The sequence below is a fragment of the Carettochelys insculpta genome, chromosome 31 (assembly GCF_033958435.1).
Source record: "Carettochelys insculpta isolate YL-2023 chromosome 31, ASM3395843v1, whole genome shotgun sequence".
NCBI classification, from domain to species: Eukaryota; Metazoa; Chordata; order Testudines; family Carettochelyidae; genus Carettochelys; species Carettochelys insculpta.
This window is the reverse complement of record NC_134167.1, coordinates 11,359,088-11,502,883: the sequence shown is the minus strand read 5'-3', so window position 1 is coordinate 11,502,883 and position 143,796 is coordinate 11,359,088. Positions and strand designations below refer to the sequence as shown.

The 143,796-nt window shown below is 45.9% G+C and overlaps 1 protein-coding gene across 1 annotated transcript; it reads right to left on the bottom strand.

Annotated features, from left to right (window-relative positions):
* Nucleotides 1-34,168: 34,168 nt before the first annotated feature.
* Nucleotides 34,169-93,798, bottom strand: HK2 (hexokinase 2). Its single transcript, XM_074981941.1, has 18 exons — nucleotides 93,623-93,798; nucleotides 80,016-80,178; nucleotides 66,241-66,389; nucleotides 64,925-65,044; nucleotides 61,742-61,837; nucleotides 58,977-59,076; nucleotides 58,275-58,458; nucleotides 55,863-56,018; nucleotides 53,075-53,308; nucleotides 51,285-51,589; nucleotides 49,691-49,839; nucleotides 47,747-47,866; nucleotides 45,964-46,059; nucleotides 44,730-44,829; nucleotides 42,854-43,037; nucleotides 41,189-41,344; nucleotides 39,722-39,955; nucleotides 34,169-39,238 (listed from the first exon to the last, which is right to left on the bottom strand). Exons 1-18 carry the CDS (start codon nucleotides 93,683-93,685, stop codon nucleotides 39,094-39,096), a joined length of 2,754 nt encoding a protein of 917 aa, XP_074838042.1. The 5' UTR covers nucleotides 93,686-93,798; the 3' UTR covers nucleotides 34,169-39,093.
* Between the last annotated feature and the right edge of the window lie 49,998 nt (nucleotides 93,799-143,796).

Below are 143,796 nucleotides of genomic sequence, written 5' to 3'. Positions count from 1 at the left end.
GAGGTCTGTGGCTTAAACTCTATGTCTCCAATTAAAGCATAATGATAGCCCAGACAAGCAGACCTGTACTAGTGTAACCACCAACATGAGGATTCAAATGCAGGACCTCTGGATCTTAGTTCATGAGCCTCTACTGGTTGAGCTAAAAGCCAGTTGGCTCTCAGCTAAGGCTGTACAGGAGACATTCTTTCTCTCTGTAAGTGGTCTAGGTGCCACTACATGGGACAATGAACCACTCCCCTAGGTAATTTAGCTAGAGTGGTCAACAATAACAGCACCAAAGGGGAGGCAAGGAGCTCCACATGGACCAGCCACCTTGGTCAATGCCTGCTGGGGACCATGGCTACATGCCAAGGTTGCTAGCCTGTTCAACCACACCTTCCCCACCTCCTCAAGTTAGCTAGATTCAAGCTAGCACAGTTGAGTATTGAACAGATGGTCATATACAGGTTGAATCTACTCCAGCACTCTCGTCTACTCCAGCAACATCTGTGGTTCGGCATGATTTTAGTTAGCGGGACATCCACTTATCATGGGTGTGGCCAAGTTTCCCACAATCCCATCAAGTTTGTTTCCAGCCACCTGTCCTGGCTGTCAGTGTTCTGGGCTGTTATTTAGCTTCAGTTTACCCCTAAATGTCTTCTAACAGCCCAGTAAGCAGCAGAAGTGTCGGTAATGCTGCTAGAGAATACTGACCTCCTGTGGTTTGGCAAATTCTCTCATTCGGAACTGGTCAAGTCCCAAGAGTGATGGACTAGAGAGATTCAACCTATACTTTAATTTGCAGTAGAGTCATAGCTTAAGTGATGCCCAATATGTGCTGCCTAGCATATCAGTATATGCATCACATTATGTATTATCAGTGCTACATTTTAGTATGCATTAAGCACAAATATTATAGCTGTTATAGAGCTTAATTTGGCCTAACTCTTTAGTACTTTCTCCTTCATTTATACTCAGTATACCATGACAACTTATATTAACTGAATGAATGTTTTGGCATATGTATATAGGAAAGCTGTCATCATTAGGAAATAAGTTTGTTGCCACAGCAACAGGTAAGAAGTTATTTGTATGGGTCAGTATGAGAATATGCCAAAGGAACAGGACAAGATATAGGATTAGTCTACCCTGGTAAATCGCAGAACTTTCCTTCACTGACCCCTACTTGGAATGTTTGTATCCAAAACAAAGATAAGGAAAGAAACAGAACAAGTTAAGGATAGACTGACTTTTAGTGACATTCTAGGAAGTGTGGAACTTGTTAAGTCATCCTATAAATATGACTGGCTGAAATATACACACTGATCTTGTAATGGGGACTGATTGTTTAGAAAATCAGCCTAAGTCAACTAAGTTTGACCTAACATCCTAGTGTAGACCAGGCCCACGATGCAACAGAAGGAACTAACTGATCATGGAAGTGATCCATACCAGGGAAGTGATCCACAACAAACACTTGTCAGAGGGACACTCAGTAGGATGGAGAAAGGAATTCATCCCAGTACAGGGAAGGAAAGCTAGGGCCTACAGCTACCTCAGTGCCATTTACTCCCTTAGCGGAGGGCAGGTGCTCAAAGGCCCTGGTGTGACCCTCAACTACTGGTGGTGCTCTTCTTTGGGTTTCATTATTTCCATGGAGGTCAATTTGGAATTCCATGGGCTGAGAAACAACGTGTACACATTTGTTTTTAAAGAAGCAAGAGAGTTTGTTTTGGGCTTATCTCTGTGAGGAGAGATTAATAAGACAGGGACTTTTCAGCATGGAAAAGAGATGTCTATAGGGCAGCAGGATATGATAGAGATATGCAGAATCATAACGGGTGTGAAGAAAGTAAATAAGGAAAAGTTATTTACTTGTTCACATAACACAAAAACTAGGGGTCACCAAATGAAATTAATAGGTAGTAGGTTTAAAACCAGCCAAGAGTATTTCTTCACACTTCTCACAGTGAACCTGTGGAATTCTTTGCCAGACGGTGTTGTGAAGTCCAGGAGTTTTACAGAAACAAGCTAGACAAATTCATGGAGGATAAGTCCATCAATGGCTGGACAGGAATGGTATCCCAAGCCTTTGCTTGTCAGAAGCTAGGCATGGATGACAGCGAATGGCTCACTCAATGCTTCCCTGTTCTTTTCATCCCTTTGGGGCACCTAGCATTGGCTACCATTGGAAGACAGGACACTGGGCGAGACAGACCTTTGGTCTGACCCAGTGCGGCTGTTCTTATGTTCTGGATTCCAGCATGTTGGCATGTGACTGAAACTAGTCAAACATTCATCCCTTTATACCTCAAGACTCCTGGCCCTCAGTCCTCGCCCCTTTGAATCACTGAGTCCTTCCTTCCCAGAAGTAAGAATACAACACTGGAGTCCTGCTTCCCCATTCTTCATTTCTACTGCTCCCTGCATACACATGAAATTCTGTCCCATTAGCTCCAGCTTGGCAGAGCAATTCTGGAGTAAACACCTTCCTGAGGTCCCTAGTTTCCACCAAACAATGCTTCCTGGCCAACGGAAAGTCTCCATCATGCTGCTTCTTGGATTCTGTACCCCACAGTGCAGACAGATCGCATTGTGCCAGGCCTTTATTTTGTGTGTGGTAGGCTTTTGTAAGAAAAACAACTTGCAGTAACCAAAAAAAACCCCCACTCTATCAATTTTCTAGCGGCTAGGAAGAAGGTGATGAAGATGTCACTGTTTGACCTTGGCCAGCAAAATTCCACTCTGCTTCCTACAATATGATCAAGCACTCAGCCAGGGAGTGCTCCATATTTCAAAGCACAAGGAACTGAAGCACATCAGCTTTTATTTAAAAAAAAAAATCTTGTTTACAAAAGGCTTGCATTTAGCAATCAAAACATTTGTCTGGGATGAATGTAGGCCCCTTGCAGTGGCTAAATGCTCAGGTATAATTTCAAGCCATTGCTCTTCATGTGAAACAGGTGTTGGAGGAACTGTTTACCTCGTAAGGCACTGAAGCAAGAATCAAAAGACCAAGGTTCTATTCCCAACTCTGCCACCTGCTCCACAGTGTTTCTAATTATCCCACATGAAAAGTAAGTCATCCACCTCCCATACATTTGTGGTGGAGCCTTTCCCCACTACCATTGACTTCAGTTTCATTGTTTTCTTAATAGTGGAAAGCCTTACTTGTAACTAAGATAGGGGAAACATCTCTACAGTGCTTAATATTCTGACCTCAGTAGAGCTGCGGCATGAGGCCATTATTGTTACAGAAAATCTGATTACCAGGAGTATATCAGATTGTCTATGGCTGCCAACAAGTGCTGTCTTTGACCTCCACACAATCACAAACTGCATCACAGAGGATGGACATTCTAGCTGCCTTTCACTTAGGCTGAATGGAGGAAACAATTAAGCTCCTGTATGGCATATGATAGCAGGAAACAATAAGAAGTCACCATTCAAACCTCTGCAGGGGAACCCTGAACCTCAGGGAGAAGAGGGGTTTTCCTGGGACTGACCCCAAATGCAAGGGCTAAGATGACCTTCGGTTGGACCTGTGTATGCCCATCTAGGTGAAAATAGATATAAAACTAAGAGAAGCTGTGAGTCATCAGTGAAGCCCTAGACGGAGAATCTTTCTGGGGCACAGGACCAGCTAGAAAGTAGGCTTGGGTTTCTGGACCCTGTACACTTGAAGTGGTCCCTTGTAATTGCAACTTCATCCTCAATATGCCACAATGACCAATTGGTCAGCTGGTTGAAACAAGTTGCTTGCCATAGACTAGTTTCTAGCAAACAGTCATGACCATCACACTATGCTGGTAATTTCCTTGTTATCACTCTCAGCTGAGTGGCCAAGGACTGCACTAATCCATGTTGGAAAGACCTCTCCCTGGAGTCAGAGCTATGCTGCAGAAATAGTGCAAGTATGAAAGCATGCATTGTAGGAGGCAAAAAAACTCACAAGGGTGCCCCAATGTACTTGCTGTGTGGCTTACAGAGGTCTGAAGGCTCTAGTTCTATCAGTCTTGTTTAGCGCAAGGCTAGCCGGTAGAACCTGCTCCCAAAAAGCCAAGATGGTAAGGAATTCAGGACAATGAACCATTTATAGGAATGAAAATATCCTTAGGCTTGGTCTACACTAGACCTTCCAGTTATTTCCAGATAAGCAATTCCAGCTATGGCAATTGTGCAGCTAGAATCGAGGTATCTGCAGTCGACTATAATGTGTGACCTGACTGAGGGAGGCTGATGGAAGCATTTCTCCCATCAACTTCCCTTACTCCTTGTGACAGCGAGGAGTACAGGGGGGTCAACTGCCAACTCCCAAGAGATTGATTTCTCATGCCTTTATCAGCAACGCAGAATGGAACTCCAGAGATTGACCGTGACCAAGTCGATCTTCACAGAAGTGAAGATAAGTCCTAAGTTTGACATTTGTTTTTTTTTTAAGTTCTGAAAAAGTACAAATTCTGACATTTCAGGCACAAGAGGCAGCTTAACTCTGGGAGAAGGTTCTTTCCTCATTTCCTGCTACAGGGTTTCTTGCAGATTCCTCTAAAGCAGTGAGGTAGGCACTGCAGTGAACCTCAGTTTGAGTGGGTCTGAAAATTCTTATCTCCAAACCACAAAATCCACAGAGTGGTGGTGTCAGAAGCACGTTTTGCTATTCATGCTGCAGCTGATGCTAAAAAATGAGATTTTTTTAAACAAAACAAAACAAAAAACCCTTTTCCCTGATGCAAAGTCTCTAAAAATACCAACGCAACAGTCTATCATTCTCAGGCATTCCTTTGGCTTTAAATTTCAATTCCATTGTGGGGCTCTTTGGAATAGTAACAAATCCAAACCACATATTAGAGATTCAAATCATCTTCCATTTGACTTGAAGAATAAATCACCCTGCAGAGTCCACATAGGCACGTCTTGCTATTTGCACTGTTCCCCTCATGATCCCGCTGTTTTTAATTGCTCAACATCCTAGAATATGTCAAATTTATGTAGTAAGTTACGCAAACATTACTTTGTGATATTGATTCACTTGCTTATGTTTTATTGCCCTTGTCATCTATTGCAGAAAACAATAGCTTGTTCCGGTGACTCAGAACTTGCCAAGAGGCTAGTTCTGACCCCGACAGCTGCTCTGGGGGAAGAATGAGTCAGCCTGCAGAGCTGTATGGAAGATCAGGGTCTAAAGCAGTAAATTTTACTCCTATTTCTCTCCAAATGCTGCAAACCTGTCCAAGACTATCTCCTTGCTGCTTGTGAAATACAGGAAGAGAACAACATTTGCCTATGTCATGCCCAACATTTGCCTATGGGGTGAGCCCACTGAAGTCAGTGAAGGTACACCAAGCAAGAATCTAACCTAAACAGAACAGGACAAATCAATACCTGATCTAGTAGTAAAAGACTGTGGTTCATTTTGCACTTTGGGCTCACTTCTCTATGTGCCACTAAATTCATGAATTTTAATGGGACTAGACAATGGAGACTGGACTAGATGACCTCCTGAGGTCTCTTCCAACCCTAACCTGATAAGCGTTATGCACAATGTATGGAAGGACTGAGCCCATGGTGGGACAATGCTACTCTGTCAAGAGAAGGAGTACTTGGACACTCCCATTTGTCCCTACCCTTTGGGCAGCCCATAAAAATAATCCTTCCTATCCAGTATCTCATACCCACTGATAGATGATCCTCAGCTCCCTCCAAGTCTCCTTCCCAGACTTGAATCCAGATCCAAGGGGCACAAGGGGTCTTCTGCTCTACTAATGGGGAAAAACAATTCAGGAAACTAACACATCCTCAAACAAGCTTTGATGCTAACTCTGAACTTTGCAACCTGGGATTCTCTTTCTAGTTCAGGTCATGCCCAGGATCACATTTGGGAGCAGAGTCCCCTGCCTTGTCTACACTAACTCTCACCATCCATCTACTTGAGCTACACAAATAGCATAGCTGATGTCGACATACTCACTGTGGCGTCTTGCATATGCTAAGGGCAGTGGGGGCTGCTCTCCCATTGACACAGGGCACTCTTCTTGTTCAGGTGAAGTATCAGGCTGGAAGACTGTGACAGAGGTGGGAATTTAATCCAGATGGGTCCTAATTAACTATGGGATTGTTTGTCTTCCTTTTTGTCACTTCATTAAAACACTGAAAAACCACAAATCTTTTCATTTGTTTAACTTTCTCAATAGCCTTCATTGAAGCTTGGACAACTTTGCAGTAGATTTTGCTTGTTGAAAAAAGACTTGACCAGCAATAGTATAATAATTTGCTAGTTGTCTTATATCCAGGAGGCAGAATGAATCACCTGTCTCAGCCAGCAAAACCCACTCAACTGTTCCCAACAGCCGGTCAACAGACAGGCACACTCACGAGATGCTGAGCAATTCTACCTTCTAATCAAGTTTTAAACAAAGTGAGAAAAATGTGGGCTTCCCCCATGCTTACAAAACTAACTTAAGGCACAGTTCTCTGCTCTTCTGTGGACTTCCTGCATGGCCTTGGGCACATCACCTCATTGCTTTGTACCACAGTCATTAGAACAACAGAGAGAACAGCCAAACACTATCTCATGGAGGTGTTATGGAAATAAAGCATTAAATACTTTGAATGGTTAAGACACTATGATAATGGGGGCCAGAAAAATATATAACTGATAGCTAGGATTACTCTTCTGGTTGGGCCTCAATGTGAAGAGGCACAGTCACCACTCACATTTCTAACCTCCCTGTAGCGGGGCAGTCACCTAGTGAAATAAGGGTGAAACCCAACCTTCAGAAAGGGCTGGAACCACGAGCCAATCAGGTGAGGGCAGAGAGCAGCCAATCAGGGGCTGCTAAGCTCAGTGAGGCACTCTTGCTCTAGCTGTGGATCAGGAAGAAAGTGGCTGCCTGGTAAGCTAGAGAGAGGGTACAGGAGACAAAGCAGTGCTAGGGAAGTGCAGCCAGAGCTGGGGGAGCTTTGGCCAGGCAAACTCCCAGGCTGAGGCCTTGCTTTCAAGGCTTGAGTGGTACTAGGGCTTCATGGAAGCAGTCAGGGCAGGAGAAGGCAGCAAGTCCACACCTCCTTGCCAATTACGAGTGGCCATTTCAGACTGCAGTTTACCCCCTAGGTAAAGGGCTAGATGACAACTAGTAGTGGGTCACTGAGAAAAGACAGGGTATAAGCCAGGGTAAAAGACAGGGTATAAGCCAGGGGTCAGCAACCTGCAGCTCCAGAGCTGCATGTGGCTCTTTAAGGAGTCATTTGTGGCTCTGGATGCCTCTGCCACTGACTCTTCTTGCAGCTCCCTGCCCTGCTGCTGCTGAAACAGTAGAACTAAATGGAATTGGTTTAATGGCCAGCAGAGCAGCAGGAGGGGTCCAGCTGTTAAACCAATTACAATTGGTTCCATCATTCCAGTGTCATCAGGGCAAGGAACCACCCGCATAGCAGATAGGGGATGTGCTAAGCCCACAGGAGAGCCGCGGGGAGGGGTGGCTGAGTCTGCCCCTGCTGGAGCAGCACAGCCTGCTGAGAAGGAGGAAGAGAAGGTGATGGGGGGGAGGCGGTAGACGCAGGAGGAGCAGCGGCAGTGCACAGAGCTGACTGAGCGATATCACCTCCTGCTGGCCGAGTGCAAGTGCATGCACCTGCGCAATGGGCACCTCCAGTTCAAGCTGTACGAGATCATCCGCAAGGAGGGTGAGGGGCTGCCCTGCGAACAGCTGGAGGAGCTAGTCAGCTGAGGAGGGTTAATCCTGGGGATGGGGGGCAGGTTTGTAAGCCAAGGGGTGTAGAGCCTGGGAATGGGCAGGGCACGGAGAGTTGATGCAAACTTTGCTTCTTCCTGCTTAGGAGCCTATCCCCAGGTGCAGCATTTTCCTTGTCCTCATTTGATCTCCAGTCCAGGATGAAAGTAACTTAAAACTTTCTAACTGATACAAATCATTGCGTGTGTGTGCTGGTCTTAAAACAAGGGTTACAAAAAGCACAGTTTGACATTATTTACTAAGGACCATCTTGTATTCACGTGCACTGCGGCACTTGAAGTATTGATTTTGTACCCGAATTTGAAAAAATGGCTTTTCTTGCTATTTTGGTTGCAGGCCCCTGGTCTAGGGGGTTGGAGGACCCCAAAGCATGGGGCACTACTTCAGGGCAATACCACAAGGGATGGGGGCACATTTTAGTCTCAAACTGCAACTTTAAGGCATGTTGTGATACATTACATTGTCTCTCCCCACAAAATAAAAATATACCTTAAAGTTGCAGTTTGAGACTAAAATGAAAGAAAATTCAAGTTGTTCCTTATCTCCAGCCAGTTTGCTGGTCTCTTGCCATGTCTGGTGGTTTTATCACTAGCCACATTTTCGGGTTTAATCTTTGCCAAACTGCTTCCCGTTAATTCAGACACATTTAAGTGAAATTTCATAGATGAATATCGCCTTCACGCAGTCAGTATTGTTTCCCTGGCTTGCCCAAATACAGACACCTGGATTACAATTTAGTTGCAAAGCAGCTGAGGCAGAAGTTTGATCTGAGATCTAGCACTGGAATTCCCCACTGTCAAGCATTAGATCAAAGAGAATCCAATTAGCAGAGCAAGGGTATGAAATCAGTAATAGAATAAAGGGCTGATTGTGCCTGGTGGACAGGCAGGGAGAGCCATGGAACTTAGAGGCCACATTCAATGGAAGGAATTTGTAAGACGACAATGTGCTGTATCTGGCATCTCCATTAATTGTAGCTGTGTCTGAGATCATTGTGGACAAAGAGGGATGGGAGTTCTCAGCTGATGCTCATTAGCAAGGAACTATCAGGCCACCTGTTCTATGCCATCTGCAGGAATAAAAGCTGACCTGTTGGGTAGCTTTGGGACTCAAAATTAAAGGATGTTCAAGGGAGAGTCAATTTTGTCATGCATTGGCAAAATCCTTGGTCATAATCCACAGCTAGATCAACCAACTCAAGGATTCATCTAGTGGTTTTCTTTGGAGCACACAGTCCCAAGACCTGAGGATTCATCTTCATGTGAAATATTACACTAATGTAAAGAAGTGGATTTCAAGTGTCTGATTAAATGGATTTATGTGCCTCTGCATTATGGCCTGTCCTGGTATAGTTGCCGATCCTGTGACCCCACTTTTCATGAGATCACACCAACAGTTTTAAGCTGCGTGGTTTGCAAGAGACTCCCGTGCTGCTAGGCCCTGAGCTGTGCATTAACCCAACCACAAATACAAGGCTGAAGTATTACAGCCCACAGGAGATTTAACTATTAGGTGCCACAGACTGACAGTAGAAGGGACAGAGGAGCATTAGTGCTCAAGGCTTCTCCCACAATGGCCAAAAAATGATTATCTAGGGAATGCAACAATACACAGTTTAGCATCAAAGTCTTGCCACCTGGGCACCAATAGTTTGCTTCTTAAATCCCCAGTTTGACGACTCAATCCAAAATGGCCTGATCTGCTGAGGGACTGGGTATCTGGAATTTCTAGTCTGCTCAATGTGAAGCAGCAGTCAAAAAAAAAACAAATAAAATGTTGGAAGTTGTTTAAAAAGGGATCAAGAATAAGGCAGAGTATATCTTACTACCTCTGTATAAATCTATGGCACACCCACATCTTGAGTACCACATTCAGATGTGGATGCCTTTTCTCAAAAAAGGCACCTTGGTATTAAAAGAAGTTCACAGAAGGGCAACAAGAATGATTAAGGGTTTGGAAGGTCTGTCTTATGAGGAGAGATTTAAAAGACTGGGACGTTTCAGCTTAGAAAAGAGGCACCTAAAGGGGGATAGGATAGAGGTCTATAAAATCATGACTGGTGTGGAGAAAGTAAATAAGGAAAAGTTATTTGCTTGTTCCCATAACACTTTGTGTGGGGGCAGAACCTTGTATCACTGTGCATTCATCCTGCAAGGGATCAGAAAGGCTACAATCCTGTGGTAGTTTTAAGTACAAAAGTGAGCTAGCCACATTTACACACACACACACACACACACACACACACCCTTAAAAGGGAATCTAGTTTCAATTCACTTTGTTTGTTTTCTCGAGCTTTGATATAATCTTGCATGTGCACAAAAATACATAGAGACCGATTACTGTACCACAGCATTTGAGACAGTCCATTATTCTGTCACGTAATGGCTGGCAGAGCAGTTTCTAGTCCATTAACATTTCATGCTCAAGAGTTGACATTGCAGCTCAAGAACTGAAAAGCATGGAGGGGAGTGGGGGAAAGAGCATTCAGTGCAAAGGTGGGGAACAGGAGTCATCAGGAAAGTTTAACTGTTAAAGGTTGGCAAGCAGTCCTATGGCACCTTAGAGATTAACAAACATATTAGGTCAGGAGCTTTCCTGGTACAAAAATCCACTTCTTCATTTTAAAAAAAATGGATGGGCCTTTTCAATGAACATGCTGTTCCATTGGAAACCTACCACTTACAGGGTTATATATAACAGATGACATAATATGCTTCAGGCAAGTCATAAAATATTCTTCAGGAACATAACAATCACATAGTGGCTCAACCTGATGGTCTTTCTAGTTTGGCAGCCTGTCTAATTTGGTATACAGAAAAGGAGGCAAAGAATGTTGTATGAAATATATTACCCATGAGGTTGGCATTAAAATTCCATTATGAGGAAGCTGTTAGTTTAAGCCTGAAAGTTTAAGACCCTGATTTACTTTTTATTACACATACACAAAACCTAGGGCTGGGACTTCCAGAGGAGACTAAGGGAATCAGGCGTCTATGCCTCATTATAATTAATTGGGAGTTGGGTGCCTGAACTCCATAGACAATCCCAGATTACAGGCTTCTACTTTCACACTAGCATTTTCAAAGAGCAAGCTAACACTTAGGAGCATGTAGGAACAGGGTAACATCCATTTGGATAGCTTGAGAGCCCTCCAGTGGCCTCTGTTTCAGAAACCACCAGAATGCTGTGATCTTAGCTAGGCCTTCTGTGTTATATCTCCCCATGTGGCGCCTACGTATTATGCCTGTCGTGCAAAGAGCAAGAGACAGCCCTTACAAGTGGAAGCAGCCTTTCTGGTTATTACTGAGCTGAGGTAGGACAGGGGAAGGTTATGCACCACTGCAAAAAAATTATTCGGCCTTTCACTTTCTTGAGTGCTAAAATTTGCCCATATTTTAAGTGCAAGCTTTTCCATCAGCATGTCCCAATCCCGACGCCAGAGAGTCTACACCCAGGGGTCAGAAGTTAATTGAGTGTCAACACCATCAATGCAGAGAATCTCCCCTGTCAATCATAGGGGCCAACAGTGTGTGTGTTGCCTTGGGAGTGGAGCAGACCCCCGCTGTCTGACAGACAAGACTTCCTGACACTAGGGACATGTGGCAACAGCTACTTCACAACCCTGGGTACTCCAAGGAAGCCTCACACTGAGTTCATAACTTTAAAATTGTCCAGCTTACCACTGATACTCCAGAAATTCAAAAGATTTCCTTGCTCTCTGGGCTACAGGCTTGCTAGATAGCTTAGCCCCTGTAGTGATGCATTCAGAGTCCACTAGAGGAAATAAAGCAGGAGCTATTAAAAAATGGAATAGTGGTTTAAAAGACCAGTTTTTGAAATATATCCTCAATTAAAATGATCAGACATGAAGCATTTCTCTTACCAGCCTGAGAGCAGCTCAGTCAGGAATTAATTCAGTTTTTATAATAATTATTATTAGTAACAGCTGCTGTAGTTTCCATAAAAATAGCCTAGTAACTCGCTCAAGTGATTAATGAGTAATTTGCAATTCCAGCTTTTAAATCCCATAAAATCTCCTTTCCAGCTTCTCTAAGAGGGGTCACTGTGTTAGTCTGCAGCTTCACCAAAACCAAGCCATCCCGTAGTACTTTAAAGACTAACAAATTTATTTGTAAAAACAATGAGAAGTCCTGTGGCACCTTATAGACTGACATTTATTGGAGCGTAAGCTTTCAGGGGCAAAGACTCACCCTCATAAATAAATTTGTTAGTCTTTAAGATGGTACAGGACTGCTTGGCTTTTCAAAGTTATTTGCACATCCAGGAAATAAACCAAAGACTCCCTAGTCCCAGATGAGTGCCTTAGCCATTTGGCCACACCACCTCACCCCGCTTCATTTCTAGAAAGCATCTGTTACTATATAAGCAATTAAGGCATTCCATACGTTCCACATTCTATAACTGAAAAGCCCCAGACTCACTTGGAATTAAACACCTAGGAGCCACTGTCTTTGAATCCTACCTCCAGGTTCCCCACCCCACTTCATTCATACTAATGCTGGAAGCCACAGAGCTGCCGTGTGCTCTTAAGTCTGCTGGACAGCGCTTACTGAATGTGGATCTGAGACTTCATACGCCGGGATCAGGAAGCACGCTCTCTATGTTAACAGGCCTACATTTAAGTCAAAGGACTGGCAGTTCAGGGATCCCTGAACCATTCAAATGAAAAACACAGCAGAGAAGATTCCCACTGCTAAGACACCTGCATGACAAGGATGATCTTGCATGTGTTGGTTCAGCTATGAAGCAAGCAGGAAGTGCACGGGTATAATCAGAAGACATCCAAGGAATACTCCTAACACACCTTTTTAATTAAGGTTGCCACATCTTTGCCAAACAGGAACTTTCTGCCTCCTTGCTACACTTCTTCAAGCGTAGCGTCTTCCATCATCATGCCTGTTTGTCTTTGTTCAGCCACTCTGTTAACCTGCTGGGTTAATTGCACTTTCTGGGGCTACATTGTGCTCTCATCCTGAGCTACCAGCAGAATAAAACTGTCCCCAGACTCCCTTGCTTGGCTGAGGCTATGTCAACACAAGGGAATGAAAATCGATTGCAAATATGCAATTCTAGAATAGCTAGAATAAATGTATCTGCAATCAACTTACCAGGCTGTCCTCATTTAAGAAGGCTGATGGGAGTCTTTCTCCCCAGACCTCCCTTACTCCCCATGTTTTCCAAGGAGTACAGGGGTCGATACCAACCCCTGAAAGATTAGTTTCATGCGTCCCTACCAGATTCATGAAATCAAACCCTGAAGATTGACCCTGAGTGGGTCAAACTTCTGGGGCAGTGTACCCATAGCCTAAGACAGACCTCCTTGAATCTTGGGCTGCTAAGTGGTGTGGAGTACAGCTTTACACCAACTACTGGCACGGGGTGACAACCACTGGCTCGACATCTCCCTACAGGCACCAGCAAAAACAGTTAACCCCACATAAGAGTCAAAATGAATTGCCTCTTTTCCAAGAACCACAGCAAGAGGGGAGAAACTCTGACTCAGGGCATGTGGCTTCTTTAGGGCAGCCTGCCCTGCAGAAAGAATGTAGGATGGCCCTATTGGGTCAGAGCATAGGTCGATCTAGCCCAGTAGTTTGTCTTCCAACCACGACTGGTTCCAGGCCCCTCAGAGGAATTAACAGAACAGGGAATCATCAAGTGATCCAGCCCCTGTTTCCCATTCCCAGCTTCTGACAGAGTCCAGTCCAGTGGTCGGCGACCAAAATAGCAGAAAAGCCATTTCTTGGAATTTGGTTAAAAAATAATAATAATAATTCAAGAACCACAATGCATGTGAATAAGAGCTGGTCCTTAATAAAGTCAAACCATACTTTTTGTAATCATTTCAGTTTTCTTTCTTAAAACGTGTGTCACCCTTCACAGCAGGAATGCCACAAGCTTCCTTTTCCTTTTCAAAATCTAGACTGTGTTAGCAACATGATCAAAACACGGATACAGGATCATGTCCCACAATGCACTGCACATATTGAAGGGGGAGTAATCCAATGTTTTGAGATCACATATCGTTTGCTATTTAGATATGTGTTGTTCATTGTTGGGCTGTTAGACGTTCGCTGTTTATTGAATATAATCAGGAGGGTTTTTTGTTTTTTTTTTTAAACACTTTGCAATTATAGGGTCGGGAGCCACAAAGAAGTCCTTAAGAGCTGCATGCAGCTCCACTACCGTAGGCTGTAGACCCCTGGTTTAGGTATACCACCTCTGCCCATCCTGGCAATTAGCTTTGGAGTATCCAAGAATTAGAGATTAATCTTTAATAAAAGATAAGCATGGGTGGAAATCTCCAAGATGGTGGCCAGACAAAACTGACAGGTTTTTTTTTCACTAACAGGCATCTAAATTTGAAATCATTTGCAGCCTCTGCAATTTCACTTCTGCAGCAGCTTCTCGCAATAAAGACTGGCTTCAATGAATTCCCAGCCCAGGTCCCTATCCAGTAGCTGACAGCATGACATTTACCAAAAGCAACTGCTCCGAACCTCAATCAAGTTTGGATCAGCGACATTCACGTGTTCAGTTAGCTCTCTGCAAACATTTAGGGCTGGGGATAAATCCTGTGGAATGGGGATAACATGCCATGCATTTATGCTAAGTCTTGTGCTATGGTGTGCTCACACAATGGGGACCAGTTCTAGGTGATTGTTGCCACAATAAAAACAATTATGATCAAATCCATTTTTTGCTGGCTGTTGCCACGGGAGGTAGAACACATTGTCATCTAGGAAGAGATATTCAGGCTGTGGGAGCTGAAATGCAAGGGGAGCTGGCTGTGAAACAGCTCCTGGACTTTGAACAAGGCAACACAGATGAACACGTGTTTATTTTCCAAGCACACATACGTCTGCTTTTAACAAACAGCATTTCAATTTCAGATTCACGTGGATAAATTGAGACTCCTGACCATGGGAAGATGATTACTGGTTTCAGAGTAGCAGTGTGCTTGCGTGACCTGGCCTAGCAATGGCCTATGAAACAGAGCTTGCTAGAGACCCCATCGTTCTGTATTACACTCAGTGGAAACAAGCGTAGCAGCGTATACCCTCTGCATCTGATGCAGTCCTTGATTCGCTGTTTCAAGACACCTTTTAAGTTCCATAGCCTACGAAACACATCTGCAGGCACACCTTAGCACATTTCAGATGTAAACAAAGTTTCCTGAGCCACTGCCATGCGGATTGGTTCATTTGGTAACAGACCTAAAAGGCAAATCATCCTTCAAGCGAGTCACTGTCACCCAGTGATGCATTTGCTTAATTTTCAGTTAAGCACAGGACATGAATATTTCTGTCCTCCCTAGTAACATTTAATGGTTGAGAATAATTGAGCTCGCTACATGTTGTGACTTTCACGGCAGGAATAATTGATGTGGCTGTTAGAAGTTGTCATGGCTCCTTCACTGAAGTTGGTAGCTAGAAGTTTGGGTTTTGTTTATGGCAGCCATTAGGATTTGTAGCACAAGGAATTTCTGCTCACAAAGAGAACAAGGAGCATTATCAAGCAGCGAGCTACAAGAAGATACAAAAGGTCCATATCTGTGTGTCATTAATCTGGGCCTGATTCTGCCATGCTCGCTGTGAATGAGAGAAGCCAGAATGTGGTGTAGGGGAGGAGAGACTCCTTGTTCAAAACCCACATCTGCTCTGCTCACTAGTCAGCACAGCTGTGCTCAGGCTAGCTAAATGAAGTCAGACTTGATAGAATTGGGCCCCGTCACCACCCCAGTGATTTGTATTGTGGTAAAACCAGGAGGTCTAAAGTCAGGGACTCATTACGCTAAGTGCTGTACATAGAAAATAAGGTTATTGAGATCAGCGACTATCACTGTCTGGGTAAGATACACAACTGGAGAATTGGAGCATGAAGAAATCCTAGACTCACAGAAGATTAGAGTCGGAATCGTAGAAGTTTAGGGTTGGAAGACACCTCAGGAGGTTATCTCATCCAAATCCCTGCTCAAAGTACAACCAAGCCCAGCTAAACATCCCAGCCAGGGCTTCGTCGAGCCTGGCTTTTAAAAATTCGAAGGATGGAGATTCCACCACCTCCCCATGTAACCCCAGGTCAGACAGGAAGTGAGGGTCAGACAGAAGTAAGAAGCAAATCAAAATCTGCAAGCCCAGTGCCTTAACTAAAAGATCATCCTTCTCAGATTACACAAACACCAGAGTGCTGCGCTGGCAGACACACAACCTAGCCCCAACAGAAGAAACTGCAAAGGCTGGAGATTCCTTAAGTGACCACTTTGACGTAAATATTTGCTTGCTGAAGGTGGATCATTCCTGCAGGCTTCCCTGTGATTGCCTAATGCTTGGTCTACACTAGGGTGTTAAGTTGATTCTCGCTATGGCAATTGCCATAGCTAGACTCAATTTATTGGCAATCGCCTGGCCTTGCCATCCACACAGAGGGAGGTCTATGGGAGAGTTTCTCCTGTCCACCTCCCTTACTCCTCCCAAGATTGAGGAGTACAGGGGTCGACTGCCAACCACAGATAGTTTGATTTCACACATCTCTACGAGGCACGCAAAATCAAACTCCAGAAGATGGATCCTGAGCAGGTCGATCTTTCTGGTAGTGTAGCCACACCCTTAGTTGATCTCTTACCAGCCAGTTCATGCAGTGTGTAGGAGACAGACCCCAAGCTTTTCATTCCTGCCTTAGCAACCATGAAGAGAAGAAAAAGAAAAAAAAAACTTGCTATTTTCACATAAAACCCTTGGGTTTTCCTTGGGTCAGTGAAATGAATTCCTGCCCCATATGCTAGCTTGCCATACCAAACATTTTTAGTGGCTTTCATGTGTCACTTGAAATCAAATCAGCTTCTTGCCTGATGTATTGCAAGAATAAGTCCTTGTCACAGCAACGGAAGGCTCATGCACAGTCCACAGGAAATCTTACAAGAATGGGAATCGTTTTGGAGATAGATGTAAAAATCCCTAGGATTTAGATGAGCAAACCCATCCATTAAATTCAGAGCAGCAACGATACTTCATCCGAGCCAAAAGGATGAGGATCAATACCTGCCAATGCCCTAGAAGAGGTTTTCCATGAGAGTTAAAAAGGCGGTGGCTCCTGGAAAGGAGAGGCTATGAGAGCACGAGCCAATCTTTGCTACATCCCTGAATCTCAAAGATAAATCAGTTTCCAAGGCAGTTCTAAGATCTCTTTACTCCAGAAGAAAAATCACCCCTATGCAGACACCTATGCACCAAGCACTTAAGCCAAGGCATAGGGCTTGTATTGATCTTCTTTACTGCAGGATGACTTTTATCATGTACATGAAAAGTTAGTTCTCAGTTCAGCAAGTGCAGCTCTACTAAAATCAATACATCTGCAGCTGACATTGGTCCTGAATCTGTTATGGTTCTCTGCATTACAGAGCCACTGGTAGGCTGTCCAGGGGATACTTTAAGGTAGTGATATTCAGACTGATTCTCAGGAGCTGCAAGTGTCTCTAATTTGTCTTCTGCAGCTCTTTGCAGCACATGATATTAAAACACTATGTATTTTAATTAAACAACAAACCAGGACGGTTTTATTAGTTTATTAACCAATTGTGAAACAGTTGGTCAATCGTTTTACTTTGAGAACTTACGTGTATTAAATTAAACAATAAATTCACAGAACTGCTTCTTTTGGGTATGTTAATCACTAATTTGGATCTTGAACCACTGCCTAGTGAGAGTCACTGTTTTTTAACATGTCACTTTCACAGTATACGAAGCCTGATAATACTTTAGAGAATAATGTCATGTTCTTTGTGTAACTTGGGATCATATATTAAAAACATTGTTAAAATATCTAAAAATCCAGTCTTGCATGGGTTTTTTAACATAGCTCCAAATAGACACACCAGGCATTAGAAATGAAATAGATAGACTAGAATAGACATAGGAAAAGCTTAAATCAAGGATGACTGAGAAATTATTGTTGTTAGAAACAAAAAATGTTCCTGGCCTCAAATTTGTCATATTAGATTGCCTCCAAACTTCACAGCTATTCAGATTTTAAGAACAGAAAGTAACTGTTGGAAGATGCATGTGAAATCAATGCAATAGTCACCAAGGATGACTTCAAAGGAGATGAGCAACTCCTCAAATATTTCACCACTCACATCAGACCAAACCCTGCAGGCCTAACCCATTCAAACCTCCCATAGATATTAAAGATTGTAGAATTGAGGCTATAGAGCAAAATTTTCCCCTTTCTTGTGCACCACCTGCTCTGTCACCTCTACATATCCTAACCACAATCCAAATAGCTTGTTTCCCACCCCCTGTACACACACCATATTACGCTGCAAGCCAATCTCCATCACCAACACTAGGACATTTTCCTATATAGCATGTCTTTCCAGTTATAGCATCTCACTAACAATTCTAGTTGAAATTTCCAAGGTCTGCCAGGGGATTATTTTAGCCAGCTCTGAAAATCTCATCCTTCAATTCTGTGCACGTGTGAGCAGCATTCTCCAAGATCAATCATTTTCATTTCCTGTCTACGTGATTTTAAAACTCTAACCTCTGGGTTCAAATCACCCTCATGCCTGCTGTAAATCTAGATCAGCTCCACTGTTACTCTGCATTTTCTCTGGCTACAGAATGGACTCTTCCCTAAAGCACTCAAGTTCACTCTCTGTCCTTGCTTTCAGTGTTCTCTATAAGCTGAACTCTTGGGCAGCTGCCCAGGAGAGATGCAGGTGCTGCCCAGCTGATTAGCAAAGCACCCACAGCCACTCACAGTGTTTCTACTGGTGGTGCACATCCGCACATGCCTTGGTGCACATAAAATTTACTCTCCTTGTGAATGAACAAAAGTAGAGGGAACGCTGCTTGCTGTCCATTGTCATCCATTCACCCTGTCCCAACTCATCTCTGGTAATCACTAAAAACCAAAACTGCTGCATGTGTAATAGGACTTAATTTTCAAAGGCCTGCTGATCAATGTGGGGAGGACCCCTTGGCCCTTACTGGAAGAAGTATGAGATCAGGCCATTGATTCACAGTGAACAAAAGCACTAGCACATGCACAAGGGCATGTATATCTGATGGCTTCTGCAAGCTGGTATACACACATGCTTGGTCTCTCAGGCTTGGTGTACACTAGGCAGGTCAGTTGATTGCAGGTATGCAATTCTAGCTATGGCAGTTACATAGCTAGAACTGACTTATTTGCAGTCACATGACCTGGTGCCCCTTACTGGGAAAGGTCGATGGGAGAGTTTCGTCCACTGACCTCCCTTACTCCTCCCAATAGCAATGATTACAGGGGTCAACTGCTGACCTCAAAGGTCAATTTCAGGTGTTCTACCAGGTGCACAAAACTGAACCCTGGAGATGGACCTTGAGTGGGTCCATCTTCCAGGTAAAGTAGACATAGCCGTAGCATACATCATTTGACTTTACAGTATGGTTCATATCTGGTTCGCCCAAGATGCTCCAGAATGCATCTGTCTGTTTGGGGTACTTTCAAATTAGAGGCATTAGCTTCTTTTAAACCTTCTGTTTCCTTTGAATAGCAGTGATTTGTGTTTGATCTCCAGATTCATACGCTGCCAGATGCTATAAAAACACACACAAGTAAAAAGATAGAAGACTGTACTACATGAATAAAACCACATGAAATTAACAGCGGTGACACTTACAGCTCCTGGTTAGAGTGAACAAAGGTCTATCGATCTTGACGTTTGATACTCCTCATTTTTGCATGGGCCATGTTTTATTCATATTAAACCTTTTTCTTCTTGATCTAGGGTGGGAATATGGGCAGAGGAGGGAGATGATGAATCAGAACTCCTGGTTCCATCACTGTATATGTGACCTTCAGCAAGTCCTATGACACTGCAACCAAGTCATTTACACAGATAGAAATTGCTAAACTCCCATGCCTCAGTTTCTTCAATTGTAAAATAAGGGTGCAGCCTCTCTCAAAGCTATGTGGAGGCTTAAATCAATTGATGCCTGCTTGACACCTCACCAAAGGAAGGAAAAAAGACTGCCTCAGAGAGCCTTCAGCAGTAGGATGCAAGTAGTTAGCTATGCAGAGCAGAACAGCTTGTATGCTATGGCCAGGCGAGAAACGATCATGCAGTATTTGGAAACAATGAAGAGAAAGATGACAGACATTAGAAGGGGAAAAAAATAAAATGACTTCACAAAAGCTTTGGCTGCCGATGTCCACTGCCTGTTGGAACACTCACAGTAAGAGGCATGTTTAGCAAAACAGCTATACTTAAGCGAGCTCCTGTGGATGGGCAGCAATAAAATCACAGGAAAATAGACTAAGAGGTTGGGACGAGAATAAAAAAACTCAGAAATTTAATTAAAGCCGACTGTAAGCAGTCCCAGTAAACAACAGAAAAGCAGAAGTCCTTGGAGTACTTAGCAATGTATTCATTAGCCATGAAAGGGAATAAATTTCTTACAGGTGCCAACTGTTTCCTTACTGGCATCACCATTAGAAGTTTCTGTAATGGGTATGACAAGGAGACTGACTTGGAATATAAAGTACAGGACTGAGGCTCAGGAAACTTTGATTCTGTTCCTGACTCAACCACTGGTCTGCTGGGTGAATTCAAGCCTGACATGTCACCTCTGTTACAAATAGGTAAACTGAGGCAGACAGCAATAAACCACTCAGGTGCTTTTGAATTCCATGGCCAACACACAGTCCTTATATCCTTTCTTCTGTTGCCCTTTACTGTGGACATTTGGAATAATTCCAGGCCGCTAAACGGCTTGTGTAACTGAAATACTACATTTTGTGTAGCTAGGAGAATGATGCCTCTGCTTTCTGCACCTTTACATTTCTAATATCTCTGCAGAGGCAGAGTTAACACCCTGTTTGACCAGAGAAACAAAAGCAAGGCTCTCTCCTGGAGGCCTGCTTTTGCTCAGTCTTGCTATCTTTAAGCTAACAGAAAAGTTAGCCCTGAAAACTAAACTAAACTGAAAACAGAGAACTCATGCTACATGTTTTGCTCCATGTGCATAGGAATAGCTATTGGATATTGGAAAATTTTAAAAAGATACTTAGGTTTATATGGTTCTCCATGCCTCAGTCAGACCCTACATCTGTAAGATTCTATAAAATTAGGGTTTCCCCCTTAAGTTCTTGTTCTACTTCCCCAAAAAAAAATGGCAGATTATTTAAAAGGAAAATGTTTGCAGAAACAAGAGATTTCACAGCCCATTGGATGTTATGTCACTGTACTAGGATCCTGATTTGTGAACCCCAGTTGTTTAATCGACTAGTTATACAAGCTGGTTTTCCCCCACCAGAGTGGAAATAGGGGAAACGATGAGTAAACAAGCCATCATGCATTCACAATTCCCATTCAATGAAAGAATCAGAATCAGAAAGAGCTCTGCAGCAGGTTGAAGGGCAAGAAAGCAAAGCAGCGATCCATACAGCAATTTATGCACTGTCCTGTCTGTCACTGAGCTCTGTGCATTTGGATCTTATGAAAATATCGGTTCGTGAAATAGGAGTTATACTGTAATTGGTTTGACCACTGTAATAATCCGTGTGCTGACACATATCAGAGGGGTAGCCAAGTTACTCCGTATCTTCAAATACAACAAGAATTCCTGTGGTACCTTATAGACTAACAGATATTTTGGAGCATAAGCTTTCATGGGCACAAGGGGCTTTCAAAGACTAGGGGGTACTTTTGAAAGGACCCCGTCTACATGGTCAAAGCATGATTCGAAAGTAGCACTTTCAAATTGCCGCGGCCGCCATTATGCTAATGAGGTGCTGCATATTCATGCAAGCACCTCATTAGTGTCTTCTGACCTTGCTCATCACCATGCCCTTTTTGAAAAGAAGGGGCTAGTGTAGACTTAGCCCCATAGAGAGTGTGTTTTCTTCCCTGCTGGTTTGTTACTCCCTTTCCACCATGGTGAGTTGGTTTCTAGATTGCAACAATGCTAAACAGACTCTAAATACAAACACTTCCCTAATTATTACAACAAGCAACAAACAAACAAGCTACAAGTCTTGCATTGTCTGTTGTGATGCCAAGGGAATGGATGGTTGCTCTGGAAACTGTAGGCCAGCTCACAAAATGTGTAATTTACTTCTCTGGTAATGTCCTTCATTTTCCTCTTGACCTGCAAGTTAATGGAACCTTTGGATTATCCCTGGGCACGTCTCAGTGCCTGAGGATGCCAGTCAGATAGAACACATCCCTCCTTCAAAGGACGAGAGATGTTACCAGCCAAGACAGCATTCTATTCTATTCACTACTAATCAGCCTTAAAGAATACAAGTATCAGGAAGGTGCTGAATAACATGACAACAACTTTGTGGCAAAACAAAGCATCAAGGTTGCTCTCCGTGGGCAACCCTTCCCCCTGAAACCACACAAATGACAGTCTGAAGATCATGATTGTATAGAAGCACAATAATGTACTTTGACTTATTTTAGTATATTAATCACACACCATGTCAAAGACGTGTCTCTTTAAGGAGTAGAAAATAGAATGTATATCCCACTTGGCCATGGTAGTGTTACCAAGGCAACCTTGAATTTCTAACTACCTAGCTTTGGAGCTCTTATATTCTTAGCCCTAACAGAAGTTTATATAGTTTAATTTCTCTGTTGTGTAACTACAGGTTGAAACTCTCTTGTCCAGCCCTCTCAAACCTGGCAGGACCATGGATGTTGCTGGACCACAGAGCACTTGGACCAGAGAGCTCCAGCTGTGTGGGGCAGAGCAGAGCACTGCTGGTGTCTGGAACTCCCACTGGCAGCCTGCTTAGTCAGGGAGCCCCACCACCAGGACACCAGCTGGGGTTCCAGAGCCCCACTCTGGGGAGCCCAGTCCCAGTCGATAACCCCACAGCCACAGGAACCCCAGCCAGGCAGGGGGGCCTGGCAGCCCAATGAGGGAGCCCTGCAGAAGTTGGCCCCCTCTCCAGGCAGCCTGGAGGCCTGACCTCTGCTTGTCCAGCAAATGCCCTCATTCGGGACAACTCAGGTCCTGAGGGTGCTGGAGGAGGGAGATACAACCTGTAGCCAATTGTTGTTAAGACCCTACATTTACAGTCAGTGGGCCACCTGTCTTTCAAGCAGGGCTACTCACGTATTGGGTGAAGCCCATGTTTCCTTGCTTGCATGATCCAGGGCTAGCCAAATGTTTACTTTTGTTCTCACTGACATCTTGGTGGAGCATAATTTAAAACTCCATACAAGGAAAGAGTCCCAAGCCACTTTCCATTAAATAGGGCACTGGGAAGGTGGCCCTTAGCTCTATGTACAGGTAGACATTCACCTTTTTGGGGCCAGAAGCAGAACTAGACCTGAGCATCTAACCTCCCAGTTCCTGGATTCACTATCAACAATCTCAACAGCTAGTCACGAACAGCACTGCAGAATGTGAGAGTCAGCTGCTTCTTGACTTCTTTGCCTGCACCATCTCTTTAAAATCTAAAAGGACTCTGCAGCTGGCAAAGAACAGAGCAGCTGTCCACACTACTCTCTCTCCTTGAAGAATTTATTTTTTAAATTAGTTGCCCTATATTAACCAAGAAACCTCCTGGAAAGCAGAGAAGTTTGCTTTTGAAACCCGCTCTCTGTTGGTCTCCAGAGTTTGGAGAGGAATGAGCTCTGTAAGCAGTAGTGGTCTTCGGTGAATCAGCTTTTCGTGTTCACTCCATGGTTATATATGACCCTAGGATGTTTAGAGTGTTCTGTTAGCAACAAGTGATGCCACACAAGCGGGCAAACCCATACAAAAATCAAGTGTTATCCAGCAAGCTGAGTGGCCTGTATTATTTGCAAAGGGTCTGAAGTTTATGGACCCCAGACACCTGATCCTCTTTCTCCAGTTCCATCCATAATAACATCAGTAGTTAGAGCACAGTGAGTTGGTTACATCATCTGTGAATGGCAGTGTGTTCAGAGAAATGTGCAAAGAATGGCCCTTGGAATACGGAGGAGTTCAAAGGAATTCCCCCTCATCAAACTGCAGATAGTTTCTAAAATTAAAGTCTTTTTAACTGGAATTATCGGTGTGGAAAAACAAAGTCCACTGGATAATGATTAAGAGATTAAAAATAGCATTCTGCAGAAAAAGTAGAACGTATGTGTCGGCTGACAGTCTGTATTAACCTGACCACACAAGAGCTGCTGGTCTTTGCTAGCAGCAGCGTCAGTTCAATCTGTAAATATGTAGTGCAGGGTAAATAGAGTCACAGAGCTACCACTCACACACAGGGGTCTTTGAAACTAGTCTTTGCTTCCTGCAGAAACAGTTAATTTGAACAAAACAAAAAAAAGCAGTCCTGCATCACTTCAAAGACTAACAAAATAATTTATTAGGTGATGAGCTTCCGTGGGACAGACCCACTTCTTTAGATCTGGAAATTCTGATCAAGCAAGAGGATGAAAGCAAAGCCTGCAACACGCAGTTAAGTACTGCAATTCAAGTGCAAGAAGGCACCTGGATTCAAGCCAAAACCCATTGGTGTTGTCTGACCTCTATATCTGTGAATCCAGGCAGCCTCAGCCAGGGCAACAGGGCCACACATGGGCGTGGGGTAGGTTCATGGCCTGCTTGAGGCTTGCATTTTGCACAGGACATCTGAATGCTGTAGCAGCAGAGTCTTCCTTCTAAGGTCCTAGTAGGATCTCTTCATTGTGTTCAGAATTTCACACATGCATGACTTAAGTGGCAATGCATAGTTATCCATGAGGGCAGATTTTGTTCTGTCACAAAAGCTATGTTTCCACAGGATGCTGGAAAGTCCATTTTAGTATATCCTCTTGTCTTGAGGCAGTAAGCTGTACCCCGCCCACTCCCACAGCCCTCCTTCAACTACCCCTGTGCTAAAACACTGAACTTCTATTCATCTAGCTGTACTGCTGCTTCAACTATCTGAACTGTTCTCCGTTTCCCCTACCACTGGTTTGCTTTTTACCAATCAGACTTAAATTAGCTCAGAGCAGCTTTCCATTTGGCTCACGTATGCCATCTCGTGGCAGGAATGGAAACTACAGTAGAATTTAAAATAAAAAAGAATTACGGAGACATTAGCTGCAGCAAAACTATGCTGCTTCTTTCTTGGCCCTCCTTATGGGTTATCTGCTCATTTCCTTTACCGGATCAGGTAGTTACTCTTAATTAGCAGAGTGCCCACAGCACCCAGAGCCGGCACCATGTGTTTCTCTTAGTGGTGCACATGACAAAATTTATTTTGACCATGGATGGAAAAAAGAATAAATCAGAGGGAACCCTGACCCAGATGCTGGAGTAACTGCTGCAGTCTTCGCTTTTGCAATGGATGAGCATCTAGGCCAGGGTTCCCGCTAATTTTTTCCACCTCTGGTTGGAATAAATTTTGTTCAGTGCACCAAGGCATGTACAGATGGGCACCACCAATAGAAACGCATGTGCTGCCGGCTGTGGGTGCTCTGCTAATCATCTGGGCAGCACTTGACTCTCTTCTGGGAAGCTGCCCAAGTGCTCAGTTTCTAGGAGACACTGCTCACCACCAGTCCAGTGTTCCCCATAAGCTAAGCACTTGGGCAGCCACCCAGGAGAGATTCAAGTGCCACCCAGCTGATTGGCAGAATGCCCGCAGCATCCACAGCCAGTAGTGTGTGTTTCTGTGGGCAGTGCACATCCACTCCTGCCCAGCAAGTCCAACTAGAAGGTCTCTGACCAGGTGTCTTTTAGACTTTTCTGGGAGCAATGCACCCTGCCAAGGATGTCCGTCAATGGGGACACAGCCTTGCGCAGCACAGAGCAATGCAAGACAGAACCCACCCTGTCTGAGCAAATGCAAACAACGGGCCATGCTGCTATGGATTCTGTTTTAGGCTCCATCTGCATCAGTCTGGCTGTCTCTGAAGGGGACATCTTTACTCCAGCCACCGCACGCCCCATTTGTTATTAAGCTGGGGGGCTTTGTTTTGCTTCCCTAGTCAATGAAAGTATGTGTACTGAGTGTGGGGTCTCCTTCTCCTGGGCTGCGAGGTGGGAGGGCCTGGCCACAGAGGTGCCCTCTGTCTTCTTAGGTTCTCCATTGATATGTGTGAGTCTGAGCACATGGCCTCATCAGCCCAGACCAGATAGTTAGTGATGCAAATTTCTCAAGCCTCCCCATTTTGTCCCCAAAACAAATTTAACTCTTTTTCACCCTGTGTAGCAATGCAGAGAGGGAAACTGAAGCAGACCTAGGCAATGTTCCCTCATCTTTTCCATCCCTGTGTGGATTTCTTCCAACCCTGTGCAGAATAATTTTTACATGCATGGAGGCACATGTGAATGTGCACCACCAGTAGAAACAAAACCTAGTAGTGGGAGTTCTGCTAATCAGTGGCGCAGCATTTGAATCTCTCCTGAGCGGCTGCCCAAGAACCCAGCTTACTGGGAATAATGCTCCAAACAATTCCCACTTCATCACTCCTGTTAGGAAGTTCCGTCCTTGATTACAAGCACTTCAGAGATGGAGTTTACCCTAAGCTCAGTGCCCACAGAGAGTCATGCACAAATAAAGGTGTGTTAGAAGGCACACCAGAGAGCAACTGCATACCAGCCATTGCTCTACCTAGCCAACCACCAGTGCCTACAGCCTTGAAAATAAATGTGTTGCGGTGCTTGAAATCTCACTTGTGCCTTGAAGCAACTAGACTAGGCACAAGTGAAAACACCTTTTATTCCAAAACTCCCCAAACCTTACAAGGCCCCAGTTCTACAGCATTAAGTTATCAGGTCTTTGAGTAAGCGTCACTTTGAGAGGGTTGTAAGGCCACAGACCAGCACATGGCTGCACCACTGTAGCATGTCAAGTGGAGATATCTAGGGAGAAGAAGCAGTTTAGCTGGTGCTAGCTGACCCAGACCACGGATCAGCCAGATTTAACCAGGACCGCTGGATGCTTGTTTAAGGAGGAGAGGAACAAAAAAGGGCAGTGAAGGAGAATGGAATGAAATTAAAGAAAGGAAGGCTGAGGCTTCTGGGAGTGGGGCTGGATTAACTCTTCTGTGGGCCCAGGGCTATCAGATTTTATGGAGCAGCCTAGGATCCAGGTGGGGCCAAAAATGCAGGATTCAGAGTGTAGTGTTGAGGCGGGGGTTTGGGCACGGTGCAGGAAGGGATGAGGACTCTGGCCAGGGGTGAGGCTTTTTGGGCATGGGGGCGGGGGCGCGGTCCAGGCTGGGGTGTACAATGCAGGACGGGACTCAGATGAGGAGGTGAGGTTGGGGGTGCAGGTCTGGGCGGGAGTTGGCTGCTACAGCGAGCTCAGGGCTGGGATGCAGGGTCTGGGAGGGAGTCTGAGTGCAAGATAGGGCTCCAGATGGCTACTACCCAAAAGATCTGGACTTTTGGCAGCTCGGGGCTCTTTCTGCTTTCTGAGCCCTGGGCTGCAGCCCCTAAAGCTCGGGAGATGTGGAATATTCCCCACGTTTCTGCTCTCTCTCTGGGGTTCAGGCAGTGGGGTTTCTCTTCCTTCCCTTGGGGTATGGAACATTCCGGAAGGAAAAGAAAGCCCACTGCCTGACAGCCAGCCTGAGACAAGAGTCCACCAGACAGCCTGGAGTTACAGTAAACTTTCCCAGTGTATGTCAGGCTCCCACCTGGCACGTTCAGGAGCTCGCATCATGGTCTATCCTCCACCCCCGCACGAAGCCCGGCTGCCGTCCGTAGGGCTCCCACCAGTCTCCTCAGAACATGGCTTGCTTGAGGCGGAATAGAGACCAGCCCTGTCTCTCATTATCAGGAGACAAAATAACTCTGTACCTGCTGCCAGGGCATGAACCAGAGGTGGTTCTGTCATCTGCTCTGCCCTCAGCTTGCTCATGAGCTGAGCCGGTTCACTGCTCTAGCTGCCTTCCCCATCCTGACTGAGCTGAGCCCCCCAGCTGCAGCTCGTTCCATCATTCCACAGGTCTTTGTGTTAACCCTCTCCTTGCCGACCACTAGACAGGATCCAAAGGCGACCAACCTACATTGTCATGAGACTTGGCAGTTCCCGCCAGGGCTAGACCACCTGTAGGTTTCATGTGGCTGCAACTGTCTGTGAGTTAATGGTCCCAGACACTTAAGTTAGGTGCCTAATTCCCATTGACAATCCAACTCACTTAGGCACTTTTGAAAGTCCCACTACGCTCCTTTGTAAATCAGACCCTTTCATCCTTTACCTCAAGTAGCTGAGACCTTTTTAGTGCCAAAGATCCTGAGTTCAGTCCTCACAGATGCCCCACCAATGGGCCGCAATGCGAGACAATTCAAGGAAATGTCTTATGTGTGGACACGGGGCAGTTCACCCTGAAAACATTCAGACTAATCAGAACCAATTTCCAAGTCTAAAGAGGTCCTTAGCTACAAGCCACACCTCAGAGGAAGCTGTGAGGGTCCCCACAATGGGGGGGATATTTGATCCTAACCCCATCTGCTCAGAGCTCCCTTATCTCCTGAGGCAGGAGATTTTATACTCCTACTACTGATGCTGCCTGACACACCACAATGTTCCCCTCTGTATAAATGCCCAATCCTTTTTTTTAATCCCACCAAGCCTTGGAAAAGATAGTTGACTTAGGCGCAGGGAGTTTCCCATGCATTATGTAAACAAGTATATATGATTGCATAGACTACAAGCTCTATGGGCCTATGATGTCCAGGTCCCAGGAATATTCCTGGCCTGAGGCCCTGCTCCACCCAAGTTAGGGGCAGAGTCTTTTTCCTGGCCCTGCTGGCTGTCCTGTATGTCTCCTGGTCCTATGTGCTGCCCCTGACGATTTAAAGCAGCCCAGGAGCCCTGCCGCCAACTGCCAGCAGCGCAGTGGGGCTAGAGCGGATACGAGTCCACTCACACCACTCGGCTGCTGGTATATCACTACAGGTCCTGGTTGGGGTGTGTGTGTGGGTGTGGGTGTGTGTGCCCGCACTCACATCATGTCCTGCAGCTGGGCACTGCTGCTCTATTACTTGAGGGGTGTAGCTGAATATTGCCTGCACTGGGAGCCCTCTGCTGAACATAAGGGGTACAGGCGGTCAAACCCATAGCCACACACTTACCCCGCACCTTTCTGGGCACTTCTGTGCACCCTCAGGGAGTAGGTTATGAGCTCTCTGTTTATTGCCTCCAGTTCTGTTACGTGCCAGAGGTGGGATTTGTTCAGTGTCTTGTATATCACGATTTGATTTTGATACAGATTGTACTCGCAGGTGTTTACTTACTCTTTGGTATTAGCCCTGACACCGCTAGAAATGTATGACCTGCACTTGCTGGGACAGTTTGAAGTCAACAGACATGTAGGGCAGCACCTTTATTACACGCGGGATTTATTTGCATGCAGCAGCGTGATTATTGTGCATTGTTCACCAGTTTTAGGCGGAAGGAAACAGAAGTTTTTTTCAAGGACTTTCAAGCTTTCGGTTACCATTCTGAAAAATTGCCATAGATCAGTAATTGGCAACCTAGGCTAGTGAGTAGGCCACATGAGCAGCCCTCCTTCCTCTCCATGTGCTGCAAGATGGTAAGACAAGAAGCAATGGGCTTACATTGCAGCAAGGGAGGTTTAAGTTGTATATGAGGAAAAAACTTGCTGTCATGGTGGTTGAACACTGGAATACATGGCTTAGCGAAAGGAGGAATCTCCATCATTGGAGATTTTTAAGAGCAGACTGGAGAGGCTTCTGTTGGGGATGAGATTGATGGTGCTTGGTCCTGCTGTGAGGGCATGTGACTAGACTCAATGACCTGTCAAGGTCCCTTCCAGTTCTAGTGTTCCATGACTCTAAAATTGTTCCAACTAAGATGGTGTCCTGGGATAGGGCAGTTTTGCTAACTGCGCTGGCGTACCTAGAATTCGCGGGGTGTGCCGATTGAACCGCAGCAGCCCTTTGAATGGGTGCACAGGGATTGCACGGCTCTCACACTTAATGTGTGCAATCAGCAGGCACCTCGCATCAGGTGCCCTTGCTTTACATGCATGTCCCTGTAGTAATACTAGCAGAAAAAAAAAAAGTTACATGGAGGAAAATCAGAGGGAACCTCACATGTGAGCAATGGTAAACAAAATGACTTGTGGGCCGCATACAGAATCCTGATGGGCCACATACAGCCCACGGCCTCTACCAAAGATCTTCAAATCAGAAGGAAGTGTTAGTATTATCAAGAGCGGACAGAGCACTAGCATGGGACTCAGGAGCCCAGGGTTTTATTCACAGCTCTGCCACTAACGGGCTGCATCACATTGAGCAAGTCATTTCACTTTTCCATGTCTTAGGTGTCTGATCTACAGAACAGAGGCCAGAGAATTTTGCACAGCAGTTCCTGCATGCAGCTCAGTAACTTGTGGTTGAACTAGAGGGCGTCTTTTAACAAGACGTCAGCTCCTGATGTAGTGATTGCAATGTGTGCAGAATCCACCACCTCCCTTGGGCAAGCTGTTCTGGTGGTTAACTAATCTTCCTGTTGAAAATGTGCAGCTCGTGTCCAGATTGAGCCTTGCTAACTTTGAAGGAATTTAGTGAAGACAAACTAGGACAAATGTTCTCAGGCTGTTTGGCTTAATTTAAAAATCAGGCACTGGAACGTGAGGGAGGTCGAGTTAACAATGGGTTAAATCACAAGTGTGTGTTGGCATGACCCAGAGGTCATATCTTACCATGTGAGCTGCTAGACTTGTCTGATACCACAGCCAACCCTTCCAAGGAGTCAGGGCTGTGGCACTGACAGCTGCCTGCCTGCATGTGGTTGGGAGCGAGTAAATCTTTTTATTCATGGGTGAGTAGCGGTTACATTGCAGCAGCTCCACTACTAACCTCGAGTGCTCTGCGGCTGACCTTGCGATGACCTGCCATATGCCAGTCTTGCACACATGCCTGCATCACTCTCTTGAGGTAGATGGAATTGCACCAGAGCTGAAATCTCACCCACTGCGTTTCGATCAGAATCAAGAGCTGTCATAAGCAGGGCTGGAAAATGAGTGGAGCTGGCTTGAGCATTTGCCAATGGCCTTTTCTTACATCAGAGGCCTGTTCCCTTGTTATAAGGGGTTATGTAGTTGGAAACAGCTATGCACAGCAGTTTCTGATGCCTTTGAAAACTGGACAACTCTATACATGTGGCAGGTGAGAGAATACCAAATGCAGTCTGGCTTGTTTCTGCAAATGGCTAGAAAAACTAGTTTCCAGCACGGTTCCATCTAATTTTTTCCATCCATGGGTGAAATAAATTTTGTTATGTGCACCAAAACATGTAAAGATGTGCACCACCAATAAAAACCACAAGCTGCCGGCTGTGGATGCTCTGCTAATCAGCTGTGTAGCATCTGAATCTCTCCTGGGTGGCCGCCCCAAGAGCTCAGCCTACAGGGAACCCTGCCCAGGACTAATTAAGTTTCAATGAGAAGTACCCTGCTCACACCACGTCCTGCAGGTGTTTGCAATTTCCAGAGATGTCTCACAAATCTGATTTGTCTTCAGTGCAAAAACAAAGTGTTGATTACGCTGCGGTAGCTCTCTTGATGTGAAACCATCATGGAGACAGGACACAGGTGGTGTTTTAACCTTGCTACAGCTAGCTGTCTCTGATGCTGGGATTCACCTACATTGAGGTAAAAAATTCCATGTGCCTTCAAGGCAGCATTGCGACTCAGATGGCACAGCGCCCAAGATGTGCACAGGACCACAATCCTCATTTGACTAAGTCCCTTAGGAGGCTGCATGCTTGTGTTGATGCTAGGAATGGTGGAGCCTACCCCTTTCTCTGTCCCTGCTGTGCTGCGTGAACAAGCAACATTGGTCATGCCCTAAGAAAGGCCATACTGGGTCAGACCAAAGGTCCATCTAGCCCAGTGTCCTGTCTTCTGACAGTAGCCAATGCCAGGTTCCCCAGAGATATGAACAGAACAGGGAATCATCAAGTGATCTGACCCGTTGCCCATTTTCAACTTCTGACAAACCCATGACCCACAACAGTTGGGTGTCTGATTCCCCATGAGTAAAACAGCTGAGAACAATGCTCACCTGCATTATAGCAGGTAGCAACATTCAGGTAATCTTAGAATCATAGAATCCTAGGGCTGGAAGGGACCTCAGGAGGTCATCTAGTCCAGCCCCCTGCCTAAAGCAGGATCAACCCTAACTAAATCATCCCATCCAGAAAAGGTATGGGACTGTGCAAGGAAAGAAAGGTGGATGTAGGCCTTTTAAGGCTTTGTTAGGGTGCAAATTAGGGTTACCATATAAAAAGAGGACAGCCCTGCAAAGGAATGTATCTGTACCAGTATCTACCAACTCACATATTCAGGTGTTATAGTCCTCTTTTTTGACAGATCAAATATGGTAATCCTAGAGGCTTACAAGGCTGAAAAATTCTCATCTGGGGAGATTTTAAAAGGGTTTTTCTTTCCTGCTTATATTCCTGATCGGTTTAAGGAGATAACATCTTGTCTACACTTGCTTCACTTCTTTGGAGGATTTTGTTTTTTTTTTGTGGATTACTCAAAGCTGGCAATTTTCTTTACCCTTAAACAATGAGGAGGGGGCTGTAGCCCTAAAAACCAATAACACATCTCTCCTCAAAAACACTGTGAAAAGTTAAGCTGCTCCGAGCAAGTCCCTTTTGCAGATGTTAATCTTGCTGTATTGCTCGGAGCCAGAATGAGACTGTCCTTGACACAAGGAATTTAGGAACTAAAACAAGACAAAATCTGGGAGGTGAAACTGAGGTGCAGAGGGAAAATGATTTACACAGCTGTGATAGAGTGAGGAGTGGAGCATGTTGGTTGGTATGTTATGTACATAAATACATGAGCCTGTGGGAAACTAGTGCAGGATTTGGCAATATAACTCAGGCCTTTTAACTCCCCATCCAGTGCCCCATCAGGCACCACCTTCATGAAGCTGCTTCCAGAGTTGGGAGACTGCTGGCTTCCTAGTGTATGGAAGGCACCAACTGAGGTTAGAGGGCACGAAGGGAAGGGCAGGGTAGAAATTACGTTTCAGGCCTCATTTGTACACCACGGAGAATCCAAACCAAGGCAAACACCCTACCCACTGATCCTGGTTTCCTCTAGAAATATTAAAATGACCTATAAAGCAGGGATGGGAGACCATAAGGCTCAGGGCCCCCATCCCAGCAGTGCGGTCCCACCATCCCCTGCCCCCTCCCACACAGACTTCCCAGAAATGTAGATAAACTCTTAATTAAGGCTCTTTCTGCATAAGTCTCTTTGTGAGATGAGATTAAGAGGTTCTGAAATGAACTGAAAAGAACCAAACAAGCTCAAGTAAAGTTGTCTTGGGGAACAATTTTTATTTGCAGGAATAACCATTGTGCCACTTGAAAGCTGGAAGTACAACACCACTCTAAGAAAAATGGTATGAAAAGTACAAAAATAAGGAATCCTATGTATTGCAGTAAATTACTAAAAATAAATAGTGTAAACACAAAAATAACAGAACAGCTGAAATCTACAGTCAATCATTTCGGCTAATAGCTGAACAGTCTTTGGCTTCAAAACCAAATCTCCTCCTGCCTCTGAAGCAGCCCGTTCTGAAGACCTCATTAAGATGCACTTTTCTTTGTTTCAGGCCAGTAAGAGCGTCCAGACTGCCTCTGGGACAAGTTTGCGTTTTACAGGAATAGGGGAAGGCCTCTATCTGACCTCTGGAATGACCTCTATCTGAAATACAATGAATCTTGTAACACAGGCTCACCTCCAGGAGGCAACGCTCTGCCTTTAATGATGTCTTTAAAGCGATGAGTAATAATGCTAATCCCTTTCATAGCATTCTGTTCCCTTACATCTCAAAGTTCTTTGAGCAAAGGATAGGCATTATCATCCTCATTTTACAGATGGAAAGACTGAGGTACTTTTTTTTTTTTTTTTTTTTTTATAAGAACATAAGAACATAAGAATGGCCATACTGGGTCAGACCAAAGGTCCATCAAGCCCAGCATCCCATCTGCCGACGGTGGCCAATGCCAGGCGCCCCAGAGAAGGAGAACAGAAGACAAGTGATTTATCTCCTGCCATCCATCTCCTGCCCTTGTTATGAAGGCTAGGGCACCATACTTTATCCCTGGCTAATAGCCATTTATGGACCTGACCTGCAAAAATTTATCAAGCTCTTTTTTAAACCCTAATAGAGTCCTGGCCTTCACAGCCGCCTCGGGCAAGGAGTTCCACAGGTTGACTGTGCGCTGTGTGAAGAAAAATTTCCTTTTATTAGTTTTGAACCCACTACCCATCAATTTCATTTGGTGTCCCCTAGTTCTTGTATTATGGGAAAAGGTAAATAATTTTTCTATATTCACTTTCTCCACACCATTCATGATTTTATATACCTCTATCATATCGCCCCTCAATCGCCTCTTTTCCAAACTGAAAAGTCCCAGTCTCTCTAGCCTCTCCCCATATGGGAGAGTATATAAAGTACCTGATTTTTAGGTGGGCTGTCAATCAACAAAAGCCAGCTGAGGTCAGCATTCAATACTTCTGAGAGTAAGTCATGCAGAGCATTAGCGACTGAACTAGGATTAGAACCCACATCTTCTGAGTCCTTTTATCCAGTGAACTATGTTGCCTCTCAAATGTTGCATGATTGAACCTCCATAATCAGATTTCTGTGATCTGGGAACACCCGTGGTTTGTCCTCCGGCAGGGGAGAAGGAAGCAGCTCTGCACACTGCTCCTGCCCCTTCATCCCAGACAGGGGAAGGGAAACACACAAAAGGCTGGTCTGGAGGCCCTCCCGGGCCCTTCTTTCCCACCCCCAGTATCCTTCACTGGGGCAAACACCCCTGGCTCGGAAAATTCCATAATCCGGAGTAGCCTGTTTCCCAGGGTTGCCAGATTAAAGAGGTCCAAGTGTATTATAAAATTTAGAGACTTATTAGGTCATGAGTGTTGCCTAATAGCAGATTTTGCAATCATGTGCATCTGGCCTACCTTGTTCTGTTCTGAGATGTCCCACGTACAATATTTTATTGTTTGTCAAATAAAAATATTTCATCCAAGGTAACAGCCAAGTGAATACTTTGCAAGGTAGACAGAATGATTCTCTCTCTTGCACATGGCAACTAACATCAGGGAGAAGAAGAGCTGGCTTGCTAAAAGATGAATCCCTGCCTTTCTGGAGAAGAAACAAATTTTACGTCAAAAAGAACAAAGAGAATACATCTTAATGGGGAAAATCCCTTCCTGAAGCACACTGCAAAATTTTCTTACGGGAGCAATGTTTGGAACCAACACCTGTGTACATGATCAGACCATCCTTTCTCATTCTGACGCACCATAACATCCCGTCGTAATTTCTGGTTCAGAAGTTACAATCCCGCTTTGTTATACATCTCAGTTCCATTTCACGCGGACCAGCTTCTGAACCAAGAACAACGGCCCCCTTGCAAAAGCTGCATTCACCACCTGCCATCACCTATAAATTCTTAATAGAGCTCTTTTTGCTCCCACACTGGAAATAATGGGAATACAGCAGCAGCTTTCCATGTGCACCAATGCTTTCTCTTTCGATACAGAAAGGTGCACAAAATGTACTCCTAAAGCAAACAGAGGAAACATCCTGTATGACCCATATGCCAAAGGCATATTTTCACTACATGGTCTGGAGATGATCTGTATGTTTCAAGTATAATTTTTGTTCTGTGTGACCTGGGAACATGTTGGATTCTGGTTTGCATCTGAGTCAAAGCAGGCACATGCAGCAGCTTAAATCAAGTGTACCCACTGAATCCATAAGAAGCTGTACAAGGAGGTACAAAAGGCAGTGTTTTTAAGAGAGATGGGCCCTGCACCATCAACCTCAGATCCAAATTTTGGGGCAGCTCAGGAGACAACCTTCACAACGCACTGCTCTGTGATTGGGCAAATCAAGCAGATGGGAATTCCCTCTGAACTTCGAGAAGGTCTTGATCTGGCTCCCATCATTTGGCAGCATGGAGATTTTAAAACAAGACTTCCCATATGGAAATGCTTTGGCTCCCACCTCTTTGCAGAACTACCCAAGTCTATGTAGGGGAGAAATCCCACCAGCCTCAGAAATACCCTCTCGTCTCAACAAGAAAGCTCAAAGATAGCTGTGAGCTCCTTGTAACTTATCCTGTCCCCATTAAGTATGTTCTGCTGCTAAAAGAACAGGCAGTGGGTGCTGAGCACACCCTAAAAGGTGCCATAAAGCCTTCCTCTCCCAAAGCCAATGGGAATTAAGGGTGGTCAACAATTCAGGATCTGCCCCACATTCAGAGAGCCTAATCTAGCTGGCCTTGCTCATTTGAATGTCACTAACACCCCGGAACCTCTCACCAATGCCCAGATGCAGCCAGGAACTAACACACACTTAACTCCAAGTGCGGGAATCATCCCACTGACCTCATAAGTGACCCCATGCCCCTACGTCAGGCAGCACTTCCGGGCTGAGCTCTAAAAAGCCCTGAAGCTAGCACCCTTTCATATCAGCAAAAGGACTCCCATTCACTTCAGCAGGCATTGGAATGGGCCCATCAGCCTTGGGCAAAGGGCCATGCACAGTGGTTGATTCCATCTTGCAGTTTCCTTACTCATGCAAATTGGGTGAATCGTGTCATACGTCTCAAGTAAGAATTAAACCATACGCACAACCCTGGCTCTGCTCCACTGCAAGGAGAGTGGGGGGAAAAAGAGATTCTGCCCATCCCTGGAATCAGCAGAGCACTTAACTTTAAGCATGTGCTTGCATCCCTGAACCAGACCCTGAATCAGCTACAATAAGGGACTGCTCCATACCCCATGTCATTGACTGCAAAGAAAACATCTGTGGTGACAGCAAGCTCATTCCCTACTGGTGACATACAGTGTATTTCAGAAAGACATGTGTCACTGGATGATCCCTTGTTTTCATGTTTATAAATATACACCCCACTGTGACTATCTCCACTGTATGGTAGATACAATCAAAGCAAAAATGGCTTTGATTCGTAGGCAAATAAGAATCTTTCCAATAAAGAGTCACACAACACTGCTTGGTATTGGATTAGGTCATTTTCTATTGTGATTTTTCTTTAAAAAAAAAAAAAAAAAAAGATAATTTATTTAAATTCATCTAAAACTTCCACTCTACTGAACAATTTTCTCACATTATTTCTGTACACATCAATTTTGATTTTTACCACTTGTTTTATAATGTAATCTTGTGGCTTATAAAAAAATAAGCATTTAAAATGCCCAGGAACACGTGGTGCGCTTTGAAATGGTGCTATTAGAATTGACAGCCTACATACATATTCTTTTGGTAAAGAATTTACCCCAAGCAGTATAAAAATATACAAAAAAATACACACACAAAAATCTATATACCTCCAAACTGACAGCTAGTTCAAGGTTTTTTTATGTGTACATCACCAGACTTGTGCTACCTCGTGTTAACTACTTACTAAGAAGTTTATGCAATTCCCTCCCCTTCTCAAATTTTTTGTAAGAATTTGCTCGTTTTGGAAACAAGAAATTGCAGAATTAGTTTATCTGCCCAGTTCGCTGTTGGCTAAATTACCAGCTCTTTATCGTAAAAAGCAGCAAAGGGGAGAATTCTGCTGTCCGAAGCAAGCCTGCTGCTTGCTTTGGGGGTGCAAATTTGGAAAACCAGGACAATTTTGAAATTTTGGGTGACAAAAATTATCCTCCTTTCTTTGCAACAACTGACCCAGGCTCCTGCGCCCATCACACATACGCTTAGCTATGCATGTGAGTGCTTAACTATGCATGTGAGTGCTGTCATCAACAGCAGTCCACTACTTACATGCTTGAAGCAAAACACCATGCATCAGTGTTTCCAGGCATGGGACTGAAACCTGTAAGAAATACAGGCCTGCACCCGCATCTGCTGAAGTCAACAGTAAAACTCCAGCTGTTTTCAGTGGGAGCTGGAGGCAGTGGCAAAGAATAAAATGGTTTTTCAGAATAAAATGTTTAACCCTTTAGATGAGAAACAGGGAAAGCCTAAATCCAGGTTTACTCCAAAGCGCGAACCATGAACAGCTCCAGAACAGCTCACGTTAATAGGAATTTTGTCATTGACTTCAACGAAAGCAGCACTGAGATGGTGCTAGCCTCAACAGAGCCTGCTGCTATGAGCAATGATTATTCATAAGTCAGAGCTAGCAGAATCAGACCCTTAAATAACTGATTTGTTCCCTGGCCACTGCCATTTCTTTTAGTGTGCTAAATACAGGGCCTTCATACTTCCATGTCTCTGATGACAGAAGACTTGAAATGACCATACCCCTCCTAGCTGAAATTTCACTCCTTCCACTTGCTCCCAGAAGGTGATTTTAAATAAGAACAACAGAACATTCTGCACTACTCTCTCAAATCATATTCACACATTGAAACAAGTCAATCACAACCCCCCAGTTCATGACTATATACATAAAGACACAAGAGATCTTGGAACATAAATACAGACATGGCCTAAGGGGGTTTTACCAATAAAGATTCAGAGTTAGTTCACAGACAAAAATAAAACCAAACTCAGCACATCAGTTGAGGACACAGTGTTGAAATGTTTGTGGAAGAGAAACTTTTCTTCTGCATACGCATGCTCTAGTAGGGGAGGCCAGTGGGCTACACATGCCAGCTACTACATTTCATTTAGGGAGAAGCTGGAAAAACAATGGGACTACACCGAGTCCCCAAATATTTCCAGGCACATTCTCTGCTGGTCAGGTTAAAGAAACACCTTGAACTTGATCCAGCAGGTACTTTAAATACTACTCACCGCTCTGTACGGACACTTTGTATCCTTCAGCGCTGATTCAAACATACCGGTTTAAATTCTGCACGCTGGGCTTTTAAGAGTTACCATGACTTTCATGGAAATAACACAGCCTTGATCAGGGTAAAACACTAGAGGAGGCCTTTAACCCAATCTTAAAGGAGGTTTTGCTTTTCTAGTGTGCTAGTGTTCGACTTGGATATCTACAAGTCGGTACGGATTGCCATCAAAGTGACAATGCAGTAGCTTAATTGCCCTAGCATGATCTTTCTACTGCTACGGAATAAACACTGGTGGTGGGTGGGGGAAGTTTAGTATTTTAAATAGGCGGCAGTGAAATGGAAGGGGCTTTGACAGGAAAGGTACCTACGCACCGGAATAACACTTTTAGCTTTACTTGATACGTAGGTTTGTGCCATGCACAGAACTCCTTAGATCACTTACAATGCACAGCATCTCGGGTCTCATTGCTGGTGTCTTCACAAAACAAGTAAAGCTAAGAGTCTTCTTGGGAGGAGGAGTGAGTTTTGAGGGTGGGGAGGGGTCTGCTGGTTTGCTCTGGCACATCCAAGCCTTCCAGCGGCTCCCCCTTATCGCTGCCCAGCCTCCCGGATCCGGCACGCTACTGCTGTGATGAGTGCTGCCCCTTTGCCACTGCCATCTTCTGATGGGAGGAAGGTCACGTCGCAGTTTGGGGACAGCTGCTTCACCGTTTCGTGCATGATGGAGGAGAAGCTACAGTGGGTGGGGGAAAGAGGGACGGAGTGAAACACAAAACACATGGGTACATATCACAGAGCTGGAAAGGACCTTGAGAGGTCATCCAGTCCAGTCCCCTGCTGTCACAAGAGGGCCAAGCACCATCCTTGACCTTTTTTTTTTTTTTTTTTTTTTTTTAAGTCTAACCCTGGGAAGGCCTACTCAAGGACTGAGCTCCCAACCCCGTGTATATAAGGCCAATGATCTAACCACTGAGCTATTCCCTCCACCCAGGAATCTGTGATGCTCCCCATCTCAACCCTAGAGGTAGACTGAGTTTATTTTGATCTCCACTGAGGATAGTCAGAAGAACAAAAAAGCTTCCCCCCACCCCCGAGCGCTCACACAACGACTAAGGCCCTCATTCGCATCTGCGAAAAATGCGTTCCGAAATTTGGCTGCCAGCCTCCCACTGGAACAAGCTCTGCCCTATGGGGACTCTCACACAAGGTAACTTACTGAGGATGCAATTTGTAGAGTGTCCCGTCCACACCGACTGTGACCTTCAGGAAGTCCAGCTTGCGGTTCTCCCGGATTTTATCCGCCACAGCTGCCATACCAGCACCGCAGAGCTGAGCAGCACGCCGGGCGACCACGGTGCATACCTCCTTCACAATGATGCTGTCATCGCAGGTGCTCTCCAGGCCCAGGTGCTGGAGGATGGAGCGAACTTGGAGCAGGGCGAGGCAATCGCTGGAGGAAGAGGGACAGGGCAAGACAAAGGTATTAGAAACCTAAAGAAAACCTGCCATCAGCGTCAGAGTGCTGGGACATTGGGGATTTAGGATGTCTTTGGAAATGGGGGTCTAACGTAAAATGATGTCGACATGGGCTTTCAGAAACGAGCTGGATTTGTGTGGTGGTGGTGGAATCTCCATCCATAAAGGTTTTTAAGTCCTGGTTTAACATAGTCCTGGCTGGGATGATTCAATTGGCATTGATCCTGCTTTAGGCAGGGGGCTGGACTAGATGACCTCCTGAGGTCCCTTCTGGCCCTAGAAGTCTAAGATTCTTCCTGTGCGTCACCCCCTGTAATAAAAGCTTCTGCAGGCCAGGTTCTGCCTTCAGCACAGCCCTGATGTTTGCACTGGTCAGAACTGGGCACGGAATCCTGTTGATGGTGCACCAGGAAGCAGAGATTTTCCAACTTGCTCTCCTGAAGCTGAGTTGGCTCCATGAGGCTGGGAGTGAAAAGCAACACGGTCCAGATTTAAAGCCTGATGTTTGGCAAACGGTCCTGCCTTGTTTTTATCATGGGCATGCTGCCTGTCGCTTCCAGACCCAAGGAAGAACTCTGTGAAGCTCAAAAGCTCATCCCTTCTGCCAACTGCAACTGGGCCAATAAAAGATATGATCCCACCAATCTTGAAGGGGTATCTAAGCATTGCACCAATCAGAGTTGCGACACCTAAGTGACTTAGGAGCTGGTCTAATTATCAAGAGCCCCTCAATGCCTTTCACACTTAACCCTTCTATTTGTCACTAAGATCAGCAGAGCTGACAAACAACCTGGGGCAGATATGTTCAGTAATAAAGGGGCCACATGTCACATATGCTGGGAGATCCAAACTGATCTAAATAAATTAGACACCTCATTCCCACTGGATTTTAATGGGATCTGGATACTTAAATCCCTTTGGCAACTTCGAAAACCCCTGCTTTTCCTCTCAATTTGCCAACAAGGTAAACAACAAGTATTGTTTTGGTTAAACCTGTAATTATTATCAATCAGAAGTTTTTGAATGATCATTGAACCAAAAATCATCTAATTTTCCACCAGGCTGGCCTCAAGGCTTTGCCAAGTGTATAGAATTGGGTCTATGTTCCCCAACTCATTATTTCTCATCTGCAGAAAAGGGGCAAGCATCTTCCTTCATCCATGTTCCATTTCTTTCTAACTCCTCCCTTTTGCCTTTGTAAACTCACCTCTCAATTTGAGACAGGAACTTTGTCTCAAATATCCCCCTGGTCTTCAGCCTTTCGGAGATCCGCCCCCGGAACAGCAGCCCCCGCTTGGTGAAATTGATCAGGATGTTTCGGACAATCTCGCCCAGGTACATGCCGCTGATCATCTTCTCAAACCTGAAGTTGAAAGGGCATGTCTGAGTGAGAGGTAGGAAGGACAGACCAGGTGTTAAGGCAAAAGATTGGATCTCTGGAAATCTGGGTTCCATGAGCAGCTCTGAAAGATTCCCTGTCATCTCAGGTTATGGCGACATTAGCCCAGAAGATCGATCTGCTCAGGATCAATTATCCGGGTATCAATTTTGAGCATCTGGTAGGGACATGCAAAAATCAACCTATTGGGGTCAACAGTCAACCCCTGTACTCTCCCGTCGACTGTCTTCAGGGAGGAAGGCAAAGTAAGTTGCTTGCAGATACATTGATTCTAGCTACCCAATTGCCATAGCTAGAATTGCATATCTGCAATCAACTTACTTTCCCTAGTGTAGATATAGCCTCAGGCACTGATTCATACCCCTGTGCCTCAGTTTCCTCCCCTGTACAACGAAGATAGTCCTTTCCTACCTTGCAGGGTCCTAGGAGGACAAAACACATTTACAACTGTGAGGCATTCACCTGTCCTTCAGTGCTGTAGAAACTAAGTGGGAAGACCACTTAAAATGCGGTGCTTTGGAATTGTGATCATCTGATGCACACTTAGAAATTGCTCAGCAGGAGAAGCCCAGCTCAGTATCACAAACAGGAGCATGAAACTCTCCTGCCTTAGCTCAGCTGGAGTAGGGTGAGAACCACCTGGTGCTAAGATGGGGTTTAGGAGAGGAATTCTAGGCTGTCCTTTAAACCTCACATGGCACCTTCTTTCCAAAGATGGCAATACCATGGGCTGGGTTTTCCGGACACTTAACAAGGGTGCAAAGCAGTGTAAACACCAGAGATTTCTGCAGTAATAGAGCAATAGCTGTGTTAGTCTATATTCTATCAAAACAAAAAAGCAGTCCAGTAGCACTTTAAAGACTAACAAAATAATTTATTAGGTGATGAGCTTTTGTGGGACAGACCCCCTTCTTCAGACCATAGTATACCATACAGTCATACTATGGTCGGAAGAAGTGGGTCTGTCCCCTGAAAGCTCGTCAATCTAATAAATTATTTTGTTAGTCTTTAAAGTGCTGAGAGACTTCTGCAGTCACTCCTGATTCAAACAGGAGATGTCAGGCCCAATGCGTTAAACCTGACACCATCCCTATCCAGCCATAGCGCAATCTCTGTGCTGCAGGTGGAATAGAGAGGCATGGAGAGGAACTTGATGCTCACAGGGCTTACTCTGGCTCCCCTGATGTCAGTGGGAACAAGGTCAGGCCCTTCAGAGAGTTAGTTTAGTGCTAAGTCTCCAAATTTCCATCCCAAGCTCTAGCTTTGGTTCATTTGAAATCCTACAGAGGTGACGGTCAGAAAATGGGGGAAGAAACCTGCAAGATCCTCTGCTGCCATGTAATGGAAGGCAATGGGACAAAGCCTAGCACCTGGCACGCAGTCCAGGATGTGCTAGAAGACACCCCTCCATGCCACGGGCTCTCCAGAAGCGTGGAAAGCATGGCAGGGTTCAAAGCTCCGTGGCGCACACACCTTTGTTTCCCAGCATTGAGAGAAAGTTCGTCCACCGCCACATCAAACTCTGTCCGGAAGTCGTCCAAACAGCCGTTGTCCCCGAACGCCCCCCACTCCATGTTCACGCACATTCTGCCCTCTTCGCCCTCCACCAGCTCCACATTCCTCATCTCCTCCATGTAACAGGCGTTGCTGCCTGTGCCTGTTGCATAAAAGCACAGAAAGATCTAAAGGATCAGAAAATGTCACCTGTATTGAGGAGAATGGAAAGGAAAGCTGTGCTACCACTGGCAATTAATAGAGACCTGTTCAGCTCAAGCAAGGGAAAGACCTACTTCATGGGCAGACAGCACCTGGTTTAGCATGAGATTCATCATGTGCAGTCACCCATCTATTACTACCTACGATCTGACCTGCTAAATGTGACAGCTTGTTATAACCTACTTTGGCAGACTCTAAATGTTCGAGAACACAATTTGGCTGGAGAGAAGATGGAAACAATTCCCAGGCTGACGTTTTTAGAACAGAACAGTGTGGTTGTGCTTTTCAAAACTGGTTTTAGAACATCAAAAAATTGAACAACCAAAAAAAGCCGAAATTGAAACAAAAGAAAACCAAGTTTTCTTCAAAATGTTTGTTCTGTGGAAATTTTGAAATTTGATATTTTGTTCCAATTCAGACCAGATTTTGAAATCATGGGAAATTCCAGCTCGCGCTCCACTGAAGGGCAAATATTCTGCTGACAATTCCACCAAAATCAGTCAAGCTAGCCCAGCAGACCATAATGAGCTCAGACATGCTTAATTACAAAGTTTCTTTGCTGGAAAGTGGGTAACAGAATTTGGGGATGTTACCACAATTCAGTGCAACCCCATCAATGGAAATTTCAGTGTCTTCATACTACATGTGACATAGGAGTCTACTATTTCAACAGCACAGCCTACACGACAGCTGGTCTCTTGTGGTAAAACAGTTTTGGAGAAGAAAGGAATGTTACGCAAGTCTCCCACAAACGAAGTGGTAAGATCATCCAGGTGGCTTACGCCTGTCAAACACACCCCACTCCAAAACCTATTCAAGAGGAAGAATTCTTTACCACTACCAGCATCCTTTACCATCATCTGTCACCACAGAGTCACACCCACTTATAATACATCTGAATTTGGGCCAAAACGCTTGAGGAAATTAAGCTGGCTGGTGGGCTGAGGGGAAAGGTAAAAGATTTCCATTGATTTTGCCATTTTTCATTGACATTTCAAAAATATTTTTAACATTTTTCCAACCACTGGTGGAAAATTCTGATGTGCACTAGGTCTCCTGGGGAAGAGCTAAAAGATCAAAGAAGATTAGGGCTGGAAGAGACCTCAGGAGGTCATCTAGTCCAACCGCCTGCTCAAAGAAGGATCCATTCTAACTAAATCATCTCAGGCAGGGCTTTGTCAAACTGAGACTTAAAGACCTTTAGGGATGAAGATTCCACCACCTCCCTGGGAGTCTCATTCCAGAGCTTCATCACGCTCCTAGTGAAACACTTTTTTCCTAATATCCAAACTAGACCTCCTGCCCTACAAATTTATACCATTGCTCCTTTTTATGTCACCTGCTACCACTGAGGACAACCTCTCCCCACGCTCTTTAGAGCCCCCCTTCAGGTAACTGAAGACGGCTATCAAATCCCTGCCTCATTCTTCTCTTCTGTAGACTAAAGAAGCCTGGTTCTCTCAGCCTCTCCTCGTAAGTCACATGCTCCAGACCCCCAATCATTTTCGTTGCCCTCTGCTGGACCCTCCTCAATATGTCCACACCTTTTCTGCAAGGCAGGACATGAGTCGATTACAGAATAGGAAATGGGTACACAGGAGAGATGTTTGTTATATAAAATTTAAGATCTTACCAACTATGAGCCCGACTTCACAATATGGATCTTCATAACCACAGGTCATCATGGTGCCTACAGTGTCATTCACCACTGCTACCACATCCAGATCAAACTCCTGGGAAGAAAAGACTACCATGCATTACTCTGGAGGAGCCAGCGCCTTCTATGCTCCCTAGGGCAACACCAACCTGAATGATGCACGGCAGAAAGGACCGGACTTTTTGAAGTTGCCTTACGCAGGTTTTATACAGCTCCTGCTACTGGAATCTAACCAACTACTGGCGTGTCTACACTGCAGTTAGACACAGGGAGCTGAGCCAGAGCCAGCAAACGGCTTGGGCTGAAGGACTATTTAACTGTGATGCAAATGGTTGGCTCCAGCCTGATTCGGACTGTCTTAACACCTATTTTTAGCCTGGTGGCACAAGGCTGAGCACAGGCTCAGACTTGCAGGCATGTCTCGCTCCCCGCGATGGCAATACAGTTGAATGTCTCTGGTCCAGCAGGACCAGAAATACTGCTGGACAAGACAGTCCCAGCAGCTGAAGCAGGAGCCAGCTGGGAGAACAGCAGCGGACTGGATGTCAGCTGGGAGTCCAGCTAGAGCTGGAAGCAGAAGTTGGGTCAGCAGGTGGGGGGGGCCAATGGCCAGGAGCCCGGCCAGGGTTAACAGAAGAGATTGGTGGTCGGGGCAGAGAGTGAGGAGCACAGTCGGGATGCTCACGACCCTCCAGGAGAGCCTGGACACCAGCTGCAGAGGAGCCCTTGGTCCAGCCAACTCCCTCTGACTGTATGTACTGCTTAGGACTGTTCATCTGCAGATCCAATCACTTTACAAAGCAGGGCATCATCCAGAATACCCTCAGCCAGGTAGCACTGCCTGGAACTTGGCTCATTGCACTGGCAAGTTGAAAAGTTGGGTGACTGTGCTAGGATTACAACCTGCAGCTCTAAGCAGTTTACATTTTGCTGAACACCCAGCAGCACTACACACCTAAATCTGCTACAGCTGCTAGCTGGGGGACTTAGTCCAACAGCTTCAGCTGTAGCGACCCATCCTTTTGGCTTTGGAGGTCTTGAGCCCAATCTTGCAGAGGACTAAGTCATTTAGCCCCTTACTGACCTTACGCTCAGACAACTAAACCTCCTTTCTAGCTACGGTGAGCATTCCAACCACAGCTTGGCTATGAGTCACTAGGTGCAAATCTCTCTCTTGCCCGCGTCCTGATCGCTCAGATCAGCCATTCACCTCTCTCCTATGAATAGCTTCTTTCAGCAGATTCACCACATCTTCTCCTTCACAGCCAGTAGCTTTGAACCCTTTCGTCCACTTTAGGAGTATCCCCTTAAAAAGAAAACAACAGGTACAATCAGCCAGGGGGGTGGGGAAGAGAGTACAGCAGCAACCAAAGACTTAACAGTTACATCAGATCCCATCCGTTAAGAGCTGGCTTTTTAGCTACATCAGTTCACGTATAAAGCTGAAGGGAACTGGGACCAAGATTTAAGAGCAGCTAGTAATTTTAGGTGCCCAACTGGTGGTAACTTAAAGGGTCTGGTTTTTAGCGTAAACCTGCTAAACCAAGATGGTCAGAAATGCAGGCCCATGCTTAGGGTGACAGTAACCCTCAGGCTGCCAGCAGCCAGGAGGGGAATAAAGGGGTGGATCACCCCCACCAGTATTTCCTGTAAGCTGAGCGCTTGGGCAGCCACCCAGGAAAGATTCAGGTGCCGCCCAGCTGATTGACAAAGTGCTTCCAGCCACCCACAGGGAACAGCGTGTGTTTCTATGGGTGGGGCACATTTGAACATGCCTCAGTGCACAGAACCAAATTTATTCTGCCCATGGATGGAAAAAAATTAGAGGGAACACTGACCCCAAATATTTAACAGGTATGATATAGACGGTGCTTCGTCCTGCTGTGAGGGCAGGGGACTGGGCTTGACGATCTCTTGAGGTCCCTTCTAGTTCTAGTGTTCTATGATTCAAACTGCTGGCACCAGTGGAGAGCGTGAGCGGATAGAACCTAGTTCAAGAGAGGGACCATCCAGGCAACTCCTATCGAAGGAGAGATCCAACCTCTCTGATTGGCTCAGACTTCTCACGTCAGCCAGATGAGGCACAAGAAGTTGTTTGAGCAACTAGGTGAATCCCTGGATGGCTGTTACATCGGGCCTGGTTTTCCTGCATTGTTCCAGTTCCCTGCTTCTGTAAGCTACTGACTCCAGCACCAACCCATGGCTTGCCCACTGGCTCTGCTCCCTTGTTTTCCCCCCACCCCACCCCCAACTCCACCTCCTGATCCAAGCACTAGACCTGACTCACTGTTTTGACCACTAGCACTGCAGTCTGTGACTGGGCACAAAGGAGATCCAGGGAATAAACTTGTGTTGTGCCTTGTTTATCTAGATTTGCTCTATTTAGATCACAAGCTCTTTGGATAGGCCTCACCTTTATCTATGTGATATGCACAGCATTGCTTATGGTTAGAATTAATAAAAACACACATACTAATATAGTAACATTTGAATATAATTACAGATAAAGGTACAATGAGTCACAAGACATCCCTCCATGCAAAACAACCTGGAAGGGACAGAGATGAAAATAAAGAGAGTACGCTTTGAGAAAGACATCCATGAGTTATCCTCTGATGGGATTTAGCCCTACGGTTGGTGGGACACAAGGAGGATGAGATTAGAGAAAGGCACAAAGAGGATTTTGATGTGGCTAAGAAGACCGGAAAAGAAAAGCCAATCATGGTCCATCTTGGAGCACAATTGCTCCACCAACAGTGTTCAGTGGAACACCACGGAAGAGGGAACAGTAGGATAGATGGCAAAGAAAGAGGTTAGGACATGAGCAAGATTTCAGGTCAGGTAGGGTCAAGATAAGGAGAAATGTCTAGAGGTGGCAAGAAAATTACAAGTGAGGCAGGAAAAGGAAGCTGGAAGACAAGGAAGTGATCTTCCATGCTGAACAGTGCCACAAAAAACACAACACAGGCTAGTTTGTAGGTAGCTGGACATACCTCATCAAGGTTATTCTGTTGGCAAGGGAAAGAGAAGGTGAATCCCAGGGGAAGTGACACGCCCTTCATTCCCATGTATTCCAGGAAGTCAGAAATGCAGTGGACAATGTGATCGAACAGCTGTAGACAAAGAACCACAGGCACTTGCTTTAGAAACTGCAGGAAACTTGATTAAGTACCAGGCTACCAGCTAAGAATGTGTCAGCTGGTACTAACCATGGTCAGATCTATTTAATGGGGTACCACCTCAACTCAGCTACATAACCAAGCAGTGAAAAATCCATCTCCACTGAGGTCTTCCTCTAGCTAATTATACAGCAGCACCTATACATATAGTCAAGCTTTGAAACAGGCACATTGGGCCTTATCCTGAGCACTGAATTCAACAGGAGCTCTGGGGAGCTTGACAAGGATAATTTACCGGCAACAAGAAGTCTCAAGCCATAAAAATTTAACCCAAACTCTGGTTTGGGGCTGGGTTACAGAACAGCTTGATCTCTTGGAAGAAGGCCTTATGACAGCAGATACGGGTACGGATGGGTTAACAGAGCCACACAGGCATCATATGGTTCCCAACCTTTCCAATCACCCCCCAAATCATTCATGGATGTCCCCTAATTATTCCCCCAAAACCATTCATGGACCCCCATCAAAACCAATTCTAGTGGCCATGTACACTTCATTGAACGAAAAAGGAAACCATAGCATAAATTTTGGGACAGGAATTCATAACACTATTGGAAGATTTTTAAAAATAATAATTGATTGTAACTTTGCAATTTATTTAACAACTTGTTTTTTTATGATCATTTTTATTTCTTTCCCCCCCCCCCCCCAACAAACCCCCAGCAATATCCTTGCTCCATGGAACCCAGGTTGGGAACCTCTGATACAGACAATGCAGCATCAGATGGGAATGACTGAATGCAGGGTCCACTCCACAACAATGGATGTGGGCCCATGGCTTTGTTCGGACTCTGCCCACTGACTGCGAAATATTACCAAGGCTTATTTCTACGGTCTTTTAACAGGAACACGCCCAGGTGAGCTACCCGCTGAACCACTGCCCTTTCTTCTTCCATGTGGCTGAGTCTTTAATGCACCACACCTACACTCTCTTCCTTCCTCTTCGCCACACCCCAAAAGCCTTGGCCCCTTGTTATTGTTCGTAACCATCACAACGGGGCACCGGAGAGTTGCACCTTCACACTCATTCTGTAATGGGGCAGCTTGCAAAGCAGTGAAGGTAGCCCAAAATGCTTTGCTTCAGTGCCGCTTTTGAGGAATATTACCATACCCTGAAAAAGTTTGCAGAGTTTTACTTAAATCAATCTGGAAAGACAGTCAACTTCTGGGCCTCAGTTGCCCTACCCATAAAATAGGTCATCTGACTTTGTGACGCATCTGCAGCCGATGGGTGCGGAGCTCAATAGCTGCATTCTGAAAAGATTTTGGTGGTTCTACAAGTAGGTGTTACTAGGGCATCCTTCTTTGGTGTCCAGCCTGCAGGTGTGACGGAAGGTGCAATTTCAGATCCCAAACCCCATTGTGACAGCATTTCCACATCACTTCTCATCCAGAGACGTCAAAACACTTCACAAAGGTGGAGCAGCATCACCACCAGCGTTCCCTGTAAGCTGAGAACTTGGGCAGCCACCCAGGAGAGATTCAGGGGCTGCCCAGATGATTAGCAGGACACCCCCTGCTGGTAGCATGTGCTTCTGTTGGTGGTGCACATCTGCCTATGCGTCGGTGCACATAATATTTATTCCACACATGAATGGAAAAAAATTAGAAGACCCATTGATCACCACCCCATTTTAAAGACTGAGGCACAGAAGAAAAAAAGAGTTTGTCCAAGGTAAACCCAGGTCTCCTAGTGCTCACCCAGTACCCACATCACTAGGTCACTCCAGAGTTGACACCATCTTGGCCTTTGCTCACCTCCTCTCCTGTCCCCTGCATGATTTCCTGTGGGATTGCATAGATCTTATTGTGCATCTCAACGCCACGCCGCATGCCATTCCGTACACGCACCAGCAGCACGCGGAAATTAGTGCCCCCGAGATCCAAGGCCAGGAAGTCTCCTTTTTCTGAAATCCAGATGAACGCAGTTACAATGCTATCCCCAGCAGCTGCCAGCCAATTACAGCCCCAGATCATCCCAGAGACCCAGCCAGACCCAGCCTCTCATCTACACCCAGTGGAGCAATCTATGGATGCAACGTAAAGGGGAGGAAGGCGAGATTATAAACCTGGAAATGGAGGTGTTAATTCCAACCCCACAGACAGAGACGTTTCGTCCCTAGGACAAACTAGGGCAGCCGTCCCAGGCTTCCTGAGGTCCCATGACAGCTGTCTCAATTCTCCTATGGATGGGAGCAGTGTTCCCTATAAGCTGCGTGCCTCGGCAGCTGGCCAGGGGAGATTCAGTTGCCACCCGGCTGATCAGCAGAGTACCCACAGCCAGCAGCATGTGTTTCTGTTGGTGGTGCACCGCCTGGTGAGCTTTGGTGCACAGAACAAAATTTATTCCACCCATGGATGGAAAAAATGAGAGGGAACACTGGATGGGAGGGAACAGGGGGTTATGGGTGTTTGGCAGTGCAGTGGCCGCAGCTGGGGTCACCTCAGTTCCTTCCCATTTTCCCCACCACCCTCATGGTTTGCTGTGCCTGTTTCCTGCTACTCACAGAGAAGCAAAAGCACCCCATGGCAGGGTGCTCCAGCTCCCACCATCCATGGGGTAGAGGCAGGGGAGCAAGGTAGAGGAAGTTATCCCCTGCCACTGCTGTGCCAGGCCCCCATAATCAAGGCAAGGGGGTATGGGCTGAGCAGGGGTTGGAAAGGGCAGGACCTGTGGTTGGGGAGTGCCCCAGGACCTACTCAGGGTGGCCCAGTTCACAGACACCCATGGAAACTGACATCATGGGAGTAAAACCAGTGAGCAATCAGAATCTACCCTCTGGACTCCTCTGTTCTGAAGAATTGCTATGAAACACAGATGACCAGTTCTCCAGGCCCCCCATTCTGCTTTGCACACTGACAATGAACAGAGCGTCTATTGAGACCAGGGCTTCGCTCTGCTAGGAGCCGTGCCGACAGAGTTTACAATCCAAACAGACAACACAGAGAAGGCGTGGGAGGGAGAACTGGGGCTCAGAGTGAGAAAGTGACCTGCTTATGGTCACACAGCAAGGTCAGCAGGTGAGCCAGGAGCAGCACGGTGCCTAGTCCAGTGCTCTGGCCAAGGAGTCATGTCAAAAGCTATTCAGGATCTTCCTTTGCTTCAAAGTTTGTATTAGAAACCCCACTGCATGCGTAACTCAAATCTGAGTCCAAAAATATAGGGCAATGAGTCTCGGGCAGTGACTTGTGTTTGTTAATGCCTGGTGCCTACATGAGATGGCACCTGAATGGATTAGGCAGAAGATCCAAATCCCGAAATACAAAGGAGCTCAGACTGAAGGTTCTGGCACCTTTACAGTCTATCCAGGAGGGGGAAAGGTGGGTTCACGCACACACCTCCCCACATTACCTGTTCCATCCGGAGTACAACGCACGTAAGTGGGCAGCATTTTCACTGTGGCCTCTGGGTGTGTCTCTTTGCTCAGCCCCCTCTGCATCTCCATCCTCATCCGGCTCTTCACCTCCAACAGCTGCTCATGGGACAGCTTCAGGGCTTCCAGGGTCTTCTGCCGTTCCTTGTGCTGGGCTGCCAGTCTGTAAGCCACCGCCGTAACCATGGCAGCCCCTTTGCCACTCCCATCTTCCGACCGCACAAATCGGACGTCGCAGTCTGGCAGCAGCCTCCGCACCGTCTTGTGCAGGAGTCGAGCAAAACTGCACAGGAGAGAAATGGGTGTGAGTCGGCGTGGTGCTCCGTGTCCCTCTCTTAGTGACTAGCCCACATACAGACATTGACAGCTAAAGGGAGGCTCATGCTTTTAGTTCCCAGGTTCAGTCCTGGGTGATGACTATGCACCAAGCTTTACACAACCCTAAACCTGGCTAAGGTCCTTAGCCTTCCAAGATATGTGAAGTTCTGAAAGTCCCTTCCTGCAACTCATTAATTTCTTCCACGCCCTCCTGGACAGCCCTTTCATTCAACCCTCTCAGAGCATTTTTACAAAACATGAACACCAGTGACCAGAGCTCCCTGTAAGCTGGGCCCTTGGGCAGCCACCCAAGAGAGATTCAAATGCTGCCCCGCTGACTAGCAGAGCATCCACAGCCGTCAGCCTGTGTTTCTAATAGCAGCGCACATCTGCATGTGTCGGTGCACCAAAAAAAGAAAAAAAAAATATTCCACACGTGGATGGAAAAAAATTGAGAGGGAGAATTGCTGGTGACCCCTCAGACTGGGAGGAAAACTAACCTTTACACAGCTGGGATTAGAACCGGGGTCTGCCAACAGTCTAGGGCTACGTCCCATTCACTGAGCTACAAGCCGTTCAGAGCAGAACCCCCAAGGATCCAATTCCCAAGCCTTATGCTCCAAGATCCAACACAAACTGAGACATTTGCTAGGCACACCCTCAGGGGCCTATTAAAAGCGACTTTGCTTGTGCCTTCACTGATACACTACTGATTTGCGAGCAGCATACTAACCCTCACTAACTTAACTAGGAGTCACAGCCCTCTAAGTGCTCTGGGACTAGGTTGCTTTAATCCCTGTCCTGCTTCAGCATGATCCCCTATGACCAAAAATACAAGAACATGAGAATGGCCATACTGTGTGAAACCAAAGAACCTTCTAGCCCAGTATTTTGTCTTCTGACAGTGGCCAATGCCAGATATCTTAGAGGGAGTGAACAAAACAGGTAGCCATTGAGTGATCCCTCTCCTGACACCCATTCCCAGCCTCTGACAAACAGAGGTTAGGGACGCCATTCCTGCCCATCCTGGCTAATAGCCACCAATGGACCTGTCCTCCATGAATTTATCTAGTTCTTTTTGGAACCCTGTTAAAGTCCTGGTTTTCACAGCCTCCTCTGGCAAGCAGTTCTACAGGTCTACCATGCGCTGCATGAAGAAAAAGTTCCTTTTGTTAGTCTTAAACCTGCTGCCTGTTACTTTCATTGTGTGCCCCCTAGTTTTGTTCTGGCAACAAGCAAACAACTTTCTGATTCACTTTTTCCACACCAGTCATGATTTTATAGACTGCTAACCTACCCCTGCTTAGTCTCCTCTTACCTAAGTTGAAAAGTCCCTGTCCTTTTCGTCTCTGCATGTTGCACCCATTCCAAACCCCTCATCACTTTTGTTGCCCTTTTCTGACTGTTCCTTCACACACCCTCCAAGCTTGACCGAGGTCCCTGGACTTACTGGGGGTGCTTCTTGTACACCGAGCCATCCACGCCAACTGTGGAGCGTAGCCGGTCGACTCCTTTGTTCTCCTTGATGCGGCGCAGCACGGCGGCCAGTGTTGCAGCACAAAGGCTCGCGGAGCGCGTGGAGACAATCCGGCAGATGTGCTGGGTAGCGATGCAGTCTTCCGCCGACGGCTCCAGCCCAAGCTTGGTCAGGATCTCATGGGCTTTCTGTAGCCCTTCCTTCTCCCTGAACGTCAGGGAAACACAAAGAGAAGTTCATTGGAATAGTCTGAGATACTGCCGGATTAACTCCAAGTGTAAAGGTTTTGGCCTGTCCCATCTCTTATCCTCCATGTAAATGGAATCATAGAACCTCAACAGGTTGTCTACTCCAGGCCCCTGCAATGAGGCAAGACTAAGTTATGGTTCTTAGACTGTGGGGCCGGACTCCGAAGTAGGTTCCAACCAGTGTTCCTTGTAAGCTGTTCTCTTGCTGCCCACCTGATTAGCAAAGCGGTCATGGCCACCCACAGCCAGCAGCCTGTGTTTCTATTGGTGGTGCACATCCCTCAGTGCACACAACAAAATTTATTCCATCCACAGGTGGAAAAAATTAGAGGGAACATTATTTAATGAGATTGCCAGAGCCAAAGTCAAAGACCCACTGCCCTGGGCCAAAGGCAAAGCCTTGGACTATGCACCTGTCCGGAGGCAGCAGGGCTTGGGGGTCAGGTTTTGGGCCACCCACCTGGGGCAACAGGGCTCAGGCTTTGTCTTCAATTCCCGCTCCTGGGTTCACGTCATCACGTTTGTTGCCAGACAGGGGTCACAGTGCAATGAAGTTTGAGAACCCCTGATTAAGGCAATTGCTAACGGGTATTTGTCTAACCTTTCCTCAAACTCCAATGATGGAGATTCCATGACCTCCTTGGTAAACTTGTTCCAGTGCTTAGCTACACTTCAAAGGATGATGAGTAACAGCCAGCAGGGATTTGTCCAGAACAAATCATGCTGAACCAACTAATTTCCTTCTTTGACAGTACTCCTGGCCTAATGGATGGAGAGACGCAGTGTGATGTATTTTGATTTCAGCAGCCTTCTGACAACGTCCAGCCACATTCTCATCAACTGGGAAAATAAGCTCTCCATGAAATTTACTGTACAGTGGAAAAAAAAAAAAAAAAAAAAAAATACTCAAAAGAGCCATTGGATCCCACAGTGGTTTGGGGCTTTTCAATATTTCCCTGAATGACTTGGACAATGGAGCAGAGAGCACACTTGGAAAGTTTTGAGGAAAAAGTCCCTCCTGGATTGGCTTCCTCTCATTAGGATTAGAATTCAACGGGACCTTGACAAATGGGAGACCGGATCAGAAATCGATTAAATGAAATTCAGTCCAGACATGTGCCACATACTACACTCACAAGGGAAAAAGAAGAAAAGCAAACGATGTGTTAAAAAAATACTGCAGCCCAAGGAAGCGACAAGAATCACGTCACTTTCTCTCTGCTGAATTTAGAGAGAGCCATGAAGATCAGCCCACTTAAAAGGTTACCGCTGTAACTCGCATTTAGGAGCCTTTTTAAAAGTAAATTCAATTTCTACAGCAGTTTCTTAAATCAATATAGTGCAGGAAACTCTTTCATATCTGTCATTCTATCATCTGGAACTCTCAAGTAAGTCATTTTAGCCATAAGTAATATTTCAGTCACATTTTCCATAAGCAGAGCATAGTGAAAGTAAATACAAATAAATACAGCAAATGCAATATACGTTTACAGCATACAGTACTACTGCTGCTGGTAAACAAAGTACTGTGCTACATTTTTGTTTGTTTCTTAATATCTAATCTTGTTTTTCTTCACTGTTATGCCATTGGTAGATATACCTTTCTATTAGCCAGAACATTTGAATATCTAAGCAACCTCCTGGTCCGGGGAGTGCCGGGTATGAAAGAGTTTACTGTAATGCAGAAAAGGATCTGGCAATTACAGTGGATTACAAACTGAATGAGTCAACAAGACAACATTGTAAAAAAGGCTAAAGTCATTCTGGGGTGTATTAACAGGAGAATCAACAGACTAAGTAATTGTCTGACTCTACTCAGAATGGACCAAGCTTCAAAGGGCTGCCTGTTTCCAGTTCTGGGCACCACACTTTAGGAAGGATATGGAAATCTGGAAGTAATTCAGAGAACACCAACAAAAATAATCAAAGGTTTAGCAAATCTGACCCATGAGAAAATGATAAAAAAATTGGGCATGTTGAGAAAGGAAGACTGAGGAGTGTGGCAAGTCTTGAAATATATTAAGAGTTGTTATAAAGGAGACAGTGATTACTTGTTCTCCCTGTCCACTGAAGGTAGGAGATGGAACACTTGGCTTAATCTACAGCAAGCGGTATTTAGGTTAGATTGTATGAAAAACTTTCTAAAGGTGATTAAGCTCTGGAACAGGTAGGCTGGGGAATCCCTATCATTGGAGGTTTTTAAGAACAGGTTGGATGATCAGGGATAGTCTAGATGATCCTACCTCAGCACAGCACTGGATTAGATGATTTCCTAAGGTACCTTCCAGTCTGACATTGCTACAATTCTCTCTCTTAAGTAGTCACATCTCACAGAGCGAGAGGGAACCTGCTAACTTCCTACTTACAGTCTACATAACACATCTCCCACGGGTGGCTAGACAGTCCTTTCTCTTCCCAAGGGCACACATGCTGAGGAAATGAGGTTGACCTCCTCTCCAGTGTGGGAGGCTCATTTAAGATGGAACCGTTTGCTCAGTCCCTTACTTACTTACTTCTCAATAGCAGATACATATCTGGTCTCAAAGTGTCCAGTGATGAGCAAGTCCGGGGTGAGCCTTCCGCCAAACAGCAGCCCCTCCTTGGCCATCTTCACTAGAATGAGTCTGACCAGCTCCCCCATGTACATACCACTGATCATCTTTTCAAACCTGCAGAGAAGTTAAGCACAAGATGTGGTCCACACTCCTGGCCATTCTACACTGTTGCTTTAAGGGGCCAACATCCAGGGCTAAACGTGCCCCAAGATGGGCCTGATTTGCCTGTGCACAGCTGCATTTTACACAGGGGGCACACAAACTCACAAAATCTCTGTGCACCCCCAATGTTCGCACCAAGGTCTCAGAACATCTAAGTGCTTGCGTTAGTTTGCAGGAAAGAACAACTCTCTGAAAGCTTAGTCATTTAAAGAACTCTGCTTTATGGCAAGGGACTCTGATTACATAACAATGGCCATACTGGGTCAGACTGAAGATCCATCTAGCCCAGTGTCCTGTCTTCTAACAATGGCCAATGCCAAGTGTCCTAGAGGAATAAACAGAACAGGTAATCATCAAGTGCTCCCTCTTCTCATCCATTCCCAGCTTCTGACAAACAGAGGCTAGGGAAACCATTCCTGTCCATCCTGGCTAATAGCCATTGATGGAGCTAAACTCCATGAATTTATCTAGCTCTTTATTGAACCCTGTTAAAGTCCTGGAATTCACAACATCCTCTGGCGAGGAGTTCCACAGCTTGAGTGTGCGCCATGTAAAGAAATACCTCCTTTTGTGTTTGTCTTTATCTTATATAGCAGTCCAATGCCAATACACCCAGATTTTGCTTAAAATCCTGGGCGATATTCAAGATAGTCATTAAAGAAGGGGTGGGAGAGCTCTAATTTGGAAAAATATCTGCGCTTTATACCTTTATAAGCTTTGCAAGAGCTTCTACATTAGCCCCATGATAATTACGAATCCTGCAAGAGTGGAGCCCTAGTCCCTGAGGTGGGATGGGCAGAAAGGCTTTGCTAGCACAGCTTTACCTGTGTACTATGCCAGCCCAGCCCTCCGAGTGCAGGTGCAGCTTGTACTACTTTGATCGCTGATGTAACATAATATGGTTTCCCTACACAAGGGCAAAATAAGTACAGCTTTTTCCTAGCAGAGATGTGCCAAGCTAGAGAGCACACCCCGACCTACACAGCTGTGCTGACAGACGCTTAAACATGGTCCGAGAACACACAGTCTTTAGAAGTTCTATGCCCTATTAAAAGTCACTGAGATGCAGGCACTTAAGTCAAGTATAGTTCATGTCTACACTCAGGTGCTACTATGGCTATGGGGCCAGGTGTTCCTGTCACTGCAGGTAATCACCAAGTGGCAGTAGCTAGTCAATGACACATTAGTCCATTGACGTCACCATGAATTCATCTTCACCAACACCATCACCATGCCAGCCTAGGGAATGTGAATTTTTTTAACTCCCTGAGCAAGTTAGCTAGCTCCGTCTAAATTTTAAGCGTAAACCAGGCCTCAGACGCTTGTCAAACCATCGCCCTACAACTCTGGGGATATGGCCAATCATCACATACCCCAGAGTTTTGATTAAACCATAGTAACGTCCAGTCTACAGGCAACAACAAACACAGGCTTGGGGGAGGATTTTGGACTCTGACAGCTAGAAACCGTGGGGGAGATTTTCCAACTGCACACAGCAGTTAAGTGCCTACCTGGCCTTTGACATATACCCGACTTCTCCCATCTTATCCTGCAGTGGGTGAGTTTGTATGGTCTACTGAGTCCTGGGGAAATTCCTGATACACTAGCTATAAGTTCTCCTATGGGTGAGGTGTGCGCTGCCTTGATCAGAGCTGAACTGAACTATGTGCACAGAAATAAATGAAACTGAAGGATTGAATTCTGAACATACACATAGGAAAATAAAAAAATAAAAATGAACAAAAATCAAGATTTCAGGTGATTTCCCCTCCCCTCTCTTGTGATTAGAGGTCACCCCGAACCAGAACTGCAGAACCAAACTTTTTGTGGTTGTATGGACTGAGTCCCTCCTGAATTTACAAATACGTCTCCTAGTTGCTGAGTATGTATCTGTTGGTTGCGCTGCTGGTATGAACACTAGGTGACACTGTTTGCCTTCAGGTGAAGATCCTCACACCGAATGGGAATTCCAGAAGTGCTATTCTATTCACTAGCAGATGAAGCAAAGCAGAAATACCATCCCAAATTTGTGGTAGAGTCCCTAATCACATTCGTCCAACCTGCATCCCGGAAGGTCCTGTAAGTCAGGTAACAATATAAACTCTTCCTCATACCAAAAACAATCACAAGATAGAGCATCCAAAATAAATCACACCCTTCTTGCCGTGGAGCACAAGCACATCTGAGCAAAGCTAGGAATCTCCTTACAGCTGTTTCCCTGGATTGAGCGAACCCATGTCAATCTCACGGTCAAACTCTGTCCTGATGTCATTCAGTGCACCATCGTCCCCGAAGGCTCCCCATTCCATGTTGATGCACATCCGCCCTTCATCCCCTTCCACCAAGTCAATGTGCCGCATCTCCTCCATGTAGCACGCGTTCGTCCCAGTACCTGCACCAAACAGATCCCAATTTAGTTCCCTGAGTTTTGGTCTACATTAAGCAGGTAAGTCAATTACAGATACATAATTCCAGCTACAACAATTGTGGAGCTAGAATCGACTTTTCTGCAATTGATTTACCTGGATGTCTACACAGAGGAAGGTCAATGGGAGAAACTCCCACTGACTTCCCTTTCTCCTTACTGAGGAGTACCGGGGTTTACTGTTGAGCCCTGATAATTCAATTTTGCGCATCTCTACCAGAAGTGCAAAATTGAACTCCAGAAGATCAACCCTGACCAGGTCAATCTTCCGCATAGTCTAGACATACCCTGAGAGGGAATAATGCAGTTATTTACGGCTGCTTCCCAGCATAAAGTTCCTGCCCTCTCAAACTATTTACAGAAGTCTATGAATATTACATCACTGCTATTACTTTCCTAGGGAAAGCTTGTAATTGCAACAAAAAAAAGATATCAGAGGAGCTGGACAGGATCTATTTTTGCTTCATAGTTCCATTGCCTCTTACCAACAATGAGCCCAACTTCACAGTTGTGATCATCATAGCCGCAGGTCATCATGGTCCCTACCGTGTCGTTCACCACTGCTACCACGTCAATGTCAAAGTCCTGAAACAGGCAAAGGGGAGGGAGATACATCAAGTCCAGGACGATGAGTTTGATCAAAACGTCCCACTCTTCCTTTATAAGATTGATTGCGAGGAGGAGGAAATTATAACTGTAGCAGATAGGAAGAGTGAGGTTCCAAGGCCAACATTTGGGATCTGTGCCCACAAAGAGTCTCATTTGGTCCAGGATTATCAGCTGTGACTAAATTATTTTGGCTCTCTCGATTTCTCAGCTGGAGACACTGAAGGGGCAGACGTTTATAGGAAAGGTAGCTCAGGGCTTCTTATCAGGCCTCTACTTAACTCCTGGCAAGGTCAGCACTTGAAATCACCAGCTCCTTTCGAAAACCCTTGCTCCAGCCGAGCTGAATATTCCTCAGCAGATTCAGTGAAGGTGCAACATCAATAGCCTGCCTACCTTTAGTAAAAACAGCCCCTTGCTTAAGGCTTTTCAATATCAAAGCACTGCACAAATGTTCATTAAGGACCTCAACGCTTGCTTCAGAAGGGTAGCAAAGCAGCCTTGTTGCAGATGGTTTTATCTAAACTTTTATTAAGCTCCCTCATCCCTAGCAAGGGCAATGGATTGGACATACCCTCAGAAAACCAACCACCAACACTGCAAAACAAGCCTTAAGTTGGAACTCACATGGAGAAAGGAAAAGAGGGTGCCCACAAAACACCTGGCATGGAGGCCTGAAAGCAGACACTAAAAAGACAGGATACACTTGGTCAGAACTGGAAAAGATCACCCAGGGAAGGGGACACTGGAGAATGGTCGTCAGGGGCCTATGTTCCAAGATGTATGAGTAGAAGAGGCCTTACTACTACCACTACCTGTCCCTGATGCTCAGCGTTTTTAGAAGACTAAAAAGTTATGAAACAGTAAGGAAAACTTGCAACACATGTTTTCAACTAGATTATCAGGCTCACGGAAGTAACTTCACTTCTAACTGGCCCACAGCCTTTCCTGCCCCAAAAAATTACGAGAAAACCATGTTGTTTGGTGTTATGTTAATAAACGCACACTCTGGCACGACCAGACTAAGAAATCCAGGCTCTTGCAATGGGAGCAATTTTGGGAAAGTCAATACCTTCTGAAATGCACTTGGCTGACAATCCTACTTCTGTTTCAGTCAGGGAGGTGGGACAGTAGAGCAAACCCTCGAAATACGCAGCTTCCGGTTGCATGTAACTCAAGTTAACGCGAGTGAAGCACAGTTTGACACTGCTCTGAGGCTGTCAGCCTGCCTAGCTGGTAGGCTGTTCGGTTTCCCATGTCCTGCAAGTGACTGGGAGCTGGGAAACAAGTGGCAGCCTGCCTCCTGGCTCCCCACCCTAACTCAAGCAAAAATTTGAGTTACGCGGGGGTTGCAGGAACACAATCCCCACATAACTTGAGGTTTTACTGTAAGGTAGGGAGAGAGGCATAGCAGTTTAAGGCTTTAAAGGTTAATATGAGAACTAGGAGGCAGAAGTTAATCCTTTTTCCCCCACCTCTCTATCTCCAGCCCTCCTGAATGCCAGACTAACCCCGATATCAGAAAGCACACCAACAATATGCAGTTCAGAGGAGGGTGAATTCAGTACTCAAGTAGCTCTCTGTGTACACCCACTTTCACAGCTGATAATGCCCCCAGCAAAAGGAACAGCATAAGCAAAGAGCATGGTGTGACCATGAGAAAGCACAATGTTTGCTGTAATCCTAGACCAAGAGGATGTAACCTGATAAAAAGCAAAAGGAGAAGTGGTGGTGTTTTTTTTTTTTTTGCGCAGCTATTTTTCTGTAGAAAGAGCACAACAATCGTGCATTTGTTTGCAGCCGTACAGTGCATCTATATGACAGACAGCCCTTGAGCATCTCAGGTATGCAGCAAAGCATGGCCCTCTCTTAGTGCTCTGTGCATCCCAAAGGAATCCAGTCTAGCTGCACATCTGGAAATACAATACCCTCCTCCTGTGTGGACTTTGGTCTAAGAGCTAGAGAAAGGTCAGGATTTACATGCAGTCTTTATCCAGGTTCAAGAAAGGGGAAAAAAAAAAAAAAGATAAGGGGTTTGGAATGGGTGCCATATGAGAGATTAAAAAGACTGGGACTTTTCAGCTTAGAAAAGAGGAGACTAAGCAGGGATATGATAGAAGTCTATGAAATCATGACAGGTATGGAGAATGTGAATAAGGAAAAGTTATTTACTTCTTCCCATAACATAAACACTTGGAGTCATCAAATGAAACTAACGGGTAGCAGTTAGTTTAAAACTAATAAACGGACGTTTTTCTTCATGCAGCGCATGGTAAACCCGTGGAACTCCTTGTCAGAGGATGTTGTGAAGACCAGGACTTTAACAGGGTTCAAAAAAAGGGCTAGATAAATTCATGGTGGTTAGGTCCATCAACGGCTATTAGCCTGGATGGGTAGGAATGGTGTCCCCAACCTCTGTTTGTCAGAAGCTGTGGATGGATCACTTGATGATGGCCTATTCTGTTCACCACCTCTGGGACATCTGGTATTGGCTGCTGTTGGAAGACAGAATACAGGGCAAGACTGACCTTTGGTCTAACCCAGTATGGTCATTCTTATGTCCCATTCCAAAGCCAAACGGTGTCTGAGGCCAAGCAGTTGATTTACAACAGCTGTGGGACTCAGGGCGCAGTTAACAACTTACTCCTCGCTTCTTGATGGCTTGACGTATCATGCCCACCACGTCCTTCCCCTCCACACCGCTGCATTTGAACCCTTTAGTCCATGTAACAAGGATACTCTGTGAAAAGAACAAAACCAGAGCCCTCAACCATCTTTCTCCAGTGTCCTATCACTACCCTGGAGCTTCTTGCAAAACATTCCTCCTCCAGTGAAGATCAGCTACAGTGGTAGAAGACAGTGGGTTTCACTGAGGCAATTACTGCAGCAGGTTCTTGGGATAGGTTGCAGCACTCGCATGTGTCTGTGTTATATATGATTAATGTAACTTGGGTTATACCAGCAAGGATTTCTTTAGACCAGGTCTGCACCATCAACTTACATCAGTGTAACTGTTGCTCAGCGATATGAAAAATCCTCTCCACTGAGAGAAGCTGTTACATGGCCATTACCCCCGCAGCGCAGACAGAGCTGTGCTGATGGGGCAGTTCTCACGCCGACACAGGTTCAAGCTACATTAAGCAGGTAAGTTGATGGCAGATATGCAATTCTAGCTACGGCAATTGCATAGCTAGAATCGACTTCCCTGGCCATCCTCACTAAGGACAGTTGATAGGAGAGTTTCTGCTTCCCAAAGAGCTCAGGGTGTCATATGGCTTCTGATTAAAGAAAACAGTCCAGGGCTTGAAGTTTTCTGTAAAAACCTAATAACCTGCGATGAGCAGCAGAAGGCACATAGCAGCTGGGACTTCACCACGATTAGTAGATTTCAGAGAATATTGTCAACAGTGGGGACATCACGGCCTCACAGCTATGGGGTTTGATTAGCTCCCAATACAAAAGGGCTTCAGTGACATACTCTCTTCTCTCTTACACAGGGAGCTTTTCTTCTCTAGGGACAGGTCTACAAGACACCTTAAAAAGTCGACTGGAGATACGCAGTTCCAGCTATAGCAATTGTGTAGCTGGAATCAACTTATCTATGATCAACTCTCCTAGTCAACCTTCCTTATGCCTCATGACCCCCTGAGGACTACAGGGGTCAACCTGTCAGATAGTTTAATTTCACACATCCCCCACTAAGCATGTGAAATCGAACCCTGGAAGATAAGCCCTGACTGGGTCAACCTATCAAGTAATGCAGACATACCCTAGATCTCAACGTACTTTAGAACTAAAGCCTTAGAAGGGACCACAAAAGTCATCTGGTCTAACCCCTGCCAAAAGGCCACTATGTCTCCATTTCACAGATGGTAAAACAAAATAAAGAAGCGTCTTGCTCCAGGCCACCCAATGAGTGTTTCCAAATTGGGAACAGAACCAAGAGGTCTTCACTGCCATCAACACAGATTTCTACTAGACCACCCTGCTTTCCTGAGACAGCAGTATTACATGGGAAGTACAGTGGATGGAAACTCTTACTGTTCCTTGTGCTCTAGTGCAGTGAGGTTAACAACGTGTCATTCAGCATGTCGACACCTCTGCTGCAGAGTACTCACTGCACATGGGGAATGTGCCAAAGCAACATAAAAATACCTTGCTGGCCACATTCCTGAGAGGAGTAGAATTTTTAGCATTCCATTTATAATGGTGGGGAAGGGGAAGGAAACGAGATGCACACACGAGGATGCTAGGTGCTCAGAGGAGAGAGTACCTGTGACTACACTACCAGTGTGATGATACTCGTGCATCCGGAGGGTGCTAGCTGAGCAAATTTTATCTTGGACTCCTGAAGCCAGGGACAGCCTATCAAGTGACTGAGGTCACCAGGGTCCCTCAGGGAACAAGTGACAACACCTCGGAGCCTGGAGGTGTGCTGGCCCCTTGCTTTCTGGCAGAAGCATTGCCCCTGAGTTCGGGCGAGAGGGAGGAGAAGGTCTGCTATGTTATATCCAGTGTGGCCGGGTGCAACATGAATGATGTGGTGTTCGACATGTCTGTTTGCATGGGTCTGAGGCATCTGGTATTGCTTTCCCTAACACTGCTCACCAATGCTTGCATTCAGTTCATTGCCTGCCTGCCCTGCTCCCACCTCAACCCTCCTGTTACCTCGGTCTCTCCTTCCTGCACCTGTGGCTCCAGATCTGCCTCTACACTGCCCCCTCTGCCAACCACATTCTCCCTCTACTTATGTGATAAACAGCTGCCCCCATCAGCCTTCCAATCCTCTCTCTAACTCCTCTTTCAGCCACCGGCCCAGCCCACAGCTCCACTTCGGTGTTTTTCTCAAAAATAATCCCAAAATAACCAGCTGTGGACTGGTAAATAACACTCCCTTTGCTAGCTTGTGCATAACACTCACTTTGCCTTCCAGAGCAATTTTGCCTTCCCCCTTTGTTTCCTGTCCTTTCCTCACCCTCCCACAATGTCACTCTGTCATTTCTCATCATCTTGTTGCCTTAATCTGGAGCATGAACACCCCCAGGGCAGAAATCTTCCTGGTTACTTGTCAGTAAGCCTAGTGTTTTAATGGTGCTATAGAAACTGATCAGCGAGAACCACCAAAGAGATGGAAGTTGCAGGTATTAGCATGCAAAAGTGGCATCTCATCTTTTTGGGGTTCAGAAAAGAGCTTGAAAAGTTCATGGAGGATAGGTCCATCAGTGGCTATTAGCCAAGGTGGGTAGGAATGGTGTCCCTAGCCTCTGTTTGTCAGAAGCTGGGAATGGACGATGGGGTGGGGGTGAGGCAGAATCACTTCATTATCTGTTCTGTTCATTCTCTCAGAGGCACCTGGCCACTGTCAGAAGACAGGATACTGAGCTAGACAGACCTCTGGTCTGACCCAGTGTGGCTATTCTTCTGTTCTTACCTCTACTTCCTGCCTCATCTTCACCAGAGTTTTACTTCATGTTAGTTACCATATGGTAATGAACACTTTTCTCCCTAGGGAATATGCATCCCTAGCACATGAAAGCCTGCTTGAGTTTTTCTGCAGTTTTAAGAGAACAGATGTAAACTAAACTTAAGCAAGACTGATTCAAACTAAATCCACATTAAATATATATGTATATAAAGTCCAACGGGTGCAACTCCCATGTGCGACAAAGCTAAAATGGGATAGGTGCGATTAGGACTTTGTTTAATTTGGGGTGATTAAAACCTACTTGCTTGTTCCTTTTGCCTTGCCTGAGGCAGCATTCTAAGCCTCAGCATGTAATCAAGCCTTTGTGGCTTACAAGTGAAAGGAGGTAAAAGCTTCACTTACCTCATCCAGTTTAGTTTGGTGGCAAGGAAAAGAGAAGGTGAATCCAAGGGGCAGTTTCTTATCCTTTATGTTCAGCTTTTCCAGGAAGTTCGCCAGGCATTCGGCAATATGATCAAAGAGCTGCAGAATACAGATTAGACTGTTCAGGCCTTGAGGTGTTCCAACCTATTCAATTTAAAGGTCCAGTCTGGCACCCACTGAAATCAGTGGAGTTTTTTTTCCCCACTGATTTCAGCCTACTTAGGATCAAGCCCGGAGAGCACAGAGTCAAGTCAGGGTCATTTCCCAACTGAGCACACTGGATCTTTGATTCAGCTGCGTGCTAGGGACTCGTTCAGTTGCCAGCATCACTCACTCTCTCTCAAGCAACAGAGCTATTTGAGGGCAACTCTCTTTCAGGAAAGGCAACTTAATGCCACTATCTGCAACACTGAGACACCTTTCACAAGTGTTCCTGTACTGCACCTGTAGTCCTGACTTCAACTGGGTTTGGTTTTGGGACTCAATAGAACACATTGGACTAAAAGTCCAAACTGTTGTTGTTATGATGCCCTTACAGGGAGCCCAGTACCATGGTGTCTGAGTATAGCTTGCTTAGTTTAAAATAAACCCCTAGCATGTCTTCACCATATCAGTCTGGGAGATGGTTTCAGAGATGTCCTCTCATGGTTAAAGCAGATCTGGGATTCAGAACTCCTGGGTTCTGTTCCTAGTTTTGTGGGTGATACTCTCTGTACGTTTTAACACGTCACTTCACCTCTTTCCACCTCAGTGTGTGCTCTGTGACAGCTGGGTGGTGGGAACTATATTTGTATTTATGCTTTGAGACCTTGGAATCGGGGGTATTACAGAGAGCAAAACATTATCATTCCCTTGATAGTTCAGGATGGTCCAGTACTCTGATAGCTGCCAAGTCACTCTAGGTCCCATGGTTGGGAAGGGGAAAGCAGGGGACAGGGGCATCTCTGTGGAGAGAGGCCAAGCTGTAGTTTAATACACACTAGTGGTGATCTCTAGTGCAATTACCTACCAGTTATTCCACGTTAAAATACAAACCGGCCTGCCTACACTAGGGTAACGTGTAGCCACGTTTGGATCTAGTGCCGGCAAGGCCCAAGGGACCTCAAATCATTAGTTGCTTTTAAAAAAGCCTTTGCACATATGCAGTCCCAAAGGCTATTGCATCATAGCATAGGTTGCTGCCTTCTTGAGAGGACAGTCACATCAGCCAAGCACAGCAGGCTGGGGAGCCAGCAAGAAAGTATGACCAAGAATAAAGGGATAGTGGCTAGAGGTCTGAGGAGGTTTAAACCTACCTGTACCCCACTCCCACGCATGAGATCCTCTGGAATGGCATAGATCTGATTCTCCATTTCTACCTTCCGCAGGCCATTATCAGACACCTTCACACGCAGCACACGGAAGTTTGTGCCACCCAGATCCAAAGCCAGGAAGTCTCCATTCTCTGCAGATGCAAAGAGAGAAAGAGAGTGCGTTAGAGGCCTTTGTTTCATACACCCACTCTCTCCTCCCTTTAAAATGGAGCTTCAAAATTGATGCCCGCTTACACAGGCCAGATATGCTACTGCTGGCAGCAGTACAATCGTTCTGCAACCCCTGCTCTGGCCAACGTGATCAGCCAGCTCCCTCCCAGAAATAGACACCGTCAGGAAAAGGGCTGAAGGAGACCCTCTTTTAGCCAGGCCCCAATGACACCACCCTGAACAGAACTTTAAGCTGCAGAAGTGCTCTCAAGAGAGAGTAACAGCTACTACCAGTGAACCCCTGCCCTTAGCATAGCCCTCCCCAACCTGAGGTGGAGGGGGTGAAAATTACTCTCTCAGAGATAACTCTGCCCTTACATCCAGGGACCACTTCAACCAGGGTTAAAATCCAACCAACTTGGGGGTGGAGGATGAGCAACTAGCAACAGCAACTTGCACAAGGTCATGGGAGAACTCCAGCCTCAACATGAATAACTGATGCAGAGTTTCAAGATCTTCCATGGTCACACAAGAGCAGACAGCAGAATAATTTTTAAGCTCAGAAGCAGCATGGACTTAGAAATTGTGCCAGAACACCAGATAAAGTTTTCTGACTCTTTCTGCCTTGCTGCATGACCACAGAGTCACTCAATCTCCATGCCAAGCCAGTCAAACTCAGCTAATTCTTACAGCAGGAGGTGCGTTCCCTTCTAGCCAGAGAGAATGTGGCTAAATCTTTAGTAGCCATCACTCTTAAACAAGGAATGTGCCTGGAAACAGAACCAGTTGACTAAGCCATTTGCTGAGTCACCACAGGTAGCCTCAGGAATTCTTATCCATTCAGGGGACTGGTTTCAAACCAGGGCTTTTTTGAAGGTAGGATTTTGAAATGGAAAGACCCCCTCAACACCACGGCAAACTTGGACAAACTTTGGAAAGACAGGACTCCATTCTCCTCTTCCATACATTCGAATAAAACCAGCATAGCCCCAGGGGCCAACAGGGGAAAAAAAATGGAAGAAGAACACTGTGGCAGAAAGACAGCCTAAGACATATGATTCTGCATTGCAGGCCCGATCTGAAGCCTGAACTAAAGTATCAGAGAGGTAGCCATGTTAGTCTATAAGAACTTCTCATTATTCTCGAAGACACAGACTAACAAATGCTTTGGAGCATAAGCTTTTCTGCGCAAAGACCTGCTTCATCAGATGCCCGAGTTGCCCACTCACGCATCTGACGAAGCAGATCTTTGCCTAACGGCCAAGCCTGGCTAACAGAAAGCAAAGTGAGGACAACCAGGTTGTGACACAGGGCTGCCAACCCTCCTGGACTGGCCAAGAGTTGACAGAACCAGCATCAATCTCCTGGCAACTATAGAAAGCAATCCAGGAGATTTTAAGAGGATGTTCTAAGAAAGTGGCATTACATCACATTGGGGAAAAAAAAATCTCACCCAGAATCACTTCAGTGTTAGCAACCAGAAGCAGAAGTCAGGTTCACTACGGGTTTCAGGTGGTTTTGTTCTTGACACAGACAGCCTGGGCCATTCTTGCCAAACCCCATGTTACTATATGACTATTTTTAATACGATTAACGCATATGTCAAAATTGCATAAAGCCGGGGTTTACTGTATTACAAAAGTGACATGCACATAAAGCAAAGGCCCCTGAAGTGAGGTGCGTTCTGATCGCAAGCAACACTGACCGTGAAAGCCCGGCGCTCCCTCTGGAGCCAATCAAAGCGCTGATACAGTTTAATCCGCATACCCCACAAATTCTAGCTGTGCAAGTGCAATTAGCCAAACTCCCCTATCCCAGGAGACCGTTTTGGTTACGCAACAATCCTGCAGCCCACTGAGATGAAGCAGGGCCACTCATGCATAGGGTGACCATGTTGTCTTATTGCAAATAGGGGACACTGGCCTCCAAGGACAGGGGGCAGCTGCCCCACAGTGAGGAGCCAGGGATGTGATCTCCCTCCACTTCCCCTCTTCAGGAGGCTGCGATGGGGCTCCACAACCGCCCAGCAAGGGGGTGCCAGGGAATGAAGAGGCCGCCCCATGGCGGAGCTCACCAGCAGTGGGGGATGCCTCTGTAAGGTGGCAGGGAATGGGGCAGCCACCCAGCAGAGGAGCTCCCTGGCAGTGGAGGCTGCCGCCTCAAGACAGTGGGTGCCAGGAAACAGGATCCCCACAAAATATGGGACAGTGAGCCCATTTTCTTGAAAAAGTCGGGATGCCTGTTTGACAGCTTAAATAAGGGAGAACTGTCCCAGGGAAAAAAGGGATGGATGATCATCCTACTCAGGAAACTCAGGAAACTACAGGCCAGTCAGCTTAATTTCAGTGCCAGGAAAGATAATGGAGCAGGTAATTAAAGAAATCATCTGCAAGCACTTAGAAGGTGGTAAGGTAATAGGAAACAGCCAGTATTGGTTTGTAAAGAATAAATCTTGTCAAACTAATCTGGTAGCTTTCTTTGACAGGATAACGAGCCTTGTGGATAGGGGAGAAGCAGTAGATGTGGTATACCTAGACTTTAGTAAAGCATTTGATACGGTCTCTCATGATATTCTTATCAAAAAACTAGGCAAATACAATTTAGATGAGGCTACTATAAGGTGCATAACTGGCTGGATAACCGTACCCAGAGAGTAGTTCTTAATGGTTCTCAATCCTGCTGGAAAAGTATAACAAGTGGGGTTCCGTAGGGGTCTGTGTTAGGACCGGTTCTGTTCAATGTCTTCATCAATGATTTAGATATTGGCATAGAAAGTAGGCTTATTAAGTTTGCAGATGATACGAAGTTGGGAGGGGTTGCAACTGCTTTGGAGAATAGGGTCATAATTCAAAATGATCTGGATAAATTGGAGAAATGGTCTGAGGTAAACAGGATGAAGTTTAATAAGGACAAATGCAAAGTGCTCCACTTGGGAAGGAACAATCAGTTTCACACATACAGAATGGGCAGAGACTGTCTAGGAACCACTACAGCAGAAAGGGATCTAGGGGTTATAGTGGACCACAAGCTAAATATGAGTCAACAGTGTGATGCTGTTGCAAAAAAGGCAAACATAATTCTGGGATGCATTAACAGGTGTGTTGTGAACAAGACACGAGAAGTCATTCTTCCGCTCTACTCTGCAGTGGTTAGGCCTCAGCCGGAGTATTGTGTCCAGTTCTGGGCACCGCAGTTCAAAAAAGACGTGGAGAAACTTGAGAGGGTCCAGAAAAGAGCGACAAGAATGATTAAAGGTCTAGAGAATGTGACCTATGAAAAAAGGTTGAAAAAATTAGGCTTGTTTAGTTTGGAAAAGAGAAGATTGAAGGGAGACATGATAGCGGTTTTCAGGTATCTAAAAGGGAGTCATAAGGAGGAAGGAGAAAACTTGTTCTTCTTGGCCTCTGAGGATAGAACAAGAGGCAACGGGCTTAAACTGCAGCAAGGGAGGTTTAGGTTGGACATTAGGGAAAAGTTCCTAACTGTCAGGGTGGTCAAACAGTAGAATAAATTGCCAAGGGAGGTTGTGGAATCTCCATCGCTGGAGATATTTAAGAACAGGTTAGATAGATGTCTATCAGGGACGGTTTAGACAGTACTTGGTCCTGGCCATTGGGGTAGGGGGCTGGACTCGATGGCCTCTCGAGGTGACCTTCCAGTCCTAGTGTTCTATGATTCTATGGTTCATGCAGCCCACTCACTAGCCTAGGCTGCCTCTCACTGACATAACCTTAGATTGTGAGCTGCTCGGATCCTACAGCAACTGGAAGAAGAGAGGCTGAAAACAACACAAGGTAGACACACAACCCAAAATCTCAAGGCTGTCTCCAAATCCTTCATCAACACAGGGATGGGATGCGGAATAAATCATCTACTACTGGAGAGCAGTGTTATCTACCAGCATGAGAAGCAGAGAGGGAAAGTGAATCAAGTTTATCTGAATATTTTGGTTGCCGTTAGTGGAGAGTTACAACACAAACACAGACGAGACAGGCTCCGATAACAGCCTGATTTGACTTGTTCTGTTGAACTTTTAGCTTAAACACAGTTTGTCTGGAGCACGCCTCCCTTAAATGATTTTGATTTAGGGAACCTGCAACAATCCACAAGTGTTCCCAAGCTGAACCCCTATCCCAGAGAAGACAAGAAGCTAATTCTATATTTTAAACTAAATCTTTATTTTTCCAGGCACCATTATGGGCCACAGCTGAGTTTAGGATAAGAAAGTTTAATAGTAGCGTGAGTGCTGGTAGCATGAAAGATGGTGTGTTAAATATCTAACTTTGGGATGAGGGATGAAAAGCCTGCATTCAGCACTCTTTGGCCGTGTCTACACTAGCCAAAAACTTCAAAATGGCCATGCAAATGGCCATTTAGAAGTTTACTAACGAAGCACTGAAATACATATTCAGCGCCTCATTAGCATGCCGGCAGCCGCGGCACTTCGAAATTGACAAGGCTCACCACCGCGTGGCTCATCCAGACGGGGCTCCTTTTTGAAAGGACCCCAGCAACTTCAAAGTCCCCTTATTCCTATGAGCAGATGGGAATAAGGGGACTTTGAAGTAGCTGGGGTCCTTTTGAAAAGGAGCCCCGTCTGGACGAGCTGTGCCAATTTCGAAGTGCCGTGGCCTCCCGCATGCTAATGAGGCGCTGAATATGTATTTCAGTGCTTCATTAGTAAACTTCAAAATGGCCATTTGCATGACCATTTCAAAGTTTTTGGCTAGTGTAGACGTAGCCTTTAAGTTCTGAATGCAAATAAATCTGCTGTGCTATCTACTCCAGATGGATTACAAAACTCAGAACTGCAAAGGGCCCAATGAGGCTTTTATAAAGAAGCTAGCTAGAGTGGAAACAAATAATGCAGTGAATTAGTATTCCAGTGACACAGGGCCAGTTACTGTCTCCCCTGACTTCTGCTGAAAAGACAGCTTACTGTCCACATCTGAAAGGTATTCAACAGTAACAAGCTTAGCTGAGACAATTATGGGGTTGATACTCGAAGAACTTTAGGGGGTATCAGGGGAAGTGAGAGAGCTGAGAGAAAAAAAAAGAAAAATCAGAGTTGAAAGAATTTTTCATTTCTGTAAAGCTGCTCCTTTCTCCCACCCGCAACCTCCTATTAAAAGTACCTCATGCTCTTAGGAAACTAATAACTTGCCAAGATCAGACCCTCATGGGGTAATTTCTTCAAAATCTCATCTAAGTCATCCTTCTGCATGGCATCAGAGATCCCCAGCTGCCACAACAAAGCTAGTCTAAACTTGTATCAGAGAGGTAACCCTTTTCGTTTGTATCCGCAAAAACAAGTCCTATGGCACCTTATAGACAAAGGGATTTATTGGAGCATAAGCTTTCATGGTCAAAGACCTGCTTCATCAGATGCGTCTGCATTTACCCACGAAACCTTATGCTCCAATAAATCTGTTAGTCTATAAGGTGCCACAGGACTTTTTGTAGTTTAAACTTGAATCAACTGAATAAATTAGCGACAAGGGGTGTGTGATGCCATGTGGGACACCAGGGTCAGAGGCAGTGCACTGCCTTGCAGTAGTTCTGACTTTGATCCCTGCCTCCTGAGGCCTGGTCTACACAAAGGCCGAAAGTCAATCCCAGATTCGCAGTTCTAGCTACGCCATTAGCATAGCTAAAATTGACACACCGGGATCGACTTCCTGCTCTTGTGTACACTGGGGCTCTTTGGATTTGCGCCGATGGCCCTCACTCTGTGTGATAGAATGGTGTACCAGGGTCGACAGCTGAGTCCAGAGGAGATTGATTTTGCAGTGTCTTCACAAACACAGCTAAATCAAACTTCAGGGATCAATCACAGCACTTTGGACCCGCCGTAAGTATAGGCATACCCTGAGACTAGCGGGCTTTGTGAAGAAGGTGGCTGGTCTCCAAGAAAAGGAGGAAGAAACAGATGCCAGATTCTCCAGGACACCCTCCTGCCAATTCCTTTTCTTCCTCCTTCGTAAGCCAAGCAGCGGAAGTTTTGCCCAGACTGCAACAATCTGGTTACGCCTTAATTAATGAAATGCATGTTGTAAGGTGCAGATTCCAAGCTGGTTAGGTCATTATTTAGCAACCACCATTTAGACAGCACCTCTTACCTTTACCCCACAGCCTGAACCAAGCCACAGCACATAGAGGAGTTCTTCAAACCAGAACCCTGATCACAACTTTGCAACTTGTCCTCTCTCTGAGAAACAATAGCCCAAAGCCTTCCTACAGCAGGGAACTATTCTATTCAGAAAACGAAAAAAGCAGTTCTGTAGCACTTTAAAGACTAACAAAATAATTTATCAGGTGATGAGCTTTCATGGGACAGACCCACTTCTTCAGATCTGGAAATTCTGAATTTCCAAATAATATTCAGCTTTTACACCATGCTAATCACATTGTGCTCTGCTCCAGCATTTACACACCAGAGACATCAGCTCACATAAAAACCTACAGCTTGGGAGAGGTACCAGTAGATTTTTTTTTTAAAACTTAAAATTAAAGTGGCTAGTTTTTGAGACGGTGAGTCAGTGTCAGCAATGCTTGGCAAAGAACAAGGCCTTTAGAGGCCTTAGAATTCCACGATCATGCAGACACAGACTCCCCGGACTCAAAACACAGGTTTGTTGAAGTGATCTGGAATAGTCAATCTCATCAGTTTTTAAAAAAAAAAAAAAAAGTTGGGAGGGGAGGAGGGTGACAGAGACAGACACATTGGAGCCGCTCCAGACTTTGTCCAACATGGAAACAAAAGGGTAGGGTGCAGAGGGAATACACACCACAACACGGCTTTTTCAATGAATTTTCTGTTCCTGTTACAATCTCATTGTTGAGGATCCAACAACTAAACATACTGCAGCAATTATTTCATATGGTTTAGATCATTCTAGTAAAAGAACCAGGCTGAAACAAAGAAAAAAAAAGGAAGCACTCTAAAATTCCACACTTACGTGCAAATTAGCCTGACACTGTTATAGGAGTAGCCTAATACAGTTAGATCTCAAAATCTGGGAGGGTTCTGAACATGGAACCCTCGCAAATGTAGAGCCCCTACTGTACCACTCTCACATCAGCGTAAACAGAGTAAGTGAAGTCAGATTCAGGGCCAGTAAGTTAAGTAGTGTAACCTGACAATTAAAATAAAAACCTACCATCAGATGGTCAATGCTTCTGTTTGGTTCTATCAGTACTGTGTACAGTTAAATATCAGAGTTTTATGTAGATCAGAAATCTTCCATAAACTAGGGTATATTTAAAATCCTTCAAACTCACGTGTCATCAGCTGGCTTTTCCAGGTGGGGCAATCACACTATTCTCTCACTTACTTCAGTTGTTAGGAATGCTCAGAATGCTGGAAATAATAATCAGCCCTCCAGAAGATCCTCAGAATTTTTGATACTTAAGGTACCTTGATTTTCAATGAGATTTGGGTATCTAACTCCCTTAGTTTTCTTTGAAAATCCTAATCTGAATATTCTGAGGTACTCCCTTCCAGTTCTAATATTCTATGATTCAATGATTCGGGCACGTTATATATTGTAGTAGTCTAACACCTATTTGGTCATTAAACTGATGCGTATATGCAATGGAGTATCCGTCAAGGATAACATGGGGAAGGACGATATATTAAAATGAGATTACATCTTCAGAATGAAAATGACATTTCAGAATTCCATCCCATGAGGCGAAAGCAAAGGCACAAAATATTCTGGCTACCACAGATTTCAAAGGAAAGTAAAACAATCGATTGGTGGTGGATGTGATCTGCCTACACTAAAGGTTGAACCTTTCTAGTTTGGAACTCTCTCATCTGGCAACATCCATAATCAGGCATGATTTTAGTTACCCAGAGAGATGCTTAGCATGGGTGTGAGCAAGCCCTGGCTCTCACTGTTCTGTGTGATTCTTTAGCTATAATTTACCCCTTAACGTCTAGGAGTTCAGTAAGCAGCATAATTGTTGTTAATGCTGTTAGAGAACAGTGATCTCCCATGGTCCGGCAAATTCTCTCATTCAGCACCAGTCAGGTCCTGAGGGTGCCAGACTAGAGAGGTTCAACCTGTATTTGGAAAACAAACCAAGCCTCTAGAGATTAAAACCTGGTCATTCAGCATACAATTCTGTCCAGCCTGACTTGGGTTTGCTCAGGGCCTAAGCAAGAACACAATGACTGAATCTCCTCTCACTCATTTTGTGGTGCATAGAAACAGAGAGGGAGCTGTGCTAGCCTATACACTATCAAAAAAGGCAGTCAAGTAGCACTTCAAAGACTAGCAAAATAATTTATTAGATGAGCTTTCGTGGGACAGACCCACTTCTTCAGACCATAGCTATGGTCTGAAGAAGTGGGTGTGTCCCACGAAAGCTCACCTAATAAATTATTTTGCTAGTCTTTGAAGTGCTACTTGACTGCTTTTTGTTTTGATTTTGTGGTGCAAGTTAGAAGAAACACTACTGAAGGCAGTGGAGCGAAGCTGGTGAGAACAGAAAGCATTCAGCTGCACATTCATAGCCCTGAAGAGCCATTTCGCTTGATAAAGAAGGTGTGGCATAAGAGGATTGTGCAAACTAACACTGCTCCTTCCTGACTAATGCTTCCTCCATTTCAGGCCAGCAAAATCCAAGTAGCTTAACTGCAAGAGAATTGCAGAAGAAGGAACTGGACACATATCACCAATACTTTCAAGCATTGTGGAAGTTGCTTCACATGATAGGGGAAAACCCTATGGCTATTGCGAACTGCAGAGACACACATTTAGATCAGACTCCACTTTCCTGTAAAATATGTCACTAGACTTGCCTTAGATTCCTTTTCTGTATTACAGCCCATTGTTAAAGTTAGACTTGCTGCAAGAGCAATCACAATTACTCTCACCTAACCCCACAGGTAGCAAACAGTGTGAGTGGCAGAAGCCAGCTTATAATATAATTATCCTCTGGGCACAGAAGACAGCTGCTTGTTCACATGCAGCTGACCCATCTCAAAAGTCCGGTAGATCAGCAGCTGGTCCTATGGTATTCAGAGCAAAAAAACAGGTAGTGGCCAGCTACCAAGAGGAGCAGTAAAAATTTCCTTGAAGATCCAGCTTGAACAATTAAACACTCTGAGATTACAAGGCCAGTCAGCTTGTTTTTCCTCTATCGCAACAGGGGAGTTTGCAGCCTAGTGGATAGGGTGCTGGCCAGAGAGTCAGGAGACAGAAGCTCTCTTTCAGCATCTGCCACTGCCTAACTCTGTGCCTCAGTTTCCTGTGGGGTTAATGATGCTTCTTTGCCTTTGTAACATGCTTTGAGCTCTACAGATGGAGAACGCTGTATAAGACAATTACTACCAGCCTTGGTCTACAGGGGAAGCATCCTTTTTCCCGCTAACACCAATTCCCACTAAGATGGGGTCTCAAACTCACCGCCCACAGGCCACCTCCAGCCAGAGCAGTTGTGCAATCCAGCCCTAGACTACTGATGGCCTGGGGTGGACCCAAGCCCATCCTCCAAACCCCGCTCTGTCCTCCCCCCCTCATGGCACCCTATCTCCCCAGAACACAGCCCTGGAGGCCACCGGGGTGGGGGGGATTGGCATGGGGCAGCAGCAGAGCTCAGAGGCCTCCACAGCAAATGGAGTGCAATCACTCGCTCCACTTCCCAGCAGCTCCTGCCACCACAGGGAGCGTGTGTAGGGGAGGGATCCCTCCAATCGCAGCTGTTGTGCCACGCCAGGTCCCCCCAGCGATCCCAGAGACTGTGATTAAAGGTCAAGAAAATAGGATCTATGAGGGAAAGAACTGGGTTTGTTCAGTCAGGGTATGTTGACGTGACTGGCAGAAACCCGTGGCTACAGCGCTCGTGTCACTGCAGCAAGTACCTATGGCAGGACCTCTCAGCCGCAGAGCTGCTGCAGAGCTACTGCTGTGTGGCTGGAGCCCCTATAGCGTAGACTGGGCCACAGTCAGAGGCAGCAAGTGGAAATACCCAAGGCAACGGCAGAGCAGCTGGAGACAGGAGGGGAAATGGAGACAGGTGCCTTCTTCTCTAGTGCAGTCCCTCCTCCTGCTCCCTTCCCTCTCCCGGATGCTAGCCAGCTGGTCCCACCCTGGTCGTCTCTACGCACACATCTCTACGCAGGTGCCAGTGAGGTCGTCACGTACTTTTGAGCCAAAGACACATGCAAATACAGGCCCGCTGAAGTCACCAGGCACTCTGCTCTCTTATAGCACAGAGGGATTTGCCCCACAGTCTTCCAGATCCCCTACGTGCCCCTCACTCATCCAGCTATTCGCCTGTCTCAGCAGGTACCAACCTGTTCCCCAGCTGTCCAATCAGAACGAGGCATGCCATCCTCCCATCTACCCTACGGCTCCCCAGTGTTCACCTCCAGGGATGCGGGAACAATTTTTTATAGTGAGAGCCATTAAACCTTACGGTAAATCCTGCCTATAATGGAAATCATTTCAGGCCTGGGGCTGCTACAGCACCCCCCGCCCCCCCCCCCCCCCCCCACACACACAGCACAATAGTTCTAGCACCTATGCTCAGCTCTGTTGCTGGGAGCTGCCAAGGCCAGCACCTGTGGGAAACAACTGCCAAATCTCCTTCTAGTGTATTCGTTTGGGGCTGGAGGCGACTCTGTACCGTGTCTACAAGTAATGGACTCCCTGGCTTTTAAGACAGAAGTCCTTCCTTCTCCCGAAGCTCAGGCTTGATCTACACTAGACCTTACAGCAGATACACAATTCTAGCTATGTCAATTGTGTAGCTAGAATCAATGTATTTGCAGCTGACAGTAAGGTCTGTCTTCACCAAGGGAGGTCGACAGGAGCGTTTCTCCATCAACCTCCCTTACTCCTCATGAGACGTCAACTGCTGACCCCAGAGAGATCGATTTTGTACGTCTTTACTAGATGGGTCCATTTCCCAGTAAGTATAGATGTACCGTAAAATCTCTCAGTGTTCTCTTTAAAGGAACAATCAAATCCCATATCCAATTCCCCTACAGTCATTTATCTTGAACCTTTACTAACACACTCCACTCATCAGCACAGCTGTCACTACTATTGTAGGATAATACCTAGCAGCCCCAACCAAGATCAAAGACCAACTATGCACCTGTAAGACCAGTCCCTTGCCCTAGAAAACTTTGATTCTAACAGCAAGATGCTGCCTATATCTTGTCTTTTGATCTCTATAGTTTCCTTGTGTTTGTACCACATATTAATCAGATGAGAAATGCCTTTGATTTTTATCTGAACAATAACAGTACAAATATATGGCCAGATTGGGCAAGGTGCTGAGAGCCTTCTAATCCCCACAGGCTTTTCAAAAGTAGAAGAGGCTCAGTACTTTGCAGGATCAGACCCTCAAACTGTAAATGGAGGTAGTATATCCTAGTGTATGGAGCTCTGGGTTGGTAGTCAGGAGATCTGGGTCCTGTTCCTGGCTTTCCTACTAACCTGCTGGGTGACCCAGGGCAAGTTCTATTCCCTCTCTGTGCCTCAGTTTTCCCATCTGCAAAACAGGTATCATGAAACTCACCTTTATAAAGCACATGGAGATCCACTGAGGAAGAGTGCTGAGTTTACAGCTCAGCACTATTCTTATTCCTAAGATGGCCATGGACAGTGCTCCGTCAGCAGTGTGCTTTTGCAGCCCCAAAGGAAATTCATATGCCCTCCAGCTGATTGGCAAAGAGCTCACATCTAGGTTTTGTTTCTACTGGTGGTGCAGATTCATTCTCACTAAAGCAGTTTCAAACCAGGATTTATCTATTGCATCTACACTGGCCTCAACCTGATATACAGTAGGCCCCTGACTTACATGGAGAGAACTGGGCAGGCAGACAGCCACAGAGAGGCTTCAAGTTGTGCTTATCTCACATTAACGCAAGTTAAGCGCAACTCAAAATCATGCATTTTGGGGGTTTACTGTAGTTGAATTAACAACCAGGCCTGGCAGCAAACTGCAATGTTTGTTAGGTGGCCATCCCTTCGTCGAGCAGCCAGCCTAGATCGGGAATGACGTGTCTTTGCTCAGGCTTCCAGCTGTTGCCTTTCAATCTGTCTGATATTTGCAAACCATTCAGTGCACAGCAGAACCATGCATCGCAGCAATTCCAGCATACGTAAGAGGCATTTGGAATGTTGCTGACAGCCAGCCAGGCCCTTCCCCACCACACGAGGAGCCAAGGCCAAGTCTCCTAGCCAAAAAACTGTAGGTTTTGCCTCACCTCACAAAAACTGTAAACTTTCTTTGCCAGGCTGTCAGCAGCACATTTTCTGACATTTCTCAGGACCTCAATCCCAGCTGCTGGGTGCATTCCTGGTCCTGAATGCTTTAGACTTTGGTGAGCAAATTGGCAGGCAGGCTCCATTGGGGGGGTGGGGGGGTCCATGATATTTTATAAGAGGGGCACAGCACAATCAGCTGCTGGGTCTCTGGGTTATGAGTCTCATTAAAAGACAGTAACATATCTCAAGATTGTATGTCTGTGTATTTACATTTACATACCGATTCATAAAGTTTTTACATTCTACAGACTTATTTTCTTGCACATGCATAAAAGGCCTTTTTTTTTTCCATATGAACATAACTGAAATTTCCATCAGTTTGGATTACCTTAGACAGGTTGGGGGGTCCCTGCTAATTGCAGGGATGGCAAGTGAGGCTCAATGTAAAACATTTGCTCACCCCTGGTTTAGAGAGATGTTACACGAACAAATCAGTTCTAAATTCAAACTGGTGATTGCACAGAGATTGTTGTGGTTAGAGGGAGAATAATAAGGTGCCAGAGTGAGCAGACCTGGAAGGGGAAAAAACCTCTTACGTGAGAGAAAACCCTGTAAAGAAGTTTGTTTTATCTGTCTAGGTTCTTATCCCAAACATTAATCATTGCAGTTTCTGGACACTCCTAGCCTAAAACAGTGGCTGGCAAGAAATAATTAAAAGGTTTGACTGCAAGTGTGTATTATGGGGAACTAAGGTTTCCCTCTATCACTCAGGCTATGTCTACACTACCCCGGAAGATTGACTCACTCAGGGTCGATCTTCCAGGGTTCGATTTCACGTATCTAGTATGGACACGTGAAATCGACCACTCAGGGGTCGCAGTTGACCCCGTGATCCTTTCAAGATGCAAGGAGTAAGGGGAATCAGCAGGAGAAACTCCCTCCTCGACCTTCCCCAGTATATATGGCCAAGTCAGCTGAGCGCAGATACGCAATTATAGCTACTTTGCCTAGTGTAGTTATAGCCTTGGAGAGGTCAGTTAGCCTTCTGGCAAGTGACTGTTCTCGTTAAACCCCTGGTGAGCTACCAAAGCCCCTTGTGATCTCCCTGGGAACGTTTCTGTCCTGCCAGAATGCCTCTGCTTGCCCACCCCAGTGCAATGTTAGGAGTAACTGTCCACAGATCAAGAGAATTACACCACCAAGGAAAGTGAGAGTAAAATCAGACCCTTAATTCCCTATTTCAAACACACCAGGAGGAAAAAACCATTGGGAATCAGGCAGAGAAGGGAATGAACATGCAACAGAAGAGCTCATTCCTCTTCCAGTGCCCCCCATTCACACTGCACACAGAACAAGGAATTCTTTGCAGCACTTCACCTGTTCCATCAGGGGTGGATCTCACAAACGAGGGCAACATTTGCACTGAGGCTGTGGGGTTGGTATCTACTCCAAGACCCTTCTCCATCTCCTTCCGGAAGCGCTGAGAGATTTCCTGGAGGGTTTCATCCGAGAGCCGCATGTGGTAGAGATATTTGTCAATCTGAAAGGTGTAGGAAAGCCAGTGAATCAGCGTGGGGTTTGAAAATTGTGCCTTTCCCTCCCTCCTTGCCCCAGGGCCCACGGTGGCTGTCACCCTTACTGCATGCAGCTGAGGTATTAAGGCCCCACTTCAGCAGAATACTGAAGCACATGCTTTACCCTAGCAATTTCAGGGACGTCACTAATCCACAACCAAAACTCATCGTTCCCAATCACAGGGAACTAAACTAGAGGCCCACAAGCATCAATGCACAGGCCTCTTTCAACACAGCCAAGCACTAACTCTTCTGGCTCTAGTAGGCTGCTGTCCTCTGTCTGGACCAGCCACTAGGACTCTTTCAGCCAGCACATTACACTTCCAAACAGACACAGCACAGGGATCAAGAAGGAGCACATTCAGCCAATGTCTCAGCTCAGCTCACAGCCAACACTCATCCACTGAAACGCAGCCACTACGGAGAATGCTTTGTGCTTGCCTCTCAGTGCTTCTGACATTAAGGAAATAAGCCTCAACTGCCAGTAAGATCAGGATGATCTCTGTTGTATGGGGGAAACTGAGGCATGGAGCTGTAGGATCTGATCTTTAAAATCACCAAGCACCCCATCACTCTCATCAACATTAAAGCAGCATATCCAGGGCTTAGCACCACTGAAAGGAAAAACAGGCTACATGTTCCTCTCCCATGATCACACAGAAAAACTGAGGCCAAAGCAGGAACTGAATTCAAGATCCTCAACTCCCAGCCAATGTCTTAGCTCCCAAGAAACTCCTCTTTAAGGCTTATAAAACTGGCCAGAAACTAAGTCTTATGGAGTGTTAATTTTATATATTTCATCAGGGCCGGGTAAGCTGCTGGCTTCTTCTTTCTGAAAAGAGCATTTACACTGCAAGAGCATTTCAAAAGGGAGCGTTCACACTAGAGGGCCCAATTTTGAAATAAGAGCAATGCTGGGGTGCCTCTCTGGATGCCAATTAAGTTGTAATTACCTCTGCTTAGTACACACAGAGCCAATTTTGAAATTGAAACAGGGGGAGGGGTTGGCAAAAGTCGTTTGTTTCGGTGGAATTACTATTTTGCGTTAAATGCCCAGTTATTCCAGAACAACAAGCTTTGCCGTGTGAACACCAGGATTTTTTTCCTGAAAAGAAATAAATAAATAAAAAACAACCCAGTGTAGCCCCCAGATTGAAAACACCCCTTGGAGTTTAAATTACTTAGTTCGAACAAATTAAAAGGCAAGTACAAGTGTCAGTGAAGTCACAGGCAAATGCCATCCACCCTGCTCGCAGGAGGCAATAGCAGACTTCACCAGAAATCAAGAGGAAGGCTTTCAAAAGTGCTGTATTGAAAGAGAAAATTTGGCATCTCCTCAGCCAGATGGATGCTGATGTGACCTCATTCATGAATGTGGCCATATGACCTCCAAGGTGAGCACAGGAAGGAAAATTTTAAGGGCTGCTTTTACTTGTTAATTCCCTGTGTTTTCAGCCACACTGCATTCTAGTTGCTTATACAACTGCAGCCAGAACCTCAGCTGGTCTCAGTCAGCTCAGTTCCACAGCTGCCAGTGGCTTTACACCAATTTACACCCTCTAAGGATTGTGCTCCTGAAGAGCAAACACCTCTTTGTTAAAACAAGACTATTACTTATACTGCTGGATTTTCAGAGCAGGAACTTTTCTCTGTTTTGTGTTTGCACAGCACTTAGCATAACAGGGCCCTGATCCGCGACTGGATCCCAGAGCACTATCACAACATAGATAAGGCCACAGCAACCCGGATATTCTGACCTCATTAGGAAAAGGACTTGTGTGCTGAACAAACAAGTCACAAAAAGAGGCCAGCAGAGGACAAACTGACAGGCAGATGTGAAAATGCAGATAGTGAAATCTGAAAGGGCTTCTCTCAGGAAGCTAGATTCCTTTATGGCGCCTTTATCCACCATGCCATGGAAAGTCAAACACTAATCTCCCCTTACCCAACTATGTACTTTCACTAACAGGAAATGAGTTCTGACACTGCCCACATACCATCACAAAGACACCAGGCCTTTCATTATGGGGCCTTCCTCTCATTCACAGTAGAAGAAAGCACCAGGCAAAGCACATACCTAAATCCACCTTTTGCAGGAGTTCATGATCTAGGGCTCGGGGCGGGTCTGTCCCCAGGGCTGGAAAAGTCAAACAAGAGCTCAGAAGGGCAACTGGAAGCGTGCTTGATTTTTAAAGTCAGATCAGCCAGGCTGTGTGTCACACTGCCTTGGGGAAGAACATCCTCCTGGGTTGTTCCACCTTTTTAAGATCATTGTCCAGCTCAAAAAGTAACTTACTAGGGTGTAAACTAGAGAAATTCCTTGGGGAGTACAAAAAAGTTTCACAAGTTGATGGTGGACATTGAAACCGGCGGGGTGGCAAAATTTGTAGTAGTACATGAGTTTAAAACAGAATGTGTTACACAGATGCATAGCACACACAGCAGAGAAAAAAAGGGCACTTAGACAAAAGTTCACATCAAAAGCCAAGCCTTGAGAATTTTTAAGATTCCAGCAGAATGAGACACTAACAATCTAGTGTCTTGTTCCTTATTGTCCTATTAGCTAGTATGCAGGTACTGAAAAAGCAAATTCTGAATCAAAATTAGAGAAGAAAACTAAAAAGTGGATGTAATAAGTAGGTGGCAATTTAAGAACAAACATCTTTTATATTCTGAATTTAAAAAATTAAGAATCCCAACCTACTGGCTGTTCAACAATATTGCCAAGACTGTTCAGCTACAAAGCTCAAATCTAAAAATTAAGTTATAGAAAAACTGCCTATGGTGTTGTCCACGTTTTTGTCCTAAACTGTTGAACAGCTGCCTTGTTTCACCCCACAATAGCCCTTACCTCAGAGAAGTTAAGGGGCTTCCATAGTTCATATTAGAGGAGAGCTTTTGAGGTAAGCAGCTGACAGCAGTTAGAGACCTCAGCAGTGATTATGAATAACGCCAATCAGTGGTCCCTGTAATTTTTCCATCCATGGGTGGAATAAATTTTGTCACGTGCACCAAAGCATGCATGGATGTGCACCACCTGAAGAAACACATGCGGCCAGCGGTGAATACTCTGCTAATCAGCTAGGTTGCACCTGAATCTCTTTTAAGTAGCAACCCAATTGCTCTATTCACAGGGAACGCTGACCACAACCCCAGATCTAAAGGATGGCAAAACTTTACATTCATAGCTCCATTCAGATTGCATGGACACATGAGCCTGAGCCACACAACTTATTCCCGTAATCTGCAGTCCGCTTATAGAAACTCTGTTGCCAGTATGTTATGAGGCCTCCATCATATTAGAAAAAAGAAAGTGAATAATTTAAATACATACTTATTTCACCTCTGGATAATGGTTGGACATTTTGGGGTAGGAAGTGAGGAATGGTTGATGAAAAAACAAGGGAACTCATGGTTGGAGAAAAAAGTCTCAGATAGTTTTGGTTGGCTACTTGAGAATAATTTTTGCTGCATTAAAAAAGGACAGGTGTACCCTCCTCAATGACCAAGCCATCAAGTTTCTCCTTTCCCTCCAAAAATCAGCTGCTTCTTCTTGAAAACATTACGCTAGCAAGGGGCTTGATTTCATATTTACTGTATTCCTTATTGGCCTGATGCAGCAAATAGTTCAGCATGTGAGGAGTTTTGCTCAAGTTCAGTGCAATGAGTGCACTGACCTCCCTTATTCCTCATGATAGCGGAGAGTACAGGGGTTGATTGATTTTGCACATCTCTTCCAGACACATGAAACCAAACTACTGATTGGGCTGATCTTCCGCATAGAACAGACAAACCTCAGACACACAAGTGCTTGAAGAATCAGCATCTCCCACACAGTCAATAACAGCTTGTCTACCCCGGGATTTTTTGGTTTGGTTTGTGCTTTTTTGTTTGTTTTTCTTTTGCAGAAAAACCGTTTTTTCCACACAAAAAAAAAAACAAACCAAACACTTTGTGTCCACACTGCAAAGCTTGTTATTCTGGAGTAACAGGGCATTTAACTTGAAATACTAATGCCACCAAAAACGAATGACTTTCGACGACCCCCCCCCCATTTCAAAATGGATGTGTACTAAGCGGAGGTAAGTATGACTTAATTGGCATCTGGGATGGCATCCCATCATTGCTCTTATTTCAAAATTGGGCCCTCTAGTGTAAATGTTCAATTTTGAAATGCTCTTATAGTGTGAATCATCTTTTCAGAAATAACTAATTTAGATGTTAGAATGTTGAAGTAAGTTATCTCTGAGGGTACGTCTATTCTTACGGGGGGGTTCAAACACACCACGATTGATCTTCTGGAGATCTATTATACCACATCAGTGAAGACACAGCAAAATGGGTCTCTATGGGCTCAGCCATCAACCCTGGTACTCCATGCTGCTACGTGGAATAAAGGATGTCATCACAAGCCCGAAGAGCCCTGATCCATACAAGGGAACAAAGTCGATCCTGATACGTCAATTCTAGCTACACTAATATTGTGGCTAGAATTGTGTATCTGGGAACAACTTTAATCCCTAGTGCAGACCAGGCCTTAAAAAAAATCTGCCCTGTAGGTATAGTACTTGAAGCAAAAGGAATGAAGACTCAACCTAATGGTTAAAAGGAACATGGATTAAAGCAGTACTACCCGTTACATGGCTCTTTTGTCTTGGTTTTGTTTCCTCAATTGATGGGCAATGTTTATCTGACTACATCTGAATGTTTTGTAAACCGTGCTATGACAGCACTTTCCTAATAAGCACAACCACTTCCTGCATAGCAAAGTGGGTCTGTCCCACGAAAGCTCATCACCTAATAAATTATTTTGTTAGTCTTTAAAGTGCTACTTGACTGCTTTTCTTGTTCTGCATAGCAAAGATGATGCAACATGGGAAGTACTGACGGGCTGTTTATTTTAATGTAAAAGAACCTTAAATTACTTTTGCACATGGGCCTTCTGAAGGACAGCAACGTGCTTTGCCTTTTACTATGAATAATCACTGCATTTTTGTGATGATTTTTTCAGATCCATTAACCTGGCAGGAAATAAATTAAGAATGTTTCCAGCTGTCAGGTATTTTCTCTCTATGGTTCTCAGACCTGCTTGTACATTTTAGAAGCATTTAGAGAATCTAATGTTAAAAACATGTTAATGGTCTATTTTGCGATGGTCAGACTGGAAGTTTGATGTGTGTTAAAAAGAGATGAGTTTCAGCTGCAATGTTTGAATCTGATTTAGTAGCCCAAGAGTGATCATTTCAGATCTGGGATTTTGGTTTGACCTGCTCCACTGACAACTTGACAAGCTATTTACAACCACCTGGTCTGTGGCTAGCTTTCAAATACCCTGAACTTTCAGGGTAAGTTCTGCTTGATACCAGGATCCCATTCGCAACCCTACTAGGTTTTTATTTTTACTCTGTTTCAACCAGTGTTCCCTGTAAGATGAGTGCTTGGGAGAGATTCAGGTGCCGGCCAGCTGATTAGCAGTGCCCACAGCAGGCAGCATGTGTTTTTATTGTTGGTGCATAGCTATACATGCCTCGGGGTACACATAACAAAATGTATTCCACGCATGCATGGAAAAAACAGAGGAAACGCTGATCTCAACTACAGTTTAGTAAAAATGTAGTCTAAAAAAAAAAAGTTATTTTAAAATTTAAAAAAAAACAACTCATGTTGAAGCACAAAATAATACTCTGAGAACTTCTGATGAAAGCAATTATCAAAAATTCTCCAAGAGGCTGCAGAGCAGACAAGACCTAACTGTGATACAGCATCATCTGTTTTTTATTACCTGATCCATGACCAAAGTGTAGTTGCTTTGGTCGGTGATGCAGCAGCTGTTTAACTGCACATAGCAAGAGCCCTCCGTGGATACAAAATTTGTATCTGCAAAATGAGCCATAGATATTCAATACCTGCGGATATACAGTGGATAGCCATGTAAACACAGGAGTCGACGCATAGTGACACTGTCCCAGTGTAGGACAGGAAGCAAATAAATACTTATTGCCTATCTAGCATGCTGTGTTAGCTATACATTTGAAAAGGCTTTGCAAAATTGGTGTCTTTATCCCCATTTTACAGAGGGTGAAACTGAGGCAAAATGACTGGTCTTAGGTGGCATTCTGAAGCAGTGGCAGAGCAGGGAACAAAAGTCATTTCCTGCCTTCCCCCCTTAATAGGGAAAGAAAGAAGAAATTCTGCCAGGTATTAAATTACTACAAGTCACAAGCTTCTGAGTGACTGCATTTCAGGTGTAGATGACTACTATTGACCCTGATCTGGCAAAATGTGGAGCAATTCCTAGAGATGCTGCCAGCCCTCTCCTCCAACTGGAGCGCTCAAGCACGTGGCAGAAATGAACCCCACCATGACCTTACAAGAGAAGTGAAGCCTGACACGCCTCCCGGATCCGATTGCAGAACAGTGTGAGTCAGACAATTTCCTGCCAGCCAAGTTCCTCCCCACCCCCGTCTCTCAAGTATTCATTTTACGGGACACAGTGTGCAAACGAGACGCCCCAAGGGGTGGGGAGTGAGGAACCGATTACTAAGAGAAGTCATGCTGCTGTGCATCATCAAGGCCCGGCAGACTCAGCCTTGCCATTGCCAAGTGTTTTACGGGAAACCAGCTGCCGTATGGGGCAGCCGTAAGTGCAGTCCCCAAGAAAACCCCCATGCCAGGGTAGGAAATATTCTGATGCTCATGGATCCTCAGAGCACAGAAGCTCCTGTATATTGCAGCCCAGCTTCCGTTCAGCCGCTGCTCTTGCCACTGGACAAGAGAGGCCAGAAAGAGCTGAACTATAAAACATCCTTTGTTTTTTAAAGCAAGTGCTCCATCATTTGAGCTTTGTTTTTTGTCACCTCATTCAACCCCTTTCTTCCCTGCCCTCCATATACTTCATCTTGTGAGCTCTTTGATCCAGGAAATGTCTTTTATTATATGTCTGTACGGCTCCTAACACAAAAGGGCCCTGATCTGACTGGCATTATTAGGTGCTCCAATAGTCTACATATTAATAATGAAATAATATTTTTTACCTCATACAGACTGCTTTTCATCAGTAGATCTCAAACTGCAAAGAGGCTATCATCATCATTTCCATTTCACAAATGGGAAAACTGAGGTTCAGGTTGGGGAAAGTGATTTGTTCAAGGTCACCCAGTACGTGACAAAGCTAGGAAAAGAACCCAGGTACTCTAAGTCCCAGTGCTCTAACCACTAGACCACACTATTTAACAAGACAAAAGAGGGTTCATGAAGTAAATCAGCGGTCCTTTAGGATGACATCTTATCCAGCCAGAAAACACAGACACTGGGAGTAGCAAGGGGACCCCATCATAGTGCCTCTACCTTGACACAATGCAGAAACCACCACAGTTGGAGCATTCTTCAGAAAGGCCTCGAGGGCAAAGGTGCACGTTATTGGCTGGGTATCAGGAGAGACCTTGCTCTGCTGGACATAGCTGGATTCAAAAAAGAACTAGGCAAATTCATGGAGGACAGATCTATCAATCCTTATTAGCCAGGACAGGTAGGAATGGTGTTTGTCAGAGGCTGGAAACTGGTGGCAAAGGAGGGATCACTTAATGAATGATTCTCTGTTCTGTTCACTTCCTCTGGGGCATCAGGCATTGGCCACTGTCAGAAGACAGGCTACTGGACAAGAGGGAGCTTTGGTCTGACCCAATGTGTTTGTTCTTATTGCTGGACTTATTCAGTGGTTGGAAGACACCAGTACCCAAGGAACATCCATCCGCCATGCTTCAGCAGCACTACACTCACAACAAAAGGAAGAGACAATGACACAGAGTTAAGACGCCAAGGGATGAGGGGAAGAAGACACTTAAAGCTTTCCTCTAAGCAAGTGGAAGAAAGAGAGCCATTTACTATGGAAAAGCCATCAAACGCACTCATGTCCAAAGGAGAGTGGAAGTTTTGCAATGCTGCAAAAGACGGGCCACTTCTACTTCTAAAACTTCACTTCAGGAGACAGACTGACAGATAGAGATGTCCTGCAAGGGCAGTCCCATCATAAAAGTAAAATTAAATAGCTTAAAACTTAACTAGCATCCCTAATTAGAACCTTGAAGCAGGAGGAGAACATACCAGCCTCATTTTTCAGCTCTGAATCACAAGTCTCCACACGCAGCTAGTACTTCTCCTTCCATTACTGCTGCCACAAGTGACTGCAATTTAAACTATACTGGTTCAATCGACAATAGTGTACCAGACACCCAGCATGGCCCCAGGGGAATGTGCCACCTTCAAATATTATTAGTTTGAGTGTTTTTAAAGCACCTTTCATCTGTGGATCTCAGAGCGTTCTGCAAACATTCATTATGGTTACACAACCCCTTTAAGGTATGTCAAGGGTTATTCTGACACAAATTACAACTGGACAAACTGAAGGTTAATGATATGTTATGACAAAAAAAGCAGTCAAGGAGCACTTTAAAGACTAACAAAATAATTCATTAGGTGAGATTTCGTGGGACAGACTCACCTAATTTATTAGCTCATCTAATAAATTATTTTGTTAGTCTTTAAAGTGCTCCTTGACTGCTTTTTTGTTTTGATAGTATACAGACTAGCACAGCTCCCCCTCTGTTACTATTCGATATGTGACGACATGTCACTTCAGCTGCAAAGGTGGAAACAGAACCCAGAAGTGCAAGCTCATGGACTCCAGCTCTAATCAGCCACCACCTCCTGAAAAGAACTGCACAGGAATTGTTTCCATCAGCCAAGTCAGGAGTAAGGGGATCATTAGCCCGCTCAGTTTTGTGGGTTATTTTTAACAATATATAAATGCTTTTTCCTTCCATAGTCAGTTCCGTAAAGATGGAAGTTAATGAAATTTCTTTTCACTAAATAAGTAGAACAAGGTTATGGCTGCTTCTTGCTTTACACCAGGTGTTCTCCAACTGCGGTCTACGGAGGGTGTGCTGCCTACAGGGCTCTCCTTGTTTCCAAGCGCTGAAGTGCTTTAGAAACAACAAAAAGTTACACTATTGAAATAATTCTTGAAAGTACAGCTTATGTTCTCTACTTTCCAAATATTACCTTCCTATGCATGCTATTGCAGATGGGAGACATGATACTAGACAAGCTGTAGCACGTCTGGTTTCTTATTATTCCTTGACTTTACGTACCCAAAAGCTCCTCAGCTAACGTTAAACCTGATGCAGCCACATCCCAAGAGGCAGCCACTCTCTTGACAAAAACAATCAGCCCGCTCAGTGTAACACAACCATTAACTAGAGATGTTGAGGGCTTGGGGGTGTTTAAAATAAGCTGGTTGACGAAAGCTTATTTAATAAACAATTCTGCAAGAACTACAAGTCAGGAGGCAAACAGTCTCAGAGAAGTAGCTGTGTTAGTCTGTAGCTTTGCAAACAACAAGCAGTCATTCGGCACCTTAGAGACTAAGGAATTTATTAGGTCATGAGCTTTTGTGAGTAAAACCCACTTCATCAGCTGAAAAGTCAGAAGGCTGTTATTCAGGGAAAGAATCTATAAACCTGTTTCATCATACATAAACACAGCCAGTGTAGCTCACTCTTCTGTGGAGTATTTCTGAGGGCCAGTTATTGTTTGCAATTTTCCCCCCACATCCAAACAATAACGTTTGTTGGTTCTCCCTAGCAAGGTGGAAAAAGAGCAGTTACTGAAATCGAGGAATGGACCGTGCTTTGCACATTATGTTGGAAACTAAGCAAGATACCTTAAAGAACTTTACGCTAATTTCCTGAGGAGAGCCTAACAAACTGAGAAGAGTCAGGAAACCCAGACCTCACACCAACACTATTAGCCTACCCGTTGTGCCTTGTTATGCTTCATATATCATGGGAGGTGATTCCACTGTTGCACATTATATCTAAATGCAGTGAAACACGACAGAAGCCTATACTACAGTTCATTACCTATCAACTTTATTTTTGCTTCCCATTTAATGCAACCACCAATAGGAACATCACAAACTTTGTAGCATTTCTTATCTTTATATGTGGTCTCCCTGGTGAGTGGGTTCTTATCTCTGTTCCTTCGCTCACTCTTGCCACAAATGGAACCTATGCTAGTAATAAAACAAGGAAGTGATTTTGTTCTCACTTAAAAAGGAAGAAGGACTAACAGGAAATTAATAATCTTGATCAGCAGTTTCAGCTGAGTTACAGCAGTGTTTCTTAAAACTATGTGCTGCGGGAAACTGGTGTTCGTGAACAACTCCCATGTGTACCGCAAGCGTTTAGAAAATACACTGATGGTCTGTGTTTTCTGTTATTAAAACCAGATACAATGTTACTTCTTCTTTGCTAAGATGCCCAGTTAATATTACCTCATTTGTTTTTGCTGTACATGGTGCTGTTTGGGTTTTTTGTTTTTGGTGTAACAACAATTTCTTAAAGCAAATTTTCACAGGTGTTCCACAGTCTCAAAAAGTTTAGAGCATCTATGCGTATGAGTGTACAAGTTTTGTGAGATGGCAGCTGTCAGAATGGAACTGTACTGAGTCCACATACATGTAAAAGAACAGATGGGCCAGCTGGAGACTAGCTGGAGAATTCAGACTTCATTTTCAGATAAAGTTTTACCATTGGAGTGCCCCAAAAACAAAAACATTCACTATACAGCTCATTTTCAGACATGAAAAGCTGGCTCTGTTCAAAGGAGGACAAATGCATTTAAGTTCCTCAAACAAACCACTACTAACAGATTTCACTGTATCAGAGAGGTAGCTGTGCTACTCCATATCTTCGAGAACAACAAGAAGTCCTGTGGCACCTTACAGACTAATAGATATTTTGGAGCATAAGCTTTCATGGGCAAAGACCCGTTTCGTCAGATGCATATTGTGAATACATAATTACTTGTGCAACTTGTAACTATAAAATAATAGACTGAGATCAGACATTTCACTGATTTGCACTTTCAATTCAAGGATGAAACAAAACAGCAGTCATGTAGTCTTTAAAACACTAACAAAATGATTTATTAGGTGATGAGCTTTCATAGGACAGAAAGAGGGTCTGTCCCATGAAAGCTCATCACCTAATAGATCATTTTGTTAGTCTTTAAAGTGCTACGTGACTGCTGTTTTGTTTTGTTAGAATACAGACTAACATGGTAATCTCTGTTACAATCCAAGGATGGTTTGCTCAAGTTATAGGCGTGTTTTTTTAAGAAAGCACTGTTGATATATTTGCCAAACAAAGCAGGACACGGGGTTGAAATCTATGTTTTCTAATTGGTATTAAAAAAAACACCCAGGCTAATGATGGTTGCTCAAGTACAGGTGTGGGGGTGGGCTGAAATTGGGTTTGAAGCTCCCAGTTACAACATAATTCGCTACCCCCCCATAACAAAGCCATTTGGTTTGCAAATCCTCACTGATGTAAGCCCACCTCCTCCCCCAAGTTTGCTTACCCAAATCGGACTGCTCTGATGCCACATATGCTCATTGTGTCACCATCCTGCTAATGCTGACACTGGGCCCCCAGTTAGCCTCCCCCATCCCACTGCAGGATTTTCTAGAGATGTTCAAGCCCTCTTTGGGTTTACAAGGAGAAACCCTCCAGGGAAGGCTTTCACTTCAATCTACGCATACCATTCTGACATGCCCTAAAATAACCCTCACCCTTCAGTGACAGAGAGGAGCCTAAAGCAAGACCTGAAATCACAACATCCCTCTCCCCACTCTGAAGCAGGCAGAAGGGAGAAAACAATACAGGAATCCAAACAAGGATACAGATTTCCAGGGCACTGGAACAATTTTTATAATGGGGTGCTGTGAAGCAAACTAGATCCTGCTTATCATGGTGCCCCCTGCCCTCTTCGAGTACATCTACGCTACAGGGAAGATCAACTCTGCCACGGCTGATTTTCCAGGGTTCGATTTAGCACAGCTAGTGGGGACGAGCTATATCAAATTTACAGAGTACTCCCATCATCCACGGTACTCCTGCCCCCCACTAGGGACAAGGGAAGTCAATGGGAGCGCAGGTCCCGTCACCCGTAGTGCAGACGGCAAAGCAGTTCGAATCAAGGGATGTCGACTTTAGCTAGTAAGTGACATGGCTGCAGTTGCATACCTTAATTTGACCTTCCCCTGCAAGGTAGATGTGCATTCAGTTCCAGCACCTACGCATATTCCACTGCCAGCCTCCTGGGCGGCTGGGGGCTGTGAAACAGGGAGCACGGAGAATAACAATGCAGAGAGCCCTGCAACTCCGCTGGGGGCCATGCTTGCAAATCAAAGGCAGATACAAGCTTTGGAGTCAGGCAGGACTCTGTGCACATGGTTCAGGCAATCAGGATTTACCTGAGCTCTGCCTTGGGCTTCCTATGGGCCCTGAGTCAGCTACTTGCCCCCAGTCACGTGGGGCTGTAAGAGCCTTGGAGGGAAGGTGACTATCTATAACGAGACAAAGCCGCAGATCCGCTGAGCCACCAACTTTGGGATGCTTTCAAAGAAGGAGTTTTGCTGGAAAACGCCCCCGCCCCCTTCGGCTCCCCCAGGGCTGGGCCTCTGACAAGCAGGGAGATTCAGCAGGCACTGAAAGGCGCTCGCGGGCAGGGTCACGGTGCGTGTAAAAGCCAGCAGTAGGGGAGGGACCTCTATTCCCAAACGGCCGGGAAATTAATCCCCGCGCCTGCGGCGCCCCCCAGGCACTGTGCTGAGCCAATATCCCTGCCCCGACACCCCCCAGAATCAGTCCCTCCCAGGATCGGGCCGGGGGAGCCCTCCCTCCCTACCACCCCGCTCCAGAGCCACAGCCCATAGGGACTGGGGCTCCCCCCATGAATTCTAGGCAGTGGGGAGACCCTCCCCTTACTCTAAACAGCCCCTGCCCCACCCCCGAGTCTCACACGAGGGGCCAGGCCGCGGGAAGCAGACCCGCCTCCCCCTGCAGCTGCGGCCCCCGGGGCTGGGGCTGTCGGAGCGAGAGGCAGGACGTGATGCGTGCCCGGAGTTCCCCAAACCCGCACCTCCCGTCCACGCACCGCCCAGGCTCCCAGCCCCGTGGCACTGGGCGTCGTCCCCCCCACATAAATCGAGAGGAACGCCCAGCCCACGTGTCAGCCATGCAGCCGGACGGAGGAGGGGCTCCGCAGCTCCCCTCCGGGGATATCGCCGGGGGGTGGGTGATTGGTGGACACACACCCCCCCGGACCCAAGCCTCGCTCGCTCCAGTCCCGATGAGCTCCCTCTGACCCGCTCCCAGGGGACGATCCCCGCTGTAGAGCGAGCCGGCGCGGGCACAGCCTGCCCCGCCGCGCCGCGTGGCTTGCAGCCTGCAAAGGCCGCCCGGATCCCTCTTCCAGCCCGGGGCCCGCTGCGGGTCTCCCCCACCCCCACACGCACACACAGGCGAGGCACCGGGGGGACACAGAGCGCGGGGAGGGGGCGCCCACCTTCTGCCCTTGGTCATGGCTCAGCTCGGTGAAGAAGTAGGCGAGCAAGTGGGACGCGATCATCTTCCACGGCTGGGGAGCCGATAGCCGTACGGATCAGCCGGCCCCGGCGGTGCAGGAGGCAGCGTGCAACAGCCGGCCCGGCAGCTACTTTCCGCTCCAACAATGTGGCTCATTCAAGAGATTCCCCCGGACAAAAGTGACGCGCCCCCGCCGCCCGCCTCCCATTGGCCAGGCGGGGAGGGTGTGCCCTCCGTGTGGGGCGGGGCGTATTCCGCTGTCTGTCCGTCTGCCTGTCTGAGCGAGCTGGGAATGTGTCCGCCCAGCACCGGGCTCTGCCTGGGTTGCAAACGGCTGTCTGCTCTGCATTTGTCCTATCCGCGGATCGGTCTGTCTGAACACAGGGCTGTGCGTCTGTCTGACTCTGTGCAGTCGGGGGTCTGTGCATAGCTCCCTCTGCCTGACCACAGAGCTGGGGGTCTGTCCTGCCAGCATGTGTCCTGTGCCTGGGTCTGTCTGTCTGAACGCAGGGCTATGTGTTTGTCTGACTCTGTGCAGTCGGGGGTCTGTGCGTAGGTCCCTCTGTCTGAAAGCAGAGCTAGGGGTCTGTCCTTCCAGCATGTGTCCTGTGTCTGCATCTGTCTGTCTGAACACAGCGCTGCGTGTCTGACTCTGTGCAGTCAGGGGTCTGTGCATAGGTCCCCATCTGAAAGCAGAGCTGGGGTCTGTCCTTCCAGCGCGTCTTGTGCCTGGCTCTGTCTGTCTGAACACAGGGTTGTGTGTGTGTCTGTCTGAGTCTGTGCACTTTGGGCGGGGGGGTGGGAATCTGTGCTTGGGCCTGTCTGCATTGACCCTCCATGCTTGGGCCAGTCTGTGGATCCAGCATGTGTCTAGCTGTGGGTCTGTCTGAACACAGGGCTGTGGGCCTGTCTGTACTGGTCCTCTTTGCATAGGTCTGCCTGGCTACCCAGCATATGTCTCTGTGTGGATCTAGCCTATATTTATGCATGGATGAGTCTGTCTGCGCTCCTTAGTGTCTGTGTGCACAGGCATGCATCTGGGCATAGATTCATCCATCTGAGCACAAAGCCATGTCTCTTTCTGGGCAGTGACTAGGCAGGGGAGATAATATCTTTTTATTAGACCAGTATGTCTGAGCACCAGGCTTTGAGTCTATCTGTGCACTGCCCGTATCTCTGCATGGGTCAGTCTGTCTGAGCACAGAGCTATATGTCTGTCCATGCAGCACACGTTTATACATGGTCAGCTTGAACAAAAGAACCATACACACAACCAGTGCTTTTTTTGTCCTTGTACCTTAGCAGCCCCAGCCGTGGATCCAGGGCAGGGATCCAGCTGAGTACCAGCTCCTCCTTTTTTTTACAAAAAAGGCACTGCCACAGATTGCCACATGTACCTTCACTCATCCAGCTCCCCTGCCCCAAACTCACCAAGATATCTACTATTTGCAGCCAGCCACTCAGATACCACAGAACACACTCTTGAGAAGAAAATCTGAAATATACACATTAACACACTTGAAACTGGCTTCCCCCAAACAGGGATGCTCCACTGGAGAAGTAGATCACATCCCAAATACTGCCAGGCAACCTGCTTCAGTACAGAAATAACACATACACACACACATGCACACACAAACACACACCTTTAGTTGTCACTTGCCAACCAAAACTGGAGCCCACATGGGATATCATCAAATAAGTACAGTTCACACTCAAGGGAGACCAAATCCTGAATGAAATCTTTTCTGAACCACTTTTCTAGACTACTAACACAAACACACACTACAGTCTTTCCACAAACACACACACACAGTCTTTTAGTTTTGATAGTCTTTCCAAGATCATCATTAGAAGCCAGCTCTCCACAGACCAACTCAAAGTGGCACCAGACCGTGTCAGAAAAACAGTTGCAAAACCCACAGAGGTATCTCCACTGTTAAAATGTTCACCCTTCACCACCAACACCACACACACCTCTTTCAGGATACCTATCACTGGGTGCACACTAACTGATCCAATTAACAACTATGTGGGTGAAACCAGTCAATCCCTGCAATCTCAGATAAACTCACACAGATAAAAGACAAAAACACCCTGTCACCTGTGGGTAAGCACTTTTCACAAAACAATCACTCTACATCTGACCTCTCAGTCCCAGGAATCCTGCACAAGACTTTCAAAAGAGGAGCCTGAGAACTTACATTATAACCTTGCTAGACGCTGAAGACCGTGGATTGAATAGAGACAGACACTGGGTTTATGGCTCACGGCAACAATCTCTAGCCCCACCAATCAGCTTTCCCCCCACCCTCCCTATGGCTGCAGAGATGTTAATGGTCCACTTCACTTTGAATGGTCCCTTGAAAAATGTGCTAACTACTTATGCTAAACAATCTGTTCCACCTCCTGTTCAGCTGTGGTACTCCGGGCTTGTCTTCCTGTACCGTGTTGCACCCCTGTCTCTGTAGTCTCAGGAGGGTAGCCATGTTTGTCTGTAGTTTCACACAAAACAAGCAGTCCTGTAGCACCTTAAACACTAAGAGACCTTCTATTTGCACAGTTAATCTTTCTTCCTAAGGGATGGTAGCTATATCAGCAGGAGAAGCCCTCCCATTGGCCTAGATCCATGTAATTCCATCACTCAGGGATATGGGCTCACACCCCCGAGCAGCAGCGTTGTACTGCTGTAGGTATGCACTGCAGACCTGGCCTCGAACTACATTTCTCAATGATCTTTCATGTGCATGTGATAGGCATATTTTGTATCTGTGTGATATTCCGGTGTTTGTGTGTGTAGTAGGTGTAGGTGGGTGAAGAGGGTTTGTGCACAATACACATTTCCCAGACCAGAAAAAGAGATCTGTGGATGCTCAAAAGCCTTCCTCTTTTACCAACAGTATGAGGTCCAGTAAAAGATATGAGCTCACCCACCTTGTCCTTCTACTAGCCTGGGAATGACCAACTACAATGACCCTGCATACACATGGGTCTTTCTTTCTGTACCACACATATCTATGCATGGGTCTTGGATGAGGTCCAGGTAAAGATTTCATCTCACCAACAAAATCTCTCTAATATCCTGGGACCAACATGGCTATTACAACACTGCATGAAAGAACAAAGAGGCTGCTAAAACCCATCTGACGATGGAAAAAATACAGGCCGTGGAGGCTGACACCCGTCAAATTTGCAGGAGAGAGGAGCATATGCATATGTACATATGCTATATAACACAACACTATATTTCAGGCCACATTGCACGTGCCTGTGCATGGGTCTGTCTGTCTAAGTACAGGAACGTGTACCTGTGCTGCAGGCATGCAGGCATGGGTCCATCTGAGTGCAGGGCCGTTTGAGCTGCATGGGTCTACAGTTTGTATGGCTGTCCGGGTCATCTGTCTGTGTATCAGTTACTGCATGGATCTCTCAGCCAATGGGTCTGTATATAGGCGGGCGTGCATGTCAGTTATTGAGTGTGTCTGCTCGTCACAGCGGGCGTTAGGGTTTTGGAGGCCCCCAGCAAGGTTATTCATGGGGAGGGGAAGGAAGAAACTGGTTCTATCCCCCAAGCAGGGGAATCATTCTGTCACAATACAAAGCAGACAGCTGCAGAGCCCATAGTGGCCTGGCAGTAAAAACAGAGTGATTCACAAAATTGCTAATATGGCATGAACACCTACACTCCCAAACACGGGGACACACACGGAAACACAAGATGGCAGGAGACTGTGAGTTCTCTAGGGGCATGTCTTATGCTCCTCTCTCCCTCCTGCTAATTTGACAGGAGTCAGCCTCCATGCCCTGCATTTTTTTCTATTGTCAGATGGGTTTTAGCAGCCTCTTTGTTCTTTCATGCCTGAGAGCTGTGTGTGTACAGGCGTGTACCATGCTTATTTAACTGTTACGGATGCATGCCATGACCTCTTGGATAGAAGCTGTCCTTTCAGACAGTTTAAAGAGACTCAAAATGTTAACAAATGCATCCTACCACAATTGCTTTAAGAGGATACAGCATCAAGTTTAATTTCAAACCCTTCCACCTGCAAAACAAAATAGAATTTCAAAGGCAGCATGAGAATTGCCCAATGCATCCAACAAAGCTTGCTTTCCTCAGCCAAACTCCATCCTTTTGGGTATTTTTGTGGATAACCCAGGCCTCAGCTGACCTTATTCCATCATGCAAAAGTTAGTACTGGGCATCTAGCTCTTAAAGCTCAGGAGAGTTGCGTCAAAAGATGATTCCGTGTAATCTTTTCAGCGTGACTCCATTTCATTGACCCTCTCATCCCGCCTTCCCGCTAAGTACTAAACTCTGTGTAGTTACAGCAAAATTAAAACTCAGTGCGAGATAAAAATAACGCCACGCATCTGTCCCTTTCCTGCCTAGGCTGGGTTTTGAATCAGAAAGGGAACACGTGTTTTCTGGAGTTTAGAACAGGAGACTTGCAGCAAGGACTTTGATTTTATTCCTGCCTTGCTTTGCCTGGTCAGTGCCTCACTTAACATTTCTGTGCCTCAGTTTCACCATCTATCAATCAAGAAAAGGAGGTCTGTTATGGAGCAGATAGGGCACTGGACCTGGCGGCTATTCCCACTTCCACCACTGATCCACTGAGTGACCTTGGTCACATCCCCTTTCCTTTTTTTTAACCCCATGAACATTTTCTTCCAAAAAATTGTCATCAGATCAAAACAGCAACATCTACAGGAAAACCAAAATGAGCTCATTTAATCAGGTATCTTAGCAATGAAGAAGAAACATTGGATCCGGTTTTAGTAACTGAAAATATAGTCTTCTTGTAAAAGTTAGAATGATTTTCCGGAAGCTCGCAGCACACCTGTGACTCGCTCAGGGAACCCCAGTGTTCCACTGAACGTAGTTGAAGAAACACTGCTCTAGAAGACCAAAACATGGGCCAGATTCTGAGCTAGGGTCCATTGGCCTAGCAATGGAGTTACACCACTTTTTCCTCCTCTAAGGTTCCAGCTCTCTTATAATTCTCCCCACGCCCAGCTATCTTAAGTTGCCTTAGGAATCCTGGCAATCCCATGACAAGAGCAAATAAAACATTTTACAGTGCCAGGGTCCCTCAACATTGCTCTCCAACCAAACAGAACCTATTGGACTAAATTCAGCACTCCTCTAGGGTAAGCAGACAGTTTAATACATAGTTCTTACATAGCCCCTTTCATCCATACATCTCAGAGCAGTCAGTGTCACAATCCTCATTTCACAGAAGGAAACATGAAGATGTAAGGCTTGTCTATACTTACCACTGGGTCAACACTCCCGAGGTCAATCTCCTAGACTTTGATTTAGTGTGCCTTGTAGGGACATGCTAAATTGAATGCTAAGGATGCTGCCATTAATCCGAGTACTCGTCCCTTCTGGAGTCAGGGAAGTCAATGGCAGAAACTTTCCCATCAACTGCCCACCGTGGGGACAACGCTGAAAATTGATGCTAGGTATGTTGACTCCAGCTACTCAAGTCACGCAGCTGGAGTTGTGTATCGTACATCAGTTTTGTCCCTTTGTGTGGACCTACCCATAAGAGGTGGATGATTAGATCAAAATCCAGGTATCCTGAGTCCCAGTCTAGTTCTCTGTCCACTGGGCCATTCATTGTTGCACCTCATTTCTGCAGTGATTTCAGTGTCCTGCTCAGAGTACTTATGAGCTATTAAGCGAATGAATGAACTCTAAAACCCACTTGGCTGAGTATGGTTGATATTTAGGGTTAGCTCATGCCAAAGGAATTTCAAAACCTGCATCCAGTCAAGTTCTTGGAGTGTATTGGGGATATTTTTGTTGTTGTTGTTGTTTCAGAAAGTGGAGAAAGTAACCAGACAGTCAGGCATTTTAGTAGACCTGATTATGAGAAACAAGAAGGAATCCTGTGCGACTCCGAAGACTGAAGGCAATTTGGGTGAAAGTGATCACAAATGCCAGAAAAGGAAGAAGTGACAGCAGCAGAGTAAGGACAATCAATGTCAGAAAAGCAGAGAACTGGTAGGTAAGGTCTGATGGGAAGAAATTCAAGGGAAAGAATTCAGGGGAGCACACACATAAGAAAACCAGGGAAATGTTGTCTATGTGAAATTACACCCCATGTAGTAGACAGTGAGATACCGGAGCAGAGGGCCTGTTGCAGCCAGAATCAGTCACCAAAGCCAGGCCATGCTATGAGCCAGAGTCAGATCCTGTCATCATGCAGAGGGTTACTTACAAGTTCACAGTCTGTAAAAGTCTGAACTTGGCAAAGGTACAGCACAAGTTGCTAAAAACAAAGGCATGCCTGTATACTAGATATTCCAGTAAATGCATTGCAAGGAACCGGCACAGGAACACACTGACCTCAAGCAAGCAAGACAAGTACATAAGAACATAAGAATGGCAGGATAGCATGATGGATGGTGTTGTTTTGTTCCAACCAGCAGGTACAAGGTGTAGGATTGGTAACTGTGTCAGGAGAGTGTAAGTAGCTTGTTTGCATCGACGCATAAAACAGAATCATAGGCAGGGCACCTTTGTCCAGTGGACAGAGCACAAGGAAGTGCTGCTAGTGACTGCAGCGTCCTGTTACAGTGTTAGCGTACCTCTAGAGTCCCTGGGAGGTGAGGACATTGCTTCATTGGCAATAAACCTGCCCAAGTGCTAAGCCCCAGAACTAGCAGGAGGAAGAGCTGTGCAGCAAGAATGCCATCACAGTGGATGCACAAACTGGTTGAAAGGCCACATTCAAAAAGTAGTTATCCCTCCTGGTTCCCCCTCAAGCTGGGAGGATGTTCTAGTGGGGTCCCAGTGGGTCAGTCCTGGGTCCAGGACTATTCAATATTTTCATTATTGTCTTGGATATGAGAGTGGAGAATAAAATCTGCAAATCATAACAAGCTGTGAGGGCTAGCCAGCAGGTTGGCAGACAGGATTAGTATTCAAAATGACCGTAGCCAATTAAAAAATGGGTCTGAAGTCAACAGGCTGAAAGTCAAGAAAGACAAGTGCAAAGTACTGCATCTGGGAAAGGGAAAAAACAAGTGCACAAAATGAGGAGTAACTGGGTAGGTGGTAGTGCTGCCGAACTGGCTCACAAATTAAATCTGAGTCAACATGATGCAGTTGCAAAAAGGCTAACGTGTTTCTGCGCTGTCTTAACAGGAGGAAGAGTTATATGTAAGGCACAGGCTGCACAGAAGACAATTTTCCTTCTTTGCTCACGCTGATGGGGTCTCTGTTGAATTGCTGTGTCCAGTTCTGGGCACCACACTTTAGGAAAGATGTGACAAATTGGAGAGAGTTCAGAGGAGAGCAACAAAAATAATAGGAAAGCATAAAAACTTGGCCATGTTTACTCTTGAGAAAAAAAAGTGGGAAGATTTGTCTTCAAATACATCAATGGCTACCTTTCATTCTGTGCACGGCCAGCTCATTTTATGTTGCTTGAAACAGAAAACAGGTCGGGTGACTTTCGTTTCTCAAGCAGATGTAAGACGAAGCATGTGACTTTCAGGGTGAGCAGTGGAACATACCCTCCCTTCAGGTGTGCTAGAAGGCACATCTCCAAGATCCCACTGACCTGCCAGCCACCCTGCTGTGACAACCAATACCTGCCAAGAGGGAGGGAGGGCACAAAGAAGGGCAGAGTGAGGGTGGTGGCTTCCACAAATGTTACACTGGGCATGCTCAGTCCACAGGCTCATGCTCAGTGTAAAGTCCAGCAGTCAAATGGGAGGGGGGGACACCATTCCACATGCACCCACCCTCCCATATTGCCTCTGGGCGAGCACGGAAACAGGCATGGGATGAAGCAGGAGTGGGAGCAAGGGCTGGATGGAGCAGGAGCACTACTAGGCAATGGGGGAGTTTCCTAAGCTGAGCACAGGCCCGTTGATGGGAGCGCCGCAGGGGAGGTGCAGAAGGGGAGGCGCTCTGGGGCCTGGTAAGTCAAAGGCGCCCAGGACTCCCGGCTGTCACCACCGCTAGAGGGCCAGCAGTGGCAGCCAGAGCCCCAGACCCCTGTGCATTGCTGCCGGAGTGCTGTGCCACACTGCACAAAGTGCTCCATGTAGCTTTGAGGGAGGGCTGCATCAAGGGCTGATTGCCCCAGCCCCTTCTAACTATTCCAGTGACACTGAGCTGTCCCCCCCACACCTTACTCTGAGGCCTGGGGTGTCGGCTCCACTGGCTGAGCAGGAAGGAAGACTTCTTCCCTTAGGGGCTTACATAGCAGCCTTGGGAATCACCTGGGTGGGGCCTTGCCTGCAGATTGGCTGAACCGTGGCAAAAGACCTGCTGGAACTTGCCTCCAACTCATTCCACTCTCCGCCTCAGGCTCAGCGATGACTCAAGATTAGAGGTGACTCAGCACACACACCCTTCCAATTCCTAAAGGGCTTGTGTACATTACAGATGCTCCAGCACAGCTGTTGTGCAAGCTGTTGGGTTCCTACAGCAGGTTTTCTGTCACTGTAGTTAATCCATGCCAACACACTGCGTTCATCTATGTGTCTGATCAGTCAGTTCTTTACCATAGTTATAACCAGTTTGCCTTCCACTGAAGTTAGGCTTCCTGGTTTGTAATTGACTGGATCACATCTGAAGCAATTTTTAAAAATAGCCATTACATTAGCTACTTTTCCATCATCTGGTACATAAGAACGGTCATACTGAGTCCCAGGAAAGGTCCATCTAGCCCATATCCTGTCTTCTGACAGAAGCCAGTGCCAAGTATGGATTTATGCAGTAGTTTATTTACCTAAAAACTTCTATAATTAGACATTTGAGGTTCTTCAGAACTTTGGGTGAATAGCAATTGATTCTAGTGACTTATTATTGCTAAATGTATCTGTTTGTTCCAAAAGCTCCTTGACTGACACTTCAGTGGGAGATAGTTCCTTAGATTGGTCACGTAAAAAGAATGGCATGGAGGTAGGCATGTACCCCATGTCCTCTGCAGTGAAGATGGATGTCTTGACATAGGCCCTATGTATGCCAAGTGCTGTGAGCAGGGCCTACCTCTTGCTCACAACGACACTTTGCTTTATATTATCAAAGTCCTAACCATTGTTGTCCAGGCATCAGACCTCACACCAGACCTGTGATATATGGGCTTATGTCTCATGCCCTCATCTTACTATATTCCCCCACTTTTTGTTTCTTCTGATGTGGGGAGGTTTACCCATCATGCTAGAAAAGCATAATGCATGGACTAAACATAGTACTGCTACCCACATTTTACTGACCTGGGTTAGGGTAACTGAGAGACCACTACAACAACATTGTTTATCTGCAAATCTTGGGCTGCTTAGAACAGTGTTTCTCGACTTTATTTTATAAAATACTTTTTAAAAAAAATCTAAGTACCCTCAGACTTTTCTCGCATGCCCCCCAAAGGATACATGTACCACTGGTTGCGAAACATGGTCCCAAGATCATCTGAGGTTTTGAAGCAAGTGCCATTCAACCTTTCCAGATCTCTGTGCCCTTTTCAGGAGTCAGGTTTGTTTTGTGTACCACTCAGTTACACCTCACTTAAAAACTACTTACTACAAAACCTGCAAAAATGTCACAGAAGACAGCTACTGAAAACTCACTGACTTTCTACTGTCTTACAATCTAATATATGAATTGGAATAGAAATATTGTCCTTGCATTTCAGCGTAAGGCAGTAGAAAGAAGGCACAGTCTGAAGTTTTAGACTGTACTGACTTTACTAGTATTTTTATGTAGCCTGTTGTGAAACTAGGTAAATATCTAGATGAGTTGATGTACCACCGTAAGACCTTGTTATATCCCCAAGATACACATACCTCTGGTTGAGAAACACTGACTTAGAAGACCAGCTGCATGCCAAAGGGGGCGTCACAGTTATGAGTGTGGAACAGCCACCTGTGTTATATCTGGATTGAGATTAGATGGCCCCCCTCCATTTTAGCCTTTGTGTCACCTATGGACCCTGCAGCAAAGGCTTTATTGATTGGACTCTGCAGGTGAGATGAAGGAAGGTTTTGCTGATGGAAGTGCAGAAGAGAACAAAGGTGGGAACACTCACTCCAATTGGCCCTATCAGGCTTCCCTCAGAAATTCTGGCTCAGCTTTGTCTGAGCATGACCAATGGCTAAGACCTCTCAGGACCCGAAAAGGGGCCCCTGTGGTCATGGCAACCCCCATCCCAAATTCCTTTAGTCTAGCAAAGCAGCAGGCGGGCGTCTGTTTGGCTGGAAACCTGAATCCAGAGGCAGTTCCTTCGGGAGCTCAATAAAAGAGGCAAGACAGCTGCACCTGACTTTCAAAGAGTTTCCAAGGAAAGCTGACACCAGTAAGAAAACTCCCTCTGCTCCACCAAGGACTGGCTGCAGTTGTATGTACTTTTGTTAGTTTACTTTGCACTGTAAGCTTTGACTAAGTATACGGCCGGCAGCCGTGTACCCAGAGCACAATAGGCACTAAGGTGTGAGGGCGGATGTGGACTCTGCTCCCTATTTGGAGGTGAACTCTATGAGTCATATAGGAGGCAACCACCTGCTCCTTGGAGAAAGACAAGGAATTGGGGCCCGCAGAAGCCCATCACTGTCAAACTATGCAACCCCCACAGGAGCATTCCCTGTAAGCTGAGCACTTAGCAGCCATCCAGGAGAGATCCAGGTGCTGCCCAGCTGATGAGCAGAGCACCCACAGCAGGCAGCATGTATTTCTATGGGTGGTGCACAACTGCACATGCCTTGGCACGCATAAAATTTATTCTGCCCATGGGTGGAAAAAGTTAGAAGGACCACTGCCTCACATGCAACCGTTTACATGGGAACTGCATTGTACTCTCTCAGCTGAAGAGAAGTCTCTCTGAGCTTCAGCAACACATGAGACTCGACCATGTATTTAGAAGAACGACAGCATTGCAACAAACTGTAACTGATCACACACCTCCAGGAAGAGCCAGAAATACCTGAGTTGTCAGTTCTGCCCCCAGGAAGATGTTGCCAACCCCAGAAAATGCTGAGCTCCCTGACAGGAGGGGATTTGGATTTTGCAGCCTTCAGTCGCCCTCAGCCAGGTCAGTGAAATAGGGGTAGCGATACTGACCTCACAGAGAGGGTCAGTGGGGCTGAGTGCCTACGGTGCGCTTTGAAATCCTCGGAGGAAATGCGGTACCAAAGTATGTGCAACTTATTAATAGTATGCCACAGTTCCTCATGGAAAGTCAGTCCACCAATGTGCAACCTCACTGAGGGCTGAGAGAAATGTCACACAGCCACAAGCGGAGCTTAGATAAGATTTTAGCTTCAACTGGGCGTGAAGACCCACCTTCTTTAGGCACCACGGATCATGTGGGGAGGTACCCCCTGCTTGCCAGGGTCCTACACTTCTTCCTTTGACTGGAGGGTTTAAGCTGTATCCACCTCTGTCCTTCAGTCTTGCTGAGGAAGGGTTGCCACATTTTAGAATACTTATGTGGCACAGGCAGCCCCAGACATGGGATTCCAAATGTGGCTGTCTTTCGCACACAAGATTTCCAAAAACAGGGAGGAGCAAGGGGCCCCGTGGCTGGGAGCTGGCTGTGTGCACAGCCCCATCCAGCAGCCCCAGCCACAGGGTCCCTGGCCGCGTGGGAGTAGGGACCCCGCAGCCCTGCAAGCTCCCCATCTGGGAGCTGGAAACCCGGGAGTGGGGGACCCCAGCCAGTAGTGAGGGACCCCATGGCCAGGGGCCAACTGGGGCCTGAGCCCAGCTGGCAGCCCCAGCTTCAGCGTGGAATTTAAAAATGTGGAATGAGGGACTTGTCAAGGAAATTTGGGACTCTCCTGCACATTGCGGGACCTCTGGCAAACCCATGCTGAGGTAGGAGAGCCCAGGAATGCTTGCAACAACAAGCTACTCCCTCCCCTATGCTGTCTTTTGCAAACACTGTCCAGTCTCCTTATCTCTTGTCTCTTCCACTGCTTCCCTGTTCATCCACCTCCTCTCTCACTCTCCCGACTCCTTCCCTGACTGGGATGGCTTTTCCCATGAGATCAGCTGACTCTCATTATTTAACCACAGTCCTGCTCTGTTGCTTTCACCAGAGCTTAAACAACTGTTTCCCTTCCTCCCCTCGCCCAGGCTGCATCCTGAGTTGCCTTTCCCCATGCCTAACAAGGTCTGCTGGCCTGACCCTGTTACAATGGTTATGGAAGATATTGGTGCATGAAGTTCATCTCTTCTAGCTGCAGGCAGATTTGGTGGCATGCAGTAAGTATCATCTGAAGGGCACAGATGTCTGTCGCCACAGATGTGCCGCTCACTTTTATTATGTTGGGTTGCAGCTGTTGTAACTAAAACGCACCAAGAATTTCATCAACTCCTTCACTAAAACTAGTGCCTTGCATGTTGAATAGTAACAGAGAGGTAGCTGTGTTAGTCTGTATTCTAACAAAACAGAACATCAGTCACGTAGCACTTTAAAGACTAACAAAATGATTTATTAGGTGATGAGCTTTCGTGGGACAGACCCACTTCTTCAGATCTGGAAAATTTCCTATCCATACCCAGATACATACGACAGAGGTCCAAAAAAAGTGCAATAAAAACTGACAAATCAAATACATGAACCGAAGGAGTGGGGTGAAGGATGTTAAGACAAGACAAGACAAGACACTTAACATCCCTTACCTCCCTCGTTTGGTTCATGTATTTGATTTGTCAGTTTTTATTGCAATTTTTTGGACCTCTGTGCCATATATCCGGGTCTGGACTGGAAGTTCTACAGATCTGAAGAAGTGGGTCTGTCCCACAGAAGCTCATCACCTAATAAATTATTTTGTTAGTCTTTGAAGTGCTACATGATGGCTGTTTTGTTTCACTAAATCTGTCAGTCTGTTAGATGTGTGCAAAGTAATTTAAAAGCATAGACCAGTTCTTTTTTTAAACTAGCATAAACAGACACCAGGAATGTAGTTTTAAGATATCTCCAGTGTGATTGCATTGGTCATTTTAATAACTTCAGTTTCTGTTTTGACTCCTAAACCAAAGGAAGATATTAAACATCCAGAGTCAGATTCATAGCATCACTACAGTGGAGCAATGCCGACATTCACCAGCTACGATTGTGCTCACAGCTGTTAGAGCAATTCAGGGAGATGCAAGAGGACCCCTGGATGTAGGCAATAAAAGCTCTGTTACAAAGGACCATATCTGTGCCTTTCAGCTGCGTTCAAGATCTGCTTTGCTGAAGACGAAGAGTCAAAATGCCATTGACTTCAGCTGCGCAGAACTGAGCCCTAGGGGACTGGGTCAAGGCCCTGATCTAGCACAGGAGCAGCCTATGGGAGCCTTTCCATTGACTGGAATGAGTGGATCAGAACCCTGCATTCTTCACAACTGCCATTGATTTCACTGAGAGTTGCACTGGACTCTTTGCTTTGATTGAACAGGTTCTCCTGCTCTCTCACCGCAAAGAAAAGGCTGAACTGCATATGTAGCAGACTCTCTTCTTCAAATGAAGGCTGGGATTTTTGAGAGACTAAGGCGTTGACTTAGGGATAAGTTACCTAAACAAATTTCCTTGGAGTTGTCATAATACGGCACACCCTATAAGCCTTTTACTTAAGGATCTTCTAGTGCCTTACAAACATTGAGGGTCCATCTTCACTACCCAGTACTCAACCTGGGCAGGGTCCATCTTCCAGGTTTCAATTTCACATACCTAGCGGGGATGCAGGTAATCAAACTATCAGGGGTTGACACTCGACTCCTGTACTCCTCAATCTTGCGAGGAGTAAGGGAGGTTGAGGGGAGAGTTTCTCCCATTGACCTCTGTCATTGAGGTTGGCCAGATAAGTCAATTGTAGATCGACAAATTTAGCTATGCAACTGCTGTAGCTGAAATTGCATATCTATGATCAACTTTAAGGTCTAATGTAAGTCTGACCTAATTCATTCTCTCAGCACCCCTTGCAGGTGTGTCAGGATCATCACCCTCATGGTAGGAGTGGGGAATCAGGAGCAGAGAGGCAAAGGGACAGCCCGCCATCCAGTGAATCAATGGCTCACGCAGAAACAGAAACTAGCTTGCAGTCATCTCTTGCCACTGACCCCCTCGCTTCTTAGCAGCACAAATAATTTAGCCAAAGCTGTGGTGTCCTGTCCCAGAAGAAATTGCTGCCTCAGAAATTCTCTAAAGTGGTGTGTGTGTGTGGTGGAATCATAATTTTGAGGTTAAATGAAAAAATATTTCTGTATTTTCTTGTTTTTTGCAAAAACAAATGAGTGTACACAAAAAGGCAGAAGGGCCACCCTGTTGGGGAGTAGAAGAAATAAAGAAATTCTCTCCCAGACAATGGTCCCTCTACTTTTCCAGCCACGTGTGGATTTTTTCCCTCTGTGTGCTGAATAAATTTTGTTATGTGCACCAAGGCATGTGCCTATATGCACAAACAGACCTAGCTGTGGGCACTCTGCTAATCATCCGGGCAGCATTCAAATCTCTCCTGAGCAGCTGAACAAGCCCACAGCTTACAGGGACCACTGGTCTCCAAACTGGCAAATAGACATCTGACTAAAGCTTATCCACGTTCCAAATATTTGCTCAGGAGGTTGCTGGTTATTTTTGGCTACCAAAGAGATGCTGCTATTTCTTTGCAGCTCTGGCAAAAAGCCACTTTTCCCAGAATCAGAATCTGAAATCATAGGATCCTGTCAAAGTTCCCCTGAATAAAGTCTGAAGTTCAGCTGGTTAATACAGCCCGATACCAGCATCCTCCTGCAATGATGCCTGTCAGTATCATGTACCTGCCAGTCTCATGAACCAGGGCCCACGAAGCTCAGCCAAGAGTTGCCACTCCCTAAACAAGAACCCTTCTCTGACTCCTTTCAATAACACATTTTGCTCCCACTGGTTTCCTGTAAGGTTGCTGTAAGGAAAGACCATGCAGAAATGATGTCTAAAACCAGACCAGCTATTTGTCCATTATAGGCTTTGATAACTCCCCAGATGATATAATCCAATGGATTTTAAAGAAGTTATTTAACACACTTAAGTCATTTACTATGAGCTCACCAGGACCAGTCACATGATCTCCAAACATCTTGGCTTGACCTGGATAGATCTAGTATCTAGGTCACTTCCCACCCTAGGTAGCAGATCTGCAACCAAATGAATGTAGCCTGTTTGGGGAGCCTTCAGGTTTCACTGGGATGCAGAAGGTGAACCAAAATTTACTACTAGTTCCCAGTGAGGAGGCTGAGAATAGACAGGAAATAAAATCCCTGTACCTGGATGAAGCTTGTCTCATCCTTTACATTCATGGAGCTTTCGGCCAATATTTTCTACTTCTGGAGAGTTGGGCAAAGGGTGTTGTCAAAGTTGGCTGCCCAGGAGAGGTGCAGAACTGAGGAAGTTAGAGTAGGAACAGCATTATCAATGCAGAGGGAGGCCCTGCGTGTCCGACCTGAGGTCATTGGCTGGCCAGAGTGGAGCTAAATACAGATTTCAGCCAACAGTGGTTTAATCCAAGAGTTTGTGATGAGGACAAATAATAATTTGTTCCTCTGAAGAAAGAGAGAGGCCTATGTTAACCTCCCCACTCCTCCAAGCATCCTTGGAAAGATGGGAAGTTAACTCTGCTCACTCTTACGTCTGTGTAAATCTGGAGCAATTCCACTGATGGCAATGGAACTACACTGCAGGAGAAACCTTTGTTGCACACAGAGTTTTGGATGGGATAGAAAACTATTGTGAATGTTAGTTGCATTCATAAAGCACAATCTGAGAAGGGATGGGAATGGACTACGTTGTTTATTAAACGGTCAAATAGGGGAAACTGAGGCAGCCTACGGTAGTATATCTCTAGATCAGGAGAGTATAAGTGGGTGGTGGCCAGTCTGATTATACTCACCATTGCCTGCAGTTTCCTTTACAGCATTCTGGCTCCTATATCTCTAGCACAAAACCAATGACTCACACTTCTATAGCATGTTGTGTTTGGGGCTCTACCAGCACTTTCCAGCCACTACTCCACACAACAACTCAAAGAGAAACATATCCTCTACGTTTGTAAACATGCTGCTCAGAGCAGTCAAAATTAGTTGTTTAAAAGGATGTTGCCGAATCACACCATGAATTACAGAGGAAAGTCACACTGCTTCACGAGCACTCGAGAAAACGGTATCACTGACAATGAGAAAACTGTATCACTGACAATATCTAGAAGATATTAGTGTGCAACTGAACACCCCTGAAGAAATACCTCATAAGAACGGCCATCCTGGGTCAGACCAAAGTCTGTCTAGCCCAGTGTCCTGTCTTCCCACAGTGGCCAATGCCAGGTTCTCCAGAGGGAATGAACACAACAAGGAACCATCAAGTGATCCATCCCTCATCGCTCATTCACAGCTTCTGGCAAACTGAGGCTAAGGACACCATCCCTGCCTATCCTGGCCAACAGTCATTGATGGGCCTGTCTTCCAACAATTTATCTAATTCTTTTTGAACACTGTTCAAGGCTTGGACGTCACATAGTCCTCTGGCAAGGAGTTCCACAGGATAACTACACATTGTGTGAAATGTATTTCCTTTTCTTTGTTTGACACCTGCTACCTGCTAGTTTCATTAGGCGAGGGAGGAAGTGGACAGCAATGTTCCCTCCAATCGTGGATTTCTTCCCCTCCAACTGCGCAATGAAACTTTTAGGTGCACTGATGCGTGTGAAAATGTGCACTCTCCCATCGACCTCCCTTATTCCTCGCAATACTGAAGAGTACAGAGGTTGATGGTTGACCCCCATGTAGTTTGATTTCATGCCTCTCAGCACACAAAATCAAGCCCCAGAATATCGACCCTGACCAGGTCGATCTTCTGAGTGGTAAAGACATAGCCTAACACACAGGAGCACTATTAAAAGATACCAAGTGAGGCAGATGGTTGAAAGAGCTGGGCCTGACACCAGACTCGGCCATACTACTGCAACTCCATTGACTTCAACGCAGTTACGTGTGTTTTAAAGCCTCTTAAAAGAGATCAGAATTCAGACTGCCCATTGGGAGCTGCATGTAGAATTTGGGCCTTCACCTCTGCCTCGTTTTACCCGTTGATTGAGAACGAGAAAGGATGACACCTCTTCTCCTCCCCAGCATGCTGGGAAACTTCATGAATTAAATGCGTGGAAAATGCTTTGAGAGGCTCAGATGAAAAGGCCACAGAAATGCAGAGGATTATCATAATCCTGATCCTCCCAGCACCCCCCGGTCTCCCCCCTTTTGTGCTGCGCGCACACACGACCCCGCCCGTTCACATCAGCTCCTCCTGGCAGAAGGAAAGCCTTGCTTGGCCTAGAGTCGCTCTCCTAGCTCCATGTGCATCAAGGGGAGTGGAGGGGGTGTGTGCAGCATGTGTGCATTCACGTGCTCTCTAAAGTGCTTAATCAGCTCAGCAGCTGCCTGCCTCTGGTGCAGCACTGTGCAAGAACAGCTTCTGTGCTTATTCAGAGCTCTCGGGAGGCCCCCCCGTCCCAAGAAGCCCAAGTGGGTGTGTAAGGGCAGGGGAAGCAATGCATGAATATCACTCAAACAAAGACACACAGAGAAATAAAGGGAGGCCAGGACCCAGCAGCTACAGAAGGATAATGCTGCCTGCCCGCGCACCATGGCAACGCGCCATCTTCACGGCTGAATCAACCTTCCGAGTACGTGATCGCAGGCATGCAGGCTGGGGTGACTTTCCCTGGCCCATGTCCTGGGAGAAGCATTTATGAGGAAAAAGCTTTAAGCGGAGACACTATTAATTCAATCACATTTAGATTATGTAGGCTCGAGAGCATGCCGCTGCAAGAGCACACGAACAAAGCCATTCCCCTGGCATGACCTGGTTCAGGCCTGACCCAGTTATCTGGTCTTATGGTGCATTGGGAAAACAAGGCAGAATCCCACAGCAGACATGTGCTGGAATGGGAACAATGTTCCCTCTAATTTTTGCCATTCCTGTGTGGAGTAAGTTTTGTTATGGATGCTGACATGTGCACCACTAGCAGAAACACACGCTGCTGGCTGTGGGTGTGCTGCTAATCAGCTGACTCTCTCCAGGGGTGGGTGGGGAGGCACCCAAGCACTCAGCTTACAGGAAATCAGAGTCCCTTACTTAGCTCTGACAATAGATGATGAGAAATTTGGGATGGGGTGGGTCATCTCTCTCTCTCAGTGCCGTGAAACTCCACCTGGCAGAGACAGCTGACCCTTTAGAACTGTTTTTTTTCTTTTTTGTTTGCCTTTTGACAAATTCATGGAGGTTAATAGTCCATAACAGGCTATTAGCCAGGGAGTAGGAATGGTGTCCCTGGCCTCTGTTTGTCAAAGGCTGGAGATGGATGGCAGTAGACAAGTTGCTTGATCATTGTCCTTGGTCTCCCCGCTCTGGGGCACCCGGCACTGGCCACTGTCGGCAGACGGGATACTGGGCTAGATGGACCTTTGGTCTGACCCAGTAATGGCCATTCTTATGCTTCCAATTAATGAATTGTAACAAATTGTAGCCGTTAAAATAAAAAGTCCCAAGGGAGGGGGTATAGGGATCCTTCAAGGTCTTTAACCCCCACTCCATCACTTGCAGCTACCTCAGCAGAATGTTAACAAGTTACAGTATAGACTTCCCAGGCATTCAGTATAAAAATTTCCAACAACTTTATGCAACTTTGCTACATGGTATTCTTTCTTGAAATGAAAACAAGGAGTTTGGTGGCACCTTAAAGAGTAAAAAAAATTTTATGGCATAAGCTTTGGTGAGTTGCAACTTACTTCATAGGATGCGGGAAGGGAAAGAAAAAGAAACAGAGTAGATAGTTTCTCTCTTTCTTTTTCTTTCCCTTCATGCAGCTGATGCCTGGTTATCATTTGTAGGGAGATTTCCAGTCCACAGTGTAGGCCGGGGCAAGCAAAGTTTTTATGCTGTGTCCCTCTTTTTGTCCCTCCAGTTAGCAGGGATCCTCCACCTATCTAATGTAATCCAAACCAATGGAAATTTCGGTATTGTTCATATGAAGAAAAACACCCTTTCGGCATGTGTAAGAAAATAAGTCTGTAGAATGTAAAAGCTATTAAATCGGCATATAGATGTGAATACACATACATAACATCATTTTAATTAGATGGATGAGCCTGAGACCCAGCTGCTGACCATGCTGCACTCTCCTTATGAAATTTCATCCCTGAAAAGGAGGCCTGCCCCACACTTTGCACACCCCTGATGTAGTCCATGGCCCGTGGTCCCTGCATAAAGCAACTGATGCTGAAAAGCACACAATAAGTGGCACAGCTAGGAATATAACTCATCTCTGCCAGCTTGCAACCCATGACTCTGATCACACTACTGTGCTCATCACAGTAGACAATAACTCCTTGTAACTTTACTTTGCTACTTTTGCAAAGAGGAAAAGGCCCTCAATTTACTTGGTGAAGAAAGCAATCTTTAAAATTAATAAATGAATACACATATGTATGTACGTTGGAGGAGGGATCTTATGGAAAATGGATTTTAGTGTTATTTAAAGCCCTCTGGGAGCTTACATACGTTATTTGCAATACCTGTATTCTAGGATGACTTAACAAAGCCTTTTATGACCATTTAATCAGTGTATGTTTTCCTTTATATTGCTTCTGTTGTAATCACATCACAATTACTTGAGCTATAATCTAATCTGCAAATGATACTGATTAGTCTAATCAGAAAGTTTGTTTCTTCATTCTTGCTCAGAACATATACAACAAAAGAGGCATGGAAGAGAGGGGTAGTAGCGTTAGTCTGCAGCTTTACAAATAACAGGCAGTCTTGTGGCACCTTAAACACATTTATTTATTAGGTAATGAAATTTCATGGGTAAGATCCAGTTCTTCTGATAAACCTGTGTTCCCTTCATAAAGCAACTGATGCTCACACCACACAGCAAGCCCCTGAGCTGGGATTAGAACTCTGACGAAGTGGGTCTTGCCCATGAAAGTTCATTACCTAATACATTTTGTTTGCCTTTAATGTGCTAGCGGGCTGCATGTTATTTCTGAAAGACAGGGTAATTATTTTGATGAGGTCAGGTAGAATTTTGTTCTGTGCAACAAATTCCATGGAAAATGTGGTACCTCTGAAAGTTTTGCCAAGTTTCCTTGCCAAATAGTCTTGGATAACTAGTTTAAAAAACCTTTCTGTCTACAGTTGTGGAGTCTTACACTTCCACATGCCGGCAGACAGGGAAGGACTCTTTCACAGGAATTCAGTATAATTCCTGGCACGCAGCTGGAGGGCAAGAGATAATTTTAAGGCTCTTTGGGCATGTCAGAGGTCTTGATTACACTACCATTGGCCATTAACCGAAGTTACACAACTTTGGCTGAGTAATGTAGCTGTAGTCAATGTACTTGGGTCTGCTTGTTGCAGTGTCTTCACCACAGTAAGTCAACAGCTGATGCTCTCCTGTCAACTCCACTCACTTTTCTCATTCTGGTGTAGTACCAGAGTCAATGGGGGAGCACTTGGTGGTTGATTTATTGCATCTATCCTTGACGTGATAAATTGACCCCTGCTGGATTGATTGCTGCCCATCAATGCAGCCTGTAGTGAAGAAGGCTCTAAGGTAATTTCCATTGTACTCTACATTTAAGGGCCTAAATCTGCAACTACTTTCTACAGTCAGCACCACTCCTTCCAACAGATCGTCAGCTGGTACTTGTTATAGCAGCTCCTAGATCCTAAATCAAGGGCCATGACTCCCATTGCCGGTGCCATGCAATCAGAACAAAATGGTTCCTGCCCCATGGCTCCTGGGGCTGTGATTTACAACTTGTGTGATTTTTATCTTGCATCCTGCAATATTTGGTGCTTTTTTAGCATTCTAACTGTCAGATTGATGCAATTATGTGAAAATCTGACCTTTTTCTCCCAAGACAGCATCTAGCCCTCAGTGTCACAGGGAAAAGCTTTCACCACATTGTAATGGAAAGGTACTCACCTCCCATGAGAACCTATGTCTCGTCAAGTGTGTGTGCCTGCACTGTCTCAGTTCAAAGCCTCTTCGACTACTCAGCCCTCCGGCTGAGTCACACTCTTTGTGCATCAAACAAAACCCCATCCAGGGTATACATTTTACAGAGGCTCATTCTGGTTCCCTCTGTAGCGTCCTTCCAATCTGTTTCCCACGTGGAAAGGGAGTGGTGCCTGCAGGACTTTCCCTCCTGGAGGCAGAGTCCTCACCCTTATCTCGGGGCTCTAGCACAGTTCATCAGAATCGGTCAATAGCTCACAGTCCTTCCCAGCTGTCCGCTCAGAGCTGTCTGTTGTGCCACCACTCCCTCAGCTAGCCAATCACTCCTAGTTCTCTCTCCTTGAGATCTCCAACAGCACTTAGCTGACTCTGGTCCTGCACTTCCTTCCTATAGGCCTTCCTGGCCTCTGAATGGCCACTTCCTACTGTGGACACTCTAGCTACCCTTGGACAACTTTTCTATGGTTTACTGGGATGGGGTTTGGCAAGGCCACAAGCTTCCAGCAGGGGGCTTCGGGGTCTAGTCGGCCTGTCACCCATGTGTACTGAGGTTGACCCTAAATGCTCCAAAATCTGGAGACAAAATATACACTTTAGTTTAAAATTCAAAAATAAAACAAAACACAATACAAAACACTGGAAGGAAGTGGTATTTCCAGTTCTGCAGATGGAAAATTAAAGATTAGAGACTAAGTCACTTGCCCAAGAACCAAAAGAATTAAAACCCAGATGTCCCAAGTCTCCAACTGCTGCCATCTCCTTTCTTTCACTCAGATACTGCACCTTTATCTACTGCTATTGTACTCATTTAACATATAGGAAAAAAGAGATACAGACACAGGAAGAATTCAAGGTCACAGTCCATTAGTGAAAGCACTGGACCTAGAATGCATGATTCCTAATTCCTTGTCTAATTGACCAAGATACTTCCCATTACTTGACAGGGGCAGAGTGAGAATGAAACAAACCCAAACAGCAGTTCCTTTAGATCCATACCAATGTAACATGGATGGCCATTGTTGCCTGTTTTGTCCAGGCCAGGAGATTAGCTCCTGCTGCTGTTTTGAAGATACTTTGTTATTTGAAAACGTTTATCTACACAGGCTCCGACACACATGGAGCACTTACAAAAGAAGCATGTTGCTTCAAACAGCTGTAACTTGACATTGCTTCCCCTCACTGAGCTGGCTTCTACAATCTGAACACCTTGGGGAAAAACTAGTCTTGAAAAATCACTGAAAAATGAAAAGGCAGATACCAGTGCAGGCTTCTTTTACTCCTCTTCAACAGGAAGCAAAATGACATCAAGTGCTTGGGCAGTGGGTGCTTTTAGACTGAGTATATCATAAAATTATAGAATACTAGAACTGTAAAAGACCCCGAGAGGTCGTTGAGTCCCGTCCCCTTTCCTTACGACAGGACCAGGCACTGTCTAGACCATCCCTGATAGGTGTCTATCTAACCTGCTCTTAAATATCTCCAGTGATGGAGATTCCACAACCTTCCGAGGCAATTTATTCCAGTGTTTAACCACCCTGTCAGTTTGGAACTTTTTCCTAATACCCAACCTAAACCTCCCTTGCTGCAGTTTATTAAGCCCATTGCTTCTTGTCCTATCCTCAGAGGCCCAGGAGAACAACTTTTCCTCCCTTCTCCTTGTAACCTTCTTTCAGGTATTTGAAAACCACTATCATGTCTTTTCTAAACTAAACAATTCATTCAGACTTCCCTCATGTTCTCTAGACCTTTAATCATTCTTGTTGCTCTTCTCTGGACCTTCTCCAACTTCTGAACATCGTTCTTGAAATGTGGTGCCCAGAATTGGACACAATACTCTAACTGAGGCCTAATCAGTGCAGAGGAGAGCAGAATGACTTATGTCTTGCTCATCTTCTGTCATGTCTGCATTTAAATCATACCAGGAAAAAAAAGTGCGACAGTTATATAACAATAAGTGCTGTGAAGAGCAAGGTCTTACATTTTGCTACTTGCTTAGTGTCAGCTGCTGTTTCTGTACTTTAAGACAATAAGAGGCTCAAGGTTGATTTTCTTCCCCTGAAAATCAGGCTCCTTGTATGTCCCATCTGCAGGATCTAAATTCATCCCAGCCAACACTTTTGGAAGATGCATCCCACCCAAGACTTCAATGTAGGCTCAATCAGCAACATGCACTGAGCTAAATCTTGCCTAGGCATAGACAGCCAGAGGGTGTGACTTGTCTTGGGCACACCCAGCAAAGAGTCACCACCTGCCTCCAGCGTGAAGGAATCTAGCCAACGCTGGCTAGTTGTTCGTCTGTCAGACACTCAGAGACGCCAGCCCTGATGGCTGACATCAAAGGCACCCTAATTTCTAATGCACCCTAATTCCTTTAAAAGCGGTGTCCAGTTCTGGGTCTCTGGATACATGCAAAAATCCCAAATCCACCATTCCCCAAAGAACAGCAAACCCCAGCTTACCAGTTTAACCTTAGATAGCACTTCTGTATACCCACAGCCTTTGAACTCACTTTAATTGAGAAAAGAATAGAAACAAGAAGAAATAAGGGTGAGTGATGGAAACAAACGGTTACATATCAAAGAAAACCACAAAACATGAAACACAACCTACAATTACTAATATGGCCTTCTTCTGTCTGAGCAGCTAGATGAGAGTCACCTGTGTGCCCTTGTTGCCAAGAAGGCTAATTGCATATTAAGGTGCATTAGAAGGAGCATTTCCAACAGATCTAGAGAAGTGATTATTCAGCACTGGTGAGGGCACATCTGGCCTATGTCTACACTTGCCCCAGAACTTCGAAAGGGTCATGATAATGAACCTAATTGAAAGATGCTAATGAGGCAACGCCATGAATATGCAGAGTGACTCATTGGCATAATGGCAGCTGCAGCACTTTGAAAGTGATGCTTTCGATCATGCACGGCTCATCTACACAGGGTTCTTTCCTAAAGGACCCTGCACACTTCAAAATCTCCTTATTCCTGCTTTCCTCCAAGATAAAGTCAAGATTATTCATTAAATAGTCCTTGAGTATCAGTAAGTTATATGCTTCCAGTAGAGACCTCACATATCACCTTTTACATATAACTACTGTGAAAGCAGTGTTAGGTGTGCTGGGTTTGTTAGGTCTGAAGCAGGAGTTGTTTGTCAACAGTGAACCCTCTTCCAGTTGGCATCAGCGGGCCTCAGTGGCACAGAAGACCTTATGACAAGCAGAGGACTGGGAGGAAGGAGACTTGTGTCAGGGTGATGGACATTTGGAACCAGATAAAAATGGAGTGCTGAGATAGAGTCAGATTCTTCTTCATGGACACGAGTGAAAAATCCTTTGTTTGTAGTGCAACACTTCATGATTTACTGCAGTGTCTGCACCAGGAAAAGCCAACCCCTAAACTCTATTTTCTGCTCTGTGACCACAAGCAAGTCTCTTAACATCCATTTCTGTCATATGGCCCCATCTGTTTAAAAAAAAAAAAAGACATGGGTACCCAGTAGCTTGATTTTTAAATGAATGCAAACACCTGTAAGTATTTTAGGTAACTATATTCCTCTGGCACCTTACCACCATGTTATGAAAATATGTTTTTGAATATGAATATGCATAAGTCAAATATGATTTATGCAAAACAGGCCAAGTAAGCTATCATTCAAGAGCCTGTGACTCCTGAATGCACCTACTGTATTTGTGTGCATGTATCACTTTTGTATGTGAAGTTAGAAATGGTCAGTGAAACCTGTTTTATTAATTCTAGGCAGGGCCATCAACTGTGGGGGCAAAAGGGGACAACTGCTCCCAGGCCCAGTCTTTCAAAGGGGACTGGAGCACCGTCTGCTACTTTGACTTTGGCAGAGGTGGTAGCCAGAGCCCCAGGCCCCTTTGAAATGCCACAACAGTGCTGCTCTGGCTGCCAGAGGCTGTCATGAAGGTGGGCGGGGGTTGGGGGGAGAGCAGCGCTACAGTCCAGGTGGTGCTGAGGGCTCACTTCTCTTGGCCCCTTCCCTTCCTTTCTTGGTCCCGCCCCCTCAGTTAGATGGGCATTAGGTTACTCGTAGAGCTAAGGGAAAAAGTCCCCTGGCAGATGCCACTGGCGTAGTTTATCATATGCCAGCTGGGAACCCAACATAAACCTGCCATAAATGTAACCCCACTGCAGGGTTTTGCTGCTCTACACAGAGCTAATACCAGCTAAACCTCTTAGTGTGGAAGAGGTCTCTCTAACAACTAATTTTTCCTTATTGTCTCCTCTAAACCCTCCCTACATTTCCCTGTTGGAGTATTACTGAAAAATGGATCCTCTGCTCTCAGAGTACAAGCACATTAGCTTTCAGGAATCGGGTCCAGGATTCAAGACTCCCTCTTAACTCCCACAAACCGTCCTATATTCTCGCAGGCCAGTGTCAGACCTGAAATCCCTGTGGGCAGCAGCTGGTGGAAATTCAACCGCAGTCAGCTCAGGAATCCTAGCTCTAAACAACGAGTTCCTCCTTTGCTGCAAATTCCTGGGCATGGCTGCCAGAACACAGCGGTCATTTCAGGACAAGGCTGACCCTGAGGGAGAGGGAGCGCGAGGGAGCGTATCAGAGCATCACTAAATCCCAGGGCTGAGCGGGTGCATCAGTAACCTTTCCTGACACAGCTCAGGCACATGGCTTTTCCAAACAGCTCCAGTCACAGCTTTAATATTTAGTGCCTTTCACACAAAGCCATCCCCCACTAACACACAACCAAAGCATCAAGGTGACATGGGGGTGGAGAAGTAAGGGTTAAAGAGCCCACCCCTTCCGAACAAAGAAGATTCCTTCACTCCAGAAGCCCCTGATGCAGATAATCCTAGCGCATTGGCCTGTCCAGAGTACCATACAGTACCCCTTTCACAAGTCTAACCTGCCTCATTGTAACCAGGCACAGCTCACCACCATGGTACTTCCTGCTGGTCACACGGTAATTAGCTCTTCCAGCCTCCAGACCACCCTCCTCTGGAGGGCATCCCATCTGCTGTTACCTGCTTGTCTATTCTCCACCCACTTATCTCAGGACTCACATCCTGCCCTCCCCCAAGTCATAGAGTTCCAGGACAGCTGGAGGACTGCCCCACATGCACTGGAAGTGGTGGGTAAGGATGGAGCAGGGGCAGGGGCATGGGTGGGAAAGGGGCACGTGCTCAGTGCCCCCCTGCAATGCCCACACTGGTTGACTGGGCACATGTACCCCTGGTTGAGAACTGCCACTCTGGCCTCTCCCACGGGGATGCTATAGGAAAGTGCAGCGTCTCTGGAATGCAGCCACCTCCCAGCCTAAGGCAGCAAATTCCCATGAATGAGAACACCATAGAGTGAGACAAAGCAACTCAGTGGAGGGCCTCCCTCCTGCAAGGTACTGAGCCCCTTGTGAAGTCAATAGGAGCTGAGAGCATGTGCTCAGCATCTCACAAGATCAGGGCCCAACACTTCAGAGGCAGCAGTGGAGTTCCCTGCTTTGAGCAGAGGTGCTAAGGATGCTACACTTTTTCCCCATCTGTTCACTGCTACATCAGGACTCAGGAGGGTCATTTAAGACCTGATCCAAAGCCCTCTGAAGTTGCTGAGGGCTGGATTTTGCTGTCCTCACTGACACTTGCTGAATAAGGTGCTGTGCCAGAATTTGATATGGGAGTGGGTACTGTGAGAGCAAGAATGCCACGAGCCTACCTGAATTTCTCAGGGTGAATGAGGACTGACTTGTAAACTTGTTCACATGGACATCAAAACATTGAGTAAAGTGGAGCGGCACTGGGTTTACACTGTTTTCAGAGAAACCATTGTAAGGCTCAACTTACCCATCCATAAGTATGCAATCTCACCCAGCACTTTTCATCTGCAGAGCATGTCACTAAGGAAGACAGCATCATTCTGCCCATTTTACAGAGGGGGAAATGGAGTCACCAAGCAAGGAAGTGACATGTCCAAATTCAGCAACAGAGCTGAGATCACAGCCCATGTCACCTGAGTCCCAGTCCACTGCTCTGTCCAATAGATGACATAATCTGTTTTCCTATAGCCTTGATTTTCATAAAGTCAGTTTCGATCACCTTCATGCATGGAAAGCTCCATGTGGGGGCAGCTCGCAGCCCAGAAACAGATCATCAGTCACTATCCTCTGCTGTTGCCAAGGGGCCTGGACTCTGTGCCAGCCCAACACCTTATACAGTCTATGTACCTCCAGCAAAGCTGTGCTGACCAGTGCTTTGGGGCCGAGAAGCAGGAGTAAATAATTCCCTGCAATGCACACTGGAAGATGGAAAGGTAGACAACATAGTTGCATTGGCTGGCACAGAAGTGGCTCCATCCACACAAGCAGGAAGGGTAATAGAAACCTCATGGCTGGGTCTCCAAAATTAGACTAAGCCAAATCTGTTCCAGTCATAACCAAGTCATTTAGCTAAGGGTAACATGCTTTCCAACCTCTAGAATCATGGATAGAGCAGAGACACACGCTGGGGCACCCTATACATGAGAATGTCCTGGGGAATCCATGTGATTTCAAAAGTACCTTTGCAATGAAGTATCAAAGAGGTGGCCGTATTAGCCTGTATCAGCAAAAACAACGAGAAGCCCTGTGGCATCTTATAGCCTAACAGATTTTTTGGAGCACAAGCTTTCATGGGGAAAGACCCAATTTGTCAGATGCATTGGAGTGGAGATTCGAGAGGCAGGTCTAATTACACAGGCTCATGGACAGAAGTGAGTACCAAAAAGCTCTGGCCTTGCTCTTGATTGGTACTCCCTTCTTTTCATGAACCTGTATAATTAGACCTGCCTCTCAAATCTCGACTCTCATGAATCTGATGAAAAAGGTCTTTGCCCACAAAAGCTTATGCTCCAAATATCTGTTAGGCTATACAGTGCCACAGGACTTCTCGTGGGCTTTGCAGTGAAGTTACGAAACTGGTGTTAATGCCTTGGCTCTGAAACTACCCCGCTAATGAAGTGCTTCAAGTAGCAACCCGCCTTTGCCCATATTTATTGGCCCATGACACACCAGCATCTGATCTTGTAATTGCAATCTGCTGGCTGCCCAGAAATCTTGGGGAGGCAGCAGGCACGTGAACAAGAAGCTTCTTGCCACTGATGGCTCTGCTGAGCCTGACCTGCCACATTGCATCATGTTAACGTCAGTACTGTCAGCGGAGATATAACCAGGTGACGCACGAATTCTGGGATGATGTAAGTCTCCAGTAGTTTCCTCTTCACCCTGCCATTAGAAGAGAGAAATGCTCTATTATAGTCATCTATGCTGGAACAGAAGCTCTATAACAGTGTGTGGAGGAGGGCTCCCATCGATGCTTGAACTGTGGTTCTACCTCCTGTTCCCACCCCAAAGCCCCCCTCACACCACCCACTCCCCTGCTTCCATTCTGCCTCTTGCCCCTGAAGACTTGCTCCCCTCCAGCCATCTCACTTCTCTCTGTCCTTCCCCCTCAGTCAATTACTCTCATATTTCCTAAAAAGTGATGAGGTCATGGACTCCCAGCCTCTCCTGGTCTGGCAGCCCTAAGTCTGTGTTAGCTATTCAAGCTTCCAGTTAGTAATCATTTATTTGGATTGCAGGGGCAGCTATGGACCCTTGTCTTCAGCCCACGGTGCAAGGTGCTGTACAAAAAAAGGCAAGACACACAGACAGTGTTCCCATAAGTGCAGCACTTGGGCAGCTGTCCAGGAGAGAGTCAAGTGCTGCCCACCTAATTAGCAGAGCACCCACAGTGGGCAGCGTGTGTCTCTGTTGGTGGTGTACATTTGCACATGCCTTAGTGCACATAACAAAGTTTATTCCATGCACAGGTGGAAAAAGTCAGAGGGAACCCTGCACGCAGATGATCCCTGCCACTAGGGCTATCTAAATACAAGAGGGGGTGACATTTGGAGTCAGAAAGCATACAAGGAAATGGGGAGTAGGTATGCTTGGCAACATGATTTGCAACAGAGATGGGGAAGAAAACTCTGGTTTCCTGAGATTCCCATATCAGACGGGAGCTCCCTCACTGCTAAAGACCTGCAGAATGAACCTTCCAGTTCATGTCCTTTAAAACCAGCTTCTAACTCAAGTTATGAGTAGAGGATCAAAATTATTCCCAGGTGGGAGTTGCATTAAATTGTCAGGGAACTGAGCCACCTCTGTGGCTGCTTGAAATGTACTGGGACTGGAAATTTCTTGAAATGAATTCTTTTTATTTTTGGAGCGTGTACAGAATTTTTAAAAGCACACAAATTCCTTTTGATGAACTCTCCTTAAAATCCTTGTTGTCTCAGAGAAGTAGCTGTGTTTGTCTGCATCTACACAAAACAAAACAGCAGCCCTGTAGCATGTAAATGACTAACTATATTATTTATGAGGTGGTGAGCTTTCATCGGACAGACCTGCTTCTTCAGATCTGGAGAATACTGAATCCTTGTCACATGAGAGACTTCAGTGACATGGGAGTCAAAGTAAAATTTAGGGTGCTAGCAGTATTCCTGCCAATTTTTAATATCTGGGGCAAAATAAATGTTGTTACATGCACCAAGGCACACTCAGATATGCACCACCAGGAGACACACATGTTGGTCCCGCAAGTTCCCATCCAGTACTATGATTCTATAATTTAAAGTAGGCCACAGAACAGCTGTCAGAAGATACCTTTAAGACTTATGGAGTGCTACGCTATATTGTGCCTGAGTATTTTGTGCCTGAGTCTCACAAGTAAACATCTGTCTTCTTGTTCCTCTGGCTGAGCAATCCCACCTGAAAGTGATCATATAAATAAAGGAGGACAGATGAGCCTACTCTGCTTGGCAGCCAGTTTCAATGGCACAAAGCCCTTCCAAAGGGGGATGCACTTTGTAGGGTGCCACTGATTCAAGGAACAGCTTCCCAAGAGTTAAATCCCTGCCAGGAATGCATGAGTGATCAGTATTTGGAAAAGAGTGAAGCTTTTGCATAAGAATTCAAAGATGGCCCAAACAAAGGCATACCTGACTTACCTCTACGTGGAGTAGCAAGTCAATTTGCTACTAGGGCCTAGCCTCCTTTCTGACTAGTGAAAATAGGGATAGCTTATGCTGGCTTTACATCCTGTAACGAAAAAGCAGTCCTGTGGCACCTTAGAGACTAATAAATTGATTAGGTCATGAGCGTTCATGATCAAAACCCACTTCATCACATGGAAATGGAGTGGAAAAACAGAACCCAGGGTCTAAATAGCCAGGGAGGTCCTTCAGAGGGAAAGAAGTTACCTGTCACTAGTAGGACCAGTTAATGAAGCAAATTAAGTAAGATGTGTCTAACTCCTATGGATATCAAAGATGGTGAAATTGCCCTTGTAATGCATAAGCCAGTTTAGGTCTCTATTCAGGCCTTGGTTAAAGGTGTTAAATTTGTAAATTAATTCCAATTCAGAGGTCTCTGTAAGTTTGTGGTAAAATTCTTTTGTAGAAGAATGGCTACTTTTAAGTCACTTATTGGGTGGCCAGAGAGGTTAAAATTATTGCTCACAGGTTTGCATTTGTAACCATTCCTGATGTCACATTTATATCTATTTATCCTTTGGCACAGAGACCATCCAGTTTGTCCAATATACACAGCAGAGGGAAATTGCTGGCACAATTTCAGTGAGAGCAGAAAAAGTATGAGGGCAGACTGAAAGGTCCAGTGAATAGACAACTAGCCAAAGCAGAAGAAAAGCAGTCCCTTTTCACTAGTGCCAAATTCAAAAGCCATTTCACACCCTTTCTCTGCCATGCCAAGACTGTTCGTTTTTTAACTTCCTTAGGCTCTGTCAACCTATTTATGGACTCTTTCCAGGCTCCCGTACATGTGCTACGTGCTTAATGAAATGTCCTCAGATTGCTCATTGGCTTGAGGTTCCTAGTCTCACTACTTGGTTGCTTTCATCTGAAATTCTCCTTCTTAATGTCTGTTCCAACCTGTCTTCACTCTACATATTTGTGTGGGTGCCATAAATAGACTAGGGCTATAGTCATCTAGGTATTAGTTTGGCCAACCACAAATGTTCAAAAATCATGAGTCAGGTTCAGCAAAAAAACCATGAGATTGCCTTACATAAGTTTATGTAAAAATAATGGATTTGTTATTTGACTTGTGTTTGCTGAATCTCTAGGGTGTAGTGGGCAGGCCTGGGGGTGTGGAGGGAAGGGGGGAGATGCATAGGCCCTGGCATTTCTAGGGGACCTGGAGCTCTTGCCATCATTGCTGCTACTGGGGAGGACCCTTTGAAATATCACAGCAGTACTGCGGGGATAGCATCATGGTCTGAGCAGCACTAAGGGCTGACTGCCCTAGGCTGTGGGTCATGGAGCCAGGCCCCCCTCCCTCCTTGCCCTGGGTCCCACAGTGCCCGTTGGCCTTGATGGAAGTGGGAGGGTGGAGGTGTCACATTTTGAAGCTTTCTTCATAGCCATGAGAGCTAGAAATTTAATTTGTTCTTTAAGAATGAAAGCTGAAATCATCACATTGATGGAGTGAAATCATCACTTGATTTCAGGAGCTGGGACTTCAAGGAAAACAGTAACGATCCCAAGATTCATGATGAAATCATGGCAGTTGGTAACACTGAGAATGGAGTTGAACAGATTTACACTGGTTTGAGTTACTCTGCAAATTACACCTCTTAACTGAGATTAGAACCTAGCTTTGTGTCTTTTGGTTTAATTTGAGGGAAACTTGCTTGGCTAGGCTAAATCAGGCTATGCAACTGATCCTACTGAAGTGTTAATTACAAGAGGATTTTAGCCGACTTTATTCCAATAACAAGGCTAGTCCAGTCAATGAGGCACCTGCATATAATACATATAATTATGCAGGGATTAGGTACCATAAACAGAGCAGAGATACTAAAGTTCCAATTCTGGAAGTCAGACAAGAAACTGAAATCCATGGGCCACTAATCTCAATGGAAGTAGGACCGGGCCTTGAATGGGCAGAGCAGCTTCATTGCAATTTTAGCCTGAAGCTCAGTATTTTAATGCTATGTTTCCCCCCCAGTTAATCTTTTCAAAAGATGGCTTGCACTGCTCTTGTAGCTGTGTTGGTTACAAGATGTTTGCAAGACATGATAGGAGAGGTAATGGCTTTTATTAAACTAATTTCTGTCGGTGACACATCCCAGCAGAAGAGCTCCATGCAACTTGAAAGCTAGTCTCTTTCACTAGCAGAAGCTGGTCCAATAAAATATATTTCCTGCCCTGCACTGTCTTTTCAGAATATTGTAAGCGTCTAGAAGCTGGTATTAAACAAAAGCCTCCCTATATGAACAATGAATGCAAAGTAATGCACACGGAAAAATATAATCTCAAATGTACATACAAAATGATGATGTCTAAATTAGCTATTATCACTCAAGAAAGAGATCTTGGAATCATAGTGGATAGTTTCCTGAAAATATCTCCTCAATATGCAGTGGTAAGCTAAAAAGCTAAAACGTTGGGAATCATTAGAAATGAATAGGTAATAAGACAGAAAATATCATATTGCCTCTATATAAAGTCCTGGCACACCCACATCCTGAATACTGCATGCAGATCTATCTGGTTGCCCCATGTAACAATGAAATATTGTATTTGGAAAATATATAGAGAAGTGCAACAGAAATTATTAGGGGTAAGGAACAGCTTCCATATGAGGACAGATTAAAAAGCTCCTCTGAAACCACACCCTCCCATGCCTCTGATGAAGCAGGTCTTTGCCCACAAAGGCTTATGCTCCAAAATATCTGTTAGTCTACAAGGTGCCACAGGAGTTCTTGTTGTTATTAAAAAGACTGGGACTTTTCATCTTGGAAAAGCAATGATTAAAGCCTAGGGTCATATGTCAGAGGTCTAGAAAATTATGAATGTTGTGGAAAAATTGAATAATGAAATTTTATTTACTCCTTCACTAACATAACACAAGGAAGCTGCCCAATTACATTTATATACGGCAGATTTAAAACAAACAAAAGACATTACCTCTTCACAGTCACCCTCTGGAACTCTGTGCCAGGAGGAGGTGGTGGAAAGGCCCAGACTAGCACAGGGTTCCAATAAGAACAAAATAAGTTCAAGCATAGATTGATCAAGGACTACTAGCCAGAATGGGCAGGGATGGGGTCCCTATCCTCTCTTGGACAGAAGCTGGGAATCAGTGGCAGAGGACTAAGCACCCTCGCTGGCAGTTTTTTAAATCTGTTTGAAATGGCTGTCTCAGGGCCTGCGTTCACAATCCTGGCTTTACCAGACTAATGCACAAGCTACTGAACTATTGCTCCACCTCCTTGGGGCCAGAGCAGAATGCGTATGACATGCTGATCTGGTGGGACTGTGCCTTCACTGTTCAAAATACAAGGCAGTAGGAAACCAGGTCCACTTTGCATGGCTGTAGATGATGGCACAGTTGAACAGTTGGTTGCAAAGGGCTTGACTTTTTTACATTAGTTGTCTGTGCGCCTGAATTTGTATTGCTCCAGGAATATTTTGGATCCATTTAGTTTCTGCTTCACAACTAATCTTCATTGAATAAATCTTCTGCAAAGTGGTCCTCTGTGCCTCATTCTAGTCAGCATTTTACAGTGCTGTACCAGCAGTTCCTCTCTCAACTGGACTGCGTTGCTACTGCAAAAGCCTGTGGACTCTTAATATGTTAGCCTGTTGCTCCTTTCAATGAATGGCTGGTCATTCATTTCCCTCTGAGCTTGCTTGGGACAGGGAAGATACTGGACTTGGTTTATAAGGCTCCACACACAGTACCTCATAGGTCCATGCATGTCCAGGCACAAGTCAGGACAGTTGTCTTGCAGTGTTTTTGCAATTGCACATGTAATTTGTAATTGGCTGCACTTGAAAGAAAGGCAGTCTTAGAGGAGAATGGCGATCCTGAAAGAGGCAAATCTTCCTGGATCATGCTCCAGCCAGGGAGCCAGACATCAGGAAGTGTTCAGTGTGACCCCTGTGCAACTGCAAAGCACAATGAAAATGTGTCCTCGCTTCTGCTCCCTGCTTCAGATGCTGGACTCCCAAGGTATTCTGCAAGACAGTCCCGCATATCTATTTCTGGAAGAGCCAGGAGGGCTGCTTTCAGTCACTTTCTGTAATTTATCAACCACATGGCACCGCAAACAAGACCGCTCTTCATTTTGTCACTCAGCAAGTGAGTATTATCACACCATTGTATGCCAGGAGACACTATAGTGACATGAGATTAGACTCTCGAAGACAACCACAAGGATTGCCTCTGGTGTTAAAGGAGTGGCGCAAAGGAGATCTGGGGTCCAGTCCTACATGTAGCATAGATGTTCTGTGACCATGGGCAAGTTATTCACAGCTTGCTTTAAAGAGACCTCAAAATATTGGGTACTTAGTCCTTAAAATCTGACTCTTTTCTGTGTTTCATTTTGTGAAGATAATACATGCTTTCTCCCACTCTGTATCTCTCTGATTTCCTTAGATTGTATTTTCTCTAGGGAAGTGTCTCTTCAACTTTCAGAGACCACGGAACACCAAACAATAATATTTTTTATGTAGAACACCTGTGAAAATTGTCTTAAAAAATGTTGTCAGACAAAACAAAAAACAAGAATAAACAAAACAAAACAAAACAAAAACAAAAACAAAAACAAAAAACCCCAAACCAAAAAGCAACATATGCAGCAAAACCAAAATGAAATAATTTGATCTATCATCACAGCAGTCAAGAAGTAACATTGTGTCTGGTTTCAGTAACAGAAAATATAGCCCATCAGTGTATTTTTCCAAACACTCGTGGCACATCTGTGAGTTGTCCTTGGAACACCACTGTTGCGCAGAACACAGTTTAAGAAATGCTGCTCTAGGGGACAAAACAAGAGATCCTTGCTGTCAGTAGAAAAAACACTGATCATTTCATCCCATATGAACATTTTCTGCAAAAGCATTGGAAATATTTGATTAGCCCTGTTGCTTAGGATCGGGGCCAGCAGCTGCTGAAGGGAGGCACATTATGCAGTGGTTGTGTGCTGCTTATCACAATGCCAGCTTCTAGGAAGTCTAAATATTTAGAAAACCTGACTTCTGAGGAAAGGTTAAAAAATCTAGGCCTTCTTGAGAAAAGCTGACAGAGGGGGAACTTAACTTTCTGCAAATATAAAGCAAACAGTCCTGTACCAGCTTAAAGACTAACAATTTTATTTATTAGGTAATGAGCTTTCGTGGGTAAGGCCCACTTCTTCAGATTATGGAGGAGAACCGAGAAATCAGGGAAATATAAAGCAAGGAGTGTGGGAGAGGGAGAAAGAAGAAGGACGATAGAGAAAAAAAAAGAAAAGAAGGAGAGGGAAAGAGGAGTCACTTATCATTAAGGGGACCTCTGGGAAGAGTAAGTTACATAGGATGTCTGGCATTCCTGCGATTATCTAAAGGCGGGGAGGAATTGTCCTTGGAATGTGTAATCTTTGTAATTAGGATCTTTGTTGAGTCCCAGGTTAAATATATCAAACTTGCAAATGAATTCCAATTCAGATGTTTCCCTTTATAATCTGGTGCTAAAATCTGCAAATATATTAAGCGCTGTTATAAAGAGGGCAGCTATTAATTATTCTCCATGGCCACTGAAGGTTGGAGAAGGAGCAATGAGTTTGATGTGCAGCCAGAGAAGTTTAGGTTAGGTTAGGAAAAATGTTCTGACTCTAGGGAAAAGTTCTGGAACAGGTTGCCAAGAGAAATGGCAGAATCCCGGTCACTGGAGGTTCTAAGACCAGGTTGGACAACACCTGTCAGAGATGGTCTAGGTGTACTTGATCCTTCCTCATCACAAGGTGCTGGACTTGATTCTATGACCGTGTATTTATTCCTCTTATACCCGCTGCTGTATACCACTGGATGGCTTGATTGACACTTGGCAGGTGACTGGAAGATTAGATGACAGATTAAAATGTTTTACTGCAGTGACTTTTCTGGGAAGGTCAGCTCAGGTGCCTAGGACCAGGGCTGCAGGGTCATTCGTATCTTGTAATTCAGTGACTACTATCAATCGACTTTTTGTGGACTGAATTAGTGTTCCCTTTAGTCTTTTCCATCTGGGGCAGAATAAATTTTGTTATGTGCCCCAAAGCATGTTTAGCTATGTACCACCAATAGAAACACACGCTGCCTACTGTGGATGGCTGTGAGCACTCTGGTAGTCAGCTAAGCATCACCTGAGTCTCCCGTTGGTGGCTGCTCAAGTGCTCAGCTTACAGGGAACACTGGTAGATAAGGATCAAGTTCTGTATTTTCACTAGTGTCAATCCAGAAGGACACGAAGGATTTCAATGGATTTGCTCCAGATTTGCACCAGCATAACAGGAGAATTAGTCCCATTTCTCTAGCACCAGTGCATTAGTAATCGTCATAAACTCCTTCTAACCAGAGCTCCCAAGCTCCTGTTTGTCTATGCTCTGCCTCACTGGTCACTTTGGCTTCCCACATGACTAATTCCCATGACGGTCATCACAAGACACTGTCTGTTCCTGCCTGTTGAGCCTCAGTTGACAATAATAATAAGTGACCCTATTGACAAGAAGTTTCACGCTTATCAGCCCTTGGCTCTGGGCAGATACAATGCAACACCCAGAGCTCTGTCTGCGCCTGATACTGACCTCACAGTAGTTTTACACTGATGTAATTCCACTGATTTGAGCATAATTCCTTCTGATTTATAGCAGCATAAGCAAGAACAGGGAAGGATAAATTAAATGAAGGCTATTTTAATTCTGAATGAGTGAGCATGGTGGAGGTGGTTGTGGGTTATGGGGTTTAATGAATCCACTCTAAATTCAGATTAACATTTTGAATGTCCTCAAGTAGACAAACCTGGGGTCTGTATTTAAGTGTTCCATGTGGCCCTGTTTCTTAACACCAGCTCAGTGGGGACATCTCACTCTGATTTTGAAATGGGAGAAGGCACCATGCTGTGTGTCCCTGGAAAGACAGTCCAGCAGGGGGGAGGGATAGCTCACGGTCTGGACCATTGACCTAGCAAATCTAGTATTTTATAGACTAACAGATATTTTGGTGCACATGGCTAAATTTGTTCTGCCCAAGGATGGAAGAAAATGGAGGGAACACAGGTCTGGCCCCCTTGTCTGGCAGCTTTAGGAAGAGGATCAGATCATGCTCTGTGATGCTGCTGTAAAGCTGGAGTAACTACAGCAAAGTTAAATTTACACCTGCATAGGATACTCTGATAGCTTTGGTTGTGTGGAAGTAGGCCAATCAAGAGGCAGGAAAGACTACAAGAGGCGCTGCAGGAGCAATGTCTGCTAGGTGCTGTGGGTGATCTCCAGGAGGTGGGTGGGTCTTATTCTTCTCATACTATATTTACACTGCTGCATCTCTGTTGGCTTGAGGGAGTGTTACCCCTATTTATGCTGGTATAAGTAGGACCAGAATCAGGCCCAGAAGTTCGCAGGCTACACCAAAGCCTGGCCTCACCAGTTTCTCCATATTAAATACCCAGTGCCATGCAGCCAATGTATTTAATAAGGAACACAACAACTATGTAGTGTGTGACTTTTGCCCTAAATTTTCCCTCTTGACAAAGAGTTCATGGCACTAGCGCTGTTCGGTCATGGACGATGCCATTCTGCACTTGCATACTGTAGGTCATCACAAAATGACTTTCTCCATGTGGCATGACCTTGCATGTGAGGTGTGTGGGAGCTTGTGCTGTGCAGAGGATGTGGGTTTGTTCTACAATGGACTTTTGAGGCCTGAATGCAGGCCCTGGCCACCAGCTGGACTAAGGCTTTTGTGAATTTTGGAGCTTGAGATGAACACGTTGCATGCATAGGAGGCATGCCTCTGCATATAACCTGTAAGCTTCCATTCTGAAAGCTGGCTAAAGTGAGCACATAGCTAAGGGGGATAAAAAGGAATCCAATCACCACGCAAATGACTTACATGTAGCAGCGCTGCAAACTCTCTTACATAAGGGAAATCCTCAGAGTCAATCTGCTTATGTGCAGCGCCAGAAACCAGGCTAACCTCATCTAGTCATGAACCAGCACTTCAGCAGTGACTGCCGTTAACCCATACCCTTGCACTGCACTTTGGCCAGAGTTCCTTAGGTAACACTCAAAGCAAATTAAGAATAGCAAGTTCCACTGTCCCATCTCCTGCCTCTTGCCTTGGCTTTTGCTTCAAAGGGAACATTGCCTTAATACCCCTGTCTCCAACAGTGCTTCAGACAGGCCCATGACACTCAGTGGGATTTCTTCCAGAATTTTCAGGCCAGGCCCATAAAGCAGAAAAGAATTTCATCCTGGCTCTGTGTGATCCTTCCCCTGGAAGGGTTAGTTCCAGTTATTCCTCCATGTACCCAGCTATAGGCAGTGTTCCCTCTAACATTTTTCCTTCCAAGTGCAGAAGGAATTTTGTTATGTGCACCAAAGCATGATTGGATGTGCACCACCAGTAGGAACACATACTGCCAGTTGTGGGTGCTGTGGTGCTAATCAGTGGGGCAGCATTTGAATCTCTTTGGGATAGCTGCCCAAGTTCTCAGCATCCACAGAACTCTGGCTGTAGTTCTGGCCCATTTGAAGTTATCCATATAAGGCCAGATCTGTGTAGATGTTCAAGTTGATTGTAGATATGCAATTCCAGCTACAGAAATTGCATAGCTGGAATTGACTTATCTACGATCGATTTACCTGGATGTCCTCACTGAGGGAGGTAGATGGGAGAAACTTTTCCATCAACATTCCTTACTCCTCTCAAGATTGAGCAGCACAGAAGTTGATCTTGACCCTGACAGTTCAATTTTATACATCTCCACTAGGTATGCAAAATCAAACCCCAGAAGACTGACCCTGAATGGTTTGAACTACTGGGTAATGTAGATGTGCCTTGAGAGTCAGTGTTCCCACATCTGAAGTGGGAGATTTCAACCCTCAATTCTGTAGCTTATAAAGCAGCCAAAGATCCTTGGATCAAGAGCATTAGAGGAACACCAATATCCCGCTACGTCAGGGGTCAGCAACCTTTCCAAGGCGGAGTGCGGAAATTTGACCTTTTGACCTCTATGTTTGGTCCAGTGATGATGATACTTTTTAAAGTTACTAATAGTCCGACTTACAACAGCTTCATTAATCCACAAATACAGATGCAGAGCTTTAACCTTCAGGTGGTGGTTGGTAGCATTAGCTGGTCTCTTGTTAATACACAGGCGCCACGGCTTGGAGCAAGCTCCCGGCTGCATAGGGGAGGAGGGTAGGGCTGCGCTCCTGCCTTGCATGGCGATGAAAATTGGCTCATATGCTGCTCTCAGCACCCGTGAAGGGGTTTGCTGACCCCTGCTCTAGCTAGCACACAAACTTCTTTCACATGAAACTTGCGCAAGTGTTATTTCCAATATTCTAATCAGTTCCTCTCTCTAAAGACGGTGAGTGGTGTCAAATGGGGCCACCCCTTTTGGTTACAGCATGCGCCTAGTCTCTGAACAATGCCAGGGAAATAGTTTGGGTTCCAGGGATGACAAGGGCTAGGCAGGATCACTGTCAAACCTGTATCTCCTGAGCATTGTGCAGGGAGCCCATCAGATCGGAAATTAACTCTGAACCTGTGCTTTATAGAGGGAGCCACTAACCACATGTGTTTAGCATGGCTCTTTGCAAATGGAGCACAGAACTCCCCTTGTGACTGAAGAGTTAGTTATCTCCTTGGGTGGGGGAGAAGACAGCCGTGCAGCCAGTCACATCAGCTGCCTCGCAAAATAGGCCATGTCAGCTCCCAAGTCACATGCTCTGGCAGAGGACCTTGGGGAAGCTGTGAGCTGGCTTGAGAAGCGACAGTATTAAAACAAGCTGTTCAGATGCGCTGGTGTCTGATCTCAGACCTTGAGGCTGTCCTAGAGAGCCCCTTTCAAACCAGGAAACTCCATGGGAAGCAGCTCAGACCTGTGAAAGTTACACCAATGTTTAAGTGTTTTGGAAATCATGGATTTTTTAAAAGAGAGATGCTAGGAGGCCATCCACAAAGAGAGTAGATCCTTTAAACATTGCTGCCATTTTGCAGTAATTCTGTGTGGGAAGCTGCCTTAAATTCCTATCCTCATGAGAAATCATACTGAATATTGTGTTGCATGTTCGCACTCTTTTCACTAATGAAATCACCCCAGGGATGAGCTGGGTAATGCTGTGTCAACCCCCCTGGATTCGGGGAAAGCCAGCACTGTAGCAGCAGAAAGCCACTATACACGTGCATGGCATCAGAATGCAGAAGGCAGGTTCATACTCTTTGTCAGCTCCTGAAGTCCCATTCCCTACCTATTTTCTCCGTTATACCCCTGCACAGTGGGTGCAAAATGCTGGTGGATCACCCTGGGAGTGTTGTTATGCCTTTTTTGAACAGGTGAAGGCAGCAGGGAGTCAGCTCCCAGCACTGTGATTTGCAAGGATGCACGGTGTACAGCCAGCACTTATATTTGGTGACAGCATTTGCAGCACATCTGTGAGTTGGTCTCAGATACTGTCAACTCAGAAATCAAAATGCCAGGCTTGCCCTGGGGGCAGTTACATCCTGGCTGTAGATTAATGGCTGAAATGCAGAAGGGGAGTATTCCTGTGTTTCTAGGGCTGCTCTGTGTTGATTTTGCATGGATTTAGCTAAGGCCATTCAAAACCAATTCTCTTACATTGATAGAGGGTGCAGGGGAGACAGATTGTTTGGACAACCCCTTAGCATGATGGCAGCAGAGATGTTTCTGTTATTAACTCTTGAGAATAAGGCTAGCTCTTGGCTACTCAAGCAAGGGATGTTTCCATGGGGAGAAACTGGTGCAGTTCTGCTGCTCAAAGGAGTTCAAGGCTCAGACAGGGTTCCCTCTAATTTTTTTCATCCATGGGTGGAATAAATTTTGTTATGCGCATTGAGGCACATGTGGATGTGCACCACCAATAGAAACACACGCTGATGGCTGCGGGCGCTCTGCTAATCAGCTGAGCCACAACCGAATCTCTCCTGGCCACTGGCCCAAGTGTTCAGCTTACAGGAAATGCTGCCCTCAGATAGGGGATAGAGCACAAAAGGGGTGGATGTGGAACAAAGGCAGGCCAGCAGAAGGAGGGAAGCTGGTCCACCAAAATGGAGTTCCTCCCTGGGCCAGCCACTCTGGCTGGGTGCTGCAAGGAGGAGGCGTCGTCCTGGGCCAAATTACAGCTGTCTGTGCATGGTGCAGCTGAGAGCAGGGGAGAGGTACACATTACACCTCTGCCATGACTTGGTTGGGTGTGGTTGGGAAGTACAGAGGAACAGCTTGCAGTGTTGTGGACCTGGGAGGAGGTAGTGTAGGGGTCAGCAACCTTTCTGAGGCAGAGTGCTGACATGCAACCTTTTACCCTCTCTGTTGCCTCGGAGTGCCAGTGATACTTTTTAAAATCACTAATAGTCCTACTTACAACAGCTTCATTCATAAATCAATGAAGATGCACAGCTTTGCTGTGTAGGCAGTGGTTGGTAGCATTAGGTTGTCTCTTGTTAATCCACAGGCGGCCTGGCTTTGAGCAAGCTCCCGGCTGACTGGGGGAGGAGTGGTGGGGCTGAGCTGCCCCCTCACATGCAGATGAAAATCAGCTCGTGTGCCACTCTTTGGGGGATGTCCTGGAGTGGGTTGAGGAGCTGGGTGATGGGGCAGCTCCACCACCGTTGAATGTACCCTGCCATCCATGCCACAGGAGGTCTGGTCCCTACTTCTAGTCTTTGCAGGCATAAATCTGCCAGCAGTAGTGCATGGTCTTCTGTCTCCCTGCCTCCTGCCCACTCCTAACGCAGCAATATCTCAGCCATTAAGCATCCTTATTGCATACAGGTTGCCCCATCAAGCCCAGCCTACTGTTCAATAGAAGCACCCCTACTAATTTAGAACTGGAGCTGCTTATTACCTCTTGCATCTCTTATCACCTTTCACTTCCTCATCTCTCCGACTTGGGCTTAACAGGCAATTGCTATTTTTAGTGGTTTATTTTGTGGCAAACCAAGATGCCTGTGTGCCTATCAGGCTGGAATAAGCTAAGTGCGTTCCCTGGTTTTATATCTTTAAGCTGTTAGCTAGCTCCCAGGGACTCTTCCTTTGTAACCTGTCATAGCCATCGGCATTTGTAACGTTACTCTTCCTGCTGCACCAAATGGGAGAAAATCAGGACGTAGTGGACTCCTGCAGGGTCCCACAGCAGAGAGTTTCTCCCTGCATAGACGTGACAAGCTGCACATGGACAACAGACAGCAGGGACCAAAGATGTACTCATGGTCTACTAATCAAAGAGCGCTCACCCCAGCCAGTGTAAACAAACCCCCAGGGGAAGCAGGCCCAACACACTTCCCTTAGGGTATCACCGTTGTTTAGACATGGAGAGGTGTCATGTCATGGCCTAGACCATGCAATGGCATGTTACGGGTGTGTTCTGTAAGTCCCAATGCTGCTGTTTTTAACTGCAGTCCCGAAAAGATTTCTATGCGCTAGATACTGACTATTCATGCAGGTGTGGTTTTGCTGATCTCATTTACATGTCACTGTGAGCATGCTGTGATCTCCTTAGATCGAAGCCGTGAAGCAGGGAACCCGTGATTTACTGACCAGCAGTGTTCACTGCAAACTGAGCACTTGGGTGGCCATCCCGGAGAGAGTCAAGCGCTGCCCAGCTGATTAGCAGAGCGTCCACAGCTGGCAGCCTGTGTGTTTCTAGTGGTGGTGCCCATCTGCACATGCCTTAGTGCACATAACAAAATTTATTCTGCCCATGGATGGAAACCATTAGAGTGAATATTACTTTCCAATGTCTAATTCTTGGTTCCGCTGCTGGTTTGCTCTGTGACTCAAGACAGATCGCTCAGGACTGAGTGGAAAAAAAAACCCTTCCGTTCACGTCGGAAGTGTCTATGGTATGGTGCTTCAGTGTCATACCCACAGTGCCATAGCATAGATATACCTTAAATGTCTCATCCCAGTTACCAGCCAGCCAGGTGCAGACAGAACTCATCTCACCCATTCCAGAGCATGTTGATAGTGAGTCTTTAAGGGACTGTTTCCCTCTGCTAAGTCGTAGCACACAGGGGCACTAATGGAAAGCAGGCGGCAGCTCTGTTCTGTGCTTCACCCGTCCCCTGTGGCTAGAGGCAAAATTCAGTCTCCAGATCACCTCTGAAATTTGCTCCGAGTCTCAGGGTACATCTCCGCTACCCGGGAGATGGGCCTGGTCAGGGCCGATCTTCCGGGGTTTGATTCCGTGCACCTAGTAAGGTCGACCCCTGTACTTCTCATCCTCGCGAGGAGTAAGAGAGGTTGACGGGAGCATTTCTCCCATCAACCTCCATCCTAAGCCTGGGGCAACCCCCCCACCAATGCCCCAGATGCACAACCCTGGGCAGCTGCCGCCCTGCACCACTGGCCCGGCCTCTTTCCTGCTCCATTCCCACCCTGACCCCTGGCCCCCTCCTCACCCAGCCTGGCCAGAGATTACCTGGGGCAGGGCCCAGGCAGCAGACAGCAGCAGCTGCCACAGGGGATTTCCTCCACCTGGTCTCCCTTGCCCCCTGCATTCACCATGCAGTGATCTGGCCTGCGGAACTCTGCTTCCCTGCAGGTGGGCTCTGTGGGCCAGAAGGGTGCAGCGGACCTCTGCTTCACGAGTGAGGCTGGGGAGCCCTGTGGCTGCTGCTGCTGCTGTCATCTGCCCACACCACCTGCCCACGCTGCCTGTGCCCACTCCCTCTCCTGTCCATAGGCCGGCTGGGGTAGCCCCCAAAAGCATGGGGCCAGGTGAGGCTACACCACCTCATCCTATGGGTGGGACGGCTGTGCTGCCCGACACTGGAAAGGAAGGCGTTCTGCGCTGGGGATGCTCTTCTCCAACTCAGAGAAAGGAAAATGACGGCTTGTAAAAGAGACATGATGCGCCCTTCAGCCTCTCTGCATCCTCTGCCGTAACCACAGGTCACTGAACAGAGCAGGTCCCTCAGGTTGAGAAGAAAGCTGATAGCTAATTAAATCTGAAAGATGAGAGGTGATCCCAGAACTTCCCTGGCTGCCACTCTGGTCACTTCTTGTAAGTGACAGAATCTTGCATTAACATTGCTATGAAGTTAAGTATTTGCCATTGCTTGATTCTGCTGCTTTGAGTGGCTGAAGAGGTAAAGTTGCCAACTTTGGTTGGACAAATTCCTGTGGGATTCATCACATGGCATAATCTTTAATCCAGTATTAATCTTTAATTCCTGGGGACTCCAGGACAATCCTGGACGGCTGGCAACATTAGCAATGGGCCAACCCATCAAAGGTATTTAGGCTCCGAACTTTAATCCTTATGTTGCTCATGGGCCAGGACCCTGTACACGGAGTGTCTGTGCAAGAGGAATGTTTTGGAAAAGTCTCTTCCACAGTATGTGGTCAAAGCACAAACCTCAGGGCAGTAGTATGTGGTGGTTAGACCGGGGGGGAACTGGGAGGGACCCAGTCCTGCAGGAGTGATGTTAGCAGGGCAGTGGTGCCCAGGGAGCAGCAGGAATTAGCACCTTTTCAGTGGAAATCCAGTGGCAGACTGATCTGTGTTTCTGTCCCTGCACATCATTATGCCCTGCAGTCTGGAGACCAGCATTCCCTGTAAGCTCATGCACAATCCCAGAATGGCTGAGAGAAACAGGTAGCAACTCCTAGGACCCCTTCTTCCTGGCCTGGTGCTGGTTGCTCCCATGGCTGGGTCCCTGCTCACTTTGCTCTCCCTGTCCCCAGTGCTCCACCTACCCCTCCCCACGAGCCGCAAGCTTCTGCCAATCCAGATGCTGGAAATGGCTCAGACCACCCTCAGCCACAGAAGTCTACCACAGCCAGCAGGGAAGCTGCAATGATAAGGTATGTGGATATGTGTCCACTCAGAGGACCCACTTTTTGCACAATCACCCATCCTGCCACCGTTTGGACAGCACTCAACAGGCTGTCGTGCAGCAATATGGTACCAACACAAGCCAAGCAAAATCCTGCAAGGCAGTAAGCGTAGGTCTCTTTGTTGAGCCACAGTGAGTCACAGGCCACTCGCAAGTGCCCGGGGTGGAGAAGGGGCAGAGAGTGGGCATGTCTGAAGACATGCAAAAAACCCCTCACGCTGCTACAAGAGTTGAGCGGCCCTCTTGTGCTTTTCTTGCACCTTGGAAGGAATGATTTGATAGCCTCATGGTGGTGATCAGCCTCCCTTGTGCATATGACTGTGAGCTCCACAACTGGGCCTCTCCCCTCCTCCACCAGGAACCAAGATCAGCTCTGGAACTGTATCAGCTTGTGGTCCCTCCTGATGAGGGCTGGGTGAAAAAGGCCGAACTTGCAGCAGAAAGATGACAATTTTCCTGTTGTAGGCAGCAGGGTTGTAGCTCTGTCAGTCCCAGGATATCAGAGGAATGAGGTGCATGAGGTAATACAGACTGAACTTCTTTCGTTTGGCACCCTGGGGCCTGACCTGTGCCAGATGAGAGAATTTGCTGGCCCACGGGAGGTCAGTGCTGTCTAGCAGCATTACCAACACTTCCACTGCTTACTGGACTCTGATAAGACATTTAGGGCTATGCCTCTGTGTGGTGCAGTTACATTGCCTGAACTATTGAGTTTCTCCCATCAGCCCCACCCATTGTTCCCTGTAAGATGAGCGCCTGAGCAGCCACCCAAGAGAGACTTAAGCTGCCACCCAGCTTGTTGGCAGAGCACCCACAGTGCCCACAGCTGGCAGCGTGGTGCACATCTGCACATGCTTTGGTGCACATAACAAAATGTATTCCATGCATGGATGGAAAAAACTAGAGGGAACATGGCGACCACCTCTTGGAGCAGTGGATTAACTATGCTGACAGGCGAGGCTCTCCTGGCAGCACAGATCAGGGTTGGCAATAAAATGGTGGCAGTTTGCAAAGGTTAGCCCTTAGTGGGCTGCCACCATGATATTTACCTGACCCTCTGCAGCTTGCGTTGGCTGTGGATTGCCATTCCTTACCAATGGGAGCTGCAGGATGCAGTGCAGACCGGGACAACGCTTCCCATAGCTCCTGCTGGCTGGGAAAGGTGATCCATTGCCAATGGGAACTACAATCACCTGTACCAGCGAAGGTGGCCCACTATCTCCCACCACAGATCCTTGCCTGCTGAAACTCTCTTTCCTACCAGCATGCACAGCATTTGGCCAGATTCTTAGTTCCCTAGTTAGATTCACACTAGCCTCACTCCCCTGACTTCCAACAGTTACTCTTGATTTATGCTGGTGTACGAGTTGAGTCAGAGCCAGGGAATTCTTCCAAACCACTGCCCCACCTGGGGGCATAAATCCACCACCCCATCATGAAGTGTGACCTCTGCAGCCCTGTGTTTTTGACTGCTTTCTACCAGTTGTATCTTGAGCCCACTGGAGACCTGGGTATGGCAGGCAACTTCTGTGGTTGTGCAAGCCGAAGAACCCCCAAGGCATGAATTTTTACTGAACCCAGATCCTGTAGGTTCAGCTTGCTGCAGCAGAGATGGCTGGTCGCAGCTGCTGGAATATTTAAACACCTCTTCTAAATTTTACAGGCTCTTACATAAGAGCTTTTGTTTCAGCAAGCATTCAGGGTTTCTAAATTGGGCCAGATTGGTCTCCTTAATTCTCTCAAGTCACTGACTTCGTGAGACATGCCACTCTGCACGTCCGACAGAGCATACTACTTTTTCCTCTGCAGCAAGGGGGTTTTTACTTTGCTTATGAATCATTCCTCTTCTGCTTTTCATGGGCATTTCTCAGAGTAACTGCGTCTGCCACGCGCTCCTGCCTTGTGCTCCAGGGGTGGATCTGCTGTGAAACACTCTGTCGTTGCAGAAGGACAAAGCTGGCTGTTTGGAGAGAGTTGTATTGTGAGACACTGCCTTCCAGGTGGAGTGGTTTTCTCTCTCTCTCTCTCCTCCAGGAAATATTAAAAGTTTGACATTACAAAACTATTTTGCTGCCGAGCAGATTCCTCCTTGACTCCCCATCACATCCATTTGAGCCTGTATAATGCTGACATCAGAGTGCTGGGTGATGTTAATAAAATTCAGTGTGGCTGCCTAGATGAGGAGAAAGTGCAGTTCTACAGAACAGCAGCTGATGCCATTTGTTAGTAGTCTCAGTGAGGTAGCCGAGTTAGCCTGTATCTTCACAAAACAAAACAGCAATCCTGTAGCATTTTAAAGACTAACAAAATCATTTATGTGGTGATGAGCTTTCATGGGGCAGACCCGCTGCTTCTTTGTGATCTGAAGAAGTGGGTCTGCCCCACAAAAGCTCATCACCTACTAAATGATTTTGTTAGACTTTGAAGTGCTACTGGACTGCTTTTTTGTTTCATTCGGAGGTACTGAATGTAGTCAGTGTCTTTCTGCCTTGGTCCCAGTTCTGTGCTGAGCTCACGTGTGCACACATCCTTGTCTACATCCCAGTAGTTCCCCCTCGATGCAGCTGGGAGGGAAAACAAATTCCTCAGTCTACTTTCAATAACCACCAGAAGAGTCAGTCAGAGGACTCAAGCTATGCAGAGGAGGCAGAATGGTCTTGGGTTTGCAGCAGGGACTGGGTCTTGGCTCTCTTCCAAATTCTGCCACTGGCCTGTTGGGTGATCATGGGCAAATCACAGTCCTGCTCAGTGCCTCAGTTTCCCTCTGTGTAAATGAGGGTAGGGATAATTACCCACCTTCATAAAGGGATTTTAATTCTTGAGGGGCAAAGTTTAACCTTCCCACCTACCAGGCAAGGAACTATCTCACTTTCAGTCCACTGAACTAACACAGTGATGGCTGGAAATCTGGAGGTCTCGAACCTTGGACCACTAATGGTTTTCTTTAGGTTCTCCTATTTGAGTGAGATAGCATGGCTGGCCTCCTTTGTAATGTGGCTTGAGCTTTATGGATGAAACATTAAAGAAGAGCTGGGAGTATCTGTGGATCCAGAAGAAAGGGTAGCCCACCTTAATTTATGTTTTTAAACACACCTGCTTGTCACTTTCCACCTCTGGCCCCTTGCTGTACATATAACACCAGCTTAGATTCAAAGCCCTTCTCACTGAGTTAGACTCACAAGTAAGGTGTATAGAGTCTCTGGGGGTAGCTATGTTAGTCTGTATGTTCAAAAAAAAACAAGCAGTCCTGTGGCACCTTTGAGACTAACAAACTGATTAGGGTCATGAGTTTTCATGGGTAAAACACACTTCCTCAGATGTGTTGGTGTGGCAATTACAGAACCTAGGGTATATATAGAAGGGGGAAAAAATAAGTTACCTGTCATTAATAGGCCTTGTTGTTAATGAACCAAATTAAGCTAAATGTGTCTCATTCAAAGCATTCGGTGTAGAAGCGTGGATATCAGAGGCAGAGAAATGGCCTTTGTAATGTGATAGCCAGTTAAGAGCTTTATTCAAACCTTAGTCAGTGTTGTTAAATTTGTGAATGAACCAGTTCAGTGCAGATTACCCTCTGTAATCAGGTGACTAAATTCTTTTGTAGAAGAATGGATACTTTTAAATCCATTAGTGAATATCCAGGGAGATTAAAATGTTCTCGTACAGGTTTATGTGTGTTCCCATTGCTGATGTCTGATTTGGCGCAGAGACAGTTTGGTTTGGCCAATGTACATGACAGAGGGGCGTGTAACATTGACAAAGTGGGCATGAGATAGGATATAAAAACACACATAAGGGGCGAAAAGGCATTGGTTTGGCCCAGCTGCAATTCTTCTCTGGGCTCAGCCCTTCAAGCCTTTTTGTTTAAAGAATTGCAGAGAAATCACTACTTGATCTGAAATCCATGGGAGGCGTGATGCTCTCCAAGGTTCCTTCTAAACTGCACGACCATGCAGCTGCCTAATAAATCCTGCACAGAGGCTTAGGGCTGCTGCTTATGGAGTTCCCATGGCTTGGAGGAAGGCCCTTCTCCTCTGGCTGCAGCAGCTCCCTGCTGGGTCTGGGGGAGAGAGATGCTCTTTTAGCCACGGAAGCAGGGCTGCATTCAGAAAGGGACTTGAGGGGCTTTGTAACTACAGTTCCATTGGCCAGGAATTATGGCCACTGGAAGCTGCAGGGTGGGGGCAGTGCCTGCAGGTGAGTCTAGGACAGCACAAAGCCACATGTTCCCCCCTACACCAAATGAGAGCTGTGCCAGGTAAGCACTCTGCACCCCAATCTCCTGTCCCAGCCCCACTCCCCAACCCCAAGCTCTTCCTGCCCCCTAACTCCTGCCCAGGCCCTGCACTCCTACCCCAATCTTGTGCCCTGAGCCCCCTCCTGCACCACAAACACCTCATCCCCAGCTCCACCCCAGAGACCCACACCCTGAGCCAGAACCCTCTTCCCCCAACCTTGAACCCTCCCCGCTTACGAACCTCTCAGCCCCACCCCCACCACCCATCATCCACGTGCAGAAAGAATTTTATTATGCGCCCCAACATGGAGGTGATATGTTGCACACCAGCTCTGAATTGGTGCACCTCACAAAATTCATTCCGCACATGGAGATAAAACATTAGAGGGAACACTGCTCTCCACCTGTGAGGAAGGGTGCTTTGGTTCCTCAGCATGTGTGTCCCAGCTCTGATCCATTCTCACCCTAGGACAAACACCAGTGTTGCTTTTATTGCTTTCATCCTTTGTGAGAGCCCATGCAAAGGGCACAAGGCCTATGTAAGTCCTTCAGTTAGGGCTTAAGTGGCACCCAGGCCTCGTTCTGAGCCCCTACTATGAGGGAGACTGCACCTTCTAAGCAGAGCCCAGCTGAGGGTCTGTCTGAGGAATATTGTGGCAAGTGAGCTGCGACGAGAACACAAGAGGGGAAAATTTTTCCATCCAGGCTTTTATGATCATTTCACCTCAGGCCCCTGACCTTCTAAAAATCTAAATATCCTTTGTTAATCCACTGTAATGAGCTCCTGTATCCAGCAGGCCGATGCATGTAATCACATTAATGTGAACCTAATCAGGGTGGCATGCTGGAGAACTGAGCGTACAAATAAAACAGAGGACAAGTGGCTTTAATTCCATCTCCGACGGAAGGTGTCCCTCTTGGAAAGTGAAGCGCTCTGATTTCCTGGGGGGACTGGATCACTTTGAGCATGAGAGTGATAGCAAGCAGTACAGGTGCTGACTGCTGACCACTGATAAATAGATTTT

Coding starts and splice junctions, on each gene's coding strand:
- HK2 (XM_074981941.1), bottom strand. CDS start 93,685: ATGATCGCGTCCCACTTGCTCGCCTACTTCTTCACCGAGCTGAGCCAT. Junction 61,838..64,924: donor ACCAAACTAAACTGGATGAG/GTAAGTGAAGCT, acceptor TTCTTTTCACAG/AGTATCCTTGTTACATGGAC. Junction 51,590..53,074: donor GTGTACAAGAAGCACCCCCA/GTAAGTCCAGGG, acceptor TCTCCTGTGCAG/TTTTGCTCGACTCCTGCACA.